Source organism: Enhydra lutris, unplaced genomic scaffold (assembly GCF_002288905.1).
Source record: "Enhydra lutris kenyoni isolate GAN:26980312 unplaced genomic scaffold, ASM228890v2 scaffoldscaffold15, whole genome shotgun sequence".
Lineage (NCBI taxonomy): Eukaryota > Metazoa > Chordata > Mammalia > Carnivora > Mustelidae > Enhydra > Enhydra lutris.
The window spans coordinates 47,703,145-47,847,323 of NW_019154099.1; the positions used below are offsets into that span (position 1 = coordinate 47,703,145).

The following is a 144,179-nucleotide window of genomic DNA, read 5'->3' on the forward strand; positions in this document are numbered from 1 at the left end:
CCCCAGTTGGATTCCTATGCTCTGCTGCAAACAGGTACAATCACCAGCTCCCTCCTATTGTTTAAACTGTCTTGCTCCTTTGGTTGGGGAGAAATGACCCCAAATTATTCTACTTTTCAAAAGAAAAGTAGAGAACTTTCTGAGAACTTTTTAAAAAAGATTTCATTTATTTGAGAGAGAAACTGAGTGAGAGAAAGAAAGAACACAAGCCGGGGGGAGAGGCAGAGGGAAAGGGAGAAGCGGACTCTTGGCTGAGCAGGGAGCCTGACATGGGGCTCGACCCTAGGACCCTGAGAAGATGACTTGAGCCAAAGGCAGAAGCTTAACCAACTGAACCACCCAGGTGCCCTGAGAACTTTCTTCTTTGTCTTTTATTTTCCCCAAGCCTAAATCAAAGCAATTTGTTAACAATAATCATTTATGTACACAACTCTAGTGTGTTTGGGTGTGTATACAAAATCTGGAAGCCACTTTGGCAGAGGGGAGAAACAGAAAGAAAATAGGGTTTGAAATCCATCTGGGGATTTAAATTCAGCCACATGAGCTTATGACTGCCCTCCTTCCCCGACTTGAAACCAGCACAAGCTGATCTCCTTCCAGGCTGTTGGACCCAGGAAAGACTCTGAGCCACAAAACTCAAGCCCGGCTGTGCTGGGGGCTAGAAGTCTTGTAACAAGAACTGTGGGTTGCTCTCTTCTCTTGAAAGTCGTGGTCAACCCAGCAGAGCTCCTCACAGGCCCAGGGGAGTTCAGCGGGCTGCAGCGCCTTCAGAACGGCTGGATAAGTAAATGCCAGGCACGAACTTGGCAGGCTTGCCAGGAAGTCGCTGGGCATGTGGCCTCCTGTCCACCCAGCATGAGAAGGATGTGTGGCTACAGAGAACCCCAGGCCAGCAAGCCTGCGACCTTTGCCACCACCTGACAACACTCCACATCCTCCGTCCTTGTTCAGCCCTGACCCTCGCCTGTGTCATTTACAAATGGCCTTGGGGCCCTTGAAATACATGGATTTGGAACTCTGGGGCCCTGAGGTGGGAGAGTGGAAGGTGACCCGGCATCTCTGTGGGGGGGTGTCACCCTGTCCGCGGTGACCCTGGCCTTGAATGACAAGAGATTTGGTTCCATTTAAGCACCTGTTGTTCAGTTGCTTTCTTCCCCCCAAGAAATAATGGAATCTTCCCTTGGTTTGCCCTCCGCGGTTGTTTCTGGAGATCCCCAGCAGAGTTTCATTATGGATTGACTTGTGCAAACCCCCTAAATTCTGATTCTGAAATCCTAACCTCTGGTATCTCAGAATGTCACTGTGTTTGGAACTAGAGTTGTCACAGAGATAACCCAATACAACCGGCGTCCTCAGAAAAGGGAAAAATTTGGACAGAGATACACACAGAAGGAGAACACCACATATAGAAGAAGGCCGAGAGCAGGGCACTATTTCTGTACACCAAGGGATTGCCAGCAAACCACCGGGAGCCGGGTGAGAGGCGTGGAACATTCTCCCTCTGAGCCTCAGGAGGAGCCAACCCTGCCAGCACCTCGATCTTGGAATTCTTAGCTTCCACAGCTGTGAGATGATAGCCCCCAAGTCTGTGGTACACTGTCATGGCGGCCCCAGCAAATGAATACAGGGCCCTTTCCTTGGTTTTTGGAATTACTTCTCACCTCATCTTATCTTTTTCCCTCACGTCACAGGGAAACCTGCCTCTTTCATTCCAGTCTCCTGTGTGTGTGTGCATGCATGTGTGTGTGTGTGTGTGTGTGTGTGTGTGTGTGTATTGGGGGTGGGGGGGGTTGTTTCTGCTTTGGCAGGACTCTTTGAGAAGATGGAGTGTTATGTTAAGCCCAACTCTAGAGGCCTCTGCACAGCCGAGGACACTAAAACAATGTTTCCTTTTAATAAATTCATTCCATTTATCTCTTTATACTAAATTTTCCAAGAGACAAGATCCTTTCACGTGACCAGAAATTGGCACAGTAATATATAACAACTACCTTTTTAGAGCTTAGTGTGTGCTCGCCTCTGTTTTGGTTACATATATTAGCAATTTAGGGGTTACAGTTCTCCTGTGAGGGGGATACCATCATTACCATCATCATCATCATCCCTACTTAGCAGGCAAAGGAACTAAGGCAAGGGGAGATTGAATGACATCCTCTGTAAGGTCAGGGGCCAAGCCAGGAGTCCAAGCCCGGCTGCAGTCTGGTACCAGAATCTGGGCTCTGAACCACCATGCACCTTGCAAGCAGAATTAATGGCATGAATGTGGGGTTCCGAATGCAGCCCCTCCTTCCAGGTGTCAGTGATCTCTGCCCAGCCCCGTGTCCCATACTGGATGATGACACACTCCCAGCCCACTGCTGGTGGGTTGTTTTATATGTAAGACCAGCAGATCTGGAAGCCACCAGTCACTCTCCTGTTCAGAGCACAGCAACACACCGCACCCTGAGGGCGCCCATGTACCCATGTCCGTGTCCAGCAGAACCGCGGGAGGGTTGACGCGGCCAAGCAGGAAATGAGAGAAACCTGATGGACTGAGTTCCAATGGGTGTGCCCAGCAAACTGAGATTTTTTGTGAAAGTCCATCAAACACCCCCAGGCAGGTAAGCGAGATTCTCTCCGATGACTGCGGTCTTCAATAAATAGTTGGGGCAAATGCCAGAAAATTCCGAGTTCTTACCACTCTAGTGACCCCATCTATACAGAGTCATCGCAAAGAAGTGCTAATAGTATATCAGTACTTCGAAATGGCAGAGACTGGCCTCAGTTGCCTTTCTTTTTTTTTTTCTTTTTTTTTTTTTTTTAAGATTTATTTATCTCTGATAGAGATATTTATTTATTTATCTGACAGAGAGAGAGAATGAGTTCATGAGCAGGAGGAGGGGCAAAGGAAGAGGGGGAGAGGGAGAATTTCAAACAGACTGCCTGTTGAGCACAGAGCCCATGTGGGAGCTTGATCCCATGACCTTGAAATCATGACCTGAACTGAAACCAACAGTCCGACGCTCGGGCAAATGAGCCACCCCGGCACCCCAGGTCCCCTCTTCCAGGGAAGACACCCGCCTGTACCCCAGCAGACACTCTATGAAGTCCATTCAGCACCGTGGCAGGCATCCCAAAGAGGAGTTCTCTGGAAATGGCACAGCCCTCAACGTCAGGGAAAAGCTGGGCTGTGCTTCCAGCTCAGAAGCTGGCAGGGACACATGTATGTAGAAAATCCTTCTACATACAGGGAAAGTAAGCCCTTTATCTAAGGCCCCCAGTGAACCAAAGGAACTGCGCGGAAATGTAGCACCTCCTCCAAGGTCCAGTATCCATAATCCTCGAGAATCTTTTCATCAGAAGGCCTGGACCTGATGATATGACATTAACAGTGGACAGAATAATGTCTGGGAGCTGCCAGGGCCCGTGATGTCCAGCAGCTGCTTTTCAAAGGGGACCTCCCAAGCTCACCTTCTGACAACCAACACCTGCACGGGCTCGTAACCCCACACGAATGAACGAAGTGATAATTGGTGGATTAAGGAAGCCGTTTCCAGGATCAAGACACGTTTCTATTTGTGTTGGACTGTTTACTGTCTTTCTAGCTCCCGGAGCACAAAACCTTTATTTAGCTCTCAATCTCTCAGCTACACCTGGGAGGTTTTCTAACACGTGTTTATCTAGAAAGTTATTCAAATCTTACTTTTAAAAATAGCAGTCAGAACACCTTAAGTTGAAAGATGGAGAGAAGTTACTGTTGTTGTTAAGACATCTGTTAATGTCATTACATGGAAAAACACCAGGAAATGTGTGATGGTGATCCTGGCTCCTGGCTCCTGGTGACCTGAATTAACCTGGGTTAGCGCTCGGGCAGATCCTGGTCTCCAAAATGCCTCAACTTGTCTCTGCTATGCCAAGGCTAAGCACGCTCATTACAGAGCACTAACGAAGGGGCCCCACTCCCTGATCTTCTGTTCTGCTATGTTGAAAGTTTAGAGCATTTTTGCACCCTGTTTCTTAAATTATGCAAGCGAGAAATTTTATAAAATGCAGATGAACAAAAAACTGAAAATCATCCATAATCTTGATTAGCCACACCACCTTTTCAGTCTCTCTGAAAAAGTTGCTTTTTGTCAAATCAATAGATGTCAAGAGACATTCCTTGAGAATCTGTAATGTTTCTGGCACGGGGCTAGATGACAAAAGGCACAGAAAAGGAACAGAAACCTCAGTCTGGACCCTCAGAAGGGTTCATTCTCTTGGTAGGGAACAAAAAAACAAATACACCCAGGGCTGAGAGATGGTGGTCTGCCACCTTCGGCGGGGAGAGGGGAGGACAGGTGAGGGGAGGAGATGTGTTATTTGTCGAATAACTAGGCATTGAGTTACCTGCTGTGTGTTCTCACTAGGAACATGGATGCAGGTCTTCAAGAAATAACAGGAGCCGGTAAGGAACGAAGACCCATGAGATTCAACAAAATGTTACCTAGACGGTTACACGGACAAGATGATGCGATGGAACACTTAAGCTTCCCTGGGGAGCCAGAAGGAGAGGACGCGGGCATCGCTTCCCCAGGCGAGGAGCAGTGCTTACGGAGCTCGCCATGTGCCTGGCGCTCAGAGCTTGTCTTACAGGTCGAGCTTACTTCTCACCATGGGGCTAGAAAATAAGTCACTTTTTAAAAATTAAAAAAAGAAAAGAAGTTATTTACTTTTTTCTCTATTTTGCAGCCGGAGAGACTGAAACTGAGCAGGATTATAGACTTAGAAACATTACTCGGCCAACAGGTGGAGTCGGAGCTGCAGTTCCGGCACTGGCCTCCAGGTGGCCGGGCCCCGACCACCCCCCCCACCCCCCTCACCCTCCTTACCCCCCACTCTTACCACCCCCACCACTCCCCACCCCCGCCCTGCAGATACATAGCCAAAGTAGGGGGAACTTGGTTGCCTTCTCCTCTCTTTCTCCTGCTGGGATGCATTTCATCTGATCGGGGCAGTCAGAAGACTCTCGGCGTTGGTGTCCCTTCGGCCTGTTTTCACAGCGTGAGAGTGTAAGGTTCTGAGCCACGCACTGCTGGAATGAGCCACGGCTCAGATCCCGCGGCCGGGCTGGCTGGCGGGAACAGGCCGGCCAATGCTCACCATGCATGCAGCTGAGAACCCAGATTTAAAAGAAATAAAGTTGGGGCCCCTGGGTGGCTCAGTCAGTTAAGCGACCGCCTTTGGCCAAGATCACGATCCTGGACCCGCCTGGGGCTCCCTGCTCGGAGGGGCGTCTGCTTTTCCTCTCCCTCTGCTGCTCCCCCTGCTTGTTCTCTTTCTCTCTCAAATGAATGTATAAAATCTTTAAACAAAAGGAATAAAGTTACATTCAAGCTGTCTTGAAGTTTATCTCTGTACCTGAGATCAAAGCTTCTCTCCTAAGGATTCCGGGCTATTACCTGCCAAATCAATTGTCAGGGCTGCCCTTCTGCTTCCCACCCTGACCCTCACCACCGCAGGAGGGAGAATTTGACTACGCTGCTCCCCTCGCCTGCCGGGTCCCTTCTCTCTGTTGCTTTTGCCCTCTTCTTCTCATTCTGTGAGCCCAGCCCCCCTCCACCATCCTTGAGGGTGACCAGTGCCTGCCCTTCCAGCTGTTCAAGGTCACGTGCCCTCTCCCAGCCCCCTCTACTACTCAATAATACTAGCATTTTCTGGCCAGAATATAGAAACTCAGAGGTATCTCTTCCTGAAGTCAAAGCCACTGTTTGGAGCAGGTGACACATTGCCATAAGGAAATGAGCACACGTTCAAAACAGAAAGTGAAAGCTGGACCTCGGGAGTCACCTGCCCCGTGAGCAGCCGATAGTGCGCTCTCTGGGAGGTGGGAATGAGAGAGATCCAGATCAGCTTCCACTGTGGGAAAGGTCTCATGCAGAAGCAAAACTTGATAGACAGTTTGAAAGATGGCCGTGAGTTTGAAAAGACGCTAGAGGAACAAGATGTACAATAAACAAACATCCGATTATATTTTTTTCTGAATAATTTACCAGTTTGACATAAGAAAATGCTTAATGAAGATGTTCCTCGCCAACTTCCCCATCTCCTACCAGGAAGGACAGAAGTTAATCACCATAGACAATAGGACACCCTGATCAGCCTTCAAATGGCACCAGAAGAATCCATGTCACCAACTTTACTGACTAGCCTTATTTGCCATGGTTTCCCATACATTTACCTTCCCACAATTTGCCACCCTAGAAACGTGGTCTTTTTCCATTGTCTTGTCATTTCTCTACAAATGTATTGTTCTGTGGTTAAGACACTATAGAAGTCAAAGTTTTAACCAGCCCTTGAAGTTACTCATCACTGGGTGCTTCCACAAGTGTATGCAGTGTCCAGGCTCAGGAATTTCTGTCTATGTAGATTCTTTTCTTGTTAATCTGTCTTTTGTCAGTATAAATTCTAGGGCCCCTGCTAAGAAGCTAAGAAGGTAGTGGGAAAAAGGTTTTTTTTTCCTCCCTTATATTCCAAAGGTCCTTGTAAGCACAGATAAATCTGTTCAACTGCCCTTCTCTAATCTTGATCAGACAATTTTCTATCAAAATAAGCCAAATATCTGATCACAACTCCTCTTTGACCTCTCCTGGCTTTATCTAAACCTGTTCTTTTCGTAGCATCTCCTTGGAAATCATACACTCCTGCAAAATGATAATTTGAAGACTGTAATCAAGTTACTCTTAGTTTTCTTCTATCTTGGCAAGTCTATTTCATATGTTTTTGTTGTTGTTTTGGTTTTTTTAAAGATTTATTTATTTTAGAGAGAGAGCGTATGAGGCGCACCTGGGTGGCTCAGTGGTTAAGTGTCTGTATTTGGCTCAAATCATGAGCCAAAGGGGTCCTAGGATTGAGACCACTGTCGGGCTCCCTGCTTGGTGGGAATTCTGCTTCTCCCTCTGCCACTCCCCCTGCTTGTGTTCCGTCTCTTGCTGTGTCTCCTTCTGTCAAATAAATAAACAAAATATTTCAAAAAAAGAGAGAGTGGGACAAAGCAGGAGAGCAGGAGCAGAGGGAGAGAGAATCCCAAGCAGGCCCCCCAGCACCAAGCCGAAGGTGGGGCTTGATCTCACAACATTGAGATCAGGACCTGAGCCCAAAACCAAGAATCGGGTGTTTCAATGACTGTGCCACCCAGGCACCCCATTTTTGTTGTTTTTAACATAAATCTCCTCTTCCTTAATCACAGTTTTTTTTTTTTCTTTGCTAACCCTTTCCTTTTAAACCGAGTTAATCAAAACTGAACAAAATGCTCCAACATGAATCGCACTAACGCACTGTATAAAAGAATTACTCCTTTATTTTTATGGCTCATATTTCATTTTGATACATCTCAGAATTATGCTGGCTTTTCAGAATGACACACCTATGTAGCTTTTTTTTTTTTAATTTGAATTCAACTTTGTCTCCTACCTGATAGAGTTATTGACAAGTTTAGTAGGATTATGCATGAAACACACTCATCGGAATTCCCCTGCACATAGAGAGCACTCAAGCAATGCTAACTCTGGATATTCTTGATAAAGAGTCAATGAGTATGTAGAGAGAGGGGTTGCTCAAAATGCACCATAGAATATATTTCAGCAATGAGTAGTCAAATATTCGTGCACTCTGCTGTAGAACAACTCATATACGGAAATTGGAATTTATGGAAGTAATAAGTGACTTGGGTGTCTGTTATGAAGAAGACCATTGCCTTTGCTCAAATTGTCCTGCTTCATTTCCTGCACCCACACCTAAGCCTGCAAATAATACTCCAAGATTTCAGTTAGATCAGTGAGCTACACTTACACAAGGTAATCAATTCTGACACCATATATTAAGGACTATCGTGTAGGAACCCTACGTTCCTGGAATCTGAGGCAAATGCAAACAGGAGTTGTATTTCTGACCAAGGCTCAACCTATAAATCTGAGATAGGACAACAAATACAACAGAAGACTAAACAGCTATAAGCCACTATACAGTTAAAAGAGTAGACCCATAATCCAACTAATAAAATGGGTATTAATATATGTACATATCGATTACTCAGAAGGCCCCCAATGAATTATTAAATGCTCATCTAGTTTCATTGCACATAAAACAAGTATATCAGCTTCACTCTCTTAATTATGCCCTAAAATGAATATTGTATCCAGGATAATTAGGGAATAAATAGTCACTTAGCAATGTGCTTGTGGCTCCCTTAGAAATTTGTCACATAAGCCAGATGTCCCAGGTTTCTTTCCAAAACCTTTCAAGGAAATGTGGAAAGATGCCTTTCCCTTCCCACACTGGATAAATGGTCTGAAGCAAGAATGGACTTTCAAAACCTGTTTGTTGCCCGTAGAGAACTGGGCTGAGCATTACCTGATAAATGTGCGACGTGATCACATTTCTTCCATTGAAAGCATTTCTTTTCTAAAGTAAGGGCTGACTCCGTACCTTCAGCCCTCACCCTTCACCCCCTCCTCAGTCCTGAAGAGCTATCCCAGTGCAGGTGTCAGGGGCTCCCTAGGCAACAAATCATGTTCAGTCCTGCTCAGACGTCACTCTGGGAAGTAACAGTGCTTGAAATCGATCAGAGCACTTCATGCATCAATGAAAAGCAATTAAAGTGATCAGATTACATCTTTAGACTTTACTTCTTAAGGTTAAAATATATTTTATATATATATTTTTTAATTATTTTTAAAAATATACACACATAAAATATTTTAAGTGCTCCCTATCTTCTTTGTGTTCATCCTTTACTCCCACAAGGCCGGCAAAACCCTTTTGGACCACGCCCCAATGGGGGTCTGCCCAAATGATTCCCCCTTTTTACCCTTCCCCTTTCGGACTTCTGACCTGATATGTGCCTCTGTCCTCCCCCAATACCAAATGTCCACTAGCAAATACCTGATCTTATTGTCTGCCCTGCAAGGTAGCTAATCCTCAGGTTGTCCGAAATGAACAACCCCTCTCATTTCAGTGTGCATATCATGCCCCTTGCATTTAAACCTGCAGAGAGCAGGTTGCACCCGTTTAGTCTTCCCCTCGTCCAAGAAATCTTCCTCTGAGGGCCCAACCAAGACCTACTTCCCCATAATGCCTTTTCGGATTAACCAGTAAAGGCTTTTAGTTTCTTCCTATAGCTCCCCTCATTTTTATGCACACATCTTAACCAAACATCGCAACAACTCCTCAGGTGCAGTAACCTTTAAGAGGTAGCAGATGTTAGATGCCTGAGGTACATTAGGTTTAATCTTTGCAATCCTACAAGGATGATTATATGTAAAATAAGGATAATGATGCATACCTTATTAGGAAATTATGAAGATCTAGTACTTTCTGGCACATAGTGGGAGGTCAATAATGAATGCTCAATTAATGAATGAATTAATCACCTGAAAGCACACAGTACTTCACCAACCCGAAGTACCCTTCCAAAACAATAGAGCCAGATGTGCAAGACCTACCCCCTAAATCCCAAGAGGGATTGTCTTCCACGTGCTGGCCAGCAATGCACCACCACATACTCCTTTTCTAGTGGCTTAACAGGTCGAAATTTCCTCCTCCCTTAAGACAAATCTACATCCTTGCAACAGCTCACCCTGGGTCCCGGCTCAGCTCCCAGGATCCCACCCAAAACAGGAGGGTTTAGGATTAGCTACTGAGAGCTGATCTCACCCCCAACACATACACACTCACTATGAAAGCCCAAACGCTCGGAAAAAGATGTATGTCGAGCACGTGTCGGAGTTTTATTTCAGACTTGCAGGCTAAAAGACAGGAAAAGGCAAAAAAGCATGGTTCACACAAACAGTCTAGGAAAGGGCTCTCTTAGAAATACAAAGGAAAGGTTGCTGGGGGGAGGGAGCTTGGGAGAGGGGGGTGGGGTTATGGACATTGGGGAGGGTATGTGCTATGGTGAGTGCTGTGAAGTGTGTAAACCTGGCGATTCACATACCTGTACCCCTGGGGATAAAAATACATTATACGTTTATTTAAAAAATAAAATAAAAGAGAAAAAAAAAAACAAGAAATACAAAGGAAAGTCTAGAATGAGGGGATCCTCAAACTTCAGCGGCTTCTGAATCTCACTCGCAGGGCTTGTTAAAACACCTAACGCTGGAAACCAGTTTCTGAGACAGTAAACCAGAGGTGGAGCCCAGAATTTGCATTTAGAACTAGTTCCCAGGGGAAGACGAGGCTGCTGGTCCGGGGGCCGCACTTGGAGAACCCCCTAATAATGTTGTTTAGGTGCAAGACACTAATTTAACAGAGCTGTGAGGCCGCCGCGGCTTTTCCCCTTTGGCAAGTGACCCTGCTTATGCCCCCCGGAGCGGCCCAGCGGGTCCCTCTAACCGGAAACACGGAGCCGCCAGGTTCCCTTAGGGGCGAGGCCCGCTGGGGGCCGCTCGATTCAACAGAGGGTCTTGCTTTTCAAGCCGGGCTGCTCTCGGGAGTGAAATTTGCGGTGAAATTGTCTTTCTCACTCGGCGAGACACTAGGAGAGCTTCCTCACATCAGCACCTGCGCGCAGCACCCCGTCGTCGCCGCAGGCCTCCACGGTGAGCTGCAGGACTCCAGGGGGAGCGGCCCCCCGGCTCCGCCGGCTCCGCACCGCGCATGCGCAGCAGCGCCTCCGACGCCAGCCAGGGCGGCGCCCCGGAAGTGGGGGTGCGGGGCGGCCGCTGTCCCGGGGGCGCCGAGAGTGGCTGCTTCCACTCCTCGCTCGCCTCTCCTTAACGTCCTTGGTTTCAAGTGTGCCCGGCGACCGGAGATGAGGGACTCACTCGAAATTTGACTCCATTCGGACTAAAAAGGAGCGCTGCCGAAACCCGGGATCGAACCAGGGACCTTTAGATCTTCAGTCTAACGCTCTCCCAACTGAGCTATTTCGGCGCCTTCTCAACTGTCTTTAGAGTAGACTATTACTGAACTATGTGCGTCCGCCCCTTCCGTCTCTCCTCAATCACCGCTTGGAGCGTTCCTTCCTGGTCCTGTTAATCGGTCACCTCAGAGCTCCGCCTTGCTCTTTACCAGCCGCGATTAGATGCGACCTACACGTTACTTACTTTCTTCAACGTAATCCGAATTTCTGACTTAATCACCAACAGGGATCCCGGGCGCGCCCCGGCGCCCGCTGCTGGGCTCCTCTGCGCCCCCGCGGGCGGGCGAGTCTCCCCAGGCCCCTTCCCGCGGCCCTCCAGCGGCGTGGTGCCCCGGGCCAGTCCTCTGCCCCCGGAGGCAGGTCCTTCCCGCCGACCCGCGCCTGGCCGTGATCGTGCACCTGTGTCATCACGGACATGAAGGAGCGGGCAAGGGCATGGAGGCAGGATCGTAGCCTCCCTGGGATGCTGGGTCCTCGGGATGCCCCTTGAACCTATAACCACTTTACACGCAGTCGGCCTGGCACTCCGCGGGCGCTCCATATAGTGCTGGGCGAGCTCATTAGGACGATTTCCCAGTGCCAAAGCTACTTCCTACACCAGTAAACAAGATGTTTCCGAAGCATCCGCTACATGCCAGTCACAGACGTTCTGCAAAGCCCAAACATCCTATTGTTTTATAGGTTTTTTTTTTCTCTCCAATTAATTTGTGATTTCTCTAAAAGCAGCAGTGATTACCGTAACGCCCTTTTAGTCCGCTCCTTAGAGCTTTGCGTTTAAGTGGAACCTTCACAGGCAATTTGGAGAGATGCATGGATGAGTGCCTTCGAATGTGGAAGATTGAATATTGGAAGCGTTTGCAATCTCTAAAGTGTAGAATCGCTTTCTGAGTTCCTTTTTTGTGTCAAACACAGATAAGAGAAGAGCTTGAGATTTGAAAGAAATCATGGCTAAGGAGGGGAAAGAGACCCCAAAAAAACTTGCGGACGACATTGATCTGTGAAGGCTTTGTGGGGATTACTATGGAAGAAGGGGCAGTTTGGAGCAGCAGATCCTACATAAAGAGACAAGAAGAGAGGACTTGAGCGTCATAAATGCAGTTACCTTTCACATTGTCCTCAAAACTTCCCGGTCTAGGGAAGTGGCTGGTAAGTTTTGATGGGATTTGAGGTGGGAGTCTGGGAGAAGTAAAGGCCCAACATCTGAGGGGAGATGGAGGAAGAAGGATAGGACAGAGAAAAGAAGGAAGAGCACCGCCAATCAACTTTACATGTTCACAACGTGATGTGGTCAAATCCTTTGGCAAATTACAAGATCATAGCAACTACATTGTGAGAGTGATCATTCGTTGAGTAAAGGTGGATTTCAGGATGTAGGTGTTGTGATGTATGTCACGATGAATGGGGTGGCCACGTAGCTCCGTTTGCCCAGGACACTCCCAGGACCCTGTCCCAGAAATACCTCCTTCACTCCTACAAGTCTCTTGTGACTGGAGAAATAAACGATGTCATCATCCAATTTATAAGCAGTGAAAAAAACCCACAGCTTCACGCTGTGTTATGAACTCTACCAGTTTCACCATTCGTGAAAAGATTTTTAACATCGGCTCCATATTTGTTGTTGCTCTTTTACAAAGGAGATTGAAGGTTTCCAGGTTTTAGGGTCATTGTTCCCTATGGTGCTAACTGGCCACCTGTGGGACCCTGCTCGAACTACTGGGTAGCTCATAATTTTGGCAATAGATTGCTGTACGTTGTTTTCAGTGACGTCACCACTCTGCAAAGCTAGCTTTTTAGCAGTTCTGATAAAAAGTAATTGCTCACGAAAATAAATGTGTTCTAGGAAATAGACATGGTGATTTCCCATCTGCTTCAAGGCATGAGAAATTGTGCACTACCGATTGTTGTTTCAAACACACCATTGTTAAGTAATGATGGTTATTTAAGGATGAAATAAAAATGTAACTTTCTTTCAATTTATGTATAGAATTCTGCCAAACGGTTACAAAGCTTTTGGTCATAAATATTTAATAAGTTATTTGGGCCTGAATATTTAATAAAAGGAACTGTTTGGGATTTCTTTTGGTCTGGGGGCATCGGAAAAAATTACAGAGACTCTAAGAGTATCATGAAAGTTTGAAGACCTCTTGCATAGTGCCTTAATGTTGATAGCAGAAATGAAATTATTACTGAATTTGGGAGAAAACGTGACTTTGTTCAGCAAGATTGCAGAGGCAGGAAGAACCATCAGAAATTCCACAGAGACCAAGTGCCAAGGGCTAAAGTAAAGTGAAAATCTGTGCACATACATCACAATAAGGGACAGATGATAAAGACATTGGCACTCAAATGAAGATAAATCATTGGAGACTCCATGTTGAAAAGAAGTTTTGCGTAGGCTGCAGTCCTATCTTCCAAATTAGCCCTAGGATTTTGGCAGTCCAGTCTAATTACCTATGATAACTATGAAAACTAATTACAACAACTAACTGGAAGACCTAAGAATAATACAACTAAAGAAAATATGTTGTATATAGTTACAGTACCTAATAAGTTTTTGAGCTGCTGTCAATTGATAATTTGTCCTTAGTTGTGCGCGCGCGCGCGCGCGCACACACACACACACACACACACAGCACTTACTTTAAGTTGCCTCTGATTTTATGTCTTTATTTTTTTAATTTAATTTTATTTTTTCAGTGTACCAAGATTCATTGTTTATGCACCACACCCAGTGCTCCATACAATACATGCCCTCCTTAATACCCACTACCAGGCTCACCCATCCCCCTACCCCCCTCGCCTCCAAAACCCTCAGTTTGTTTCTCTGAGTCCACAGTCTCTCGTGCTTTTTCTCCTCCTCCGATTTCCCCCAACTCACTTTTCCTTTCCTTCTCCTAATGTCCTCCATGTTATTCCTTATGCTCCACAAGTAAGTGAAACCATATAATTGACTCTCTCTGCTTGACTTATTTCACTCAGCATAATCTCCTCCAGTCCCGTCCATGTTGATACAAAAGTTGGGTATTCATCCTTTCTGATGGACTGAGATTTTAGTCAACACTTCTCAAAAGCATTAAAAAGCTGGGAATGTATTAAAAGGACATAAGTACTAGTTTGAAGGGGCTACCGCTGACCATATCTGAGCTAATCAGAGCATCAAAATGAATAAGGAAATTAATAGATTATGTACACTTTGGATAAATAAAGATCCACGGGGACAGTAATAGAGGGGAGAGGACTACAGGTTCTGGTTTATAGGTGAATGACTTGCACGGACTGATAGATGTGGAGAGCGTGGTAGCAGTGGACATCTCCATGGTCCAAGCATCATCGTAAAGACCGGTTCAGCCAAGAATCATCAATGGATGCTAAGTCTGGGGGGAGGTCATATGATGAGCAGGATCACTGCACGGTGTCAAAATTATCTTTACATAGATCGCATAATAATTGCAAGGGGAAAAATAGAAACTATATATACCGTGGAGAAACTGGACAATGTCTTGATCTAGTCATTAAGATTAACATCACCCATGAAGGACATTCAGGTATCATGTGCCTCCTAATGTGATTCTCTAGAAAGGATACAACGTCACTTACATGGTGGTCCAGCCAAGAATGTACATCCTGACTTTAATCATGAGGCAACATTAAATAAATCCAAAGTAAAGGTCATTCTAGTAAATGACTGGCCTGCATTCTTCAAAACTCACACTCAGGAAAAGGAAGACAAGCCAAAGAACAGTTCCAGATGGAGGAGGGAGAAGGAGACATGACCCAGCGTGATAAAGAGCAGTATGTGATCCTAGACTGATTCCCATCGGGGGAGGGGGATGCTTTAAAGGATATTAATGGAAAAATTGGAGAAATTGGAACATGGGCTGTGGATTATATAGAAGTGTTATATTGATGTGAAATTTCCTCGAGTTGGCAACCACAGTTATGTAAGAAAATACCCATGGTTTTCAGGAACCATACTGAACAATTAAGGAATAAAAAGACATCATATCTGCAATCTCAAGTGGGCCCTCAAGTGGGCCCACAAAATCAATAAATAATATGCGTACAAATACAGAGAGAATACGGAGAAAAATATTGAAAGTTGGTGAATCTGCGTAAAAGATACACGGGGCTTCTCTGCATCATTCTGTAACTGTTCTGAACGTTGGAAACTCAGAATTAAAAAAATAAAATAAAAGTGTGGTGCTTTTATGGAGCCAGACAATTTTAGTGAGAATCACAGATTAGAATGCTAGAAATGGAAGAGAATTTCAGGTTGAGTCAGCCTGACCCACACATTTATCAGAACACTGAGGCGCAGAGGCATTATAAATAATGGTTACCTTAAGGTTATCTTCTTGTTCAGCGAGGGCTACTGCAAGGAAGTACCATCAGTCGGGTACAGGAAGTTATTCTCTAACAGTTTGGAGGCTGCAAAGTCCAAGATCAAGGTGTCAGCTGATTAGGGTCCTGGTAAGAGCTCCTTCTGGCTTGTGGAAGGCAGCCTTCTCTCTCTGCATGCCCTCACGGCCTTTCTTTGCTGCCTGTGCAGAGACCTCTCTCTCCCTCTTCTTAGAAAGCCACCAATCCTATTGAACTAGGCCCCTACCCTATGAGCTCTTTTACTTTAATTACCTCCTAAAAGCCCTATTTCTTTTTTTGTTGTTGTTTTTAAACTGTTTTTTTTTTTTTAATTTTTCCCCCTCACCATAGCAGATACCCTCCCCAGTGTCCATCACCCAGCCCTTTTTCTAAATACAGTCACAATGGGGAAAACGTATTCAACATATGCATTGGGACTGAAGACACTCTATTCAGCCCAGACACAATTAGTTAGGGGCAGCACTGACTGCTGACGTATAGAGCATAGTCTTTAGCTCACTCCAAATGCTTGTAATATTTTTTTTTGAAGAAAGTTCCTATTTCAGTTAAAAATTGTTATGAGACAGGGGTGTCTGGGTGGCTCAGTGGGTTAAGCCTCTGCCTTCGGCTCGGGTCACGACCTCAGGGTCCTGGGATCGAGCCCCACATTGGGCTCTCTGCTCTGCAGGGAGCCTGTTTCGTCCTCTCTCTCTCTCTATCTCTCTCTGCCTACTTGTGATCTCTCTCTGTCAAATAAATAAAATCTTTAAAAAAAATTGTTATGAGACAAACTATGGAAAGAGCTCAGATGTCCATCGAGAGATGAACGGATATAAAGAAGATGTGAGATTATATATATATATATATATATATATGTATGCACACACACAGGAATATTATTCAGTCGTCAAAAGTGAAATCTTGCCATTTTCAACAACAATGTGGATGGAACTAGAGGTTATTATGCTAAGTGAAATAAGTCAATCAGAGAAAGACAATTATTATATTATCTCATATGTGGAATTTAAGAAACAAAACGGATGAACATAGGGGAACATAGGTGAGGTTAAAATAAAATAAGATGAAAATGAGGCAAATCATAAGAGATTCTTAATCACTGGAAACAAATGAGCATTGCTGGAGGGGATTGGGGAGAGAAGCCGGGTAAGTGGGTGATAACTGAGTGTTATACAAGACTGGTGATTCACTGAACTCTAATAATATACCATATGTTCATTAACTGAATTTAAATTTTAAATACTTATTAAAAAATTTTTTTAAAGAAAAAAAATAAAATTTATGTTAAAAAAAAAATTGGCATGAGCGTCCACATCTGAAACAGGAATCTGGTGTTAGGGCTCAGCTTTTCCTGGTAGATGGTTTTTTATGGGCATGTCTCTGCATTTTGAGGTTCCCAGTGTGTAGAAAATAATACTTTTGCTTGAGGGACATAAAGCGGTTTCTCCAAAGTTATATATTAAAGTGGTAACTTAGGGGAGAAGTATAAAATAGTTAATAGATTGTAAATATCATCAGTGCACTGAATTGATCCAAAAGAAGTTAATTTATTTAAAGCTATTAAACCACAAGTCTATAAAGACCTTATTGTTTTTTGTTTTTGTTGAATCACATACATCAGTATAAAGCCTCTGGGCGTACTTACCAGGCCAAAAACAATCAAGTAAATTATACTCAGGAACAACCTACCGAGCTTTTTGTACATTCTAATCCAATCCTCCCACATCCATCAGACAAATGCCTAACTAACCATGTGGATTTTGCACAATGCCCTACAGGCCAGAAAACTTGGATTCCAGAGCTTGAGTTTCAGAGGCTTGGGTGCTTTTTAAATACTGTCAGCTTAATTGCTTGCCTCCTTTTTGATGAAATGGGCCAGCCTCCCAACTGCATCTCTGTCCCATCTCCCAACTCCACCCCAGCAACTAAGGGATAAAGCCTGATTATTTACCCAAAGAAGTAAGACGAAATGAACTTAGCACAGGAGTTTTCTAAATCCCTTGATGATGATGGGTGATGGTGATGATGATGATAGTGATAATAATGATAATAACAAATAACAAACAAATAATAACAAAACAGACACAGGAAATAAATCAGTGTGTTCCTTTGTGCTCCATGAGCTTGCAGAAGTGGTGGTGTACAATGACCAGAGACTCAGGAAGGGAGGTCAGGACATAGATGCCCCTGTGCTCTTTGGTCCCGATGCCCCCCAACTTTCCCAGCAGCTCTGCTTCTTGACTCTGTACTGCTTTCACCCACTTCTCTAGTCCTGTTGTTTTGTACCCTTAAACCCCAACTCCATGTCCCATGATTGGCCAATCCCTGACCCACCGGCTTTTACTAAGGAGCCTTGGCAACAGGTCAGGGGAAGTCTCTACCCTTCCGCCCTGTCGTCCTTGCACACCCAAGCCAGAGATTTCCTAGCGTGTGTTTGTGGGTAGGTGGGGTGGGCTGAGAGCAAGGGACAGTGGGTTGGCTGCGGTCCAGACTTGGGCAGGACTGCCCCGTGTGAGGCAGGAGACTCACTGAATTTGCTCTCCTCCATCTTAAATCTGGGCACATTTCCAGGGCTCGCCTCAATTCAAGGGCAGAAAGCAGGTTCCTGAAACCAGATTTACCTCTCAGGTATCCAGCCCTTTCCCATCATTGACAACTGGAAATGCTGACCACACCAGGTCTTTCCCAACACACAAGGCTGCCTGTGACTGAGAAGTTGCCGCTCCTGTACACTGTCATTTTGTGGTTCTCCCACAGTACAGATCCTCCTGGATGGGCAGGAAGGAAGCAATCCCACCAGACAGAAGTACCTCTCCAGATGGCACATATTGCCTCTGAGCAATGATTGTCTCAATGACTGGATAAGGGGGTGTGACTGACACTTCTCTTCTTGTCCCCTACGGAATGCAAGAAATAAAATCAAAGTGTTGTTACTTGTCTCCACAAGAAGGAACCCCTGACATCAATCACATTGGTGCCTACATAATATTTACAAAGTGACCTCAAATCAGCTGGGACAGTGGCCTCTCCCTCATGTGAGTCAATGAAAGTGGTTAATGATTCCCAGGATCACACAGTTATTTGGTGACTGACATGGGACAGCCCAGCCTCAACTCCCAGGCCAGAGCTGCCACCTCGCATCATGCTTGTCCCATCTTAGACCAGCTTTAGCAAAACACAGCAGTTCCTTTCAATCTACGACCCACATGCACTCTGGGGACATTAAGGTTTTGAGGCAAATGGTCTTCTTGACCTTACTCGGCACTGAATTTTGCCACTTACACTAACCTGGCTCATTCCCCCCAGCACATGAAGAAACTTTATGCCAATGTTGCTCTGAGGACCTGCTAGAAACCATTTATATTTTAGTCTAAGTAGAAATCCTTCTCCCCATTTTCATGGGCCTCCTGTAGTACTGTAATGTAATAGGCATAGCATCGCCTATGAAGTCTCCTTGCCAAAAATAATGTTTGATCTGAAACGGCTCAAGCCTCGAAGCAGAACTAACTTCCAGTGTATATGAAATTCAGAGAGAGCAGAAAGAAGTTAAATGACACCATGAAGAAATAACTAGATGAATCCAGAGTATGAGATACTCTTTAAGATATCTGGCCTGCTGTCTTCAAAATGTCACCATCATGAAAACAAATAAAAACATCTCTCTATTTAAGAGGGTAAGATAATGTAACCAAAAGTAATGTGTGGACATTTATTGGATCTTGTCATAGGGGAAAAAAAAAAAAAAAACTCTAAATAAGAGACTTTGGAGGATGTAGGGGAGGAAAAAAAATTTTCTGAAACCTTCCTATCTTCTCAGCAGAAGCCCTAGAAATTAGACTACCAAAGACAGATTAAGGAAAGAAATGCAAACAGGAATTTACTAACCTGGGATGTGCACATGCAGGTGGGAGGACCCAGGGATGAGTAATTCAAGCATCTTAACAAAAGAACAATAAATCTGTAAAGAAGTGACAAGACCAAGAGATAAGACCAAATTTCAAGGGCAGCAAATTGTGGAAAGATAAATGCATGGGAAGCCAATGGCAGAAAAGTTTTGTTAGTGAAGTTGGCTACACAGATTCCTCTGGTGCCCTTTGTGGGCTGATTAGGGTGTCCTGTTGCACTGGTGATTAATTTCTTTCCTTCCTGGTAAGAAGGGAGGGGGCATCTTCACAAATTTATGTCCGGCTTTTAAGCACATAATGGGAAGGCAGAGAGCTTCTTGTCTATGCTTCTTCTCAATAGTCTTCAGCTCCAAATAATCTTTATTTATGGCAAAGTGGCTTGTTTTGGGGGGCATATTCTGCCAATTCTCAGGGAAATATGGAGAAATGTAAATACGTGTATTAGGAAATAACTATTAGTTTTCTTAAGGATGAAATGGTATATTGCCATTATTTTGGAAAATGCTTTGGGTTTTTTTGAGATTTATGCTGAAGTATTTTGGGTAAAACGTCATGAAGTCTCAACCTTATTTTCAAATGCATCAAACAGACACATACAAATCGAATCAAATAGCAAAATGAAGCCAGGTGGAGAAAATATTTTTTTCACTTCTGCATGTTTTAAGTTTTTCATAAATAAACATTTGAAAAGGTAAATATTAGCCTAATCTCACAGATCCTAGAAATTTCTGAATATCATGCTGCTTTTCACAAAAGATTAAAGAACTTTGTTCCTTAATAATGGGATTTCGGTATGAGAACGTGACTTAGGGATACATTCTATGAAACAAGAGAAGCCCTTCCTAAAATCCATAATCAATCTAAGCAGTCCCTTTGTCCATCTATTGCTAAGATTTGTACTATACACACAAGAACCACATTTTTGGAATCACCAAATCAGGAAATGTGGTCTGACAAAGGATGTCTCCCTCTTCTGCTTTTACTCTCATGAAAGCTTTACAAAGCATAAGAACCAAAACATACATAGATGTTATTTTTTTTATTTAATATATAATGAATTGCCTTTCTCAAAGGAAAAATAACACAATTAAATAAAATTATACTGTCTCAAGAAGATGTGGAATGCAGTTTCCATATCTTACAGTCAACTCCAGTGTGAGTTACAGCAAAGTCTCTCTTTTGCTTTACAAGGTCAACTTAATAATCTATCATGACATATGTTGGGAATAAAAATGTCTTCCTTGTCTTTTATTCTTAACTTTTAATTTTCTTTTTGAATCAGGCTTTCAGTTTTGACCTTGACAATTACTAAGGAAAATCAGATTGTAGTAATTAGCATGTTGCAGAAACATCATCTAAAACTATGGTTTGATTAATCCATTAGCTTAAGCAACCGTAATTTCAACTCCTGAGAATTTTAAACTGATTTAATTTTAGCTATGTGATTCACTCATTTTTTTTTTATGATAACTGAAATAGCTGAGGAAGTCAGAGGTAGCACACTTACTTAGAATGTTACCAAGGCAAAAGGAAAACCTGCAGAGTAGCAGATTAATATAAGGGAAATGTGTATTTTCTAAACGTTAACACATGGAATTTTCACTTGATATGTAACATCCAAAGAGCTGAAATGAACATTCTACTTTGGAGGCTTTTTTTCTGGGCAAAGAAAATTGCTTTATATTTTCACCTAAGTTTATTCTATTAAAAAAAAGGCGGGGGGAGGGGAGAAGGTCAGAACTTCAGAGCCATTAATCAAAGTTTTAAAATTTGTTGGAAATAGAAAGACATTTCTCAAGGGCTTATTTGGTCTCTTTTATTTACTATTTCTCAACTTTGTAAATTTTCTTCAGCATTTTACCTGAAAATGTGTTTTCCCCTTCTCCTATCCCTGTAGTTAATCCTCACAGCTATCTTCATTAAGTGAGCAAAATTTTCACTCCAAGTCCATAGATGGGGGACTAGGCAAAGTGTAGAACTGTTATTAGACATTCAATTCAAAGGTTTTCCACCAGTTTAGCACCAAGGGAGGAAGTCCACAAGTTAGAATTACTTTTACTCCTCAAAATTGACCTAATTAAGTCAGAATGATGAAAAGGGGGCTTCCCACTTTATACATTTAGGATAGAAAGATTATACTGGTAAAACAGAAGGTTTTCCATCACTGGATAAAGCTCATCTTTTTGAGTGTGTCCTTTGGAACATAATAAGTTTAGCTATAAACATAAGAGTATTAGAAATACCATTAAAGCCAAGAAAAGATCAAAGAGCCATTTTTCAAAGTGTTAACCTTAAACATAAAACTGCCAGTTATTTTACCAACAAATGTGGGTTCATTGGGAATAAGAGGGAATGGTAATCCTGGACACACAGCATAAGCCAAACCGTAGGCAACTCTGAAGAACAAAAGAGAGGACAGCTCTTTTATAGAGGAAAAAAGGGGGTGGGGAGGGGAAGGGCTCTTATAAACTAAAAGTCCTTTGGGGTAAACTGGGAGTTTGAAATATAGTAGCTTCTCATTGTCTGAGCAGTGACTGTCCCTCATGGGCTGAGCTGTTGGGAGGTGGGGGATGAGAGGATAGAGAAAACTTCCTCCTTCCTCCTGCTGGGATAGGAAAGTAGAATGGATTAGCAAGGACCCCCTCTTCTTCTTGGGTCTGCAACTGAAAACTAGTGCTGGCATGAGAGCTCACCTGCCACTACATCTCCCCCCAGTTCCAACCTAAATGAGGTTTCCTTTTATTAATTTTCACAAAAGATATGTTTCTCCAAGGAAGAACCAAAGTGGGAATTAAAGATCAGTCCTTCTAAACAACAACAGAACATAAGTGAAATCTGTGGCAAGCATGAGACTTGTAAAACTGGTTTGTCTCTTAATGTCTTGCAAAACTGGTTGGTCTCTTGACTCGTGCAGTTCAAGGAAAAAGTGAGTTTCAAGTGGTCCATGGAGTATGAAAAGAACAAGGGGCTCTGCCTGGAGTGAGGATGGGAAGAAGATGAAGGAGATTGGTTGGATGGAAAGAGAGGCAGAGAGAAACCGAGAGAGACAAAGAGACATGACAGACCCTGCTCCTTTATAACCCCACAGACGGATAGAGATGCTGCATGTCCAGGTTGTGGGATACAGGGATGATAACACTGCTGGGCGCATCAAGCCTGGTAGAACACACATACCCATAAATTCATGACCATTTGAATAAAGAGCGATGGTACTATACAGGACAGGACCTCAGCATCTGCAGACAGATGGAACTTGGGGGAATAGATGACATTTCCGTGGCCACATGTGATGGTGGCTCGGATGGAGCTGCCAGGAAGGTGGGAGAGCCTGTGTGTCCAGCACCCTTTGGAGTCTGAAGCACTGAGCATCGAGGACCCAGAGTATATTTTCTATACCAGGAAGTGGTTTGATTTCTAAAAATCCAAGTCCAGGAAAGTGTGAAGGAAAGGTCTGAGTGGATAGGGTCTGGAGGGGAAACCAGCAGGGAAGGAATAGCACTAAATGTAAGGCGGTGGTGGGGGAGCTTTAGAAGAGATGCCAATTTTCAGAGATGGTCAAGGAGGAATCAGCAGTATTTAGTAACTACAGACATGGACAGTGAGACAAAGTCAATGATGGCATCGGAGTTAGTAGCTTTGAATAGGGTGAATGGGGACAATATTTTTTCAAGACCATGAACACAAGAGACCGACTACTCTGGGACTGTGGAGGAGGGGACTTCTCCAGTATTTCTGTGAGAGTTGAGAAGTTGATTCCATCTTCTGGAATCCAGATGGGGGGACCAGGATGCAATAGACACTCTGAGCCTAGAACCCAGGAAAAAAGGTAAGTGCTGGGAGAATGAAATGTGGGTATCATAATCACCACGAAGATGGGAGTTGAGGCAACAGAAATGAATGAGACCCCACCAGGGGAGCATGTGAGTGAGGAGCCCAAGGAAGGAATTCTGGGAACATCATCACTTGGGGCAGTGGTTCTCAACTAGAGATGCTTTTGCTCACCAGGGGACAGTTGACAACACCTGAAGGCATTTTTGGTTGTCACAACTTCGGGAGGAATAGAGGCCAGGGATGTTATTAAACCTTCTACAAAGCACATGACAGCCTCTCACAACCAAGACTGATCCAGCCCAAAATGTCAATTTAGGGAATGGGAAGAAGAAGAAGGAGAAGAAGAAGAAGCCAGCAAGGAGGAGAGAGTGGAGAAATGGGGAGTGAGATGGGAGAGTGTTGTCTCCAAAGATCAAGGAAGAACAAGTTTTAACAAATGGGGCATAAGGAGGGCCACATGCTGTGGGGGAAAGAGGAAGAAGATTGGCCTTTGGCTTCCCATTTAGGAGGTTGACTGAAGATGGTGAAAACAGACTCAGAAAGTAATGGGGCAAAAGTCAGGGGATCGTGAGGTGAACACATGGGACACTGAGTAGGGAGGACACTCTCGAGTCTGTTGGTAAATAGAGGAGGGAGACCAAGACAGGAGGCAAGACAGGAAACAAGAAGCAGAGATTCCTGTTTTCTCTATTTTTTTTTTCCTGTGAAGTAAAAATAAATACATTTTATTTATGTACTGGGCACTGTCCTAATGTTTTACATGCATTACCCCATTTAAAATTCACAGTAAAAGGGGGATATTGAGCCCCAGCTGAAGAAATGTGCTGAAGATCACAGAAGCAGAAAGTGGTGAACTGGACTTTGAACTTGGAAGTGCTGGGGGCTTTCCTGAGCTTGGTGGTGTTTCAGGGTTGCAGCTGCTGACTTTCAGCTGCCTGTTTGGACAGCTCAAAGGCAGTGTTCAAATTCGAGAAACAGGTCAGGACAGCCTTACAACCAATGCTGGTGCTCACTTTGTTCACGCCCAGCAGGATCCCAACAAAATGATCCTAGGACACTGAAGTTCTCCATCCCAGGTTTGGACAGCTGGGTGTAGGCTTCCTCAAGACCTCGCCAGCTGTACAATGCCGTGTGACTGATCCCTTGCTCCGTCCCTCCAAGCAGGTGACAGCCCAGAAGGAAGTCTGTCTGGGCATGGTTGTCCTGGCACTCACCCTGGCTGATCCTCTTTCAAATCTCCTGAATCATAGACTGGTGGAAGGAAATTTGTAGCGCCGATGGATCTGGGTGGCTAGGATTTTGTGAGCTTGAACACAGCTGCTTCAGGGTTACTCAAGAATGTTCAAAGGTGAGCACCAGTTTTCACATTTGCTCTGGTCTGGGAGACACAACTCCAGCACTCATGACCGTTACATCATTTTGCCTTTTTCTACAATAGTAACCAGAGAATGGGCTGAGAATGAGTGAGATCCCAACTGGGTCAGGAATGCAACATTGGATAAAAATCAAGAGCTCCTTCCCTGGGGCATATAGAAGGGAAGTAAGCAGGAACAGATGAAAGCATTGCTTACGGTTTTGAGGACCTGCTTATTTGGTTTGGGTACCCCCAACCTTTGGGGGTTGAGTACCCCCATACCTAAAACTAAGACATTTTCTTCAGCAATATCCTCTAGTATAGGGGTAGAATTAGGCAAGGAGAAAGGTTAGGTTCATTCAATGTTGGGCTAAGGAAAGATACTTGATACACAGTAGGCATTCAATAGTAGGGACTGAATGAATAAATAAATGAATGGACGGATGAATGAATGAAACATTGGAGCGCAGGCAGCGGAATGAAGAGAGCTGGGAATGCATTTACACCACTGGAGACGACAGGGAAGAGCTTCCAGACTGACTAGGAAGAGCTGTGAAGCCACGTGAAACATGAAGAGACAGACAGCTGAGGCTGATGTGACTGGGGTCTGAGGTGGGAACAGGATTGGATAGTCCCCAAAGCTCATGTCCGGGGAGATGCCCTCCAAGGAAATGCTCCGATTAATGTTTATCATCATGTCACTAAAAACGATCTGCTTCCAACACGCCAGCTGGAAAACCAACAACAACATAAACAGGCAGTTCAGAGAAAAAGGAACGTAAGTGGCCCATGAACAGACTAGCTAAAGGTTACAGAAGGGCAATGAAACAACAGAATGTATCTTCCGAATTGGCACAGATTAAAGGGTTTGTTAACATCTACAACGGGCGGTTTCAGCCGTGCCTTTCCACGCCTCTGGACCCCAAACAGCAGTTCTCAGCATCCGTCCTTCCGAAATGTGGGCCCCTGTGTGGGGAGGCGTGTACAGGGGTGTTTAGCACAGCCCCATTTTCCATAGCTGTAACAGGTGTCACTCTAGACTCATGGCCTTGACTTGGCTACGCCTTCCCGTTGGCAGTGGCAGAGTTTCTGCCCTCACGTGCCCCTGAGCCTTTTCAAAACTCCCACTTCTCTCCTCAGTTCTTCCCCCATTACTCTCAAGAAGATATTGAGGCCTTGGTGACGCCCCTCACGCTCCCTCCCTAACATCTCTGTATCCAAACTCTTCTCAACTCCTGCTTTCGCTGGTCCAGGAGGTTGAGATGGACACCACCGAACCCATTCCCCACTCAAAGCTAATCCTTCCTTGTGGTACCCACTGACCCCAGTAATTACCTGCACCCCCAAGTCATCAATCTCTCTTCTGCTGCTGCCCAGCCTACAGTTTAGAGTAGTACAGAAGCCCCTTTAGTGCTAAAACCAAAATGGAGCAGCTTTCGAAAACCCTTCTGGAAGAAAAACTAGATTCCCCCCTCTACTCTATTATTATGACACTCACGCCTCCGGTCCCGACATGAGTGGGTTTTCTCCTCACCAAGCTGTTCTTCAGGTCTCTGTGGACACACACTGGGCGTCCAACAATGCAGCTCCATTGACGCTATCCAACTGGTGTTACCATCACTCCCGACTTCACTTCCCAAATTCACTCCCGACTAGGGGTCGGGCTCACCAGATTGCCTGACTTCAGACACCCCTGGCAAGTCCCTCTGCTTCTGACCAGTTGGCTCGAAATCGCACATTCCCATGACACCTTGGCGGGGCTTGATAATTTGCTGGCATAGATCACAGAACTCGGGGCAACACGTGACTGACATTGTCCAGTTTATCATAAAGTGTACAACTCAGGCACTGCCGGATGGAAGAGATGGACAGGGCAAGATGTGGGATAAGGAATGCAGAGCTCCTCCAGCCCCTTGGTGCCTCCACGTGCTCGCCGGCCTGGAAGCTCAGCAAATCTCCCGTTTCAAGAGTTTTCTATAGGGCTTCATCTCCAGGCCCTGGGCAGCTTGCCTGGGTTGGTGAGCAGGGCTGAAGGATCCCATTCCCTAATTACTTGATTTTTCTGGTGACCAGCCTGCCCTGAGGCTATCTTGGGGTCCCAACCCTAAGTCACTTCAATTAGTATGAACTCCCTTGTGATCTGAGCTGCTCATCATGAATAACAAAGACACTCCTATCACTCAGGAAATTCCTAGGGGTTTATGAGCTGGGCCCAGAGCCTGGGACAAAGACCAAATATATTTTTAAAGCGCACCTTCCATGACCCCTGCATTGTCCGCAGGGCTGGCCATTTCTTGACTTTTCTCAATTCCTTGAAAAACTGGTTGAAATGTCATGTCTCCAATCTTGATCCCTAATCACTACTCTATCTTTATTATCCAAATACTCTCCTTCCCCCCAGCACCCCATAAAATGACTAGAAAATTTGCCGGCACACGTTGCCAAAACAGACACTGTTAAAAGTCTTTGTTTTACTGAACTTCAGCCGGCCTGCTGCTTGTCCTTGAATGACCTTTTTAAAAAAGTCATTCCTTCCAAATATTCTCCTTGGTTCCTCTGCCTACACCTTAGATCTTGGTGTTTCTCCCCTCGGTCTGTGAATTAGCGTTGCTCACCTGGCCATTCCGTGCACCCTCCTTGGGAAGATTTCATCCACTCTCAGGGTTTGAAGAGACATTTAACTCCTAAATATGTATCTGTAGATCTTGAACCCTGCCCACCAGCATGAGCTCTAGATTCGTAGTTGGACAGTTAGGTATCTCTGCTTGGGCGTCCTGATGAAGTTTTAGCATGTAAGTGAGGTTTGGTAAGGTGAGGTCTGGAGCCAACGACCAAGAAGGAATTCTTGAGACATCTTTGGTGCAGAATGGTGGTTTATTAAAGCACAGGGACAGGTCCCATGGGCAGAAAGAGCTGCTGCCCTGGGGTTTGAGGGGCGGCTGATCATATACTATGGGGTTGGGGGAGGTCAAGTAAAGGGAGGGTTTGAAAGAACTTTCATGCATTGAAGAAGACATGCTGGATACTGGAGGCTTTGCTATTCATCTAGTTAAGGTTGTTTTTCCTTTTTTGTTTGTCTGTTTTGTTTATTTGTTTTTTGTTTTTCCTTTTAATAAGGCATTAACAGTAAGATAGTTGGGAGCTTCCTGGGGGAATGTCACACTCCTGCTATTGCATGTTCTTATCGATGAGCTTTAGGTTTAGAAGAAATTTAACTTTATGTACATTTCCCTGTGCCTCAGCCTCCCTCAATTTTATGGAGGGCAAGATGATGTTAGGGCTTCAGAGACTGATTTATGGGTCTTTGGAAGTTAGGCTATTGATAAGAAAGCCTCTTCCTTGTAAATCACTAGGACATTTGTAAATGGAGAATCCCGCAAGACTCAGGTCTTGCGGGATTGTGGTCTCTATAAGTTAACTCTTTGTTTTTCCTTTAGGGCAGCCAGGAATGCCTGAGGGATGTCACACATGTCACAAGGGGGTGTGGTGCATAGGGTGCCAGCTTCTGCTTTGTCCTCAGCTAGCTTACTGTTTCCCTCATCAAGCCCATGGATCTCTACAGGTCAACATCTCCCCCAAACATAATTTACCATTCTCTTAACAATTCAACATCCAAAACCTTCAAATACCACCCACGTCAAGAAAGTGCCCCTCCCTACATAATCAATCACATTTTTTTGATCTAAAGAGTTCTCCCGTCTGTCCCAACGCCACCTGTTCCCCGCGCTGTGCTTTCGGCCTTATCATCACCAGCCTGATTGATGGCAACAGCTTCATAACTCAGATCCCCGCAGGAGCTCAATCTTGCCAGATTCTCAAATTCATCTTCCAGACTGTTGCCAGAATAAGCTATCAAAAACATAATTCCGCAGTCAATAAAAATGGCAAAAGATCTCATAACATGTAAAAACATTCATGATATATTGCTTAGTGGGGAAAAAAAAAAAGCAGACTCCAAAACAGTATGTCTCTATTATGATCCCATGTTGGTTTTGGTTTTTTGTCTTTCCAAATGTGTATATATGCTCCAAGAAACAAAGACTATACACCAAAATGTTACTAGGGGTTATCTCCCGGTGGTAGATCAAGGGTGATTTTTTTTTTTTTTATTGATTTAGCTTTCCAAGCTTTCTGCAATGAGCACGGATGATTTTTGAAATTGGGAAAAAGTTTAGTCCCACATATATAACAATGTCAATTTCTGCCTTAAAATCTCGAGTTATCCCTCTGTCAGCAGGATGAGGTCCAAGCACTGTTTCACGACACACAAGGGTTTCAAGGACCTGGCCCTGCCCCTTCCTTCCCCCTCTCACATTGGAGAGCAGCGGGGCTCAGACATGGGGGGGCCCCAGCCAGAGTTTCAGATTCTGTAAGTCTGAGGTGGGGTCCAGGAGCTGGCATTTTTAACAAATGATAGAGATGTTGTTGTTCTGGGGGACACATTAAAAAATTATAACTGTGGCGAAATAGACACAACATAAAATTTACCATCGTAACTACTTTTAAGCATACAGTTCAATGGCATGGGGTGCGTTCACAATGTGGGGTAGCCATGACTATTAGGCATTTTCAGAACATTTTCACCTTCCAAACAGAAACTTGGAGGCATTAAACAATTTTACCCCCATCTCCCCTTCCCCTCCCTCCTTGTAAACTCTATTTTACTCCCTGTGTCTATGAATCTGTCTATTTGTAGGTACCTTGTATAAGTGGAATTCTACCACGCCATCATTTGTGAATACCTCAACTTACTTATCCACTCATCTAGAGATGTACCTTTCGGTTGTTTCCACCTTCCGGCTCCTGTGAATAACCCTGTGAATGTTGGTGTGCAAGGACCTGTTTGAGCCCCTACTTCCCGCTCTATCAGGCACATACCTAGAAGCAGAATTGCTGGGTCACATGGTAATTCCATGTCTGACTTTTGGAGGACTTGCTGTCCTGTTTTCCACAGCGGCTGACCCATTTTACATTCCCACCAGCAAGGATTCTCCACATCCTTGCCAACATTTATTTATTTATTTATTTATTTATTTATAATGTTTACTATTTACTTATTATTTTCTGCTTTTTTCAAATACCATCCTAAAAGATATTCAGTGGTATCGCATCACAGTTTTGATGTCCCTGCTGGACTAGCGACATGTTGTGAGGATGTCCGTTCTAGAGGACGACGGAGGATCTCTGTTCCAGGAACACACAGTATCATTCGTAGCTTGATGTTTCCACAGGGCCGGCCCTTCTGCCTGGGATCCTCCCCAGTTCCCTCTACGGATTGTGGTTCATCCTCTACAACACAGCACAACTCAAATGTCATCTGCCGAAGGTTTTCTCAGAACCTCTAGGTTGGCATGGCAGACCTCACAAAAGGCTCCCAGAGCACGGGAGCCATGGAAGGTGAGCACAGGGGAGGGGGCAGTGGGTAAGGCACTGGCTTAAAAGCAAGTGGTTTGGTTGAAAGTCTGCAGGGAGCTGATAAGACCCAAGACCCCTTCCCCATGGCAAAGGGCCCAACAGCAGCTATGGAGGCCTCACCACTTGGATTTCCCTTCAAAATGGAGCTCGCCATTCAGCGGCCAAGAGAGCAGTTAGCAGACATCCTCTGTCTGCAGAGTCATCAGGATCCACTTCAGTTCTTTCAGAGCAGCCACAAGCCCATGACTGAGCACAATGGGGCATGTGGCATTTCTGCCCAGTTGGAGACTTCTTTGCCAAACCATCTTTGCTCTGGAGCTCCCCAGTTGGCTGTCATTTGTTTGGGCAGATCTGCCTCATGGGCTGAGGCTCTCCCTGCCCACCCTTCCTCTCCCCTTCCTTTTCGCAGTTGTCTGACCTGCACTGCAGCCTGGGGATCCCTCCTGTCCAGATAAGATCCTCCCTTGCACATCTTTCACAAGAATTTTCCCTCCTCCCTATAAACTGCTTGTACCCCTACCTCTGTCTCAGTGCCCAGTCCCCAGAGGATCCAACTGACACAGATGGTCCCAAGAGTTGGTGCCACAAAGCAAGTGGTAAGTAAGGTTTGGGAACAGATCACTGTCTGCCTGACTGGTCATGAGAATGCCATCCTGAGTGGGGCATGAGGCACAAATCATCCCTCGCGCAAGGTGGCGACCCAAGTGCCAAAATTTGCAGTAATTAATTCGGACATTTGAAATGCTCAGGGAGCATGTCATATGAGGACAATGGAATTTGCTGCTTGTTATGGAGTCACATGGCTGCCCCATGGTGGGTGAAGAAAAGCTGAGGGCAGTTAACGATTACATGACATTTAAGGGTAGGGACTCTATTTCTTAAAATAGGAGAACAGAAAAAAACCTAAGACCAAACTCAGAATGTAATAGTTAAAAACCTTCAAAGAGTCAAAAATCTTTATGGGTATCCACCCAGATATTCCTATCCCAAGTGTCAGGGGCCCAGGTTTTCCCAAACATCCTGAACTCCTCCTCTGGTAGAGATAGTACATCAAAAACAAAATCGCAGGGCACCTGGATGGCTCAGGTGGTTGAGTGTCCAACTCTTGATTTTGGCTCAGGGTCATGGGACAGAGCCCCACCTCAGGCTCTGCGCTCAGTTTGGAATCTGTTTGTCCCTCTCCCTCCACCCACTTGCACTCTCTCTGTCTCTCTCAAATAAATAACTAAATAAATAAACAAATAAATAAATACAATCTTTAAAAAAAAAAATCACAACTTGGATCTGCCCATGAAGATGAGTACCATCCTGAAGGGTGGCAAGGACACAGGGTGGGTCCCCGTCAAGTCTCCATTTAATTCACCAGCCTGGCTGGATTCTGGAGAAAGGCCACAGGCAGCTGCCCCCCTCAATCAAGTAGTGGCTCCCATGGCAGTGGCCATGCCCCTGTGGCATCTCTTTTGCCAGAGCAGATTACAAGGTCCCTGGAACATGGTATCCAGCCATGGGTCTGGTGAATGTGTTCTGAACTCGATCAAAAACAAACATCAGAAACCAGGTGCATTTATGGTTTCGCCCCAGGGCTACGTTTCTGGTTCTGCTCTCTGAAGAGACTCAGGTCTTCTGACCATCCCGCAGAAGGTCACGTTGATCTATTAAACTGATGGTCTCATGCCCCTCAGGGGTCAGCACACAGTTGGCTTTGGTAATTCACATGCAGCCTAGAAAGTGGAAGATAAACCCCCATGAAGACCCAGGACTTGCCATTTCAGTAAGTTCTTGGGAGTCCCGTGGGGAAAATCAAATTGCCACATGTTGCATCCCCTTCCACAAAGAAGGAAGCACCGTGGCTGGCAGGCCTCTGTGGATGCTGGAGGCAACGCATTCCACACTTAGGGATAAGGCTCCAGCCCATAAACTGAGTGACACAGAGGCTGTCTGGGGCAGGGAAAGGACCCTGAAGCAGGGCCAAGCTGGGGGGCGGGGCAAGTTTCCCTGCCACTCAGGCCATATGCTCTGGCGGGCCCTATGGTAGTGGAGATGTCAGTCACAGACAGAGATGCAGCATAGATCTTATGGTGAGCCCCAGTGGGAGAGTCACGATGCATGCGCTTAGTGTTCTGCGGGGGAAACTTTCCAATGACAGTGGAGAACTTTATGATTTTAGAAAACAGCTCCTGGCAGATTACTGGGCTTTGATAGAAACAAAATACTTGACTAGAGGACTTCAAGTGACCATGTTTCCAGAACTGTCCATCACATGCTGAGTTCTTTTGGACTCACTGTTATGGACTGACTTGAGTCCCCACCCTGCCTCTTCAAATTCATGTGTTGGAATCTTAAGCTCTAATACTTCAGAATGTGACTGCATTTGGAAATAAGGTTTTTAAAGAGAAAATTAAATTAAAATGAGGTCAAGGGGAGGTTGGGACTAATCCAATCCAATCCTAAACACACTGGGGTGAGCAGTGTCCTTCCAAGAATGAATTTAGACAGAGACATCAGCATGCACGGAGAGAAGACTGCATGAAGACAGGGAGAAGGAAGCTTTCCATAAGCCAAACAGAGAGGCTCCAGAAGAAACCGACCCTGCCAACGACTTGATCACAGACATCCAGCCTCCAGAAGTACAAGAAAATAAATTTCTGTTGTTTAAGCTACCTGGTCTGTGCTATTTTGTTACAGCAGCCCTGAGAAACTCAAGCACCCAACTAGCCATAAAATCAGGTGGGCCCAGTAGCAGTGCATGGTGAGACAAAAATGGCCTATTGGGATTGAGCCTGCCAACCAGTTCCTTGGTGGCAAGTTAACTTCATTGAGTCCTTTCCAGCCTGAAAGGGCCAGTGGTCTATTCTCATGATCCTTTTTCCATACGGATTTGCCCTTTCTGCCTGCAGAGCACCAGGAAGCTGCAGGAGTACGTAGGCTAGACTCACATGTCATCAGCTTGGTCCTACCTCTCTCAGCTTCTACCTGTGGCCATGGAGGGCCTGTACAACCTCCTGAATGGAGAGAAAAAAACCCAATGTTATAGACCAGTTGGCTTGTAATGTGTGTACAAGCCACAAACAGATGGTGGCTGCATTAAAGCCACATAGGGCTGGCTTTAAAAAATGTGCAAAGGAGCAATCTGTCAAAGGGCAGAGCTTTGAGCAGTGTCCCTGTTCCTGCGCTTTATTCAGAGGTGACTGGAAGTGAGAAATACATGAACGCATGGGCAGCGGTGAATGGCGTGGTTAGCCTGTCTGGTGACCTGGAAGGAAAAGACTAGAGAGGCAGAGATAAGGCAGGCTTGGAAGCATGTGAACGGGCACATAGGGGTGGCTGGGGAGTGTGAAGATCCATGTGTCACATATTAATAGCCCCTAGAAAGCAAACACCGTGGAAGGGACACTTAACAATCAGGTAGACAAAATGAGGTTACTTAACTGTGGCTAGACTTCACCATCAACTACCCCAGAACGGCCGCAATGGGCACCTGAATGGACTCACCATAGATGTGGAGATGGAACCTGCCCTTGGGCCCCCAGCATGGACTCTCACTTACCAAGGCCAGTCTAGCTGCAGCCGCTGTGACACACCTAACCCGCTGGCAGCAGATAAAGGCTGAGCCCCCAGTAGGACACCATTCCTTGAAGAACCAACCAGTTCCTTGGTGGCAAGTTAACTTCATTGAGTCCTTTCCAGCCTGAAAGGGCCAGTGGTCTATTCTCATGATCCTTTTTCCATAGGGATTTGCCCTTTCTGCCTGCAGAGCCTTAGCCAGCACCATCACCCTACCCAATCTTGCTCCTTCTTTTATCGTTACAGGTGTTAACTTTGACCATCTGTTTCTGCATATTCCCTTCAGATTGGCTTCTTTCACTTAGTAATAGGCAGGTAAGCTTCCTCTGGGTCCTTTCGCAGCTTGACAGTTCATATAGTTTGGATACATCAGTTTATTTATCCATTCACCTGCTGAAGGACATCTGGGTGGCTTCCCAGTTTGGACAATGACAAATAAAGTGAATAGAAACATCTGCAGGTTTTTGTGTGGACCTAAGTTTCAAGTCCTTTGTGTACATGCCAAGGGGTGTGATTGCTGGATCACACCCTAAGGGTGTTTAGTTTTGTCTTCCAAAGTGGTTGTGCCATTTTGCATTCCCACCAGCAATGTATGAGAGTTCCTGTGGCTCCATATCCTCACCAGCGTTTGGTGTTGTCAGTGTTCTAGATTTTGGCCATTCTAAAAGGTATCTAATTTTTGTTTTAATCTGTACTTCTCTGATGATATATGATGTAGAACATTCATTTTTTACACTTTTTGCATAAAGTTTTTTTAACTGGCTTATTATCATGTGTTCCTAATGTTTGTCAAGGTCATCTCCTGAGACCAGATAAATGATAAAAGTGAAGCTATACTGAGTATATTGAAGTTGGAAATAAAAGTGTACACAAAAATATGTGCAAAAACAAATGACACAGAAAAAACGTTTTTTATTTTGTCATCTACCCTCAATGACCAAAGTTCACCAAAGACCACTTGCTTTCAGTTGGTCCCATTTTCTGCCTATAACTTCCTTGTCTCTCCACGCTCTCACCTCCACACCCTTGTGCCCGTTCCCCTGCTCCATTTCCTCTAGCTACTGGCCACCCCCAGGAGGCACATTCTTTCCTACACAACTAGGAGCAGTGAGCATCACTTTGGTCACTCTCTCAGCCTTCTGCTCCGTCCGCCCCTCCTGACTCCAACTCTGCCCACCTCTGGATCAATCTATTTTGATACTTCTCAGAATTCTGGAATTACAAGGTTCAATTTCAGTTTGTGCTTCATTCTTGTTTGGCAAATCCTCTTACTAACTTTGGATCTCCTTATTCTTTTCTCAATCTCGACCTCCTCAAGGCCCTTCTCCACTCTTATCCCCCTCCTTTAGCCACCTCCAAGTTAATGACCTTGTTACCCACTCCACAGAGGAAACAAGCCACCACTCATGCATGGAAGCCAGAAAGGCTGGGCACAATCTTGGACTCCTTTCCCTTTCTCAGTGCAATATCCAGTCAGTTGCTTTTTCAAGTCGTCTTAAAGTCTTTAGGAGACAGAGGAATTAAAAATATTTAATCAAGTAATATAACATTTTTTCTACAGCAAAACAAAAACATACCTCACTAAAAATAAAGCCACATACTACATTAAATACATTAAAATATTGATATTTTATAAATAAAATCATTTTAAATGGTAAATACATAACATTTCTCTCATATGCAGTTACTTATATATAGTTCAAAAACTGACTTTGAAAATATAAAAACTACTTCCTTCTTTTAAAAAACATTTAACTTAATTTTACAAAATTACTAAAGGTTAAAAAGTGCTAAATACGCTTCCATTGTTCCCATTTTAAAACAATTATAGCACATCAGATAGTTAAAAAAAGATGAATGAGGGCATATGCCTCATCCTATATTGCCTAAGAATGAAAACTTGAGACTTACTGTGCAGTGGGAAAGGCTGGGAAGCTGAGTTCAGTCCAGGCAAGGTTGTCATCCGCACAGAGCTGTTCCCCGTCCTGGTTCTCAGAACCGTGATATCCCACCTTCCTGGCCTCCCTCCTACAGAGAAGCCTTTCTAGCCCTCCTGGTTCCAAACTTCCAGGAGAAAAGGTTTCTGAGAGAATCTTGATATTTAAATCCTATGGCAATACTAAAACTATCCTGAAGATTGAGGCATTTTACGTTTGAATTTTATACAAACAGTCAAGAATCGGATTCCGTATGAAGAAGACACTTCATCTGTCACTTGATTTCTTATCACTTGTCGAGGTAGGATAATGTTCTTCTTTCTCTGAAAACTGTCCTTTCTATATAAACGGCGTTTGTACTGGAAAGGGTTCTAATGCCTTTTCTGCATTCTTCCAGTTGTGAAAATTCTCTCTGTACCAGTCAACTGATAGGAAAAACCAAAAGACAAAAATAAAAAATAAAACACCAAACACCAGTTAGCCAACATTTATTGGGCTCCTGCTATGTAAAAAAAAATCCTGCCCAATAGCTGTTCAGCTCATTTTACCTAGATTTTTAATTTAAGTAACAATCAGTCTTGCCAAAGGGGTGCTTCATGAAGAAAATAACTTGATTCTGAACTAATCAATGTCATTAATCACAAGATGTCTCAATACCTGAAAACTTAGATTTAACAATCAGTTATTGTTTTCTTTTTAACTTCAAAAGTCCTTCGATACTGCATCTGCTGGTGTTAAGTATTTAAGACATTCTGATTTTAAGAAAAACAGGGAGATAAGTCATTTGCCCTGGTTTTAAAGTTGCAGAAAGAAATGTACTGTTTGTTCATGTAAATGCAGTAATACTGCATGACAAGTATGAGGAGATGTTGTTGTCTTCCTTCTGGTAATATGTAAAATTAGCTTATGTGGCTATACTATCGGTAAAGTTTTTTTGGGTTAAAAAGTGATCAATTATCTCTGAATTAGCTTTTAAAAATTCAACACAAGTACTCTGTGTCAAGCTCTAAACGAAGACTTTTCTCCTACATGTGAGTTTATCTTTTTTCATGAATACATTTTCAAACCGAACTTTAACATATATATACAGATTTTATATACACTCATCTTAATGGCTATTTCTGCACATACTAAATTTTGTTGGTTTCAACATAAAAAGACTTAAGACACTCAAAGACTGCAACTCGATCGCTCCTCAAATTGAAGATGCCACGGACCTTAAAATGGACTGTTATTTTACATATTCCGAAGAAAGAAAGGAAAATGCAATAAGAAGAAAACACCGGCAACATTAAAATTCACACCTTTAAAGGATATGGAAAAAAGTGAAAAGTCTGCACCTGAGAACCAATGAACTAGGTATCTGACAAATGCTGATAAGACACAGGAAGCCTGAGTAGAAGTCAGTATGTGAAATACAACACGCGTAGGAGATGTTACTGTTGCTGCTGGAAATACATGAAATGTAACAGTTTGAAAAGTGAAAATGATTCATCACCACACTCTACTGAATTTATAGTGTTCTAAAAGTAAATTACATTTCCTTTAAATTTTTCTGAATCTCACCCCCTCCCCAGAAAGTATCAATGCAGAACATACTTGTTTTCTTTATTCCTTCTTTCCAAGGCACTTTGGGTCTCCAACCTAAGCCATGTATTTTTTCTGACTTCATTGGATATCTCATGTCATTGGTAGGTCTCAAAAAAGGAAAAAAAAAAAAATAAAGATTTAAAATGACATTGTGGATACATATTTACAAATTTAAATACTAAGAGAACTAATGTGTGCTCATGAACCTTTGCCATAATTCAAATTTTTTCTTAAAAAAATTCTCCTTGATGACATACTGAGAGAAAATTTGTAAAATAAAGTACACGTTGAAAAAAATCATCTGGAATCCCAGATGCCTAACCCTCTCTATGGCTCATCCTTTTCTGCTTTCAGCCATGATCTGGGTATGAACGCAATGCCTCATACCTAAATGTTTGATGAATGAATAAGTCCACATAAATATATTAGGGCTCTTATGTCCCATACCCTAGGTCAGGTACTTTATATACGTTATAATAAACCTTTAAATACTTCTGTTAACAAGACATTATTATTCATATTTCACACTCCAGAAGACCTCAGACTTGGAAAAGGTCAGTAACTTTCTTTAAGTCACACAGCTAGTAAGCAATAATGTTATACTTTATTCTTTTGATACGCAATTAGGAAAAAAATATTTCAGTGGAAAAATCAAGAGCGATAACACTAGTTTCTGGTTAAGTCCATATATTTTAGAATTATGTAAGTATCTAAGATTTCACAACCTTTCCCCAAGGCTTTAACTTGTTACTCACCTATCATTCACATAATCCACCCAGTTTTCCATTTCAGACTCTGAACTGGTCTCTTTGATCTGTCAAAATGGAAAAGGCTTTTGAGTCAAAATTATAAAGTGAGACCAGAGAATAACAAAGGTATTCAATAGCTGATTAAAGAGACCAGAAAAACACCCCCTTCGGAGTGCCTCAGTGATGCACTGGGTTAAGCGTCTAACTCCTGTTTCGGCTCAGGTCATGATCTCAGACAGGGTCATGAGATTGAGCCCCACAGAGTCTGCGTGAAGACTCTCTCTTCCTTTCCCTCTACCCCTCCCCCCATCTCTAGCTCTCTGTCTAAAATAAATAAATACATCTTTTAAAAAAAAATAACCCCTTCAAAGTGGGGGAGGGAGCTAAAATGAAGAACATTTTAGGAACACTTTCCATGCTTGATAACCCACATTCCATCTGAAGCTCACAAAGAATACGGTCTTTATCCAAGTTCCTAAAACCCTTGGAATTTCCTAAGTGACATGAGATAAAAGTGCCTTCTGCTATTCACAACAAGCTCCTTTCAAACACACCAAGGTTATGTTAATGAGTGAATTTTGGAAGGCCCCTAAAGGATGGGGACTGGTGGCCAAGGGAACCAAGCCTGTGCTTAGAGGGCTGGAGCCTGAATTAATAGCCAGTGGTCAATGATTTAACCAATCATGCCTACTTAAGGAAGTCTCTATGAAAAACCAAAACAATGGGGTTTGGAGAACTTCTGGGCTGCAGAAAACATGGTGGTGCTGGGTCAGTGGTGGGCCAGGTCAGTGCATGGTCAGTCCATGCTCCGGCATCTCCTCCGTCTGGCTGTTCCTGAGTTCTATCCCTTGCAATGAGCCAATAATCTAGAAAATAAACTGTGAGTCACTCCGGCTAAGCACCTCTGCTGATCGTCAGTCAGTGGTCAGAAGCCCAAATGACAACCAGGTTTTGTGGTTGGCCCGTGAAGCAGGGGAGAGTCCTGGAGGTCTGAGCCTTTAGTCTATGGGATCTGGAGCCATCTCCAGGCAGATAACGTCAGAATTGAGTTAAATAATAGGCCACCCAGCTTGTCTCTGCGAATTTCTTGGTGTGGAAAACCCACATGTTTGGAGTACAGAGTATTCCGAGAGCCGAGCAAAGGAAAGTATTTCCACACACCAAGTCTCCCTTACTACTGAATCCTGAGACTGAGAATTGATGTTCACTAATACGTACATACACTCCTAACTATAATTACTTCCATATCATCAATCCTTAAGATTAGCACACACCGTTTTGTATTTCTGACATTGAGGTATTTATTACAATAAGTTTCTACATCCAATCTGTTAGGATTTTTACTTTCCCGAAAAGCTGTTAAAAATGAGTGATATAACTTCCAATAATGATATATCTTCATGTTACTTTTCATTTTTTTACTCATTCAGTTTCTAATTGAGTAAATTATAAACTGCTGATTTTGACTAAATGAGTGATGACTGCCACTGATTTAGTGACCATTTTGAAAACACTACCCTCTTAAAATATATGCATACCAGTTGTATTAGTTCTTTGGCAAGCTGGAGCACTGACATTTCAAAATTGGTTCCGATGTTATAAATTTCACCTGGTTTCCCTTTCTTGAGGACAATGAGAAATGCTTCTACTACATCAGTTGCATAAAGGAAATTTCTTGTTTGAAGCCCTGATCCATGAATGCAGCTAAAAAGATTAAATGAAAGGGAATCATAAAGTGTAAAAAGCTCTCCCAAACCAGGGTAACACAACGCCTGGATACAATTCCAGAGAAGCCAATTTCATTGGGGAGCCTAGAAAGCTTTTACCGAAAACACTTATTCTCATGACTTTTCTAAATTTTATCCAGAATTTTTAAATGACCACCGAACCTCATGCAGCACTCAGTAAGGAAGTAACACACATATAAATGATCCCTCAGAAATAACTTATTCATCAATTTTTACCTTAAGTTCATTTTGAAGGAATATGTATAGCTCAGTGAATTAAATAAATCCTTTGGAAAAGCAAAATTATATAAAGATGTTGCATCTTAATGAGATAATTCCAAGTTCTAGGCTACATTATTTAAGAACTGAAATTATTAAAGAAATTTCAAGTTATCTAAGTAAATCATAAAGATGAGTAACAGATTATAATTATTTAAAGAACCATCACATTGAGTGTAGAAAGAATACATACATCTGTTGAAACATTCAATTCTATGGTCTTCAATTCTTAAGACTTTATGATTTTCAAGATAGGCTGTCACCAAATATTTTCCACATACCAGAAAAACATATGGGTACAAAGGTAAATAATAACATACCATTTCCTGTTGTGTTGTAGTAAAGATATAAATTTTGGAATAACCTAAAAGAATATTTAAATATCATTTCAGATATTGGAAATTCACTCATTAATATGAATCTAACTCATCATAAGATTAAAAGATTATGATTATTAAGAAATATGCATATAGATAAATTCTAACTTTTTATCAGTTTCAAGAAAAAAGCCATTGTAATTTTGATAAGTGAAAGAATTCTACGATAGCCTCCTATTTCACAAAAACAAGACATCTGCTGGACAAATATAAAGACAAAATGATACAAATAGTGTAAAAATTCAGAAAAGGTCTTCATGAACAGTTTGGCCTCACCACAAAAGTCCACCTTTGATTTCCTGAGGACAGGAGTCATAGCCTACTTACTGCCTTGTGCACAGCACCTACCCAATCAGTGCTTGTGAAATGAATAAAAAGTAAATTCTAGTTCCACTGAATTTAAAGAAAGGTTATGTTAAACAGGGTGAGATATATTATTCACCTTATAAAGCACCTCTGAAAGGTACTCCCCAAATTAAGCAAAGGAGACATTAAGACCAACAGATCATGACATGGCCCCTTTCCTTGGCCAAAGAGATCAATGCAACCAGCTGGAAAGTGAAAAATCCCATCTCCCAATTTTTAGGCACAGAAGGCAATGGTTCGTTCAAATTAGGTTTAATGATACAGAACCAACTGCACAGTTGGTTCGGCCTTTTAAGTACATTTCTTTATTCACGACTCGTACTATTTTCTGGAAGACATTCAGGCCAGCAACTATAAAGAGGAGCTGGGGAAAACAGTGCACCGGCTGACGGGAAGACAAATTTCTGTACCAGCTTCCCGCAGGACTCTCTAACTAGCTCTCAAATTCCTGGACGCAAGCCAGGAAGGAGTCTTCAGCAGCATGGCAGGGGCGAAGGGAATGCTCTGTAGAGCTTCAGAATCGTGAAGAGCACCAGGCATTTTCACATTGTGATCTCACTGAATCCTTCAAAATCCCTTCTGAGTGTTTTCACTATCCCCCAGTTTAAAGACGATGCTCCAAGGGCCCAAGGTCACACCAGCCCGTGTCAGGTTAAGACCTCAACTCGGGTCTTCAGACTCTACACCTGATGAGATTTGCATGTGGCCCATACAGTGCTTCTAATTATGTATAATTACAGCAGAAATTATTTCAGACAAATAACTGAAGAGGGATTATCTTCAATAACGAGAAGCTACAATCACTGAAACACAGTGTGGACTCACAAGTAAAATGTACCTTTTCGGGATACTGATGTGGTCCGTAAACATTACTGCTTCGCGTGATGACAGCTGGAAACTTAAAGAGTAGTCAACGTTAACGCAGTAAGAGGCCCAATTGTAATGATTCTCTAAAGAAGTCCTGAAAAATGGGCACTTGCAGCTAAGTGACTCCACACACATCAAGGACAGAAGTGAAGGGCTTTTTTTTTTTTTTTTCTGATGTAAGGTTCCTGAAAATATGGGAGAGGATAGGACTCAGAGAAAGGCAGAGGCTCCTAAAAGAAAGAGGAATATTTTCTTTCCTGGGACAAGAGCAGGATGAATATAGATGGGGGCAGGTTGGTTAGGTTTGCGAGCAGAAAATCAAGGGAATTTCTACCAGATGATTTCAGAGACTGCGTCTCAGACCTTGGGTTTGGTTAGATGTGAAACTTCACATTGTCTTTCTCTGATGCACCAACGCTTACAAAGAAAAAGAGCTACCATGAAAGGGCAAAGGGTCAACGCTATGGAACACAAAAGGCAAGAAAATGTCAACTCCCATTCATGAGGAGCCAAGAGAGGTGAATCAGGCAGAGGGGAGCACGTGCAGGTCACGGAATCTGCCCTACTCTGTCTTCTTCCCCCCGGAGGATTCTGGGAATCAGGATATTCCAATAGGGCTTTTCCCTACAGCTGTAATACTTCATGTACCACTGAAGTGGGAAAACATATATAAAAATGATTCCTTTAAGTGGTGAACTAAACAAGAAGTAGGTCCTACTTTGTCCACATGATATAGAAAATAAATATTTTAAACTCCTTAATATATAAACTCCTGAATCTATGTCTTCAATTTTAAAAATGGAATGTGGCTAATGCTAACTTGGAGTTTTATCACCTAAGTCAAAAGAAAAATGATTCAAGAGTTTCTGAAATCAGCTCTTACTTTATATCGTTCCCAGTACGACTGTACAAAACACTCAGCAGCTGCTTTAGATGATGCATAAGGATTTGTAGGTTGTTTGGGTGAAGATTCATCGAATTCCTAATTTCAAAAAAATGCATTAAAAATACATATTATGCATAGTTTCTAAGTAGAAAAAATAAGAAAACATATAATAAACTTGAAATGTTAATTACTACATGTTAAAAGACATTATTGAACCCCAACTACATCCCTGGCATTTTTCTAAGCATTTTTTATATAGTAGCATTCACAGCAACCCTCTAAGAAAGGCAGAGAGAACAGCAAGTGCAAAGGTCCTGGGACAGAATTGTGTTCAAAGGAACTGCAAGGAGGCTGATGTGAGAGAAGAGAAATGGGAGATGAAGCCAGATAGCTGGAGGGTGGCCAGACCATGTAGAACCTTGAAGGCCAGTGTAACAATATGAACAGGTTTTGAGCAGAGTAATGTCATGATCTGACTTTTATTTTAAAAATCATTCTGGCTACTGTGTCAGATCTGATGTAGGGTGACAAAGGTACAAGAAGAAAAAAGTTCACCTCACAAAAATTGCAATGAGAACTGAGAATAATAGCTTCTCACAGGTGGGACTGGATACTGAGGAGAAGTGCTCAGGGTCTGCTTTTTCTCATTAGAAGTTGTTTCAAAATCCTTGATTTTTTTTTTCACCATGTATGTGTTTTGGTAAAAATATAAAACAGAATGAGGTCACTTGTTGAAAACAGTGATGATGAAAAATACGGATGAGAATGGAGACATCTTTTGCAGAAAAAGTACAATATGTACAAACGATTGAAAAAGAACAGACGCCAGTTCCTACACTAATTTCACATTTACTCCTTGATGTTCCACCGCTTCCTGAGGGGAGGAGGAAGGTGAGCAGGTAGTATGCTGCAGTCGAGTTACCTACGCCTGGCCCATGGGAAGGACATTTGTCATATATGTCCTGGGACAGAAAGGTGGGATGTTCTGCTCTTGCAAAATATTGTCAGTCAAAATACATATAAATTTGTACCAAGACTAGGTGGTTGTTGTCATTCGGGGTGACATTCTTTGGTCTGAACAGAAGACACAAAGGAATAACATGTTGGAGAGTCCCACAGTGTGTGTCATGAGGGGATGAAAGAAACCCAGAAGAGATTCTAAGAAAACAGATTTGCATCGTGGTCAATGGTAAGCAGGAGAAACCTACCATTTCTGAGCTTACCTTATCGAGACTGCCTCCGTAAACTTCATCTGTGCTCACGTAAATGAACTTCTCCACTCTGGCTTCGTGAGCAGCACTCACCAAAACATGAGTGCCATAGACATTAACATACGTAAACTCAAATGCACGTACAAATGAAAGATCTAAAAAAAAGAGAGAGAGAGAGAGAGAAATCTAGAATAATTCCACCCAAGGGACAAAACAAATACCCAACAGTAGACTCAGGTTTAAGGAAAGTTCTATTCACTTCTCTTCATTCACCACAACTGCAAAAGTTTAAAAAAAAATAACAAAAACACATTGCTATTTATAATTGCTTTAAGCCTAAACTGTGAAGCATATGTAAATTCTTAGAACCTAGAAAACTATCAGTGCTAAATTTGCGGGAAACACTTTTTTTTTTTTTATTCTAAAAAGAAAAAAAAGGATACATCTAAATTTAAAATGTTCTTAAATTTAAAACTTGAAACTTCCAGTTTCATAGATGGCAAGGCTTTTCAGATCAATCTGTTATTGTTGAAGACACAACAAATGTTTGATAAATTATTTTTAAAATAAATTTACTTGAAGAAACGGTTCTCTATAATCTGGGAATGAGGGGAACTTTACTAAAAATGGCTCACAATCCAGAAGCAAAAGGGGAAAAAAAAAAAACAACAAAACCTGATCAGTTCAACTATGTTAAAGTTCTTGCACAGAAAAAACAACCAACCAGAAAAATCTATAAACAAAGTAAAAAGACAAATGACAGATGAACCATGAGAGACTATGGACTCTGAAAAACAATCTGAGGGTTTTGGAGGGGCCGGGGGGTGGAGATGGGTGAGCCTGGTGGTGGGTATTAAGGAGGGCACGTATTGCATAGAACACTGGGTGTGGTGCATGAATAATGAATTCTGGAACACTGAAAAGAAATTAAAAAAAAATTTTTTTTAAAAGACAAATGACAAACTGGGACAAATATTTGAACTTATCAGAAACAAAGGGCTAATATATTCAATCTAAAAAGAAGTTCTATAAAATAAAAGGAAACAACCCTTTTGGATAGGAGACATAAACAAGTAGTTTAGACAAGAAATACAAAGGTCCTTAAGCTGAAGATGCTCAGCCTCAATTACAATAAGAAAAATTCAAAATGAAATCTCAGAGATGCCACTTCTTACCTATCAGATTGGCAAAAATTAAAAAATTTGACACCACCTTCTGTTGGTGAGGCTCTGGGGGAAAAGATACTTTATATATTACAAGTAAGAATGCAAAGTGTTTTCAACCCCTAAGGAAGGAAATTTCTCAATAGCCAGGTGAATTACGTATGCCTTTACCCCTTTACCCTGGTTATCAGGCTGAATTGTGCTCCCCCCAAATTCATGATGGAACCCTAACCCCAAGTACTTCAGGATGTGCCTATATTTGGAGACAGGGCCTTTAAGAGGTACTTAAATAAAAATAAGGCCATCCAGGTCCCTCGTCCACCATGACTGGTATGTTTCAGAGAAGACATTTTGACACAAAGAGAAACACTAGGGATGCTCAGGGGGAAAACTGTGTGAGTACACGGAGAGGGAGTGGTCACTTGCAAGCCAAGGAAAGAAGCTTGAGGAGAAACTGGCCTGCTGGCGCTTGGACTTCCAGCATCCAGAAAGGTGAGAACTAAATTTCCGTTGTTTAAGCCCCTAGTCTCTGGTATTTTGTTATGGCAGCCCTAACAAACTAATTCATCCTGAATTTGTCCTTCTAGGAATCCCTACCCAACATCAGTTGGCAAGTATACACAAGGACACAGGCATGAAGCCATCCACTGTGGTACTATTTAACTAGCAAAATGCAGGAAACGAACACAAATGGGGTACAGCTACATAACGGAGCATATGAAAATAAAAAGGAATGAGGAATATGTTATATTCTGCAACAGAATAATCTCCTAAATATACTACGGAGGAGACCAAGGGAAATTATAATTTTAAAATCAAGTAACAAGGCAGTAATATACCACTAATGAGGATTCAACAATATTCTATCTTCTGTTTAGGTGATGGCTTTATGGGTATTCACATTATCATTAATCATTTAGCTTTACTTCTAAATTCTTCTGAATGTATGGTATATTGCACAATATAAAATGGTAGACAGTTAGAAGATATCGCAGATGCACAGACGACTACGGATAATATAATGTTCAACAGTGTATCCCCCACCCAGCTTAAAAAACACACACACACACACGCACGCACATTAAAAATATAGGTGAAGGCCCATCTCCCCAGAAGTTATTACTATATTGCATTTAGTTAAACTCAATGTTTTAAGATAGCATTCAAGGTTATATTTCAACCTACATTAATAAAAGTGACTGGAAAAGCATGCAGTTTTCCTGGAAGAGCATGGTATGTGCTCCTTCAAAGACATATTAAGTCCCTACTTGCTTGACTTCAATAATGGACTTTGATTTAGGGTAATTAGTCACCGGGAAAAAATTTGCCCATCGTAACTGTAATATAAAACAATGCTTACCTACGTGTGTTTGTGCAGCAAAATGTAGTACTATATCTATTTTTTCTGTTTCAAAAAGCAGTTTCACAAAGTGAGAATTACATATGTCACCCTATACAAAAAAGAAAACAGGAAAAAGCGAAGTTTTACTCAGCACTGCCATTGGTAATAACCATTTTACTACATGAACCAAAACAATGATAAGAAAAAAATTAATCTCCCCCCACCACCCTGCTTTAATAGAGATTATCTTGAAAATCCAACCAAGGGGTCAAATAAGTATAGTAATGAGGTATTTCTCCAGCATCTAAGGATATAAGATAATCAATTCAAAATACTTATTTGCAAATATGTGTCCAAAACCGTATTTTATTGAGCACCAATGACAACTAAAAACCAAGCTAGCTTTTTCCCATAACATTTTTGCCAACCTCATGTTAACAGGAGATTTTTGTAAACATATTTTTAAAGTTTGAGGTAACCATTATTGCAATACATTTAAAGTAAGTGTAACCATTTACAACCACATTTTTAAAAATGTGTTTCACCACAACTGAGTGAACTAAGTGAACTCGTAAAAGGATTTACGATGTTATATGTACATTTAACTCTTCTAAAAATAGGTATTCTCAACAATTCTTTGGTGACTGAAAGAAACGCTTTCATATAGAAGAGTGTGCTCAGTATATTCTTTATAATTTGTGGTGAAAAGGAGAGTTTATAGATTATCTTTAAAAAAAAAAAAACAAACCATAAATCATTAAATAGTTTCATTTGACATTAAAATTTCCCTTTGCAAATTAATGACCTGGCTCTCTGGTTTATACTTTGGACTCTTCTAAGAGTGCCTAGTAAATGAGCCCTCTAGAGCCAATCAATCCACTCTGATTGAAGAACATTAGCCCACGGGCTGTTATGATAGGCTCTTTGGCTGTTGCCTGGCCTAAGTAACAGTCCCCCTTACACTAATCTCTTTAAAACCCAGCAAGACCTCATTAAGAAGGCTATTGAGAACCTAAAAATCATAAACCATGTAAGGTCAGTCACCTATCCATAGAGCTGCCAAGGCACCAACTATCACACACAGCTTTATAGTGGTATTAATCTAAAAGTAGTAGTCTCTGTAGCACATGGTACTTCTGGAAATTAGAAGGTTTTCAATAAGCATGCTTTCCAAGCCCACACTACACAAGCTTGCCAAGTAGAAACAATGTCTGAATGGCTACAGAGGCACAGCATAAAACTTAAATAATTATAAGAAAAGTTTCATACCTGTATAAATTTGTAGTTTTGTTTGTTAGAAATGGTTTCAAGATTCTTCAGGCTTGCACAGTAATCCAGCTTAAAATAAGTAAGTGAGGGAGAGGGAGAGAAACAACACCAAAAGTGATAATAGTTTTTCCTATAAAATATCGATTTATTTTAAAAAACTGTAGCTATTCTGATCGTAATATGAAAACATGTTTTCCTAAAGGGTTTGCTCTTTGCTTTTAGAAGAAGTCTCTGGTATATTAGAAAGTAAAAAACAAAAACCATGTAATCTTGTTACTTTTTGAAAATACAAAAAATTACTTTTTAGAAACCCTTCCTTTAAAAAATTTTCCGGCCCAGATTTGCCCCAGGCCACCAGAAAAGCTTACCATTTCTTACTGCAAAAGAACTAGTACTTGAAAACAATTACACCTTTGTTATGCATATTATAACTCATTACACTGTTTTCAGAGTTAATTGTTGGTAAATCCCTGTACAAAGGGGGAAAAAATTACTGTCTCTGATAGTAAGGCAGGCAAAAATTGGTAAGACCTACAGATAATTCTGTCTATAGATTTTTACTATTACGTCTTATGAAATTAAGGTAACTGCGTCTTGTGTTTCAAGTCAAAAATCCAGTGATTACCAATCATGGCTTTCAGACTCTTCAGGGAGACTTCAATTATTACAGAAAAATCCTCAAAACTCAATTAGTTTTAATTTAAGAAATAAGTATGTAATTTTCCAGAGGGTGGCAGTTATAATATCAAATAATAAAATAATAAAATCAAATAATCAAAGTATCCCAATTCCAGAAAAAGATTAATAATCACAAGATTACACTAAATATTGAACTTAGGGTTGAAGATATTCTTCTGATAAAAATACTGCACTTAAAAGCTTTACTTTATGGGCTATCATAATGAAAAACTTCTAAAAGACTAAGATTAAATATAGCATGATCACATGACTATGTAGATCCCTAAGTTGCTAAAATGACCAAATAAAAACTAAAATATCAGCAGGATAAGATTCTAATACTTTTAAAAAAATGTATATAAGTATCAGTGCATGAAGCTCATTTTTATAAAACTCACCTTGTCTAGATTTATGATCATATAGTTTGGATAATCTTCTACTAAAGAAACAATCATATGTGATGCGCTTTAAAAAAAAAAAAAGTGTATTTTGTTAGTAGAAGATGTAACCTTTTCCCTAAATTCTTCACATTTCCTAAATGTTACCTTAACCTGTCGAGTATTAGAAACTATTCAGAGATATCTTTAAGTTTCTGCAAAATAACGGAAATAAGTACACTGAATACACTTCCTCCCCCACCCCCACCATTTTTCACTAACTTTCTCAAGAGGATCAATAATTGGTATTGATATATCAATATCCTTTGGCACTGTGGAGAAAAGAGAATTTACTGGCCCTGGGTATAAGGAAAAAAAATTGTTTAACCAAACAATTTGTGTCCACGTGCTTTTAGTGTGGGAGTGAAGCAGGATGATAAGTACAATGGGTGGTGGTCAGTACAGGTAGACTGAAACTATAATGTACCTTTTAAGAGACCGTGGGTATAACTGTGCAAAACTTCACTTAGCATGAGCACAGTTGTTTATGTTCACAGTAACCCTACTGCAATTACTATCTCCTGGTACAAGAATATGGTGGTAAACTAGAAAATTCAGGGAGGTTCTAGATTAAACCTAGGTTTCCAAGCTAATAATGGCTGAGGCCATCCTGAGTTGGGTAACCATATTGGCTCCTGGTTTTCCCAGGACCAGGAGTGGAACCAGAGGCATCTCTCAGTGAGATGGTCCACCAGATTTCCTCATAGACACCAAAACATTCGGCTCCCAGGAATAAGGGCAGCCCTTGACCAAATTATGAACTCAGAGTTTGTACTTGACAGCCCTTTCACAGCATTTTCTAGAACCTGCCCTTCTGGGACCAGCACTCTCACACAAGTACCACCCTTTTATGGCCATGCCCCTCTTCTTATTAGATAAACCCTGCCTGCCTGGTACCCTCCTCCAAGTTATTGTCAGATTTAAAGAGGTGACTTAATATGCCAATGGGGGACGTGATTCCCATGTTCCCATGTTCTCTTCCACTAGACATTGGGAGTTTCCTGTTGGTACCTGCGCATTCATCCATTCAATAACTACCGAAGACCTTTGTAGAATAAGCCAGGCATTCTTACAGATGCTGAGGGGAACAGTAGTCTCTGCCCTCATCCAGTTTACATTCTAGAGCAGGGATGCAGGCAAGAAGCCAGTAAACACTAATACACAAAATAACTTCAGACTTCAGATAGTGATTAGTGTGTTACTTGGGAAAGGGCACTTTTAGATAGGATGGCTAGGTAATGCCTGTCCCAGGAAACGATGTCTACGCAACCATCGGAAATGAGTGATGCAAGCGCTCTAACCAAAGGGGAAGCAAGTGCAAAGGCCTCGACAGGAGGAATGGGCCTCATGCGTTCCAGAAATTCCAAAAAGGTTAAGTGCGGCAGGTACAGAAAAACAAAGAGGCAGAATGGAAGATCAGGTTGGAAGATCAGGCCCTGGAGCACTTGAGTCTTCTAGATATGCAAAAGAGTTTTATTTTAATTTTATTCTAAGTTTGACAGGCTGGGGTAAAACTTTGTGGGTAAAACTTTGTGCGCTTATCTACTTAATAAAAACTGACTTCTGTGGGCAGAACAGACTTTCAGCCAACAAGGGGGGAAGCAGTAGGACCAATCAGAAAGCTACAGTAGCAATCTAGGCAGAAGCCAGTAACGTGGACTAGGATGGGAGGGGGAAGGGGCGAGAAGTGGTCGCTTGGGAAGCAGTGAACGAGGACTCACTGATTGCATATGGGTGTGGGAGGGCAAGAGGCATCGCTCAACTCGTCCAGCTCAAAGCACCAAGAGAGGGTGTGGTGTTGTTGTCGTTGTTGTTTTATAGCCCGCTGAATAAATGAATGTCCTGCTATAATCCAAAAATCGTTTCTTGGCCTGTCTGCGTACGGAGAGGGCGGGCTGGAGGCTGGGGCAGTTGGTGAGGAGTTTACTGCCATGTGGGGGCATTCGGAAGAGTGTCAGGTGCATCCCGGGCCAGGAAAGAAGGCAGAGAGCACCACACCGCTTCAGCTTTGGTGGGCAGGCGCCTTAAAGAAGTCGCGGTTTCAAAGGAACCAAGACTTCGCAAGCGGGGAGAGGGGGAAGAAGGTAGGCTGATATTGTTCGTGCGTTAAGACCCTCCCATATCAGACCCCCCCAAGCTGGTTCCAAGTTGCCAAGAGCAAGCAGAGGCGCAGGAAAAGGTTGGGGTTTCTGGGGAGCCACTCCTCGTCCAGCGGCGCCGTTACCTACATGAAACCAGCACCCCCGGTCACCAGGAGCCGCTTCGCAAAGCCGCTGGGAGGACCCAAGGGCTCCGTCCGGCCCGCAGCCGACATCTCCCACCTCAGCAGTGCCCGGCAGCGTCAAGCGCCAGATCTGTACACCGCAGCGAAGTTCCACCGCGACTTTGCGCGACGCGTCTCGCGGCCCCGACACGTCAGTGGGGAAGGTGGCAGCAGCTTCCGGAGACGGGCCCGCTTATCCCCGCCCCCTTGCACGCTGGGCGGGGCCCTCGGGTGCGCGGGCAGCGCCACGCTACTGCGCAGGCGCAGCTCTTCTCTTTCCCAAACAGGGCCCGTTAGGCGTAATTGAGGTGGCTGGGAAGTGGGGTCAGGAATGTTTTGTGTCAAGGGACGCCAGAATGGATCAGGCTTTACCTGGGTACGCAGATGGTCGGAGTTATGAACGATTACCTTCTTTTCATTCTTGTACTGCTGGACAATTTCCACAGATGACTCTCTGGTTGAGCCGAGAACTTCAGAAGTTCTCTGCTTGCAAAGTGTGGAAATGGGAGTTCGCAACGGCAAAATGCGTTTTGCTTTGTTGTTAATATCATTACCGACAAATCAGGCTGCTGGCAGTCCTGGTAAAGAGGTTCCCTAGATCCTACCCCTACTGTTCTTGCTCACCCTGCCTGCCCTCCTTGTTTCGCCTTGAATTTGTCAAGCATGTGACTTCCCTTAGGCCTGGATGCCCTCTCCCCAGATGCCTGCCTAGTTTTTACCCTTACTTCTTCAGTTCTCAGGTTGAAGGTCACCCTTGTAGAGAGTCCTTCCTTGACCACCCCAATTAAAATAGCAAGCTCTACCTCAGCCCTGCTTAACCATTTTATGCTCCTTTCTTTTTTCTCCATAGCAGTCATCAACATTTATGTTGAACTGATCGTTGGTACTGGCCAGAGAGGGCAGGGTCTTTGTTTTGTTTCCTGCTATAATCCCAAGGCCGGGGGACCAGGCCTGGCACAGAATAAATGATAAATTAATGTTGAATGGATAAATAAATATCCTGTTTTTTTTTCTTTTTTCATATAATGTGTTGGCAAAGTATAAAAAGAATGAGAATACCCAGTATATATGGAAACATCATTTGTTACAACCTTTTGGGGGGGACAAAGTGGTAACATATAGGAAAAGATCAAATGCGCATAACATATGATTCCCAAATTCCATGATGTATAATATAGATAATTGCAGAAAAACACAAATATGTTCACCGATATATTGTTTATATGTAGTAGCGAAAACGTGCACACAATCTAATAATACTATCTCACTTCTTAAATACAGTGGATCTCGAGTGCTACAGGCTCAGACAGGAGAACTTGGGGTGTTCAGCGAGCTGACAGTGGCTCGGTAAGGATGGAGACAAAAAGTCGAGTTGGAAATTGGAGAGACTCGAAAGCTATAGTCTGGAGTCTGGCTTGTGTACTACAGGTGATCAAAAACCTTTGAAGGAAGTGATGCAGTCAAATTTTGTTTCTCAAAGCTTTCTGTGGCTCTAGGGTAGAGATGGGCTGTGTGTGGCCAACTGGAGAAAATTAAGACTGTGCCACAGGACAAGTAAGATGAGACCAGGATGGCCTGGATATCAAGAGTGGCAGCTGCTTCCTACCATCGCCTCCCAGAAGAGGGGGTAATAGACATGTTTCATTGAGATAATTGGATTATGGGTGTACACTGTACTTCGCAGCTGTCTGACTATATAATTCAAGAAGACAGGTAACCAAAGAAGTTAAATTCGGTTAGATGTGCCAAGAGAATTCTTGCATTAAACTTGGACATGTACAGTTACAGCTACGTGTCTTTCGGACACTAAAACGGAAACGTCCAGTAGTTTGCATAGGCACCTCGGCCTTTGCGGGAGCTTTCTTTTCCTCACCAGAACCGCTGCCATCGTGCGCTTCTTCTCAGTTCTTCTAGAACCCTACAAACTCCCTGGAAAGTCCTCCGAAGACTGGCGCATGCGCAGTAGTACCACGCACGGAGACAGCGGAGGGCTAGGCTTTTTGCGTAACCGGAGGCAACATCCTTCCGAGTCTCCATAAAAAAGGCGGGAACTAGCCGGCAGGCTGGGGAGTGATGGGACGCGCGCCTCCACACGTCCCGCCCATCTCGGCCTCTGATTGGTGGGTGTACTTGGCTCGTGGCGGAGGCGCCTGCCACATAGGTTGTCAGTCTCCCGGGGGCGGGTCCGGGACGCCGGTCTTGCTCCCTCCTCCCTCGGCCCCGGCTGCCGACGTGGGGAAGGCGGCCGCAGGCGGTTGGAGCCCAGGTGTAGGTGCCGCGAGGGAGAGGGGGGGATGGGAGCCCTGCGGCTGCTGGCGGTATCTCTCGCCTGCTGCTGGTGGCCGCCGGGCAGCCAGGGTAAGACCCTGCGGGGCAGCTTCAGCAGCGCCGCGGCCCGAGACGCTCAGGGCCAGAGCATCGGCCACTTCGAGTTCCACGGTAGGTGCGGGGGCGGGGAGCGGGATGCAGGCGCGTGGGCCCATCCCGCGGGCAGCGCCTCCCCGCTTCGCTGGGGGAGGCCTGGAGCCGGTGGCCGCGACGCGGGGGACTGCCCCGGCTGCACCTGGACTTCCCGCATAGCCGCCAGCCCGCCCGCGACCGCAGCTGCCGGGATCCGGGGATGCGTTAACGCCCGCCGTGCTGTCGCTGCTCCCCACTCCCTGGTCTGCACCCTCCCCCGACTAGTGACTGTGGTCTGCACTTGAAACACCGTTTCCCCCTCCCTCCCCACACGGACCAAAGTACCGAGGACTTCCTCTGCTGCATCTTTCGAGATCCTTCCCTCAAGGAAGCATCCTTTGCTCAGTCCTGTCTCAGCCTGGTTATATACACTAAGACACTGTACTTATGGGTGCATTTAAGCTCCAGAACTTAGATTTACTGGGTTTAGTTTTTGTTTTTAAGATAATTTGCTAAAACCTACTCGAAGCAGAGACGTTTGGAAACCAAATAAAATACTTGCTAATCTAGTGGTCCCAAGGGGGGACGGTTTGGTTACCCCACTACTAAAGGAGTGGATTTACCATGGATCAGGAGGCCTAGAATTCACTTGACAGAAATGCATGTAAGTGTGTTCTGGAAGCTTCTTCATAATTGTATCCTTTCTGGCCTTTCTGAAACGAGAACTGCATTTGATTCTGACTTCCTGGTCTCCCTCAAAAATCAATGTCTTAAATGAATGAATTTGCAATTCATTCTAATTTTTGCTTTACCTGCACTCTCGAAATTTAAGTGATTTTCTTGGTTCGTACTTTTGGTACTCTAATTGACTGGTATTGTATTCCAAATAATTATTTGCCCTGATGAGGATGGTATCCTTGATTAGTACAGTTTTTAGCGTTAAAAGATGCAATGTCAGACTGTTGTCCCAGAGAAGGTAATAGAGACAAGAAGCTATTTTGGTGTAGGAAAGGAATTTAAAGTATTGCAGAATTACAGAATTGGTGTAAATGGAGGGGAACCTGAAAAAAAAATTTTTTTTAAATCAAAGTGTTTAAAATAGCTGAGAAAATGAATACAAACCAGTTTTCCAATATCCTATGTGGCACAGACGTTGGGTAAAGAAGAAACTCTAGAAACACTTTATTATTATTTTTTAGGTCACATTTTTAGTTTTTTTTTTTAATCAGTTGGCTGTAACTGTTCTTTGAATATTGACAGTGATAGCAAAGACACTACAATAAATAACACAACCTGGACAGTGCTAGAAAATCTGGGATATATGGAAGCCATGATGTGGGTTATCAGTAGCAGAGGGACTTAGAAAACCCGGATATTTCATGATTACTTGGTAAACATGGAGGGGGAACTTAGGTAGATAATCCAGATATCTCAAGGAAGATTAAGGACCTGAGTGTTCCAAGTACGTTAACACACATACACACTCTTTCTGTGTGTGTGTGTGTGTGTGTGTGTGTGTGTGTGTATGTAGATAAATTTTTTTATTATTTCCAGTCTTCAGTGAATTTGAATTCAGTAAAATAATAATACTAAGTTATACTGAAATAATTAATTCAGAATGTGATTTAAGATGTTAAGATTCAAGTCACTTCTAAAATTTTGGGTAGTTTATAATGTAATCAATTTATGTAGGAGACTTGGACATTCCTTGATACATACTAACATGAATTTATTTAAAATGTTTAGTCAAAGTGGTAATTATAACAAACATGACAACAGGAGAGGAGAAGAGATCTTAAAATGAAAACTGAAAACTGAAAATGAAAACTGAAAACTGTCTCCTGCTTTACTTCTCACCCAGAGTCCCTTTCCCTAGAGGCAACTACTTTCTGCCATTTCTGTTCAGGGCCTTCAGTGTACTCCGTGTGTACAACCAGGCTTATTTTATAATGTCTCACAACATCCATTGTTCTGCAAGTTCCTTTGTAAAAGTCAAAGATGTCAAATCTTTTATCAAGTGTAAAATGTCTACCTCCAAACTCATTTGTTTAAACTTTCTAGCTATTAGCTATGTGTATTTTTTACATTAAAAGTATATTAACTCACATGTTATATTAGAAAACAAGAGGAACTTTGGTGGGAAATTTCTGTAGATAGTTTATGAACAAATAGTAAAGATGTGGAGTGGTTGTAGAATTCTCTTATGGTGAATGTTCAAATAAGCAGATGTTGCTGTTTATTCAGTGAAATGGCATCATCTTTCATTGGAAGTGTAAGGAGATACCACACATTAATTTGGATAATTAATATGAATAGTCTTTTGATTTGCACCTGAATGAGATGTTCATTCCAATGTGATCTACCTAGTTAAGTGAGATTTAAGAAAAACTGTGTTCTTGGATATTCTATAAGACTGATGAATCACTGAACTCTTCCTCTGAAACTAATAATATACCATATGTTAATTAATTGAATTTAAATTTAAAAAATTTTAAAAAGCAAAAGGAAATATTCTGCTTTTTAAATTCCTATTTTGATGAATAAAGAAAGGTGTTGAATTGTCTTGTCATGTGAGTTCCATACAAGACCAAACAATTTAATAATTTTTGTCTTAATGTCAAGGTGACCATGCTCTTCTGTGTGTCAGAATCAACAACATAGCAGTAGCTGTTGGAAAAGAAGCTAAACTCTACCTGTTCCAAGCCCAGGAATGGCTAAAGCTACAGGAGAGCAGTCATGGTTATAGTTGTGGTGAAAAATTATCCAAAGCTCAGTTGACAAGTGAGTATATCCTCTTTTCTTTGATCATTAGATCAGGGTTTTTTTTTTCCCTCTTGAATGTTAAAATCTTTGTTTTCATACCAGCATGTTTCACGACACATCACACTGTGATGACATTTTGTCTAGAACATTTTAAGCTGAAGTTCTCCTTGATCGAAGGATAGAATGACTTTCCCCTCCCCTTGTTAAAATTTTGTGAAAAATATCCAGGTAATGTAAAAGGCATACCCTCCTTCATTCAGACTTCTTACAAGTCAGTCACATAATTCATACCAATATGGCAAATGTATTTTGGCCCAGTGGCAGCATAGAATGAATAATAGCATTTGTTGAATGTTTATTCTCTGCTAGCACTGAGCTAAGCACTAAATATGTATTATCTCAGTTAATTGTATGATTTAGCCCAAGTGATGCTGTTTGTTTGTTTGTTTGTTTTAAGATTTTATTTATTTATTTGAGAGAGAGAGAGAGAGATCATGAGAGGGGAGAGGTCACAAGGAGAAGCAGACTCCCCACCAAGCAGGGAGCCCAATGCAGGACTTGATCCCAGGACTCCAGGATCATGACCTGAGCCAAAAGCAGTTGCTTTTAACCAACTGATCCATCCAGGCACGTTCAAGTGATGCTGTTTTACAACATGTTACTGGAACGTGGGATCTAGTCATAGGGTGACACAGTGTCATTTTAGGTTGTACCAGCACCGCATCATTTGTAAACTTCTAGATTTGCTTCTGGAAAAGCTCTCTTATTATCCTAGTTGCCTATATCTTTGAACCCCTCCATTCTCATCAACACTATCCTAAGTATTAGTGTGTATTATCCAGAATTAGTGAAACTCTTTCTAATTTTTATGGAAATGAAGGGCATATACCATGCTACCCATTTTACCTCTTGGAGGGTAATTGGCTGTAGGAATGTGAAGCACCCATGAAAAAAAAATAGGAATTATTCCTCTCCTTTCTTTCCCCCCTTTTCCCCCTACCATGTTCTGCATATCAGTGAGTCTGAATCTTCTTTTAATCTAGTCAAGTGAAACATTGCCATTTTCTGAACTTTCAGTCTTAGTCTCAGCAGCTCTCTGGGTCCCTCATAAGGCATCTAGCAGGAATAGGGATCAAAGGAGAAGCCCCCAGGGGCCCTGGGTGTTCAGTTGGTTGAACATCCGACTCTTGTTTTTGGCTGAGGTCATGATCTCAGGGTTGCAAGGGCGAGCCCCACACTGGGCTCTGTGCTCAGCATGGAGTCTGCTTGAGATTTTCTCTCTCCCTCTCCCTACTTCCCCCACCTCATGTACACACTCTCTCTCTCAAGTAAATAAATATTTTTTACAAAAAGGGTAGAAGCCACCTCTTGTGGGGCTCTCTTACCTGGATTAATGAGGTGACAATGACAGGATGCCGAATAAGTCTTAAATGACTAGATTTAGGCATCAAAGAGATGGTTTCATAAACTTACTTTCCCTCCCCTGATTTTCAGAACTTACCTGGGAAATTTGTCAAATGCTCGTTATCAGTTGTCTTTTCCTTTCTATACCAATTTGGTCATCTAAATGTTCCACAGATGGGTAAAAAGTTATAACCTTCCATTTCCACTTATGTCCGAAACCAGTTCATCATCTTGCCCTTCCAAACCTGGTCATCTCCCTCTTCTGGTGTTCCCTCTTTCAAGATGGCACCACCGTCTGGCCGGTAAACAAGCTAGAACCCAGGGAGTCTTCCAACACTCCCTCTTTGACCTCTCTGTCCCCTTCCCACGTGTCAGTAAGTGACCTCTGAATATCTCGGGAATTCATCTGTTTTTCTGTGTCTCTGCCCCTACCCTGTTGTTCCAGGCTGTCCTAATCTTTTGCCTGTTGCAGTAGTCTCTTTCCTGGTCACAGCTGCCATGCTGGTGCCCCCCTTAACCAGAGCGATCTTTCTGAACAGCAGATTTGATCATGTCACATTCACTTCCTCACCACACCCAGAAATACTCCAGTCATTTTCTTTTGCGCTTAGGACAAAGACAGGTCTCCTTGACCTGATCAGCAAAGCTGTCATGGTGTAGCCGTTATTTACCCCCCAGTTCCATCCCATAGCAGTGTCCCCTCCTGGCTCATTTTACCTGTAGGCTTGTTTTATTTCAGTGCTATCCTGGGCCTTTGCACAGACTTTTCCTCTGTTTGTTCTTCCTTCCCTCTTTGGCCCTTCTCTACACTAAGTTGACACTTGAGTTTTTATAGCTAGTTTTCTTCCATAGCACATATTATAGTTATCACTTTATATCTTATGTATTTGTTATAAAATCAGTCAGAGCAGCAGGGCTCTTTCGGTCTACTCATTCATTTCCATTGCTTCATGTACTAGACAAGGCCCTTGTGATGAATCAGGGACCAAAATATACTCTTTTGGCCCTTAAGGTTAGTGGGGGTGACAGAAATGAATCTGATCGATGTGAATAAATGCGAAATTACAATTGTGATTAAGTACTATGCATGTTAGTTACATGGTAGTATGAGAATGAAAATTTACAATACCCTAGTGCTTAGTTAAACTTTTACTAAAGGTTTGTAGGATGAATTGTCATAGAGCTTAGGGCTCGAAGGGTGTTTTTGTTTTTGTTTTTGTTTTAATTTCAGTATAGTTAATATGGTGTTATATTAGTTTCAGGTGTATAATATAGTTATTAAACAACTCTGTACATTGCTCAGTGCTCATCATGATAAATGTTCTCTTAATCCCCTTCAGCTTTTCCACCCATCCCTCCACCCATCTACCCTCTGGTAACCATCAGTTTGTTCTCTCTAGTTAAGAGTATGGTGTTTGTCTTTCCCTGACTGACTTTTTTCACTTACTATAATCCCTAGATCCATCCATGTTTTTGCAAATGGAAGATTTCGTATGTATCACCTCTTTTTTATCCACTCATCTGTCAATGGACACTTGGGCCACTTCCATCTTTTGGCTATTGTAAATAATGCTGCAGTAAACATAGGGGTGTGTATATCTTTTCAGATTAATGTTTTTGTATTCTTTGGGTAAATACACAGTAGTGAAATCACTGGCTCATACGGTATTTCTATTTTTAATTTTTTGAGCAGCCTCCATATTGTTTTCCACAGTGGCTGGACCAGTGTCCATTCCCAGCAGCTGCACTGAGGGCTCCTTTTTCTCCACATCCTCACCAACCGTTGTTACTTCTTGTGTTTTTTATTTTAACCATTCTGACAGATGTGAGGTGATATCTCAGTGTGGTTTTGATTTGCATTTCCCTGATGATGAGTGATGTTAAACATCTTTTGATATGTCTGTTGGCCTTCTGTATGTCTTCTTTGGAGAAATGTCAGTTTATGTCTTCTACCCATTTTTTAATGTATTATTTGTGGGTTTTTTGGTGTTGAGTTGTATAAGTTCTTTATATGTTTTGGATATTGACCTTTTATCAGATATGTCATTTGCAACTGTCTTCTCCCCTGTTGTCTTCCTGTTTTATTGATTATTTCCTTCACTGTGCAGAAGCTTTTTATTTTGATGTAGTCTCAATAATCTATTTTTGCTTTTATTTTCCTTGCCTCAGGAGACATATCTAGAAAAATGTTGTGTACAGCTGAGGTCAGAAAAATTACTGTCTGTGCTCTCTTCAAGGATTTTTATGGTTTCAGTTCTCACATTTAGGTCTTTAATCCATTTTGAGGTGTTTTTTTTGGTGTGTGGTATAAGAGAGTGGTCCAGTTTCATTTTTTTTGGATGTAGCTGTCCAGTTTTTCTAACACCATTCATGGAAGAGATTGAGGGGGTTTTTTTGGTTGCTAGGTTGATTGCTTTATATTTGGTCTTTTTCTTCCAGTAAAAATTTAGCAGGCAATTTAAAGCTTTGAGCTGTAGGAATTGATTTAGTTTTTTTGTTACCTGGTTAATGTTATACACTATACACTTGCAAAAACATAATTTTTGCATCAGTCATATACCTTCAGTCACAGACTTTAGGTGTACGGGGAGAGCACGGTGCAGTGGAAAGATGTCTAAACTGAGAATCACTGCTTGTTTTCTTCGAGCCTCACTTTACCTATTCATACAGCAAGAAAGTTGGATAAGTTTTCATTAAGGTTCCTAAAAGTCATAAACTGCTGCGATTCTAATTACAACTTTTTAGGATGTTGCATATTTATAAAGCTACAACTTCCAAAACTTCTTGCAGTTGTTTCTTAAACTATTTTTCCCTCTTCTCTATTCTTCTTCTGTTGAGTGCAAGGATATTCTTTGGAATTACTGGAATGGAAGATCTCAGGAAATAGGCGTTTGTGCAGAATAAAGATTGTTTTGTTAAATTTGGAGACCTGAACAAAATTAAGTACTGGTGATATATATATATAAATATATATATATATATATATATATATTGCTTTCTGCAAATATCATCAACTCTTTTCCCAGCAATAGAAGCCAAGTCTTAAGAAATATCCTCCCAACTTTTACATATTAGTTGTCATATTTATAGTATGTTATTATTCAGGTGCATTGAAACAGAAAGCATATCCCTAAATTCATGACAGTGTAGTGGTATCACATATTTTTAAATAATTTCTTATAGAAATAATTCTCATTTCCTGGCCATTAATGTGGCAGAATTAAGAGCCTTTCACCTACTTGGTAATGAGTTCATTAATTATGCCAAATTCCTACGTAAAATCTTACTGCTGCTATGAAACTATGAGAAGACTAAGACAGATATGAAAAGACAAGACAGATTTGAAAAATTCTGTGGTGTCAAATGTTGCTTGTGAGTATACATTCCCTCAAATTAGTGTTTGAGAAATTATTTTTCAGTCTTCCTTTTCCTCTTTCAGTAAAGCTATACTACACCAGATTATTTTTTAAATGATAACTGTTTTATAGGTTTTTAAAGCAAGCAAATGAGACATTTAAAAACACTGAAAATTATGACATTACATAAAAAAATTTAATAAGGAAATTCAGGTTACAAAAGCTAAATATTTTGCTTATAAAACATTTTTAGTATTGTCTTTGTATACCATATGCACAATAATTCCTTTTGTACATTTAATGTATTTTATAAATCATTTAAAGGTGTTAGCATTTTATTATTCTGTGTATTTTCTTTTATAACATGATTGGGCAGCTAGCCATGTAACACCATTCTTTGTAATTCAAGTTTTGTTAATATGTAAGATACTAATTACATCAGCATGGAATACGCATGCTTTGTGCTAATCTTTTGTCTCAAAAACAATGAACGTACAGTTTTGTCAAGATGCTTGTTTCCTAGGCTTCCTAAAAAAGGCCACAAGGCCAAAAAAACCTAAGGCCAATATCATTTTTTGAAGCACACTTTTATTTTTATTTTATATAAATCTGCATAATTGAAAATGAGACATTTAAAAGTATATTGGTGAAAAATACAATGGTTAATTTTTATGTTGTTTTATCTAAGAAAAAAGTGCAAGTGATAATGATAAAATGGAACTTTTCAGACCCTTTATGTTATAAGGTCCAGATTATGTCATTGGGAGCTGCACATTTCAAAAGCCTAATTTCTGAGCCACTATTGGTCATATGTTGAATTCTTATTAAACATCTTCAAATATTTAACAGAAACTAGAGTCTTGGCTACATTTTTCAAGAAGCTATACAATAAATAAATAAACCAAAAACAAAAGTATAATTACTTTTATATGCCCCAAAATTAATATAGCCCAAAAAACAATGCTGAGGCATTGTTAATAAAAATCATCTTGTCCGCTTTAACTACTGTTAATGAAATTCCTAGTTGTAAAGTCTAAGTCCTCAAAATGTGAATCCTGACTAGATAAATGTGTACTCATTTATAAAGACACTTACAAATAGCATTTTTTAAAATTTTACTCGCAAAGTCTCCAATCATACAGATGAGTTGAAAGTGTTGTACAACTAACATGAGTGTATCCTTTGTTTAGGTTCAGTAATTGTTAATATTTTGTTACATTTGTTTTATATTTGTATGTGTGTGATTTTTGTTTTTAATCAAGGCATAGTAAAATAGGCCGTGGGTATCATGAGCACTTCTTCATAACAATTCCATCATGACACCTAAGAAAATGAGTAAGTTCATAATGTCCCCATGCAAATCCCCATGTTTATCTCAGAAAGTGTCTTTTGTTTATTAAAAAGCATTTTTTTCTTCATTGAGAAAAAGATCAAGACTAGCTGACATGCTGCGGGGAGTTGGGAATTGGGCCCATCGTAATCTTATATTTTAAGAATATTCTACTTTGGGGGAAAAAAAAGAATACTTTGTAGAGAATCAGGCTCTTTATTTGGATTTTCATATACTGTCTCATTTGCTTCTCACAAGATCTCTGAGTTAAGTCAGGTATCTGAATTTTACTGCTGAAGAAGCACATCTCGAGAGGGTAAGCAATTTCTTTGCTGAGTCACAAGGTTATTAAGTAACATCACCAAGACATCTTCTAACTCTTCTCTTCTTTTATTATACATAGCGCTTGAGACACTGCTGTCCTACAGCTTCATGGTGGTGTTCGTGAATGCCTCTTAAGTCAGAATCATAGTTTCAGATTTGGGCGGCATCTTAGACATCATTAAGTGTTTCTCAAAGGGGGTGCTGTTGGCATTTTGGGCAGAACAAGTTTTTATTGTATGAAACTTTACCTTGGATTGCATGAGGCTTAGCACAGCCTCCCTCCAAGGACCTTCTCAACTATTTTGACTACAGAACTGTCCCTGTACATTTTCAAATGTATTGGAGGGCAGCACGACTACCCTGGTTTAAGAGCCATTTATTAGTATAACTACCTTGTTTTAAAGAAAGAAAAAGGAGAATCAATCTTTATTCAGCAATTACTGTAGGACAGGTATCGTGGTGACTCATATAGCTTAGTCCTTCCATCAGCTCTTTGCTCTAAGGATTCATTCTACAGATGAAAAAGTATCATAACGTATAACTTAAGTTTACACCAAAGGTAAGTATTGGAGCCAGGATTCAAACACAGATCTGTGTGATGCCAACATTCACAAGCATCCCCCTCCCCCCACTGCATAGACCTGACCCAGTAGAACAACTCTGATATTCTGGTCATTTCTACTCTTCTCCTTTCAGTACCTTTTTAAAGAATAATCAATGAGAAAAAGATTTTGGAAAATCTTTTGAAGGTATTTGTGGGTCATTGTTTTTAGATCTAATGATTCTCTGAATTGAATGTTCCATTTTAATTTTAACTCAAATATAATTTTCAAAAATGTCACTGCAGTTGTTACACAGCATTGTGAAGGTACTTAATGCCTCAGAACTGTACACTTCAACATGGTTAAAATGTTAACTTTTGTGTTTATGTATATTTCCTCACAATAAAAAATTCTTAATGTTACTAATCTACTTGGAAACTTTAAAATTTAAAATTCATATTCAAAATTTCATTGAAACCATTCTGCTCATTTGTGGTGTTTTACAGTACTACTGTAGTGATCCCTTTGGTTAAGATACATTATTCTTACCTGCCTTAAGGTTTACAGGCCTTATTCCAGTACTACACCGGGGCTTTGGTTTTCAAGGTAGTAGGAATAAAACAAAAGAATTCTAATTTTATGACTGAAACAATGAGTACATTTGAGAATTTTGCTTTCAAAGTGCTATTTTCTTTCTTTTTAAAGTGACCATGAATCAGACTGAACATAATCTGACCATGTCCCAGATTCCATATCCACAAACATGGCACGTGTTTTATGCAGACAAGTATACGTGCGAAGATGACAATGAGAATTCTCAGGCGGAAGATATCCCATTTGAAATGATGTTACTAAACCCGGATGCCGAAGGGAATCCATTTGATCATTTTAGTGCTGGAGAATCTGGTAAGAATATATACTTAAGTGTATATTCTAAATATAGAAAAAAGCCTGTGCACTAATATCTCCATTTTATGTTTTTTGAGTATTAAAAATTAAAAACAACTTAAGTGTCCCAACAGTAGGCAGATGGTAAGTGAATCCTCTTATAGCATTTTATTTTATTTATTTATTTTTTAAATTCTATTTATTTATTTGACAGACAGAGATCACATGTAGGCAGAGAGGCAGGTAGAGAGGGTGGGGGAGCAGGCTCCCTGCTGAGCAGAGAACCCAATGTGGGGCTCGAACCCAGGACCCTGAGATCATGACCTGAGCTGAAGGCAGAGGCTTAACCCACTGAGCCAACCAGCTGTCCCCTCTTATAGCATTTTAATAGCCATACTATTAAGTTAGAAAAGCAGAACACTAAGTATTATATTTTATGATTTCAAGTATGTTAAAAAATGCAGAGAATTGAGAAAGAAGTATAAAAATACTAATAGATTGTTTCTGTATTTTGGGTAGTAGAATTACGGATTTTTAGGCTTTTTCCCCCATGCATTCTAAACCTTTTTGTTATTTTTATGATAACCTAGTTATCATAAAACAGAAAAATGCCAGTAAATTGAGCAACCTAAATTGGTAAATCAATTTTTAAGTGAGGTGGAAACTGCACTATTTTGTATGGCTGTCCTTTCGCCAAGTTGTTTAAAGAGATTAGGGATTGCCTGCATGGGAGCTTGCAACCATTTTAGGAATGATCGGAGTTTTATAATGTTTTCCAAAATCTGATTTACTCCTATAAAATATTTCATCAAATTTTTGGTTGACTGCCTGTTGCCCTACAGAAGTAAGTTTCCTAGCCTGAACAGAAATAAATGACTTCTTGTGATTAATGATAAACATGCTATACAGTATTATAGCAGATGTGTAAATTTACATATCAGAATAAAGACTAAGATTGTAGGACAGCTATCAAAAGGATAAGGAGTTTATTTCTTAATGATTACCCATTTGGAAGAATCAATATGCTTAGAGAAAAATTCAATCCCATTAAATCTCATTGGCCATCAAGGTGAGTGGGTGCAGGTAGAAGAAATTGAGGCTATATTAGATGAAACCGATTATTTAGTTCAAAGTGTAAATTGCCACAGCTAGAAATGTAACTCAGGGAACATGTCTTATGGACAGTAGGTTACCAGTAACTTAACGTATGAAGAGATAAATTTATTTTTATGTCTTATAGTCTGAAAAAATATTTACATAGTGACAGACTGGAGAGACCAACATTTTTAAATAGTTAAGTTTAAAAGTTCTTTCTGTGAAGGAAATGACAGAAGGGTAAGCTACTCAAATTATTTTTGAATGCAAACAAACTTAAGGGTTAAATTTTACGGGGCGCCTGGGTGGCTCAGTGGGTTAAGCCTCTGCCTTCGGCTCAGGTCATGATTTCAGGGTCCTGGGATTCAGCCCCACATCGGGCTCTCTGCTCAGCAGAGAGCCCGCTTCCCCCCCCCCCCTCTCTCTACCTGCCTCTCTGCCTATTTGTGATCTCTGTCAAATAAATAAATAAAATCTTTTAAAAAAAAAAAAAAAGGGTTGAATTTTACTTAATAGTATTTTGGATCAGTATGGTTCATTATTGGATGTCAGTTCAGTCATACCATTTCTTTTATCATCATCATCATTATTATTATTTTAGAGCGGGGAGGGCGGGAGGAAGAGGCAGAGGGAGAATCCCAAGCAGGCTCCAAGCCACCAGCACAGAGCCCAACTCAGGGCTTGATCTTGTGACCCTGAGATCATGACCTGACCTAAATCAAGAGTCCGATGCTTAAACAACTGAGCCACCGAGGGGCCCCAATTTTTTAAATTTTTATAAAAGATGTTGACATTAATTTTCTGTAGTTTAGAAAGGCATCAGTGAAACTCAGGTCTACTGACAGCACTGGATGACAGGTGAACTAAATTGCTTGTAAGGTCCTTTTTAACCCTAACTCTCTGTTATTTCATGTGACAGTTATTTCTAGGACTGGTAAAGGCTCAGCAGAAAGTACTACTCTGCTCTGCATTCACTGTGTGCAAACACCACGGCCTGTAGTGTAGTCAGTCCAAAAGCCCTTTCCCCTCTTGCCATCCTGGCAATTTGCATAGAGCTCAAGAGGTTGTTCTATTTACTGTGTGGATCCACAAGACTCTACTAGCTCCTGATATACTTCTTTTTGCTTCCTTATCCAGGCTCCCATTTTTGGTCTCTTTCCTCATTCCCAATTAGACATCTGAACGTTGACCGTAGGCCATAGAGTGATCACGTTTGTGGCCTGTGCCACCCCTGGGCCACTGAATGTCAGCCATACTTGCCCAGGCTCACCCTGAACCTTGCCCACATCTTCCGGTATTTTTCCAGCATCCTGAATTACGGGTAGCTTTTTGTTTAGGGTTCCCGTGATCCATTCTAATTCAGCTCTTAGTCCAGACTCTTTTTGACCTTCCTTCTCCAAAACTGATTTTGATTTGATGCTCATGTTCATGTTTAAAATCTGTCTTTTTTTTTTTTAAGATTTTATTTATTTATTTGAGAGAGAGAGAGAGAGAGCATGAGAGGAGAGAAGGTCAGAGGGAGAAGCAGACTCCCTGTGGAGCTGGGAGCCTGATGTGGGACTGGAGCCTGATGCGGGACTCGATCCTGGGATTCCAGGATCATGACCTGAGCCAAAGGCAGTTGCTTAAGCAACTGAGCCACCCAGGTGCCCTAAAATCTGTTTTATACTAGAATGGAGAAATTTACATTGGTCATGTCACCAACAATATTTCAATGAGGGGCAAAACCTCACTGCAGTATGTATGTTCATTAGGCATGATTCTGTGCAAGGCTCATCTGTGGGAATGGATTATCAACAAGTACCAGCCATACTCACAAGTCTTCATAGTTGTTAGGTGGCTGGCTTAATTCCTAGGCATCACATCATTTTCTCGATTAAGGTGCTCAAAACCCTTAAAATATGATTAATTCTACATTGTCATGACATATGATTAATTCTACATCAAAGTCTAAATCAGTGGTCCTCAGCCATCACTCTGCATCTGGAGACCTTTAAAAACAAGACAGATGTGCACCTTCTGAGACTCAGATAGATTTGGTTTTGGAGTGAAAGCCAGGCAACTGTGGTTTGTCGAAGCTCCAAGTTGATTGTAATGTGCAGAACCAGTGATCTAAAAGTCCATATGCCAAGCGCCTGGGTGGCTCAGTTGGTTTAGCATTTGCCCTTGGGTCAGGTCATAATCCCAGGGTTCTGGGATCTGAGTCCCGCATCGGGCTCCCTGCTCAGTGGGGAGTCTGCTGTCTCAGTCTCTCTCAGATAAATGAATAAAATCATTAAAAAAAAAAAAAAAGTCCATATCCCACATTGTTTTGGTATCGTACGAGTTTTACAGTACAGCCTTGAGAGGGATTCCTCCTATTCTGTAGCCTCAGGTGTGGAATTTCTTTCCAGGGAATAATCCCCAGTTAGTTCATTTTAGAAACTTCTGCTCATTTGTTTAATTTTCTGCCCTGAGTAAGGAAAATTGATTTGCTATGGTTTTTGCTGAGAATTGATGATTAAGCTGTGTGTCTAAGGAACTTGAATTAGAATAACCTGGTGCAGATAGCTGCAATTAATGTTACATGTTATTCTGGTTAGATTTTATAATTTGTTTTCTTTCAAACAAATTATGTATTTTGTATCTATCAAACTTTGGTTCATCTCATATTTTATAGATTGGTTTAGGTTTTAGAAAAACACCAAGGCAAGGATGATGCCACTTGACAAGATACTACATAGGAATATTGTGCTTTAAGGTAGAATATGTTAAACTGCTTCTTAATAAAATTAGAATCTTCATTGACTACATTTGTGCTCTTGTTAGAGACCAAAAGAAGTACTCAGAATCCTGAGAGTTAAAGCATTATCATCTAAAGTAGGCTGGTTTTCATCAGAATAATATTATGTTATTCTCTGTAACATCTGCTATCTCACTTGTTTTTAAGATTCCAGATACTAGCTCTGGTAACATGTTAGAATGCTTTTGGCTTAAAGTAATGGAAAATTCTCATGCAAGCAGTATACTGTTTGCAATAAGGAAATTACCTTACATAACAAGAATTCCCGGTTTATTCAGCATCTCTCTACCCTCCTATCTTCTGACCGTCAGCTTTGTCCTTAGGCTAGCTCCCTCATGTTCAAGGGTAACCGCAGTTCACTCTTTGGGTGTCACACCTAGATAATGACGAGATTCAGGATCTCTTCTTTTGAGAGCAAGGAAACCTTTCTCAGAAACTCCCTCATTAGATTTCACTGGCCAGAGCTGGGTCACATGCCCTTACTCTACGCCATCATAAGAGAAATGTAAGTGGAAGGGGTCCGAAGGAGGATAGGGATAGACTAATGCGTCAGAGTGAAGGGTTAGGCTTACTTCTTATTGGCAGGACTGTTGGAATTTCTGTGATCAGTCGAGGCTAATCAGGATGTATCTTGAAACACTTGCAGGTGTTATGGACTTTGGGGTAGGCAGGAGTGTTCCAGTGCCGCTCTCCTGACCCAGCGACTCTCTTTTCTTACCCTTTTTTCTCCTGTCATGTAGCTGGAGCTGAGTTTTTTGAAGCTGCCCCGTAAGTTTTCTTCCTGCTGAGTTTTGCCAGTGCTGCTTCCTTTAAGCTCACCTTAAAATCTGCATACATGTTCCCTCATAACATACATGTGGGCCACCTCCTGCATGCCCATTCGACAGTATTTTTCTTCCTTGTGTACAGGTGAGAGTTAATACTTACCACCCACCTGTCTTAAAAGTAGAATCTAATTTCACAGTGAACAAATAGAGTTGGCTTTCTTGTGAAGGGTGGTGACAAAATAAAAAAGTTGATCACTCTTCAGAAAAGAACAGACTTCTTTTTTCTAGAGGGGATTTATTTTAAGAGAACAGTGCGTGCTGAATCAGCATTTTACCTTTAGACTGTCTCGTGGACAGAAACAAGGTAAGAGTAATGATGAATGAAGTACAGGACCCAGATGTCCTGAGCTAGTTCAGGTTACCTAACGTGTTATCTGAATGAAATGATTTTGTTGCTTATAATGTTAGCTTTTCTGGAGGGTACGTTTAATATTGAATAATCCTGTTTTGTGCTGCTGACATATGTCTTCCTTTCACAAGTACTTTCTACATTATTCTGAATCCTCAGTAAATAGTCTGCGGATTTTCTTTTTGTCGTGGATTTATAACCTGATGGAGTCTGAAATTTGATCTTGTAATAGATACTCTGTAAAGTATTTTAAGTAAATAAAACAAAAGAATGCCATATTTAATTCTTTATACTAAGAAGGGAAAATAAAAACTAAGATTCAAAAGGCAGGACCTCATAAAGAATTTTACTGTAGTGATAACACATTTAGCGTGTTTTCTGTCTTGTTCCATTACTATCGTAATCCCAGGCTTATTGTCCCATTATTTCTAAAGCTGGAATACCCTTGATGTAAGGAGTTTAAAAAGAAATTAGGCCTTTTCAGTTATTTGATCTTCTCTTCCTGAAGTCCAAACATGCTTTTTCACCTGCATCAGAGAAGAACTAGCGACATTTATATACGCAGAGCAGGAGAGACACCCAGTGGCTGAAACACTACTTCTCTCTTTCTCTCTTACTCCTACTCATTCTAAAAACGTGACTGAGATTGAAGCGTCTCTTGACTGTTTTTCCTACCTTTTGCATCTTCTGGATTGCTTTTTTCAAAATGGATACTCCCTTCTCTGCCTGTTGATTGGAGTTTACCTCGGGTAGGAAACTGGAGCAGATTCTGAGCCCATGATCGGATGGGAGTGATCGCAGTTCGGACTGTTTGTCCCCAGAATCAGCAGACGCAGCTCCCCTCACAGCCACCCGCACTGCACTCCTGTGTGTTTACATACAATATCCGGTGTATTTAGATACAATATAAAATCTTCATATTAGGAACTAGCAGTAGATGTAACCAAGTCAATGTACAGAAGCTATTGAACTCAAAGCTAGCCCTCTAGTTCATGATAAAAATTTTCTGAAATTTCTGAAAAATGAAGACACAGTCAAAAGATTCCAGGTAATGCAGAAAAAGGGGGCGTTTATCTTGTGGTTGCATGAACACTGTATCGGAAAACTGTTAGTAGGAACTAGAGGCTGCTTAACGACTGGCACCGTTTCTAACATAAAGTCTGCTCATTTGCTTTGCTTTGTTCTTGTCTTTACCAACCAGCTCTCTTTGCTTATTTGAAATTCCTGTTTACTCAAAATATTTATTTCACTGTGGCCTGATCTGACATCTTTGGTCTGTCCCAGTGTCCGCTCCTTTCAACTTCAGTTCTATTGCCTGATTCTTTCCGTGTTTTGTGGTTTCATTTCCTGAGAGAGTGTGATTAGTCTGACTTACCTTTGAGAACCAAATTAGTCTCGTGGCCTTTGGCTGGTCTTCGGATCGGGTGCCGTTTGATTAGGTATTACAGTTTCAGTCCGCTGGGAATGGAGTCTCATGGTCTCTGTAGGATTTCCTCTTTGACAGGAGCTGACAGTTTTCTTCAGGAGGGGACTCTGGTTGTAACAGGTATTTTGAAACTTTGTCCAACCGGAAATGTAAGGTCATGGTACATTCCAGAGCTGTTTTTGCATCAGAATCACCTGATGGGCTTATTAAAACACAGCTTGCTACTCCCCTCTCCCAGAATTTCTGATAAAGTAGATCAGGGATAAGGCCCAAGAATGTGCATTTCTATTTCCAACAATTGCTGCTGGCGCAGGAATTGCACTTTGAGAACCATTGTCAGGATGTATTAAACTATTGTTGACCAAATCTGTTCCTAAATTTCACACTAAAGCAATCCACTTTGGGGGTAAAAAGTATGTCTAACTGCTAAAATCCTGGTTTTAATTTACTGTTTTCTAACAAAACTGTGCTCTTCTGGTTAGTCTTCAGGCTTATCCCCCAACCACGATGATTTTTCTAGATTGACTTTACCTTCTTTAGTTTAATCCGTCTTCTTAGATTTAAATCTTTATCCCAAAGTAAAAAATTGTTTACATTTTAACAGTTTCCCTTTTTTTTCCATACACAAGTGAATGTAATGACTCCAATTAAAATGCCAACTTCTAGAAATATATTGAGGGAAGATTTGAAAACAGCCCCACACGGTCACTGGCTCTGTTGTACTGAAGCAAACTCCTTTCTTCTCTTCACAGGGTTACATGAGTTCTTTTTCCTCCTAGTCCTGGTGTACTTTGTGCTTGCTTGCATTTATGCTCAGACGTTGTGGCAGGCTATCAGGAAAGGAGGGCCCATGCACGTGATCCTCAAGGTTCTGACAACCGCGCTGCTACTGCAGGCCGCCTCGGCTTTAGCTAATTATATTCATTTCTCCAGGTAACTCGAAACCACTAAAGCTGTGTTCACCATTACATCTAATTAATCCTAATTAGTTCGCCAAAATTATGCTTGCTTTGATTATGAACCATCTTTGCGCATTTGTAATTTACACTAATACTCTTCTCTTCAATTCCTCAGTTACTCCAAAGATGGAATAGGGATACCTTTTATGGGAACTTTGGCAGAATGTGAGTATCTTTCTGAGATGTGTTTTTTGAAACCTAAACTTGCTATCTGCTTCTGGCTTGTTTTGCTTTTTTTGTAAATTATGTATGTTTTTCTATCCAGGGTTGGGTACAATTCAGCCCAGATGAAAAGATTCTGTTCCCATCTGTCCCGTTTAGTTTCTTCTTGATAATACATAACGAGTGTCTTTCTTCATTGTTTCGGGAGCATATTTATATGCTTCTCTCAGTTTACCTCAATAAAAACTCAGTGAAGTAGAGACGTTTATCCCTAGTTTGCATGTAAAGAATCTGGGGTCATTGACAGGAAGCACATTTCCCAATGTCAGCAGCTGTTGCGTGGGAGAGACCAAACTCAGAGCCAAGTGTTCTGAGCCCAAAGCTGAAGGTGGTTTTCCTACTTTCATCCCTTTTTTGACTCTTCCTATTTCTGACACAGAAATAAAAGCCAGAGAGTATATGATACCTATCATTGAATTGACCTCACAGCTTCGTTCTTTTATTTATATGAAGAACTTTGATGACGTAATTTTCCAACTAAGCATGATGGGGAAAATATTTAAAAGTTCCCATAATCTATATAATGCCATTCTTTTTTTTTTTTTTTAAGATTTTATTTATTTATTTGACAGAGATCACAAGTAGACAGAGAGGCAGGCAGAGAGAGAGGGAGGGAAGCAGGCTTCCTGCTGAGCAGAGAGCCCGATGCGGGACTCGATCCCAGGACCCTGAGATCATGACCCGAGCTGAAGGCAGCAGCCTAACCCACTGAGCCACTCAGGCGCCCATATATAATGCCATTCTTAGTCCCCGAAAAATAGTCAAGATTTACTCTTAAAAAGGAGATTCTGAATATGAAACCACTCTATGATTTACTTTTTGAAATATTTCCATAATTCTCTTCTAGTCTCATCTCTCTTTATTTAATAGGGTAGCTCATGGTCATCTCTGTAATGATCTCGGGTCCATTTATCATCTTGCTGCCTACTTTAAGATTTTAAACCTCTTAGAACCTTTGTTTTCCTACTGCAAAGGATGTGTACTGGTCACCTCTTCGACACAAATAAGAGTTGCTTCTCCTTTTTGAACAGTATTGAGAGCTCTAGTGTCTCCTGCTCTTGTCTCTTTGGTCACTCAGGATGTTTAAGAGAACCACAGAATTTTTTTTTTTAAAGATTTTATTTATTTATTTGAGAGAGAGAGAGAGCTTGAGAGGGGAGAAGGTCAGAGGTAGAAGCAGACGCGCCATGGAGCTGGGAGCCCGATGTGGGACTCGATCCCGGGACTCCAGGATCATGACCTGAGCCAAAGGCAGCCGCTTAACCAACTGAGCCACCCAGGCGCCTGAGAACCATAGAATTTTAAAAGCTGAACAGAACCCGAGAAATAATTTAGCTTATGCATTTTGAAAGGCAAAGGACACAAAAGCCCATCAGTGGAAGCCAGTACTAAAATCAAGGTCTTTTGCATTTTTGTCAGTGCTGCTGCGTACAGAGTAGTGTTTGAGGCTGTCTGGCATCTTCACTGCAGGTTAAAAGTTAAAAGGTTTCTTTTCATTAAACTAACAATAAATGTTGATTAATTTTGGTGTTCCAACAACAGGTTTGATTATTAAATGATTAAAATGTCGAGATTGTTAATAACAGAGAATGGGATTTTTGTGTGATGTGTATATTTTATCTACAACTGGGTATTTTTCAGTGACAGATAAGCAGGGTTCTACCTATACTTACAGTTATGGTATTCTGTCAGTGTGTGTCTTAGTATACAAAGGAAAGAGCCAGAACATCAGGGTTTTTCCCTCCAGGTATTTGTTTTTGCTAATTAGCAACTTATGCAGGACTATTGCTTTGAGTGAGTTCTTTAAGTAACTGAATATGTATTTGTGAGATGTTTAATAAAATAATTGGCATCACAGTCATTTACAGCCTGTGATGAAAGAAAATTTTGCTTGATCTGAAAGGCTATGACATTTTGTACCATTCAAATGTAGTAACAATTCGTTATCAGAATTCACTGTTACAAATATATGAGCATAAATGTCGAGTATCCAGTTTTAATTTGGATGGCAGAGAAGAGGGAAAATGGTAAAAATATATGTGAAAAGGTGTATCATTAAAAGGTTTTAAGCTTGTAGCTTTTTAGTATATTATAGTACAGCTACTTTTACCTGTTTCTGCAAAAATAGCTTTATATAAAAGAAGTGAAAGTCGTAGATGTCCAAGGTACTGCTGACAATTTGAAGAAAGTTTCACTTTTTTAAATTTTAATCGCGTTTATTCCAAAATCCACATCAGAATACCCTATGAGAAAGTTATCATCTTTTTTAAATCAATAAATACTAGTTTCCAAAATAAAAATGCGTGGAACTTAGAGTATTTATAGAGTGTTGTCTTTTCCAAATGGAGAACTGGATGGGTGGTCTTGTTGCCTCATTTTTTAAAGTAGCAGCCTTCCCTGCAGTGTCAGTGATGGCCACGTGGTGGCGCGTCACACTAACGCACGGAGTGTTTCATTCGTCTCCGGGACTCTTAACACTAAAGCCAACAAATTTGAATGTTACAGCAGCCATGTGTTTTATTGTCATGCTATTTCTTATTAATAATTTTAGAAAATAAGGTCACATTATAGAGTTCAACCATCAAAAAATAATTAACGACCTGGAAATGAAGGCACTAGTATTCTCCACATTGCAGAAATTACTTTTAAAATGTGTTTATTTTAATGAGCAGTCAGTTATAGAGAACAGTATTATATAGTAAGAAAAGCTAAGAAAAATGGGAAACACAAGGAGATTTAAAGTTGGTCTTAATAAAGATATATATATAGAGAGAGAGAGAGAGAATATTGCCATTGTTCTATTTTCAGAAATGTTTACAAACTTAGTGGCAAAATTTTAATTTTTAGAGTTCTACTCGACTATTTCTTATTATTGAATTTTATCAACTTTTCTTTGAAAATGCCTAACTTTTTGTGTTTAAAAAGATAATTACATTCTCAGTGCTAAAAGGACCTAATCCTTTGTATTATGAAAACTTGGTTGACTTTGGTTTTCATTTCCCATTAGTTTTTGACATTGCGTCCCAAATTCAAATGTTATACCTGCTTCTGAGTCTGTGCATGGGTTGGACGATAGTCAGAATGAAGAAGTCTCAAAGCAGGCCTCTCCAGTGGGATTCAACTCCCGCATCCACAGGCATTGCGGTATTCATTGTCGTGACACAGGTGAGTGTCGATGCTCAGTGTTTGTACTTTGAATATACAGAAATGTAACCTTGAACATAACCTCATTTGAAAAGTGAAACCGGACCCATGAGGAATTTGTCATTTTAAAGCATGAATTTAAAGAGTGATAGATGAAATAACGTACAGTATTGAGTGCTAGTATATGTCGATTGCAGAATTTAGTTATAATTTACTTGACTTTGAGCTTTCAATCAGCTTATTTTAAATGTGCAGAATGCTTAATATTAAGATAGATTCTCATTTCCTACTTAATAGCTTTCTTTCATAATTTCTAACACATAGTAAGAACTTAACATTTTAAATGAGTGCATCAGTGAATTTGAGATTCATCCATGGGCAAGGATTTTTAGGTCCAGTTCTGTTACTTTATACATGAAAGAATTCAAAGGAAATCTGAGGTTAATGAAAAAGCAAAAAACAGAATAAGAATGAATGGGATCTAGTTTTTTAAAACAAGTCCAAGATCGAATTTAGTCTTTTAGAAAATTTAGTTCTCTTAGCCCTTTTTTTGTTTGTTTTCTTCTATTCTAGGATCTCCATATGCCTATGTGCAGTGGATTTTATAAAAATTATTAAGGAAAATGTAATCAAAAATTTATACTGAGTTTGTGACCATCATTAGCTGTAGATGAAAATGAAATCTGTACCTGGGCTCTACAAAGGACATTATAATCTAAATCTTAACACATTAAATAAAGTGAAAAATTCATTAACTAAGGATAAGTCCTGTGCTTTGCTCATCTTTATAATCATAGTATGTATTTAGTATAGTAGGTGCCAAGTGAAATAGGTGTATTGAATTTCATGATTGAGTTAGAAAGAGACCGTGTCACAAGTGATGATATTTAGATAGGAAATAATGCCTTTCTAAGGCACTGTGTTAGAAGTGATTAAAATAAGGGCAAGATTAGAAACTTACTGTTTAGTAAGTAAGGGCAAGATTAGAAACTTACTGTTTCCAATCTAGGGCTTATGGAGAGTAGTGTTAATAACATCAAATTCTCATTTCTCAATAAAGAGCTTTCTTAAGAAATGAATTTTTATTATTTCATTATAATTTTAATCCATTATCATAGACAAATATGAATTCAGAACTGAGATTATGACACTGCTCTAGAGCTTACGTAAGCTCTGGTTCTCAGCAACCACCCAGATGAGGTACACATGACTACGTAAATACATGCATATTTTCCACAGGTCACATGTTAGTATACACATCAGAAAATGTAGAGTTTGAATATATAAAAATGTGAATCATGGCAAGTGATGGGGTTTTGTTGGCTTTATTGAGGTATAATTAACAAAAAGAAATTTTACATGTTAAGATATACAACTTGATGTTTTGATATATGTATACATTGTGAAATGATCCCCCAAATCAGACTAGTTAACATATCCATCACCTCACATAGATACCAGGAGATAGTAGTTGTACAATAGCACTTCTTCATTGCAAAAGTTAAGTTTAGAAATAGAGGTTAAGGAATTGTATGGATATAGTAACTCGGGGAAGTGAAGAACTAACACTTGAGTAATGGAGAGCAAATATTCAGCCTAAGAAGGAAATGCGTGTGTGCAGCATGGCCGAGGAGCCCAGCAGTCCAGCATGGCAGTAGGTCTAAGACCAGGATAGATGATCTGAGAGTAAGAAGAGGAAGGGGTTGCTGACAAAACTTGTAAAGTCTAAGAATTGGATTTAATGACTGAGTTTCGATCTGAATTCTTCGGAAGCCACTGAAAACCATTCTGAGGGCTGAGTTGGCAAATGAAGGAAACACAGGGCTACTGATATTTGTGATGGCAAAAACATCATAGTAATTTGTGATTGACGTTTGGAAAAGATGGAAGAAAAGTGTTTCTACTGAATAGCAATAAATAGAAGAGCTAATGAGGAATCGCTGAGCTTTCTACTGTAATGGTAACGATATGGCGGGGGGCGGGGGGGGGTCAGCAAACAAAAGGATGAGTAACTGCCGGTTATGCATGAATAGCCTGGGTACTTACAGTGAATATTAAAGCTATACTCTCCTTTAGGGCACCTGGCTGGTTCAGTCAGTTGAAGATCCGACTCGAGTTTGGCTCAGGTCATGATGTCAGGGTCCTCGGTTTGAGCCCCCTGTTGGGCTCCACACTGGATGTGGAACCTGCTTGGTGTTTCTCTCTCCCCCTGCCTCTGCCCCTTTCCACTGCTCGTGTGTGTGCATGTACTCATTCTCTCTCTCAACTCAAAAAAAAAAAAAAAAAAACCACACAGTCTCCCTCTCTCTCTCCCCTTTATACTGGGGAGTGACATCTAAAGTCAACAATTCTGACTTACTCACTTCTGGATTACAGAGGGTACCAAGATAATTTCAAAGTTATCCTGAGATGATGGGCTTGAATACATTTTTGTATTCTAATTTCAAACTTTTGTATTCAAAATTCAAAATTAATTTTGATTCCTAATATGGTGCTGAAGGAAGAGCAATTCTTTAGAAGAAAGTTTAGGTTTATTCTCTTAATGTTTTAACTTCTTTTCTTTTTTTTTTTTTTTTTAAGATTTTATTTATTTATTTGACACAGAAAGAGATCACAAGTAGGCGGAGAAGCAGGCAGAGAGAGAGAGAGAGGAGGAAGCAGGTTCCCCAGTGAGCAGAGAGCCCGATGTGAGGCTTGATCCCAAGACCTTGGGATCATGACCTGAGCCGAAGGCAGATGCTTAACCCACTGACCCACCCAGGCGCCCCAGCTTATTTTCATCTTTGGAGATGTTTTACTTGAATTGTGGTCACAATTGCATTTTTTATCTTTTGTATGTGATCTTTGATAAAAATCCCTGTTCTCTAGCTTAGGGGATCAGGGAGGAAAAGTCTCTGCCTAATACCTGTGCTTTGTTAGTCAGCAACATTTATAGTCTGGTAAATCTTAGAATCTCTTAGGAATGTTTATATACTCTTTAAGGGAATGTTTGAAAAGAGTTGACAAAGTACATATGAGTAGACAAGATTTTTTTTTTCTCTAAATGTAATATTGTATTTTGCAGAGTATTTTGCTGCTATGGGAACAGTTCGAAGATACCAGTCCTCACAGCTACCATTCACATCACAACTTAGCAGGGATCTTGCTAATCATTTTAAGGATTTGCCTAGCATTGTCATTAGGCTGTGGACTCTACCAGATCATCACAGTGGAGAGAAGCACACTCAAAAGGGAGTTTTACATCACGTTTGCCAAAGTACGGGTTTGGGTAGAAAATGGCTTCTTCTGATTATCAACTTTGTTCTGCTGTTTTGGGAAGGTTAAGCAACCCCATGCTAATGTTGGTTAAGCTCTTCTGACACGTTAGAGCACTAAGATATGCCCTTCATGTTCTTTAACTCATTTAATCTTTACAGCCTATGAGATGTAGATATTATTATCCCATTTTACAGAACCTATGAAATAGTAGTTTCCATGTAATCTTAGATAGGTCAGTTTTGCCTGGGTCATACATAATTTCTTTATCAATAGGAATTTCACATTTTTTTCCTGTAGTATCAGAGTTTTTAAAAACATAAGTTAGAAAACAGTTTACGTTTCTCAAAAAGCACTTATTAATTGTGAACTGTTACCATCAGAGTTAGGCAGTGTTTTCTAACCACGAGGAGCTCTCTGCAGCATAAGCAGGTGAAGCGGGAGACTGAGGACATACTATGTTTCAGCCGTTTCACCACCTCCATGTGAGGTCACATTGACTTTATTCCTCCTTTCTATGTCCTTCTTTTACAGGCGGGATCTCAAAGCAAATTGAATTTTTTTTTTCTCTACCCATTTAACAAAGGAAAAGATGAGAGAAGTCGGGGCAGTAACGTTGCAGGAGCCTCCCTCCCTAGAAGGTTCTGGTTCTCTGTCAGGTTGAGGGAATCCGTGTACCTTCATCCTGGTGCCTCAGAACAGCATTCAGATAAGCTGTTCCGTCAGCGGCCCCTTCCCTCCCCCACCAGAGTGCCCAGGGCTCTGCCTTCCAAGGTGGCTGTGGCAGGAGCCCCGGGGTCCTGTCCCAGCCATCAGCATTTTAAAGCTGCTCGGGCAGCCCCAGGAACCCACGTCAGCTTTCTGTGTACCAGACAGGCAAGAAAATGCCGTTTTGCTTTTCAATTTTGCACAGGGACGGGAGTGCTTTTTGTTCGGAAAGATAACGTATATTTACGGTGTTTTAAAACTAAATTTCCTTTTTTGTTCTGAACTTTTTCTTGAACTTAAAAAAATTATTTTTATATGTGTTAATCTAACTTTTTAAATGGGTTCAAACATCTGAAAATATTTAAAAAGAAACATGTTTTTTACATCTCTCCCATCTACTCAGATATTATCTCCTTATATAATCACTGCTATTAATTCCTAACTTACCTTCCTAGAGAATTTTAAATATTCCTGTGTATTTCCTCCCTTATCTACACAAACAGTAGCATGCTAAACACTTTTTTTTTAAAGATTTATTTATTTATTTGACAGAAGTCACAAGTAGGCAGAGAGGCAGGCAGAGAGAGAGGAGGAGGAAGCAGGGTCCCCGTGGAGCAGAGAGCCCGATTTGGGCTCGATCCCAGGACCCTGGGATCATGACCCAAGCCGAAGGCAGAGGCTTAACCCACTGAGCCACCCAGGTGCCCCTAAACACATTTTTTTTTAACATCTTATTTTTTCCCGTATCTTCAACATACTGAGCATCTCAACAGCTACTATTTTATTAACTTATTCTTTTACTTCAAATTTAATTTTGAAAAAGAAAATACATGGCTGCTCTTGGAAAAATAGAAAAGGGATGCTTGAAGAGTATAATGTTAAAAAGTATCCCATCCTTACTTGCCCAGTTCTACTCTCCTATGTTAACCCACAAACGGGCCACTGCAATTAGTCAGTGTTTTGGGTATTCTTACAGAATTTCTTTGTGTATCTCTACATGCAAATACGAATGTATATTCGTATTTTTTTTCTTTTTATGGGAATATTATACATTTGTACCTTGCTTTTCTCAATTTTTAATGTTACATTAATGCATTTTCATGTTTAAATATTTAATATAATATATACAATGTAATATATTAAAATGTGTATATAAGATTTATAAAATTTAAAGTCTGCGTTTGGTTAGAAACGAAACATTATCATAGCAATAGCAAATTTATTTTTACATTTTATTAGATAGAACTTTTAAAGACCAGTTGAGGTCAATCAGGACCTCCTAAAGAGGTTAGTAATTTTGTTTATCTGGCACATTCTGGAAATAAACACACAGCTGTACTCATTTTACTTATTTGTCATTTGTTTCAGGGCTGTATCTTATGGTTTTTATGCCATCCAGGTCTTGCATGTATTTCTGTCATTTTTAGTGACTACCAAAGAGATAAGGTAAGTAATACTCCTGATCCCAATAGTTTTTTATTGTCTTTATTAACAAATTATTAAAGTGAAAAAGCCCTATTTATCCGCTTATCAGGTTTTCTGAGTTCTTTGAAACAAGATAATTGAACTGGTGAGTATATAAATAAAAACTTTGAAAGAAAAACATTCAATTTTAGTTAATTAAAAAATAATGAGAATCATTTTTATTATCTCAGCCTATTTTGTAACATTGTTTTATAAATTTGTTCATGATCCATCTTTGTTAAGAACAATTGATCAAAATTTTTTACAACACAGTGGTTAAAAACCAAGATAGATTTGTGAGAAGTCAGCCTAGTGGCTGCACCAGACGCAGACCAGAGTGCCGTGCGCAAGGGTGCCACACCTGATTGTGTAGCTGCCGCCTTCTTAGGTCAATAGCTCCGTCATCTCATCGTGCTCTGCCAGCCACCACTCACAAGCAGTGCAATGTGGCCTTGAACGCACAGATGGCTCTCGGGCCTGAGGTGTTCACAAAGGGTAAACAGGTAGGGAGGTAGTCTACAGAAATGAAGAAGCCACTTGAGAATTTTTGTGAGAGCTTTTAGAATACTCTTCAGGATTCAGGTGAGGCATGCTCTACTCCTCCTACCAAATTAGCCCCGAACCTGGTTTTTCTTACCACCTTGTGTAGTGTGTGCACCCTGAGGGGAGAATGCTTTAGCAAACTGAATGTGTCTTATTTTGGAGTCTGTAAACTAACTGTTCAGTAAATTTTGCCTTTGAACGATGACAGTTCTGAATGTTAGTCGTAGTTTCTTACTGAAAGTTGCTTTGATAAAACATGCCCGTGTTAAAGACAGAGGACAGAGCAGGGTATGTGTATATATGTTCCGTATGTAAGTGGGACCGATATAGGTTCATGATAAATTGAATGTAATTTGTCTGTTTCCGCACGCAGTCAAAGCATTCCCTTTCTTTTCTTTCCAGGTTGTTACAATAGGTGTTATCCTTTGCCAGTCTGTTTCCATGGTTATTCTCTACAGACTCTTTCTGTCCCACAGTCTATACTGGGAAGTTTCTTCACTTTCTTCAGTAACACTACCACTGACCATATCATCTGGACACAAAAGTCGGCCTCACTTCTGATACTTGATTTTCTTTAAAGGAAAAGTGAATTGATTTCAGAGTGCAATAAGGATCCAAATACAGTGACTTTTTTTTTTCATACTTTTGGTATGAAAAACTGAACCCAGAAGGCAGAGCATGATATTTATACAGCTGCATTTAAGCAGTAGCAAACTTCTTCAAAGGTAAAAAGGTAATAAATGAAATGTTTTGAAATACACTTAATAAACTTTCAAGAAAGTGTGTTGTTCTAAGGTGACTTATGCAATTTCTCTGTGGAAATTAAGATGAAAAAGAATTACATGATATTTGGTAAAAGATTCACCACTTGTAATGCTTCATCTTGTATCAGTAGGTAACTCAGGTTTGATAGTCTTATGCAAAGTAATCAGTTAAATGATTACTTGCTTGTACATATCTAAACTAACTCCAATGACAAAATCAGTGTAATGCACTGGTTAAAAACTGCTTCTTTTTATGCTTTAAGGAAAATGCATTTCATATTGGAGTTTAAAGGAATTAAAAATGAAATTACTTCAGAATGTGAATATAAAATGTATTTATAGCTAAACGAGTAAGTTTTTCTTTATTTGTGTGTAGGGTTCTTCTCTATCTTCTATCACTTTTTGGCTTGATTAGCAAAAGGTTTTTGACATACAATTTATGAAAAATAAAGCTTAGATACATTACTATTGGCTGTTCCTTATAAAGAGTTTTAATATCTGAGCACTTAGGTGAAGGGACAAGCAGGGTTACGTGTTTAAAAAGAAAGAAGAAAAACATACTATGTGATATGGTACTAAAATTCTAATCCTGATATAATTCATTTCTCTTACATTGAATCCCCAATCATAATTAAGCCGTATACACAGATTAAATTAACAAAAGCATTTCACATAAATGTTGGTTTCAGTCATCAACTACCCATGAATTCCTGCCCAAGGATACTTAATCAGGATTAAATTTTCTATGAATAATTGAAAAACAAAATACTCACTGGATTTGTTCTAATCCGTGTTGGCATTGGATTCTAAGTAGTAGCCATCTTGAATCCTTTGTAATAAAGCCATATTTTTTTGTGTATGTGATGCCCCAGTATTGAGTATGCTAGCGACAAAATACTCTATCAAGTGCCTGTTTAAAGAATTGCTAAACGGTTGTCAGTACCCGCTGTATAGAATGAGTATTCCCGTTGGTAGTCACTGACTGGAAACTACTCTGCGTGTCATGCTGTTCAGGCCTTTTCATTTTTACATCTAGCTTATTTTTTTTTTAATATTTTTTTATCTACTTCCAAAGGTATTACATTTTTAAGCAAGGAATGGTGCACTGACCTGGTAATTAAAGTCTTTAATGAAATAGTTAAAATAACACAGTATAACTTTTAAGTACTTATGGCTTCGTCTTTGTTCTTACCTTACACCTAGTCTCAGTGGAAATGAACAGTATTCTGTCTCATTTAAAGGCAAAATATATATGTTCATGAGTAGCAAACTGACAGAGTGACAGAGGTCAGCCTGCTCATGAAATCATCCTTCTAACGGGTCTTTGTAAATTATTTAATAAAGGAGGGCTACAGGTTATCTCTAGGAAGTCTGAGGTATATTTTAGGTTTACATGATCTGCTGTGTGATCATGACCTTTCCTTTTCCCACATCTCACTCATAACCCCAGGTACTGCCTGTGTGTTCAGCGAGGTGCAGTGAGTTAAGCAGAACAAAGATGGGGAAACCTTTTCATAAATTTTGTGAACTTGGCACCAGTAGAAATAGGGAACAATTTTTCTGTTACCTTACACAAAGAACATAGAAACTGTAATCCAAATACAGGAGATGTGTTGTTGGTCTTGCATATATGAAACTCTGTGAGGTCTTTTTTTTTTTTTACTTTATTATTTTTTAATTTATGGTTGAATTTGTTGATAATTTATTTTGTTATTCAAGAGCCATTGTTAAATGAAGGAAAATGATTGTTAATAATGAACATAAAACATAGAAAACATTGTTAATAAATTTAGTAATCAGAGCTGAAAATTTATAGTCCGTAAGTTGTGGCACAGCGTGCGCTCTTCTCTTGCTGAACGTTTACGTGGAGCTCTGTCGGCACGGAGCGTGAGGGATAAGCACATACTGCAAACTCTCATTAAAGTTCGAAACTTTCCTACTTTTTGTTCTGTCAGTTCATGCTTTTTTAAAATATATTTTTATATTTTTTCTTAAAAAAGATGAATGGTTGTGTCCAGAGCTCTTTTTCTTTTCTTTTTTTCAGAAACACTTTGTTTCTTCTCTTAGGAAGGTGTAGAGAATATTTACCTTTATTGACACATGTAATAATATTAGCTCCAACTTAACTGAATATCTACTGTGCGTCGAGCACTTCCTCTTGTCACTGAGCCCTGCTGTGCTAGCAGAGCTCCCCTTTACCTGAATATAAGAAAAAATGATTTCTCTAAAGCACCAGACTTCTCTTTCACTTTTCTTCTTTTTACCCTCATGACTTAATGAGCACCTATTAGCTGTGCATGTTTTTTAGTGAAAATGCATGGCCATCTGTAGTTAATTTTAGCTGTTGACTTTAAGGAATTGTACTAAAGTAAAAAATGAGCTTGCATATCTATCTGTAAGTGTGGACCTCAGCACATTTCAATATTTGAATCTTGGCTTTCAGCCAGAGGGAGAGAATCTAGACAGAAGAGTTTGTTTTAGGAAGGTTTTCTGTGGTCTGAACTTGTAAGCCAAGTCTGTTGAAACAAGAAGATCTGTAAGCGTAAGGCCAACTGTAATGTAGAGACTGGAACGTATACAGTAACATGAACGGTGGCCCTTCTGCCTGTTTCCCTTAGGAGACTCTGCCTAGTCTCTGGAATTATTTGAATAACATTCTCTTTGAATAGCTTCACTGGTATCAAATCTTTGAGGTTTTCTGTTTGGTTTTGAGAAGTAATGCAGTAACCAATCAATCTGACACTAGATCTAAGAGGTAATACTGGTTTTTGGACCAACATGAATTCGAGAATTGAGACAAGTAACAAGATCAGTTTTCCTGTGAAATCTGAAAACTACTGTGGAAGCACAGTAGCCTGAACTCCTTGCAGAAGTTCTCGAAGGAATATTCCTGCTTCCGCCCTTGGGCAGCCTTTTCCACACAACCCCATGGCATCATGCCTGTTGTCCTCTGGGAGTGTTGTTCGCATAGGACACCAGGAGATGGAGGAGTCCTAGGGAGGAGTGGCCCTGCCCACCAAAGTCCATTCTCTGCAAAGGGAAGGGAAATTAGTTGGATAATGGAATTCTCAATGCTAGTCTTATGCCTCTTTAGAAGTTTGAAATTATTTTAAAATAAAGTTTTTTAAAAATATAAGTCAGATCAAACTGGCTTGTTAAAAACTCTCCATTTGCTTTCCATTGCACTTAGAAAAAAGTCATCCATGCTCGTTTCCGTGTTCTCCAAGGCCCCAGGTGATCTGTTCCCTACCCCTATCTCTGATCTCATTTCATACCACTCTCCCTCTCACCATACTCCAGCCTCATCATTAAAAAATACCTTATTTATATCACTGCCTCAGGGCTTTGCAGTAGCTGTTTCTTCTGCCTGAAATGCTCTCTTCCACATCTTGGCGCGGTTGTGCGACTGAATCCTCCTCACCCCAGGTTCTCAGCTCAAATACCTTTCAGAGACCTCTGACCATCTGTAGTGGCTTTACCTAGTGCCTCTGTGGCTAAGCTGGAGATACGTTCCTCTTAATTCTCCCTGCATAATTCTAGGATAGTGTGGGTCACGAGAGATGTGCGGTATGACCTTTAGAAAGCAGAAGTTAAGTAGCCAGATCCAGATTCTTTTTATAATCGAAAGGTCCAAGCAGACCATACATTGTTGCCGCTCACCCACATCATTGCTTATCAGCTGGCTTATCTTTTCGGTCTGTGGGCCAACAACCGGGCACACAGGAACGGCAGCTCCTACTGGATCACCTCCTTTATTTTCTCCTCAGCCAGGTGTGTTTCACTCTCTGACTGAAGGTGCCAGGTTGTGCCGCACAGCCCCCTCATTGAGTTGGAGGCTTGGAGGCAGTGAGAGACTGGCATGAATCCCCACAGGTTCTCTCATCTTGGCAGGTCCCAGTATGGGTTTTGTTTTTTTTTTTTAAGATTTTATTTATTTATTTGCAGACAGAGATCACAAGTAGGCAGAGAGGCAGGCAGAGGGGGAGGGGGAAGCAGGCTGCCCGCTGAGCAGAGAGCCCGATGCGGGGCTCGATCCCAGGATCCTGGGATCATGACCTGAGCCGAAGGCAGAGGCTTTAACCCACTGAGCCACCCAGGCGCCCCAGGTCCCAGTATATTTTCGCTTCCCCCATCTCACACCCATCTTCCTTTCCCACCTGCTGACACAAAAGAACAGCCTCCTATAGTCCCTTATTTTATGTATTATTTTATATATTAAAATGGCATGTGTGCACATTGTGTGTGTGTGTGTGTGTGTGTGTGTGTGTGTGTGTGTGTGTCTGAGTGATACCCTAGTGTTCTCTGATCAGGTGCTGACTGATAGGTATCCTGTCTATGCTGCTGCCCTGTCCTAAGTGCTCCGTCACATTTCCCCTTTTCTTGTTACACTACTTACCACTTGATCTCTGCCTGCTGCCTGTCTGTCCAGTTAGAGTGTAAATTCTGAGGGACTTTGGCCATTGTCTCTGTTGTTCATTGCTGTTCCCTAGTACCTCAAACGTTCCCTGGTGCACACTAGATGCTCAAAAATATTTTTTGAATTAATGAATGAGAGCAATTTTGAAAAAATTTCAGATACGTACTTAATAATATAGCGTTAATTAAATCATAGGACCTCCCATAATGACTTAAAATAATGCCTTGTCTGTTTTTATTCAGTTACATGGAACCAAGAATGTGTAAAAATCTTGAGTAGTCAAGTAGTTATTATGAAGTTTAATCTCTAAAACTCACCAATTATGAGAGGCTTCCTCAAGCTGTCAAAGAGGAGGTTTTCCTCTATACAGTATTAGCATCGTGTGCCTTGTTTCTTAGCCCACAACAACTAAAACAACCATTTAAAAGAAGTTTGAGTTAACCAGAGGAAGAAGGTTGATGGTAGTGAGAAGTAGCTGGGAGAAGTCAAAAAAATTAAAAACGACACTAACTCATATCACAGGAGCCTGGGATCATTTAGTGTGGATGAAAACAACCCTGTGTGCCAAGTAGACTCTTAGAGCTTTATTGTTCAATATAACTTATGACAATGGCTCTTAGTAGTCAAAGATTAAATTATACATTATGTTCAGTATCCTCAGAGAAATGTGCAAATACATTGTAATGTTTTATTCTTAAACAGGTAATGTATGCATGTTGTACAAAAATCAGAAGGTCGAAAAGGGTAAAAAAATTTTCTTTCAACCATTCATTTTTCTTCCTTGCATCCAACCTCTGCTATCAGTTTCTTATTTATTCTTCTGGATGGCCTGCTATATATGAAACACAGATTATAGTATATCGTATACAATGTTATGCACATTCAGCAGTTTATTCTGTTTCCCTGTCTACAGAATTGCCCCCATTTTTTTCTTTGGTTGCATAGAACCCCATTAAATGGGTATATTTTAATTTTTTTTAAATCAGTTCTCTGTCACTGGACAATGTTGGTTTCCCCTCTTTGGTTATTACAGGTAGCTTCTAAATACCTGGAATAAAATAAAATGAATAAAAATTTGCCTGGCCCTCTTCCCGTCTTCCCAGCACTACAACCCACTCCCCTTCCCAGGATGTATGTTCTCGAAGTTTCCTGAGTTTAAGAAGAGTTTTGTTATTCATGGTGGAACATGGAAGTTTATGCTAATGAGATGACTCTGGATGAAGACTGACCACACCAGAAACACCAACCATGTGATTAGGAGTTGGGGCTTTGAGTCACACTGATAGCGGCCTGACCTCTGCGGAGAGAAGAGGGACTCAAAGAGAATAAGTTCAATCTTGTGGCCAATGATTCAGTTGGTCTTTTGTATATTTAAAGTTTTGATGTACCTGGAATTCCTTTTACTATAAAAATATGAACTAGGGATCCAACTTTTTTTTTTTTTTCAGATAGTTGCCCACCTTTATAGTGTCACAGATTGTGTATTCTACCTTTTCCTTATTGATTTGTTGCTAGTTTATTTCTGGACTTAAGGCTGTTCCAGTGAACTGTCTGATTCATGATCTAGAACCACACCGTTTCAGTTAATGTAGCTTTAAAATATGCCGTACTGTCTGGTGGAGAGAGTTAACTCTTAGTACTCTTGCTCTTCTTCTTTTATAATTTTTATGATTATACCTACCAGGTTTTTTATATGAACTTTAGAATCAACTTTTCTGATTTTCAAAAGAAAAGTCTCGTTTACTATTTTTAGTTTGATGAATTAAATTTCTATATCAGTTTAGGGAGATTTGACTTCCTTAACATGTTAGATATTAAGTCCATAGATGGTTGCTCATCTTTTTGGCTCCTTAGCAGGGCATTTTATTAACTGTGAACCTGTGGTTGCTATCAGTGATCTAAGAAACTGGTATGAAATACCTTTCTATTTCTTTAATGTGAACATGTGTTTGTCAGTCACTTTTTAAGGACTTCTTTATATAGACTTTGTACATTTGTACATAATAAAATATCCCCTGGATATTTTATTTTTTAAAAGATTTTATTTATTTATTTGACAGAGATCACAAGTAGGCAGAGAGGCAGGCAGAGAGAGAGAAAGAGAAGCAGGCTCCCCACAGAGCAGAGAACCCAATGTGGGGCTCGATTCCAGGACTCTGGGATCATGACCTGAGCGGAAGGCAGAGGCTTTAACCCACTGAGCCACCCAGGTGCCCCTCCTCTGGATATTTTAGTGTTTTCTTTCATTCTATCTTGCAAATGGCTGTTATTTTACATGTGATGCCTGTTGATTTCTGTATTTTAATATTGCTCCCAATCTTAACTGAATTCTCCTAACAGTTGTAATAATTTTCTAGCTGGTTCTCATATATATAGAGATCATATTTATCCTCTCCTTTCTCTTTTTTACCTCTCATTTTTACCCTCTTATTCCTAGTATCTTCAAAACCATGTTAATTAGCTTTGGTAACACGGCAGTAAGAATTCTACATTCCTCATTGATGTGATTCCAAGTAGACTTGGAAAAAAAAAAAAAATATATATATATATAGTGATCCCTAGAGCAACAGCTACACACACACACACACACACACACCAATCTTTTGTCAAAATTCCAATATGAAAATTAAAATGGAATGCTAAAAAAATGTTCAAATGACCCAGAAGAAGAGAGGACATGGGAAACAGAGGAATTAAAACAAATATAAGCAGAAAACAATAATAAAATGATAGACACAAATCTAAACATTAATAATCACACTAAATGTAAGTGTTCTAAATTTATCAATTAAAAGAGATTATCAGCATAGATATTTTAATATCCCAATTGCATGCTATCTACAAGAAACTCACTTAAATGTAAATATTGTGTTAAAATGACAGGAAAGATACACCCATGCAAATAATAATCAAATGAAAGCTAGAATAATTATATGAATACCAAAGTACACTTCAGAGTAATGAAAATTACCAGGGATAAACAAAAGATGGAAAGATTAAAAAGTTAATTCGCTAAGAAGACCTCACAATCTTAAATGTATACATCAAACAGCAGATCTTCAAAATACATACAGCAAAAACTGACAAAACTGAAAGGAAAAATAGACAAACCGTATTTGTAGTTGGAGACTTAAATACTCATCTCTCAATCATCAATAGAACTAGTAGAAAATCAGCTAGAGTATAGAACTGAAAAAGACTATCAATGTGATTTACTTGACATTTATAGAGCACTCAACCCAACAGCAGCAGAATATAGTCTTTTCAGGTACGCATGGACGACTCATCAAGATAGACCATAACCTGGGTCATAAATCATAACAAATCTAAAAAAAACTGAAATTATGCCAATATGCTCTCTGATCATAATCCATAACAAAAAGATAGCTGGAAAATCTACAAATAGTTAAAAAAATACTTTTAAATTAACTGTGGCTTACTAAATATATTTTGGACTGAGGGAATGTAAAAATGTCATATCAAAATGTATGGAAGGAAGAGTATTTCTTAGCATTAAATGCTCATAAAGAGGGGCGTCTGGCTGGCTCAGTCAGTAGAACATACAGCTCTTGATCTCAGGGTTGTAAGTGCATGCCCCACATTGGATGTAGAGATTACTTAAAAATAAAATCTTTGGGGTACCTGGGTGGTTCAGTCAGTTAAGCATCTGATTTTGGCTCAGGTCATGATCTCAGGGTCCTGGTATTGAGCCCTGCATCAGGATCCCCATTTAGCAGGTAGTCTGTTTGTCCCTCTCCCTCTGCCCTTCCTCTCACTTGTGCTCTCTCTCTCTCTCTCAAATAAATAAAATCTTTAAAAGATAAAAAATTTAAAAAAATTTTAAAAGCAACCAAAAATGCTTATGGAGAAAAAAAAAGTCTTGAATCAATAATCTAAGCTTTTTTTTTAAATTTCTTTTCAGTGTACCAGAATTCATTGTTTATGTACCACGCCCAGTGTTCCATGCAAAACGTGCTCTCCGTAATACCCACCACCAGGCTCACCCAACCTCCCATCCCCCGCCCCTGCAAAACCCTCAGATTGTTTTTCAGAGTCCATAGTCTCACGGTTCATTTCCCCCTCCAATTTCCTCCAACTCCCTTCTCCTCTCCATCCCCCCATGTCCTCCGTGTCAATAATCTAAGCTTTTAACTTAAAAAGGAAATGAAAAATAAACCTAAAGCAGCAGGAGGAAGAAAATAATAATTAGAGTAGTTATCAATGAACTTGATCACAGAAATCCATGGAGAAAATCAACGACTGGTTCTTGGAAAAGATCAATAAAATTAACAAACCTCTAGCAAAACTGACAAAGGAAAAAAGGGGTAACATGAATTACTAATATAAGTTGTGAAAGAGGAGCTCTCAGACTCAGCAGACATTAACAGGACAATAAGGAAATACTGCAAAAAAAAAAATCCTCTAAATATGACAATTTAGATTGAATACCAATTCTCTGGAATGTGTATGTCAAGAACTATGTACAGTCCAATATTTTACTTTACTTACAAGCTAACTGGTTAACCTGTTACTGCTTCATAAAGGCTGCAGAGCACAGGAGACTCCTAGGTCAGAGATGAAGGACTTCATTACTCCTCGTATAGCAAATATCATGAGCTTCCTATTGGTTGGCATGAGGTACACATAACTCCTAAATCCATCAGGCCAATGGGTATATTCTGCGGTGGGATTAGATAGATGTTACATGTGCAGTGAGATTCAGATAGCCCCCAAGGAACACCACAGTTGGGAAATTTATCTCTTTTATAACTGGCACTGTGGGGATGCCTGGGTGGTTCAGTGGGCTGAATGTCTGACTCTTGATTTCAGCTCAGGTCATGATCTCAGGGTCATTAGATCAAGCCTCACATTAGGCTCAGATTCTCTCTCTCCCTGTCCCTCCCCCCGCCCCACTCTCTCTAAAAAACAAACCAAACAAAAACACCCCGGCACTGTGTTGAGAGGAAAATGTCCCCTAATCCTGCTCTTTGCAGACATAACCCTGAGAAAGGGCCCAGAGAAGTAGTGTTAGAGCTTTGCATTATTAGAGCAGAGGTTAGAGCTTTGCATTATTAGCATACCCAGCAAGGCCATGCAGGGATGCCTGAGACCCAAGCATACTACTACAAACACCAAAGTAGCAAAACTCACTCAAGATGAACTAAATGTCCAAAATAGTCCTGTAACAACTAAGGAATTAAAGCCTTTGGAAACAGAAATCTCCAGGCCCAGATGGTTTCACTGGTGAATTCTCTGAAACATTTAAAAAAGAAATAGCACCAATTCTACACAATCTCTTCCAAAAAGTATAAGCTGAGGGAGAGAAAAAGTAAAGGTGATTCAGTGGAAAAGGGAATGCCTTTTCAACAAACAGTGTTGGAACTATTGGACATCCATATGCAAAATAAATGAACCTCAACTGCAACCTCCCATCTTATACAAAAATTCACTCAGAATTAATCAAAGTTTAAATGTAAAGCATAACACTATAAAACTTTTAGAATATATAGGATGAAGTCGTTATGAGTTAAGGTTAGGCAAAGAGTTCTTGGACAGCAAGAGCCCAAACTCCAAGAGAAAATATTGATAAATTCAACTTCATTAGAATTAAAAACTTAGGCTCACAAAAGATACTGTTAAGAGGATGAACAGGCAAACTACAGTCTGGGAGAAAATATTTGGAAAAAATACTTGGAAATCACATATCCAATAAAGGACTCTACATAAAGAATGTATAGAGAACTCTTAAAATCCTACAATGAGAAGATAACCCAGTTTAAAAAAAAAAAAAAAAAAAATGGACCAAAGTCTTCACCAGGCACTCATCAAAGAGAATACACAGATGACAAATTAGCACTGAAGAGGTGTTCAATGTAATTAGCCATTAGGAAACTAAATTAGAATCCCAGTGAGACGGCCACTGTCTACCTGTTAGAATGACCAAAATAAAAATACCAAAAATACCAAGTCCCGCCAAGGATGTGGAGGAACTAGAACTCTCCTACATTGCTTGTAGGAATGCAAAATGGCATGGCCACTTTGGAAAATAGTTTTGCAGTTGCTTCTAAAGTTAAATAAATTAATATACGACCCAGCAGTCCCACTTCTGAGTATTAATCCTAGAAAAGTGAAAAATTATATTCCCACAAAAATCTGTATGCAAATGTTTATGGCAGCTCTATTCACAATCATTAAAAACTGGAAACCCAAATGTCCTGAATTAAAGTATAATATATCCATACAAAGGAATACTATCAGTAGTAAAGAAAACAAAAACAAAACAAAAAAAAAACAAGCTATTGGTTTACACAACTTGAATGAATAAACAAAGACATTATGCTGAGTAAAAACACCAGTCTTGGGGCCCCTGGGTGGCTCGGTTGGTTAAGTATCTGACTCTTGGTTTCAGCTCAGGTCATGACCTCATGGATTGTGAGATCAATCCCCACATCAGGCTCTGTGCTCAGTGGGGAGTCTGCTTGAGATTCTCTCTCTCTCTCTCCCTCTCCGTCTGCCCCTCCCCCCAATAAATAAATATATAAATCTTTTTTTAAGCCTTAAAAGGTCATATATTGTATGATTCCATTTAGATGGCATTTTCAAATAAAGAAAACTAGTGATGGAAAAGATCAGTAGTTACCAAGAGTTACAGGTGGGAGGAAGGTAAGACAACAAAGTGGTAACAGCAAGGAGTTCTGGAGGGGTAATGGGAATTTTCCCTATATTGACTGTGGTTTGGTTTCATTGAATCTACCCATGTATTAACATTCAAAGAACTACACATCAAAAAAGTCCATTTTGCTGTGTCATAATTTAAAGAATAAAATAAAACTTTAAAAATGGATGTTGGAGGGGCGCCTGGCTGGCTCAGTGGGTTAAGCCTCTGCCTTCAGCTCAGGTCATGATCCCAGGGTCCTGGGATCAAGCCCTGCACCGGGCTCTCTGCTCAGCGGGGAGCCTGCTTCCCCCTCTCTCTCTGCCTGCCTCTCTGCCTATTTGTGATCTCTGTCTGTCAAATAAATAAATAAAATCTTAAAAAAAATGGATGTTGGATGTGTTATCTATTCCTTTCCACATCCAAAAATATGATAGTACAATTTTTCTTTTGTTCTACTAATATGGTGAGTAGTGTTAGCAAATTTCCTGATCTAGAATCACCATTTAATATGTTTTGGGAAGTTTTACCACCCCAGTATGATAAGATTTTTAAAAACCTGGAATCTCAGGGTACCTAGGTGACTCAGGCGGTGAGGCCTCTCCAGCTCAGGTCATGATCCCGGAGTCCTAGACTCAAGCCCCACATCGGGCTCCCCGCTTGGCAAGGAATCTGTTTCTCCTTCTCCCTCTGCCTCTCCCCCTGCTTATGCTCTCTCTCTGTCAAATAAATAAATAAAATCTTTTAAAAAATAAAAATTAAAAAATGAAAATCTGGGATCTCTAAAAGGGTAGAAACTTTGGGCAGTTTGGAGAATGAAAATATTCAGATCTTTCATTGCTTTAGGCTGTCCTGGAAAAAAAGACTCGTGTTTGTTCTGAAAAGTACATTTAAAGTCAGTTGTATTATTTAGAATATTTGCTTTATGTGTCACTTATATTTCAGGTTTATTGCCAGTAGGTGTTTGAGAGTATAGCTCGTGCTGAATTCTTTGATATTTAGGAGGTATTATGACCTACTGGAAAGACTGGGAACTTTCTGGCACAATAGACTGATTTCAAATCCTGACTCTGCCATGTTTCGATGATTTTCTCATACGTAATCTGGTTTTGGAGCAAATAGTGCTTCTTTTAGCACAGAGAAGGGGTCCTCCAGAATAGAGTGCGGAATGGCCAGATGTGAGGGATGGGTTTTAATATTACTAACTCATGGGATTGTTGTAAAGATCATGTATGGTGCTCATGCCTACTCAGTACAATGTCTTTATTTACAGACCCGAAGGTTGTGTGCAAAACTTTCAGTGAACTTGAGGTTCTTCCTAATCTATTCATTCATGGAGATAATATTTAAATGTCCATGAGATGAAAGTGTTTGCTTTAAATAATCATACATATGTGGTTAGAACAGAAAGTAGGCGTGACTGGAAAACGTTCAAGATTCTATCTAATTTACACACGACTACATTCCAACTTACACCCACACAAAATAAACTTTTAAATCTCTTGCCTAGCCTGTGAGCTTTATAGATCTTTTAGAAGATAAGTTTTTAAGACTTACCCAGAAGTTAGAGTGTCTGTAAAAAGGTTTATGGGGCGGGCGGGAGGTGAATTTTTTAAGTGAAAAGTGGTTTTTCCTCAGATCACCAATTGCTAGGATTGAAGTTCCTCATGAAATTAGTAAATATTCTTTATTTCCTTTTGTAAAGACATCAGGTTTTGTAGAAGCAAGTGATACTCAATAGTTGTTAATGTTTAATAATTCCAAACTAACAATACTTTTAAAACCCTGGACAGTCTACCTTGGATTGTTCCTCAAAGTATATAAAATGGTTCATAAACTTAACCTAAGAGCTCGAAGAGAAAGCTCCCTGACATAGGTGGGATTTTAAACATAAGAGAAAAATTGCAAATTAAGGCTCCTATGTGGATTTCAAGATTCTAGATCTCTCGCCTCCTTAAATACCCAAATTCCCTTACAGATAACACCCCCCACTGCCCGGTTTTCAGCTTCTGGGTCTCCATGGTTCACCTGTGGTCAGCCCTCACTCTCTCCAGTAAGACCCCCTCACCGCCCTGAAAGGATCCCTGTTTGCTCTGAGCCAGATGTTTCCCCCCAAGGCTCTGCTTTAAGTCGGTAAGGCAATATTTCCTGCCCTTTGTCTTCTTCTTATCTTTCATACTTCTGCTCTTTATCATAATGTTGTTTGGTGTTTCTGGGGCTTGATGATACACCGCTGTCAGCGTGAGCTTGTGCTCTGAGTTTCAACAGCTGTGACATGTCTAAACCGCATTATCTTGAAAGCGTTGGCACTGCGAGAAACAGAAGGAGCCAAATTCATAAAACAAAACATCTCGAAGGGTTCCTATGGCGACATCCTGCAACCAGGAAGTACCCATTGGGTTGAGTTGGCCTGTTCAGCCGGTAAGAGTCCCCGCCGCGCTCCCGCATCATTTGCGTGCACACTGGGTAATCCGGGCTTGGGAGACGGGCGCATCTGATGATTGCAATCACAGCACGAAAGGTGTGCCTTTTTGCCTATAAAACCCATTCTTAAACGGGTTATTGTGTTTGAAGTGATTTATTACAATCTTTAGAGATAAAATATGAATACTGTACAAGGGGTGTGGAAACCAACGTACAAAATGGAATGTTTGATGGAGGGGAGTAATCGAAAAATAATGAGTATGCATTCTAATAAGGGGCAAGTCACTCCGGCAGATTGAAAAGACTTCCTTTTATTGCAAGTTGAACCTGGGCAGAGTTGGACTCAGGCAGTAATGAAGTGGTGCTATGTTCCTTTGCATCTGATTTTATGAGACCTTTATGTGTCAGCGTGACTTTCCTCTTTATGTATTCATATTTTAGCTTTAATATATTTGCTTAGAGTTTGATTTTTTTTTAATGAGGTAAAGCTTCAGGGTATGAATGTAAGTGCTACTGTATAACCCGAGTTATGAGCGGCAGGGAAAGAGTCTGGAAGAGAGAAATACATTCTGAAGTGAAGATCAGCTTGTTTGTCATTTAAGAAGGAAATGCTTTTTTATCCCCAGATATGTAGTGACTTTTTTTTCTGGGTGATTTACCTATACCTAACCTTTTCTGTTCTTCATTTTTTCCTTTGTATTTCCTAAGAGCCTCACCTGTACTTTACATTGGAAATATTTTTCCTACTTTGCAATTTGCTTTTTGGTTTTGTTTGTGATATTTTTTGGCATTCAGAAATTTAAAGGTTTTTATGTAGTTGAATATATTAATTTTTTTTCATGTTTCTGCCTTTGGTGTTCTTTACTACCCTAAAATTACATGTACACTTATATTTTTATTAACTAATGCCACGGGTTTTTTTTTTAACAATCATTTCTTAATCTATTTGAAATTTATCTTAATGTAAAGCAATAGTTCTCATCCATTTTATGCTTGAGGCATCCAATCTATGCCTTAGAATTACACGAGAAAAAGAAACAAAACAAAACAAAACAAAATGAAAACACAACTCATGCCTAGATCTCAGTCCAGAAGAACTCATTTAGAATCTGGCCATTGCATTGTTTTAGAATTTCTGCAAGTGATTTGTGATGTTCAACCAGAGTCAAGAATCAATATGCAGAGTCAGGTATGGATCCAGTGTTTTGTTTTTCCAAATTGTCCCGATCCACCTCTCAGAGATGCTTTTGAAAAATATTGACTGATATGAAAGTGGTCATGATAAAGTAAGCATAAGTGAAAAAATATTGATACAAACTTCATATGTATGCACATATGACAGTACTCTCTAATTCTGATTTTACCCTAATGTATATAGTACTACGTAAAAGACTAAAAAATACATTGAAATTTTAATGGAGATTATTTCAATGTGGCGAGATTTAAATTTTCTTATTTATCTTTTTCTGCATTTTCCAAATTCAGCATGTATAAGCAGCATGTATTACCCTTTATAATAAAAAAAATGGTTGCAAAAGAACTTTGACTTTTTTGAAAGATTAATTTGTAGTCATTATTTCTTAAATAGTGTGTAGACGAGTATGAAAAATGTTTTAACTGTGACACAATCATAAAGCTATAGTTTGCAAAGGTATGTTGTTAGATGAGGACATATGCATGGTACATAAGATTTGCTAAGTTTGTTGCCTATATTTTTATAAATAAATATTTATCCATTTTATATACCTATATTGATTTGAATTATAACTGATTTGAGTTTATTAAATTTTTTATTTCACTTTTCTCTGAGAATGAAATATAATTTGGGAGAAGATTGGTAAAAAGAATCTAAATATTTCAGTTTTTGGTTTCTTTGGTCATTGAGAGAATCATAACAGTCAGTATGGTTTTATCTTAGCTTGTGTTAGCACATTTGCTCACTTGGCATAGGGAGATCAATTTAATAATAAAATCTTACATTCATATCAGATTCCTAAAGACATTAGGAACTAAGAACTTTAGACAATGGTCGGTCCATTCTCCTGTTTACAACTGAAAAGACTTTGAAGATAATTTCATCAGAGACTTACAAAAATCCCTGTATTAAGTTGGAAGGGTTTTACTGTATTTAACTCAATCTAAGATTCCATTGCTTTTAAAACTCGCCATTAATTTTGCTCAGAAAGAGAAAGTGTTGCTAATCAAATTAAGATCCAATGTTTTCCAAACACGTGGACTATAGATGCATCCAATTTCAAGATCTTAAAATTTGAAAAACAGATATATCTTAGAATCAACGAAACACAGCCATTATTCTTTCAAGTGAGAATACAGGAAGATGAGGAAACTTTCTTGTCCAATCCATCCAGAATTTGAACTTCAATATCCAGATTGTTCTACACACTACAGTTAAGTTGCAGATGTTATAACTGAGATTAGTGAAGAAAGGTTTCATATGATAATTTGGTAGGAGACTTCTTTAGTCCACATGATGATAAATATATTATCATGGGAGGGCGAACCTGAGACTTTTCAGAGACCATGTCTTCCTACTAGTCTGAGTAACATTCAAATGACCTGTTTGCAGACATGTGTTTCTGCCGTATTAAACATAATGCCTTACAGCCAGCAAGAGCTCTTCTGCCAAAGCATTGAGATTGTTTAAATGACTCTGGTGCCTACTTTGCCATAGCTTCGGCACCTTTCCCACGTCTAAATTGGAGTGAGGGTATGTGAGATATTTTATCCTAACTATTTGACTTGTCAGAGATGAGCACAGTAACAATCATATTGCTTAGCTAAATCTTAAAATAGTAGATTTGAAAAGGAGTCTTAGAGATTCTCTTAAAACAACCCCCTCGTTTTATGGTGAAGGAACCTAGAGAGCCTCCAGGGGTAAATAATTTGCTGAAGATCTCATGGTCACATAGAGGCAGAGCCCAGATAGAAGCCAGGCCCAGGGGTCCCATTCTAGTATGCCCTCCCTGCTGTTTCATACTCCTGGCATTCAGGGAAGTGATGAAGATTATGGTTATCGAGTAATTTTGAGAGCCTGAATTTATAAACTAGGTGGTTATTTTGGCGTATGTGTTTTTAAGTGTTTGCTTCACCTACTTTGGGAAAAATCTGGAAAAAGAAGCTAGCATTGACGACTTATTCATCCCTTGGAGTCCAAGTGTATTACTACCAAGTGCATGTTATTTAATGAAATCCTCTCCACAACCTTGAGAGGAAATGAGTTCAAATAGATTCAGGAATTTTCCCGATGTTACACAGGTAAGTGACAGAACAGAGACTGTGTCAGACTCGAAAGCTTGTTAGCTGCTATACTCTACTCCTCTCTTGTGATTAAAACAAACTTTGAGTGAGGTACTTTGTACGAGCATCCTGGGCCTCTCGTGTTTGCACGAGATACTTTGACGGACTTGCCGGAACGTCCACAGCCCCTCTGGGAGAGAAGTAGGAGGGGAAACACTTGAGGGGAGGAATCTGTCCCTGCTACTCTTGTGCTGGGCTTGTGGCGAGGGGAGGGGAAAAGCCATTCCATTTTCCCTGGTCACTGTATGTCTGATTTTTATTGGTAGCATTGCCTCTTTCTTATCAACCAGATCATTCTTTATTAAATTTTTATTATTTTTATTAAATATGATCCCTTCCTTGAGGTATATTAAAGAAAATTAGATTCTTTTCTTGCATTTTTTATTACTTTTTAAGTTGTCCATTAATTCATTCCATTATTAACAAGTGTAGTTTTTCAGCATTCTTTACAGCGCTTTGCAAATATTTAACCTTGTATTCCCTAAAGAGGTTGATCGTAGCCTCAAAAAGACGTATGTTTGTCAGAACAATGAAATGCTCCCTTCAGCAACACACGTCGGCATCGCCGTGGGACTCTCTCATCACAGCTGCTTTTTGACATATTTTTAAGTGAAATTCTAAAATTTGACTCAGTGTTTGTTCTATTCACACTATTCCCTGGATGGTTTTAGGTACAAATATCAATGTGGAATATAAGGCTGCTAATCTATTTAAACAGATTTGGCAAGACCCTCAGGATAAAGAGGGATAATATTGGTTATTGTTTTATTGGCTAAAAGCATCTTGGAACTGTTCATTTATTAAAATTGACTTTTTTTTCCCAAAGACGTATTTGTTATATTAAAGGGTATATAATTTCATTTTTTTAAAAGATTTTATTTATTTATTTGACAGAGAGAGAGAGACAGCAAGAGAGGGAACACAAGCAGGGGGAGTGGGAGAGAGAGAAGCAGGCTCCCTGCTGATCGGGGAGCCCGAGGTGGGGCTCCATTCCAGGACTGAGGGACCGGGCATGACCCGATCAGAAGGCAGATGCCTAACAGCTGAGCCACCCAGGCACCCTTAAACAGTATATAATTTTAAACATGTAGAAAAAATAATCTTGAAAATGTAGAACAAAATGGAACTCAGATGACTTGATTTTAGGACATAATATAAAGCATCTGAGTGACCCAGTCAGTTAAGCTTCTGTCTTCAGCTCAGGTCATGATCCCAGGGTCCTGGGATCAAGTCCCACATCAGGCTCCCTGCTCAACAGGGAGTCTGCTTCACCCTTTGCCTGCTGCTCCCCCTGCTTGTGCTCTTAACCTCTCTCTATCAAATAAATAAATAAAAGCTTAAAAAAAAAAGACTTACTACAAAGCTACAGTAATCAAGATGATATGGCTTGCTGCGAACATAGATCAGTGGGACAAAGGATAGGGTCCAGAAATTGACCCACACTTATACAGCCAATTCCTTTACAACAAAATGCCAAGGCAGTTAAACAAGCAAAGAAAAATCCTTGCAATGAATTCTACTAAAACAACTGCACAGATGTGCAAAAAAACCCCAATGAAATAATGAACCCAGACTCCTCTCTTATACCACACCCAAACAATTAATTTAAGGGGAATAGTATGCCTGAAATACGAAAGCTAAAACTACCAAACTTCTAGAAGAAAACTTTTTGACCTTTGGGTAGGCAAAAAATTTCTTAAGACACAAAAAACACTAAGCGTCAGAGAAAGTTGGTGAAGCAGGCTTCATCAAAATCAAAACTTTTTCTTCTCAAAAGACAATATGAAGAAAATGAATGGCCAGTCGTAGACTGAAACTATTCACCATACATATATCCATCAAAGGAGTTTATCCACAATAAATAAAGGAGCCCTACAAATAAATAAGAAATAACACAACCTAATTTATAAAAGTGGGCAAAAATCTTCAACTGACCCTTTACAATGAAAGCTCTATGCATGATGTATAACCACATAGAAAGATGCTCGACAACATTAGCCATCAGGGAAATACAAATCACAGCTAAACACTACTTCACATCCACTAGAATGGCTGAAATCATTAAGACTACGAGTTTCTAAGTGGTGAGAATGTGAAGCCCAGACTCACATACGTTGCTTTTGGGAATGTAAACTGACACAACCACTTTGAAAATTTATTGTCAGTTCCTTGTATAGTTAAACAAACACTGATTTAGGATAGCAATTCCACTCATAGATCTTTATCTTAAGAGAAAAATCCTGTATAGCCATAAGACATTTTTACTTGAATAAGAATGTTCATAGCAGCTTTATTCCTAATAGCCAAAAGCTGGGAAAATCCGTAAATAGGGGAATGAATATATAAATTACAGTATATTCATGTTGTGGAATATTACTCAGCAATGAAAAGGAACAAAGTATTGATATACACGACAACATAGCTGAATCACAAAAGATTATGTTAAGCAGAAGAAGTCATACACTAAGTATCCTCACATTCATATAAAGTTTTAGAATGGGCAAAACTGATCTATGGCTATAGAAACATGAACAGTGAGAATTGATTAGAAGGGGACACAAAAGAACTTTCTGGGCTAGAAATACTCCCTTGATTGGGATGTTGTTACATAGATGTACACATTTATAAAAGTTCACCAAGTTGTACACTTATGATCTTCACATTTTACTCTATGTAAATTTCACCTAAAGAATATTTTTAAAAGATAGCATTGTATTCATAGCTATGAAGGTAGCTAACAAAGTTGCTTCACATAAGATGGGGGCATAAGTCTGCAGACATAAGGTATAGAAGCAAAATCATATTGGACGGCCATTGAATATGACCAAGCAATGGCATGCATTTTCCTCTACAAGACCTGGATATGTCTAATAGAGGCACTAAATGAAAGAGCTTAGAAATGCAATATTTTGTTCTGCAGAGTCTAGGTGTTAGATTCCATTGGATTTTAGTATTTTTAGAGGATGCAGATATATTGAAGAGGGTGGAAGATACATAGTTAAAACAAGGTGAAGTTAGTCCTATGAAGAAGGGTGAAAGGAGTGACTGTTACAAGGGTTCCAGAAAAGGCCAAGGGGGTCTTAAACACAAATAAACAAGCAAGCAAACCTTGTAAGTAAAAGAGAGATTGTATGGAGAAAATAGCTCTTTTGTATTTCACAGATGACACAATGGTATGCAGTAATTCAAAACTATAGTAAGAGCAAATTACTTAGTAAGAATTTAGTGATTGAACATTTGCCCCTCCCCCCCCCACACCAAAAACATGGCAGGGGAGCCTCAAAGTTCTCTGTTGGTGGGGCCATCTGCAAACACAGAAGGAACTACCAGCACCTGGAGAATCACCACCAGCCCCAACCTTGAACTGGTGAACTCAGGGCATCTAAGAGTTTAGGTTAATGGCCTCAGTTAAGTCAGGACACATCCTCATTCATTCTGGTTTTCATGAACTATGTGAGGAAAGAAGGTGTTATTCTTTGTATTAAGAAATATCCTGACTTTTGGTCTTTGGGGCTCAGTTGAAGTGTTGGTTCCTCTGAGAAACCTCCCCAACTCTCCTCCTCCCAGGCCTCATGCTCCTATATACAGGGTCTTGCCTTCTTACAACATATTTCGTCTTTCAAGTGTCTTCCTCCGCTCTACACTGTGAACTTCTAGAGGGCGGGAACCGTATCGCCAGTATATTGCCAAAATGTAGTAATAGGCCTAACACATAATAAGTACTCAGTAAATGTTTGTTGAATGATGACCACTTAGGTAAAGTTTCTCTGCAATAACACTGGTCTCCTACTGGCCATGTGCATGTTTGGAGAAAAGCATGCATGTTATTTTATTTATTTCTGAGAGAAAGAGAGCGCATGAGCAGGGAGGGGTAGAGGAGAAGGAGAGAGAATCTCAAGCAGGCTCCATGCCCAGTGCGGAACCCGACATGGGGCTCAATCTCATAACCCTGAGATCATGACCTGAGCTGAAATCAAGAGTGGACACTTAGTCATATGGACCGAACTACCTGGGTGCCCATCGCATTCATGTTGTGTGTTTTTTTTTAGTCAGAAATTCCTTTTTTAAAATATATTCTGTTTCAAAATTAAATATGTAGGGGGGCGCCTGGGTGGCTCAGTGGGTTAAGCCGCTGCCTTCGGCTCAGGTCATGATCCCAGGTCCTGGGTTCAAGCCCCATATCGGGCTTTCTGCTCAACAGGGAGCCTGCTTCCTCCTCTCTCTCTGCCTGCCTCTCTGCCTACTTGTGATTTCTCTCTGTCAAATAAATAAATAAAATCTTTAAAAAAAAAAAAATTAAATATGTAGGAAAATCAGAGGAGTTTAAGGGAAGAAAAGTTTTAAATATAATTAAAAAATGAATATTCATACAAAAACAAAGCTCTATGTCCAGCAACCAGATACCACTGTTAATACAGTTGTATATATTTTTCTTTGAGAAAGAGTGAGAGCGGGAAGGGGCAGAGGGAGAAGGAAGGAGAATCTTAAGCAGACTCCACACTCAGCACAGAGCCTCGCCCAGGGCTTGATCTCACAACCCTGAGATCATGACCTGAGCTGAAATCAAGAGTCCCACACTTAATCAAATGAGTCATCCAGGCACCCATTGTATATATTCTCAACGATTTTCCCCTCCGGTCAAATATAACCTAAAAATCACACCACACACAGATGAAATGGGATACTACTATATTCTTATTTCATCATGTTCAAGATATACTAATTTTTAGCATCAGTTAAAGATTTACTTATTTGAGAGAGAGAGAGAGAGAGCACGAGAGAGTACAAGCAGAGGGGAGGTGCAGGAGGCGAAGGAGAAGCAGACTTCCTGCTTAGCAGGGAACCTGACACAGAGCTCGATCCCAGGACCCTGGGATCATGACCTGAATCAAAGGCAGACTTTTAACTAACCGAGCCCCCCCCCCCCCAGACAATGATTTGACATCAGGTAAAAGACCTGAACATTATTCCATTGTGTGAACCTACCACCTCTTATTTAACCAATTCCTAGACATAGGTTTAAACAACTGGATTTTCTTCAATTCTTCATTGTTATAAAAATGCTGAGTTAGTCCTTAAAGATTTGTAAAGGCAAGCAGTCCTTTTCAGAAAAGGTAGAATAACAAAAACGCATCTTCACTAAGAATTCTGCTAGACTGGGTTGGACCTGTTCCGTTGGTGCCCTGTCTCCCTGTCTGGGACATGGTAGGCACTCAGGGACTTTTCCATCACAGCATAGAAGAGGAAACAATGAGTTTCTGTGATAATGGTCTTTCCCATTTGTGGGTGAAGTTCTATATTTCTTATCCAGATCTGCATATTTTAAAGCCCAAATTAATTTTCTTCCTTTCTGGTGCATAGCACAAATTTAATAATATGCCTGCTTTTTAGTCTTTAGTTTGTTTTAGTCTTTTTCCTGCTGTGTTTCTGTGATTTGTCTTACCTCAGCAATATTAGCTAATGACCTTAACTCATTGTGCTTTTAAGTGTTTCATGGCGTGTTGCACGATGCCAAATCTAGGTGGAAGTTTCATGAATAGTATTCATGTGACAGTGGGTTCTATTACATCTTTTTTGCATTTGTGAATTTTTACTTACTGCCTGCTGAGTGCCAAGCAGTGTGTTAGGGGTGGAGAGATGAAGGAATGTGAAAGGAGATAGAGGCTCTGTCTTCAGGAAGGTTTTGCGGGTAAAAGATAGACATGGAGGGGAGCCTGGCTGGCTCTGTTGGACAAGCATGCAATTCTTGATCTCAAGGTAAGTTCTAACCCCACACTGGGTGTAGAGATTACTTAAAAAAATAGAAGACAACAGAAGAAGGATAGGCATGGAATCCAGTAATGACATGATGTTGAGGTAATAGTAAAGGAGTTATGCCCAAAGTGTGACAGATCCAATAATATGATGTCATGTTGAGATAATAGTAAAGGTGTTATGCCCAAAGTGTGATGGAAAGACTGTAAAAGAAAGCAAACTACACATCTATGGATGGTGGCCAGGGAGGGCTTCGGTGAAGAAATGAAGGATAAGGTGAAGATATTAGAATCTTGAAGACCGGGGGAGGAAGTTTTCCAGATGGTCATTGAAAGGAAGGACGTTTCAAGCAAAGTGAATGGTCTATGCAAAGCACAGAGGTTTGGATGAATATGCGGGGAGAAACACAGTCATTTGGTAAGGCCAGAGAGCACGAAGTCCAAGTTGGAGAGTGCCAGAAGATGAGGAGAGCTAGCAAGGTGGGTAGTAGTTGGATCAGAAGGAATTTTGCATGTCAGACTAAGAATACAAGGGTTATCCTAACGTATTTTTGGAGGAGAGTAACTTGATCAGTTTTGTGGTAAAAGAATGCTGGCCTCAGATTCTGAAGCATTGGTTATTGAGGTTTGGCTCTACAGTTGGAGAACTTAGTACAGCAACATAGGTGAGAAATACTACAGACCTGACAGAAAATAACGGAAAGAGGAATAAAAATATATTTTGGAAGTAAGACTGTGAATAATTACGATCAAAGAACGGGTAAGGATGACACCTAAGATTTCTGCCTTGCCTTGGGAAACTGGGGAGATAATATATTAGTTTTCTATTGCTGTTTAACAAATTACCACAAACTTAGTACCTTTCAACCACACACATTTATTATGTCCGTTTCCATGGGGAGTCCAGGAATGGCTTGGCTGGTCCTCTGCCCAGGTCTCACAAGGTTGTAGTCAAGTTGGCAGCTGGCTGTGTTCCCTTCTGGAGCCCAAAATCTTCTTCCAAACTCTTGGGTTGTTGGTAGATTTCAGTCCCTTGCCCTTGTTAAGATTGAGGTCCTGTTCTCTTGCTACCTGTCAGCCAGTGACTGCTCTTAGCTCCTAGCATCCTTCCATAGTTCCTTGCTATGTGGCCCTCTGACAGGTCCTTTCCCAACATGGTAGCTTACTTCTTCAGAGCCAACAGAAGACGCTCTTTGACTATTAGACCCTCTTTTAAAGGGCTCCCCTGATTATATCAGGCCTGCCCCCGGTTCATTTCCTTTTTGATTAACTCAAAGCCAACCAATTAGGAACTTTACATCCGCAAAATCCCTTTGCCTTTGCCACATAGTGTACCATAGTCATGGGAGTGATACCATGAATATGATCCATCATAGTCACAGGCCCTACCCAAACACTGATGGGTGTTGCCATTGGGGGACATCTTAGAATTTTGCCTACGACAGAGAGTTTGTCATGAATTGAAACAGAAATTCATGAAGAGGGACAATTTTATTGAGATTAAATATTGATTTATCTTTTAATATATCGAATTTGAAATGCCTGTGTGTCTTCTAGGTGTAGAATACTATATTTAGTGACTTTCTACATGTACCTATGGGCTTTGGCACACATTTCACCTTAGCACAAGCACTACAAAATCATCTTCTGAATGACTATACTAATCCAATTGAACAAAAGTAGTAATATCATGTATGATAACATCTTAAGATTTCTTTGACTGAATCATTACAGTCATAGTATAAAATTTTCACTTTACACACTTTTACTTACAGTTCTGTGTATACATACACACACACACACACACACACACACACTCACATCTTAAAATCATATAAACTTATTTCCCATATTTGCTTCTAAACATGTTGAGATATCCCATGAGATAGATATGCACAAATGACTTATTTTACATATTTCATCAACAGGATACATTTATTTCCCAATATATTCTGTGTTCTCTGGCTTCAGGATAGAAACCAAATCACATTCTTTCTTGTGCTCTGAATTCTCAGAAGAAGCACCCTCATAATGATATGTTATGATGAGTGTGATCTCATGTAGTAAAATGTAGTTTATGTGATACCTACTATTATATAGTTGATGTCCATGAATATTGTATTTTCCATTTAAAGCTTGTGGGTTGGCATTTTACAGGAGTCTGTGTTATAGCTGCACAATTGTCCCACAGCAGTTGAAACAGTTGCCAACTGAGAGTAGGGACTGCCTGAAGCCTTTCAGGGCACTCTTTAACTAGAGAACATCAAACAAGATGGTGGACGGCTTCATTAGCGCCTGCTTGAATAGCATTTTCTCACTTTGAGATAAAAATGTTCTGAAGAGTTTGTTTAGGTCTGCTAATGAATATTTCATTCCAGATGGAGAAAGCACACAGGGGAATGCCGCACAAGCAACCCTTCCATAAACTCACCCACCCTTTGTGTTCCAGTGGTATGTATACTGGGGAGAATGGGGCTGCGTGTTTGAGAACCCTGACTCTTTTCGACATGGTTTTCTTGTTGTTGTTTGGTTTTGTTGACGGCATGAGAAATGGAATTCTCACTTGCAGCCTAAGGATATGGTACATGTGTAAGAAATTAAATTAGACCAGTATTTATTTATAGACATCTAATTTTAGGAATTTTAAAATCTTCTCCCCCAAAGACTTTAATTAGGTTGAAACTTTACATGGACTATGAAATGTAAAGGTTTGCGAATAAGTATGTTTTGCTGTGTTGTAGGAGGATTTTAATTTATGAGTTTTTAAACAAATCTTTGAAGTGTATCAGCCCTTACATGTTCACAAGATCTGGAGGATCAGGCCCCTCATTTGCATTTTGTATTTTCTTTAGCTCAAAATAGATTTGATTAAAAAACAAAATTTGGCACAAGATTAATCCATAATAGGATTTTATTGCTTCTCTTGGAAAAAAATAAAAAAAAAAAAAACAAGCAATGTTTTGCTTTGAGGTGTGATTAGCACATAAGTACAGTAGTTACTTTTCAGATATGTCTTATTTCATTTTATTTTTAATTCAAACATTGGATTCCACATTGGTGGAATGGTGTTTTGAAAGTATAAGTTTAGTTCACCCTCCTTACATCTACCAACAAATACAAAATTTAGTACCATTTGCTTTAGGTGGATTGCAACAGTGAGTCCTCATGCTTACTAGATGCTAGGTCTAATTTATTTTAAATACTAATAGGTTTGCCTAAAAGTGTATCCAGTAGATATTTGGATTATAAGAAATTTAAAATTACAGTTGAAATGCAAATATTAAGTTGCCCAACCCTCTCTCAGGAACATATACTGTAAGGACCAGATTTTGCTCTATTACAAGTCTGTATAAAGAAGGATTACAGTAATCAGTATACTTCCTGTAGTGTGTAATCTACTAGTTCTTTTTCTTCTAGTCTTATCTTGGTTAGAAGAGATGAGATATAGAATGATTATTGGCTCTGTTTTCCATAATGACCAGCTTAATTTTTCCCTCATTCTGATTTTGAATTGTTTTCTTTGTTTCCTATAATGTTATGGTCACAGGGTAGCATGTCTTGAGTACAAGCTGAGAAATAAACAAGGTTCAAGACTGGAAGGGAAACTTGGTCCTTGGATTTATGAACTCTATTAGGCATATACTTCAAAGACAAGTTGTTAAAACATGTTCTAAATATATAAGACTCATTACCCAAAGAAGCTGTGTCAGCCATATGTATGTATTAGACATATCTGTGAATTATATACACGCCCCTCTACCCATTCTCTTTTATCTTATTTATATTTGAATAGATATGTGTATATGTGTATACATATGCATATGTGTGTATATATGAATTTATGTCCATACAAACGTGTGTACATGTGTATGTGTATATATGTATATGTATATATATATGGTATAGGATGAGTATGTAGAGAGCTAGGTATGTGTATAGTTCACATATTTTGAAATTACAACAGTTTTAATCTTACTGGAAAGAACATGGGTGGACATTGGCCTCTTAGGTTCAAGGATCACTCCAGCTCTATCACTTAATGATGTAACTTTGGACAAGTTATATAATATTCAAATTCTTATACATTTCCGAAGGGAGAAGAGTCATTTAGGAAGGTGTCCTTTGGACATTTAATCTTGCTACCTTCCCACTAGCCTGCTTGGTAGACTCTCACCATTTCCCCGTCCAAGTAAGTAACGGGTACTCTGTGCCATGTTGCTGTGGAGGTCACTGCGCATGTGTGAAAGCCACTCTCGGGCACAGACGCGAGCAGAGGAACTGCCAGCTCACACACGATGCATGCGTTCAACTTCACGAGGTAACCCCAAACTATCTTTTACAGTGGTTCTACCAAATTGTTCTCCACCTAGCGGTTTATAAAGATTTCCCCTGCTTTGTAATCACTCTTCACATTCTTCTATAAAGAAATGGAAGTGGCTTCCTCAATTTTCTGCGAGGAAACCACCTCCTACTGTTCTCCTGACCCACGTGGTTTCAATGAGCGATAGCCTCCTCTCCACCCGCCTGCTCCCCAGAGTGTATGCAGCCTGGCTCTGGTCCATTAACCCAGGCACGAGGCAGGAGGGACAAGTCGTGCCTCAAGTTGGCCTCATGAGACTGGATTTTGCAATTTGGGTGGAAAGTTTGGGGAAAAGGAACTTTTTTTTTTTTTTCCTCTGACTCTGGGGCTTCTGAGCTAATCGGATGCTTTAGAGGTGCTAAAAGTCATATGAGTGCTTGGATTAGACCTGCCTGAGAGGGAATCCAACCCAGAACCAACAGAGGAAGAGATTGATTTCTAGATCCAGCCCATGCCAGAATTAAATTCCCCTGGCTTCTTTAGTGATATAAGTCAGTGGATAATAATATCCACCCTCTATCCCCAGGCCTGACTTACATATGATTAATTCAAGAAGTATTTATGGGGGCACCTGGGTGGCTCAGTGGGTTAAAGCCTCTGCCTTTGGCTCAGGTTATGGTCCCGGTGTCCTGGGATCGAGCCCCACATCAGGCTCTCTGCTCTGCGGGGAGCCTGCTTCCACCTCTCCCTCTGTCTGCCTCTCTGCCTACTTGTGATCTCTGTCTGTCAAATAAATAAATAAAATCTTAAAAAAAAAAAAAGAAGTATTTATGACCTACCCATGCTGAGTTTAAAGACACAACTATGAACGTGCTCCATGAATGGGTGCTTATTTTGATTTTTATTTAAATGATCTTGGTATGGAGAATATATTAGAGTTTTAGGCTCTAATAATCTTTAATAGAGATACTTATAAACAAACTAACATTTTCAAACTTCCTCAGAAGCAATTGGTCCAAGTGTTTTGTTTAGTATGTTTAGAATATGGACCCAGGGCTCTGGGGCGCCTGCGTGGCTCAGTCGGTTGAACATCCAACTCTTGATTTCAGCTCAGGTCATGACCTCAGGGTCAGGATGGAGCCCTCAGTCTGGCTCCGGCTCAGTGAGGAATCTGCTTGAGATCGTCTCCCTCTTCCTCTGCTGCTCACTGCTCACATGCAGGTGCGCACTCTCTCTCTCTCTCTCTCTCTCTCAAATAAATCTTTACTAGGACTCATATTCTGGTACAGCATATAAAGAAGAGACAGTCCCTGTGGAATCATTATATCACCTAAAGGAAAAAGATAACACAACTGCAGGGGGAAAAAAATCCTCAAACTCCTTAACACTGACAATACACATGGCACCATATATATTCAGAGAGAAGGAGAGAATGAGCAGGTATATGTGCAAGAAGGTTCTGGACCAAGTACGTGTCCACACTGGGTGAAACCATAAAGGGGCTGGAGCAGGTACTAATTTGTAGGGCTGGAAGCTTCTACACACTGGGGGACCCTCCTTAAGAAAACGAGTGCTAAGTTTGTCTTGAGGCCTTAGACATGGCAGAAGCGAGGATGTGCCCGGAGGCCTGAGCCTCACTAGGTCTTGGTGAACTTGTTTCTGCAGGAGAGGTATGTGTAGGTGTAAAAACCTAAACTGTGCTTCAAGGACGAGCAAACAGGTTGAATTACCTGTGGGCTAGAGTATAGAGGGAAGGGACAATTATGTTATTAGGTGGTCAATTGAAAAGCCAGTCCTTCGGGGGGCCTCACAGGGAAGAAGAGGAAGTTCCATGATGACATAGATGGGAACCAGAGCACATTCCCAAGCAGAATGGTTGCACAGTTAAATATTCCTTGCTACCAAGGCTGAAAGGAATTAACAAATAAATGAAAGGAGGCACGGGGACTCCACGGGATACTTCTAGCAAGAAATGCTGATTTTGCGCACCTGGATGGAGTCTAGAAACTGAAAGGAAGGAAATGAAGCCAAGTCCTGGCATTACTGAGGGAAATAGTCTAGTTATTTGAGAGAAATATCCTACTTCAAGCTGAAGTGCATGGAAGTTGGCAACGGATTCATTTTTATCTGTTAATTTTTCCTGATATTTTAAGTTTCTTGTGGGCCAGGGCTTAGGGTTTTAAGATTGTTTTGCACTATTTTATGTAAATGCATATTTAGTAAATATCTAATATTTTTCTTCGCCCATATTCCAGTGCTATGCTCTGAATGTTGTGTCTCCCCAAAATAAAATCCGAATTCAATCTGGTTCGGTTGAAATCCGAACCCCCAGTGGAATGGTATTAGGAGGTGGGGCCTTTGGGAGGTGATTGGGTTGTGGGGGCAGAGCCCTCATGAAGGAGATTAACATTCTTATAAAGAGACACCACAGAGACCCCTTCCCCTCCCACCACGTGAGGACCCAGCAAGAAGTCAGCAGTCGGAAGAGGACCTTCACCAAAACCTGACCATGATCTTGGACTTAGAACCTTAGAACTATGAGCAGTGGGTTTCTGCTGTCGCTGAGGTGCCCAAGTCAGTGATATTTTGTTATAGCAGCCTGAACAAAGACACCCAGTAATGTAAGAAATCTTGAGGGGCATCTGGGTAGCTCTGTTTGTTAAGCATTTGCCTTCTACTCAGGTCATGATCCCTGGGTCCTGGGATCGAGCCCTGCCTCAGGTTCTGCTCAGTGGGGAGTCTGCTTCTCCTTCTGCCCCTCACCCTGCTCATTCTCTCTCTCTCTCTCTATCAAATAAATAAATAAAATCTTAAAAAAAAAAAATCTTGACACTGTCCCCATTAGAGCTATCAAGGGGCAACACTACCTAACCTCTTCCGTTATAAATACATGTGCTAGATTCCACGTGTCCATAGTCTGGAAAAGGAGCATGACTGGGAACATGGCCAAGGGGAAGGAGCCAGCATTCAGGTGGATGGGATATCCCTGTCTCAGTGGTCCAAGCTTGAAATACTTAGGTGCCCCCAACTCAGGCTTAGCCAGCTTCCAGCGCCGGCAGGGACCTAGAAGGAAGTTGAGGAGAAGGTCGGCAGTTCGGGGCAGCTGCAAACACTGGAGGAGACAGGATTTCCCACCCTTAATGTGCGGAGTAGAGGAAAGGCTTGAATACGGGATGGGGACGATGACCCGGCATTTTCTTCCTGGACACTTGAAAAACATATGGGGTTTTTAATCACGTCAAGGTGTAGTTCTCCTAAAGGATTAATACCATCCAGTTTGGGCCAAACCTTCCTGCAAGAGGGGCACAGACCATTTCCATGATTCACTCCTTTTGCCTTCCAGAACCCAAACCCAGCGCTGGAAATGCTAGAAATCCTGAGTGCGTTGTACCCCCAAGCCATCCACTGATTTCAGTGACGAGGCCCTGAACCCCAGAAAGCCGAGGTTGTTCGTCAGTTCAGAGAGCCCCCTGGAGAGAGGAGGCTACTTTACGGAAGGATGCGGTCCTATCTCTACGCAGGAAACCAGGCCGCCCGTGGGCATGGTCGGAGAGAGGGAATCAGCGGAAGGTCAGCCCAGCTCTAGTCCCGCTTTGGCTTTGGTTTTGGCGTTTTGCAATTCCTCTGCTAGGAACCTGTCAACAAACCACGCAGGCCATTTTGGAAAGGAGTGTGTTCTTAAATCACAGTAACAGGAAACAGACCACTAGGGGGGATTGTTAAGCCATTTTGTGCAACAAGAATGACTCTTAACTTTTGAAAATGACTGCGGTCTCATTCTTTCGAAGCGTCATTCGTCAATTGGAAGCAGGCGCAGCCCGGCAGAACTGGAATCCAATCTTCCTGAGCAAAGTCTCCACCAAAAGTGATCAAACGCCTGTAAACATCCCTTTCTTGTTTTAATTGCGAAAGGATTAATGCCGGCTTTGAAGAAATTGCTGTCCCCACTACCTGCTTCCAGAAGCGACTGTTCCCACAGCATCTTGGCAGGTGCGGCCCAAAGCTGGGCCCGGCCCCCATCCCCTCACAGGCTGAGGGCAGATTTGCGGGGCCCGGTGTGTGCTGGGCTCCGAATGAGTCAACTTTGTCATCTGAACTCTCTTAAATCCAAAGCCTTACAAGAAAATAGCAAAGAGTAAGTCCCCCAACAATGATCACAGAGGGGCAGGGATTAGAGCGGCCTTGGAGGGGCCAGAGTAAAAGGAAGCATTTTTCAGACAAAGGGGCAAGATCTAGATTTGAGAGAGACAGAGAGAGAAAGGGCAGGTGAATGGGCGCTAAGGCACACGTGTGGGATGGTTTGAAGGGCACGCCAGTATTTTCAGAATTGCTTCTCCAGTGGGTCGGATCTCTTACTTGCCGTGTGTTAATCATCATTTCCAAATCAGTAACTAGAAAGTCGCTCCGGGTAGGTCCAGGGCTTGGTGTCAGTGAGAAGACTCTTGGGTAGGTGTGTTGGTTGGAAGACAAGCGTGTTTGGGAAAGGCCAGGGAGGTGGCTGGGGTGAGTCCAAAAGGCTCACGATTGTTTCAGTCATTAAACAGCGATATTTAATTTGAGTTTAGTAATCCAGGGCACCATTATTTGTGCCCAAGCAAAAAGGGAAAAAAAAAAAAAAAAGAAAATTAAATAAGTATAATAAAAGAGCGAGGAGGGGCCAAGCTGCTTTGGGCAAAAAAGGGCAATAAAGGAGTCTTTATAAATGCCGGATGGTGGAATGCACTCCCCCCCCCAAGCAGAATGTCAAATTCTGTCCCCCATTTTTTCCCTCTTAAAGCATGCTAAAAGGAAAATTCTTCACAGAATCTTAAAGAACTTTTTTGACACAACAGCTGCAAAATCTATTTTCTAAACAAAGATTTATACATATTTATATGAGCTTAATCCAGATTTTTTTTAATAAATCATCCTCAGAACTGCAGAGGTAAACTATATGTAAATACCTGAAGTAATAGGCTTGTAGTGCAAATCACATCATTTTATCTTCAATTTTGCATTCGTTTTTCTGGCTTAAAGGTGCATCAGAGATATGCATTTTAGCATATTCAGAACACGGGGCGTGAAATTAAATGTTTGACAGAGTGAGAAAAATATACAGACTTTGGAGATGCCTTAAAAATAGTAATTTATGCAGATCTAGAGGAGTGAAATCATTTGCAATGGAGTGACCCTCTCTCCAGGAATTTTGTGCTCAGTGTTCTTCCCTAATCTCCCGCTGTATCTTCATTTTTCATTGAACTAGCCAGTTTTCTGCGAAGCCGTCTTGTAGATAAGGGGAGTGCTAAAGAAGAAGAAAGAGGACGCTCGGTGGGTCCGTTTCCATTGCACTTTTACCCAAGGCAATGGGCAGAATTTAACGGATTCCTTCCAACATATGTTTTTGCCAGATAAGTAAACAGTGTGTGTCGGAAATGAAAAAGCATTTGCAATTTAATGACATTACAGCTCTCAGCTAGGCTGGCGTGCTGCGAGGCGAAAAGCAGAAAAAGAGAGGAGAGTAGAAAGAGAAAAAGAACAAAGTTCATCTTCCCTTTTGTGCATTTTTATCAAGGAAAATATTACTTCTTTCCCCCTCTCGTTCTCTTTTTCTTTTTCGTCTTTTGGCTTTTTTGTCTTACTCATTTACATTTTTTTTCTTTTCTGCCTTTCTGTCCTCTGTTCACTTTTACCTTTTTCTTATATTGCCACGGACTCATTTCTTTTTTTCTCTCCATTGTGTGTCCTTATTCATCTATTTTGGCCATTCAGTTTTACCTTATAAGAAGCTGTTTATCCCACAATGTATCTTTTTTCCTGTGTTGTACTCCTAGTGCTATAGCTCATCGTCAACAGGATTGTCGGAGGGATTAGAACGTTTCATTTCAAAGCACTACAAATCTGCTCTCTTGCCTTCGGTCCCTGCTCCTATTTCCCTCTGATACTTGTCATTTTATTTCACATTCATCGCGGTCTTTAGTTTCACCCCCAGACGTGACAGCACCCTGGTGTCTAACCACTGATACTCACTGTCTCTCCCTTGCGTGTTGTGTCTGCAAGGTTCCAGAAACCTAACCTCGAAATGGCGGACCCCTTCCCTCACAGCCTCGGCGGGGTTTGGATGGGCGTGGACGGTGAACATGTGGTCAGAATTGGTCTTTCCAAAGCCAAATGGCCAAAGCAGGGTATCTTGGAATGGATGCTCATAATGGGCCATCTTCCGATAGAAAACGAGCCCCATACACTACAGCCACATTTCCTTCTACTTTTCCTTTGTGTGACGGTGATCACTAAAATATGTGTATACTTGAGTTCTGTGATTGTGTAATTGAGTGTGACTGTGCACGTGTGTGTGGGTGTGCATGTGTGTGTGTGTGTGTGTGTGTGTGTATGAACTGGACCATGTGAGAAGTGTACGGAGGAGGGCGTATGGAGTTGTTTAAGGCAGTGTAGTACAAGTCTTCGATGATAGGCGTGTGTGAAAAGACATGACTCTCTTTCAGCCTTGATTTTACCTTAAATTCCAGAAGAAAAACTTGAGTAGAAAAACAATATTTTCTCCCTACCGGGGTCCATAGCGTTTTTATTTCTAGGATTATTTTGACTGCACCTTTTACAAGTGAGAATAAGATTTTCCACCCGGTCTCCCTTTGGTGACGGTCTGATTGGATAACTAACCAACCCCATATAGGAGTGAGGGGGATCTCCGGGTCATTTTTGCTCCCTTAAGTTGTCAGTCTGTCAATGCAGGCGGTTCCTAAAGAAATAACTTGCAACACGAAGCTCAGGATTCATCTCTGTCTTCTTATTTTTGCTAAACAAGTTCACAGATTTGCAGTACGCTCATCAGAAGCATTTGGATGTCGGTACTCCAGATGTGAAACATAAATCCCATTCCAAGAATTCACTTGAAAGTTACCGGTTAACCTGCAGGTTGCGCATAATTGAAAGGACCCGTAATCAAATTTCAAGTCCCATCACAGAAATACTGTACAGACTTTTTAAAAAGATGCTTAAATAAAACGCTCTTGTCTAAAGACATGTGCATGTTTTTATCATAAAATTACATCTTCCACATCTTCCAGATCCGGCACTTGGTAAGTAAAAAGAAAATCTATTTGGACATAAGGATGTAAAGTAGCTGGAGGTGGTAATTTAATCAACCAAGGATATATTTCAATGTTTTTCTGGTCTTCTAGGCATTAGCACTTTAAATTCATTATGTCGGTTTGACAGATATATGCAGCCTTAAGGATCTAAAAATGAAATCCTAGAAGTATAGCCTGCTAGAGGATACATATTGAACTTAAGAGATTAAAATGGTATAACCATTGCAACAGAATGGAACATATCGCGTTTCTCGTTTTTTTTTTTTTTTCCCACTAAGCATGAGTATTTTGCAGATGTAAAATATAGTCTTGTCTAATTATAAATCCTGGCTCGAGAGCCACAGCTTTCTAACTTTTATACTGATGAAGTGGATATTAGAAAGAAAATGTTGGCTTCACATACAGTCTGAAGATGAAGAAGTCTTCCATTTGGGATTTTCTATATCAATAATTTATTAAGGAAAACGACACAAGGGGTCACATGCTGCCCACGGTTCACAGGCAAGCCTCGTGCATGCCGTTCTTATTTAGGGCAAATAACAAAAGAGCCAAATTATAAAGCAGGTCTTAACATAACTGCAACGTTCAATCTAGTATATCATTATGCCAATTTAGTAACGTTAATGATCTGTAATATTAATTCATCATCCTGGAAAATGGGGAAGAGTTGCCATAATTAACTGTATTAAGCCACAATTAAAAAGTCATCCAAGCTGTTGTAAAGATCCTGGTGAGGATAAGGGCGTTCGTTATATTACAAACCTTTCTGACCATGTAAATTTTGCGTGTGAGCCTTTGTGACAAACAGCCCCTCTCGCCGGATTCAGATGTGTCAAAAGAGCAGCCACCCACAGAGGCAGTGACTGACTAGATGCCTTATCGGCCCTTCCATCGCCAACTGCGGTTCAACACTTTCTTATGGGGAGAATCAGCTTTGAAAGAGGTACAACCTTTTAGCATATCTACTTTAATTCCTCACAGGGAAGCAAAAACAGGCTGTCTGGTGAAATTCACATATGTCGACAGACTATCTCTCCCCTGAGATTAGGGTCATCATTGAAAGTCACATTTCAAACGGCACAAAATGAACATTTTGATGTTTTAAAATGGAGATCCTGTAACGTCCGAGCCTAAATCCAAGTTGCCTATCACCAGATGTCTATAAGCTCTTAATTCTCCTCCCCGCCTATTTGAAGTCTCTATTGTGATGGGAGTCTTCAAGGCACCAACAATATCAGGTGAAGAGATAAATGGGACCATGAAAGAGGTGAGATGCAGCCAGGGGGACAACTGATTTGACCAGCCAGTCCAAAGGACTCCCTTTATCCTGGACGGGACAGATCTGCTAGCGATAAAGGCCAATTCCCTCTTTCACTCCAAATTCTCTTTGCACCAGTCCTGTTATCACCGCCATTCATGATCATGAGCTCTTCCTCCCTAAAGCAACACCAAGTATGCTGCTACCTCTACCCATAAGTCACCCCATAAGTGCATTTAGAACCGGGTACCGTCCTTGCTGTGGTGAGCCGAGCGGTCGAGGAAGCTAGGTGGTAATGTGCACCTAGCACGTGTAGCTGAACGTAATTCATGACAACTAAGAAAGAAAGCACATCACCGATTGTGCAGAATATGGGGCCAGGGACTTATACTTGCAGAGACTCATAAAGGACCCCTCTGTCTATTGGCATGGCTCTGTCTCATACCTGCTAAGCATGAAGCCCTAGTGCAAAACGAAAGTCACATGGGACACAATAGTGCTGGGCATTAGGTCAAGATTTTCAGCGAAGAACCGCGGTGATGTCCCCAGCAGAGTTCCCCCCACCGCATGCACCTATCAACAGTATGGTACGTGTCTTGGTGAAAACACACAGACACTCAACACTGATTTCTGCAGGGTGCCCCGTGCCAGAAAATTCTCGTCGGCAGCATCAGTGTACACCCGTACTGACAAGGGACAAGTCACTGGGCAATCGTAGCCTTCCTGGTTTGAGTAGTGACATCCCACTCCAACAGTCTCACACAACAGGACCCAGCAACCTGTTCCCAAGAGAAAAGTCTCTGCTCCCTTCTCGTCCTCAAGCAGCCAGTTTACACACCTAGCCTGGGAGAATCATTTCCCTTCGCAGGAATGCTCATGACCGCTGGCCAAACAGAAGCCCCTTCAAATGTGGTACTGTAGAGGAAAAGAGCAGTCACTACTTCTGAAGTGAGAGGTCCCAGCAAAGCCTTTCTGCCAACGCACATTGCCAGAAAAAGAAGCAGGTCTCTGGGAGCGGCTGGGTGGCTCAGTCAGTGAGCGTCCAACTCTTGATTTCAGCTCAGGTCATGATCGCAGAGTCATGGGATCAGGCCCCACATCAGGCTCTATGCCTAGTCTGCTTGAGTCTGTTTGAGATTCTCTCTCTCCCTCTCCTCTGCCCCCTGTTCATTCTGTCTCTAAAATAAATAAATAATGGGGTGCCTGGGTGGCTCAGTGGGTTAAAGCCTCTGCCTTCAGCTTGGGTCATGGTCTCAGGGTCCTGGGACCGAGCCCCACATCAGGCTCTCTGCTCAGCGGGGAGCCTGCTTCCCCTTCTCTCTCTGCCTGCCTCTCTGCCTACTTGTGATCTCTCTCTGTCAAAATAAATAAGTAAAATTTTAAATAAATAAAGAATAAAAATCTTTTAAAATATATAAATAAAAGCCAGGTCTCTTATATAACCCCTCTGGGAAGGTGGAAAGATTTACCAAACCGAACCTAACTTCACTCCCACCCTTTGGAGCAATTACCATCAAGAAGCCTGATTTACCTCCCTCAGGAAAGGATGTATGGGGATACCAAGGTGAAAAGACACAGTGTTTTAGATGAGCTTACAAAAACCCTAACACTAGCCCGGCTGAGATGTTGGAAACAAGAGGGTCTTGCCAAGTTTTCATTCACAGCGGTACATGGGTCCGGTTCTATTCTGTGTATTTTGAGGATGTAGTCAAGGATTCAAAAGGAAACCAGATTTGGGGGGCTTTTCTGAGGCTCACAAGAGCCTTTCTATTCTGTATGAACTAGAATTCTTGTGGAAACCTGTTAAAGCAGTAGTTCCGGTAAGAAATCCCATAGTGTGTTCAACAGTCACAAAAAGACTCTCAAAAAGAATAATAAAAAAAAAAAGACTCTCATTTGTTATAAACTATTCTGTATGATCCCTGTTCTAAGAAGACAAAACTCAGTCTCTCAGTCCCGTCATGATGCATTTCTAAACCACCCCAGTGGAGGTGGGCGTGTCCACAACCCAACCAGTCTGGAGCGGCTCTTCCTCCGTACCCATGGGTTCATGCTCCTTCAAGTTCACTTGGGCCGCTGGTTAACCTTCCATAGAGACCAACAAGTCCCTCAGAGGCAAAGGCCTTAGCTTGTGTGTCCTTTGTAGCCATGTTCACGCTGTGGCTCCCTAGTGTTTGTGAGTAGAGAGGCGGTCATTAAAAGAGAGGAAAACACCGAGACATGTTGCCTACTAGGAACTGCTCTCGGCTTTTCATTCCCTGTGAGTGGGCCTTGATAGTTCATGACCCCACGGTCCACTGCCTGTGAGAGCAAAAGTAACACTTATTGGCAGGTCTCCCTTAAGTCAGTGGATCACACAGTGTGCAGACAGCCCGGATCTTACTCTGGGGCAATTCCAAAGAGCTGTCGCTTCCCGGTCTCAGGGATGTGTGAATGTATCTCACCACACCCTGGAGAGTTCCACGGTGACTGATAGTAGGTCTGGGAAGGATTTAGGGATCACTGTCCGACCCCCTCATGAGGATACTGAGACCAAGAAAGTTAAGGATCTGCCCAAAGATCTCAGCTATCAGCAGAGATCATGCCTGGAAGGTAGAACTCTGTCTCTTACCCAGTCCTGGGCCCCTTTTCCTGGCCTAGCTAGACATCCTGTCTTTACAAGGAATCTTGACTTGTCAAAATCAGACTCTCCTAGTAATTTTTGAAATCAGTCTTTTTGAAGCTTGTGGTCATTTATTTTTGGTGCGTGGGTCAGGAAGAATGAGCTGTTGTCCTCTCCCCCATGACCGTTGGCTCTCAAGCGTCTTGTGTTACGTTACCCAGGGTGACGCACCCTCCTGGGGCTGCAGTAGGGTGCTTTTGGACTCAAACATAGACTCTTGGAATAAAATCCTATCCAGGTTAGGAAAATCAGGGTAGCATGGCATCTCTTTTTTTATTTTTTATTTTTTAAAGGATTTTTTAAAAATGTATTTATTCATTTGAGAGAGAGAGAGAGAATGAGAAAGGAAGCATGAGCAGGGAGAGGGAGAAGCAGACTCCCCGCTGAGCTGGGAGCCCGACCCCAGGACCCTGGGATCATGACCTGAGCCGAAGGTAGACGGTTAACTGACTGAGCCACCCAGGCGCCCCAAGTCTTCCCTTTTGTAAACCCAGCAGTATTTAGACCATTTGTCCCATCGCCCCTATTCTGAGTTGAATTTTATTCCCAAAAAGACGCTGAAGTCCCAATTCCCAGTACCTGTGCATGTGACCTGATTTGTAAATAAAGTCTCTGCACATGATCACGCTAAGATGGGGACATCAGGGAGGGCTTTATTCCAATCTGATTGTGTCCTTATAAAGGAGAGAAGTTTGGACAGAGGCAGACACAGTCAGAGGGAAGATGGGAAGACACAGGGAGAGCACTGTGTGTGGACAGAAGATCTGGTGATGCTCCTGCGGGCTGAGGATGCCCGAAGTTGCCAGCACACCACCAGAAGCTGGGAGGCGGTGTGGGGGAGAGGAGGGGCTGGAACAGATCCTTTCTCACTGCCTGAGAAGGAACCAACCCCACCGACAACTACCAGCCTCCAGGCCTGTGAGACAGAACTACTGGTTTGTGCTACTTGGTTGTAGCAGCCTTAGGAAACTAACCCGCCTCCCAAAAGGAATAGGGAGGGGGCGCCTGGATGGCTCAGTGGGTTGAGCTGCTGCCTTCGGCTCAGGTCATGATCTCAGGGTCCTGGGATTGAGCCCTGCATCGGGCTCTCTGCTCAGCAGGGAGCCTGCTTCCTCCTCTCTCTCTGCCTGCCTCTCTGCCTGCTTATGATCTCTCTGTCAAATAAATAAATAAAATCTTTAAAAAAAAAAAAAAGGAATAGGGAAGCAGCCTTCCTTATGTGGATGCCTTCACGTGTGTTTGCTCTTTTCTCTTGCAAAAGGCAGTTTTGAGGTCACAGGCCTTCAATGTGTTTGGAGAAAGTCACCCTAGGCCATCTTAAAACTAAATGACATTTGTAACCCTCGGTCTGTAATGATCCAAACTCTGTTCTTCTTTGAATTTCCAGTATTAGTTCATCTTTATTTCTAAATACGACTTGATAACCACCCCTAGAATTTGTTCCTGTGCTTGGTTTTTAACATGACGGACCCTCCATGAATGAATTCTTTAGAAAATTTAATAAGGGGGTCCCTTTGACCTTTAGTTTGAAAGTTCTAGAAAATGCTTTGTGTTCCACATAGTAAGAACTTTATCGATATTGAGTTTGTGAATCACAGGAGAGGCACACATGCACATATATGAGAAGGCAACTTGTCAGCATATGTGACTCTGTATTAGTTAAAGGTCACCTCGTCCTATTTTAGTTCTTTGCAGATCAGAGATAATTTGATTTTTTTTCTATTATTTCCTAGATTATTTCAGGGATGGGCAAAAGACTTTGCAATATTATTTAATAGTATACTAACAAAAAACTACCACCCAAGTGTTACTGCATTTAGAACATAGGGTAAACAAACTTTTTGACACTTGTACACACTTTTGGGGGGTGGGGAAAACATGGCAGGGGAGGGTGTACTTTAATGGGATGTCTTCTTTTTTTTTTTTTTTAAGACTTTATTTATTTATTTGACAGAAAAAGAAAGCACAAGCAGGGGGAACAGCAGAAGGAAAGGGAGAAGCAGGCTTCCCGCTGAGTAGGGAGCCCAATGCGGGGCTTGATCCCAGGACCCCAGGATCATGACCTGAGCCAAAGGCAGAGACTAAGCCAACTGAGCCACCCAGGTGCCCCCTTAATATGATTTCTAACACCAAATAGAAAATTGTAGACCAGCAGCTCATACCTTTACTTGACTCAAAGATCTGAAGACTAAATTTTAGGTGCTACCCAGAGAGGTGTATGTGAAACGACCTCGGGGGGGCTGAAATGGGCAGCTTTTTTTTTTTTTTTAAGATTTTTTTAATTTATTTATTTATTTGTCAGAGAGAGAGAGAGAGAGAGCGAGAGTGAGCACAAGCAGATAGAGTGGCAGGCAGAGGCAGAGGGAGAAGCAGGCTCCCCGCTGAGCAAGGAGCCCGATGCGGGACTCGATCCCAGGACGCTGGGATCATGACCCGAGCCGAAGGCAGCGGCTTAACCCACTGAGCCACCCAGGCGTCCCTGAAATGGGCAGCTTTTAATGGGCAAGAGTTGAGTCACTTCTCTCAGCAGGGCACCTCAGCCTGACAGGAGAAAGTTGCCCCCAACAGCCAACCAGCAAAGGTCGTCCATGACCCCTGCTTGTCTGACCTCAACTCGGCCACGCCCCCTGCTATACCCCATGCCCGCCACCTCACCTCGTCCAAAGTGGCCAGGTCGCGGCCCACCTCAGAGCCTTCCCACTGGCTTCGGGCTCAGGTACCCACCTGGGATCGCTAGATAAAATACAGGATGCCTAGTTGAACTCGAATTTCAGAAAAATAACAGAATTCATAGATACAGAGAACAGATTGGTGGTTGCCAGAGGCAGGGGTGGTGGATGGATGAAATGGGTGAAGTGGTCAAAAGTACAAACTTCCAGTTATAAAATAAAATAAATAAGTCCTGGGGATATAACATACGGCATCATGACTATAGTTACCAATATCGTATTGCATATTTGAAAGTTGCTAAGAGCATAGATCTTACAAGTTCTCATCACAAGAGAAAAGAACTCGTAACTATGGCCGGTGGTAGATAGTAACTAGAGTGTCTGTGGTGATCAATTCACAATTATGTAAATATCAAATCATTGTGTTGCACACCTGAAACTAATATAATGTTTTATGCCAATTTTATCTCAGCAAAACATTTTAATTTCAGAGAAGCAACAAATACTTTCTTAGTGGAGATACGTCCCAAATACTGCAAACTTACACTCTAAAAATTATTTGTTGTTTATCTGGAAATCCTATAATGAATGAATGAATGAATGAATGAATGAATGAATAGGGAAGGGAAATTTTTACCAAGAATTCCTTATCTTGCTTTCTTTCCAGTTAATTTATTTGGTAGACTAACTAATGATTTAAAATAGGTTTAACTTCTTTTTTTTTTTTTTTAAGATTTTATTTACTTATTTGACAGAGAGAGATCACAAGTAGGCAGAGAGGCCGGCAGAGAGAGAAGAAGGGAAGCAGGCTTCCTGCTGAGCAGAGAGCCTGATGCGGGGCTCGATCCCAGGACCCTGAGACCATGACCCGAGCCGAAGGCAGCGGCCCAACCCACTGAGCCACCCAGGCGCCCCTAGGTTTAGCTTTTTGATGCCTCAAGAAGTTAATGGAATTTTCACAGAATATGCGGAGCATTGTGTTGAAGTACCCCAGATCATGTACTATGTAATCACATGTTAGAAAGTAGATGTTATGTTTACTTTATAAAGTCCATGTTCAAGCAATTATATAGGTATGTTCAAAGATATATATAATCATGTAACATGATTATGTAGTAGCATGTGATTACATGTTACCAAGTACATAGTCAAAGAATTATGTATTAAGCTTCTAAGTGTCTAATAGGCTTTGCCTAACTCAAGTAATGTTGCTAATAGATCTGCTATTTGTCCTAAGAAAGAATTTTGAATCATTGATTAGCTCCAATTCACCTGTTAAGATAGTCATGTTGAAGCAATCAGCGTTACTATCTCTTAATTGAAGAATAAGCTGCAAATAACTCATTCATTTGGACACAGAAACCCGTCTAGTCCATGTAAAAGATGCCCTGTGACTTACAGTAATTCTAGAAAAGAAAACAATGATAAAATTCCGTAGAAGATGTTAGGTTCTCCCTGGCTGTAAAGAACTAAGCAACCAAAAAGGCTCACACTTTTAGAGAAAAGAACTTCAAAATTACATAGAAACAAAAACACCAAAGATTTTCTCATTCTACGTATATCTCTAGCAAGACGAATATTTTCTAATGGAGAATCCAAGATCCAATTCTGACCGATGTGCAGTTTGTTTCTTCCTCCTACTTAATAATCCATTACTAAAAGTTGGATTGTAGTGATCGCTCTAAGAACAACTTCACAATGGACAGGTTAGGGTTGGGTCAACTCAGATGAAATGAAGAGAATGGTCGGGCCAACAATTTAGGTGGGATATTGGCATGAATTTAATTTACCGGAGAATGGTTCAATTTCACTCCTTTTTAGCTTGGTAGCCATGTGACTAGTTATAAATTGGATGTCATTCAACAGTTGCAATTGTACATATTTTTCCCTTTTTTTTTATAATGCCAAAACCAACTGTCGGATAAATAAAAATCTCTCACCTTAGTCCATTTTTACGGGATAATAGCCTCATCACTGATTCTACCCTATTTTGTAGTTCTTTGCTAAAATCGTAAACTTATACAGTAAAAGATAGAAAGGTATGTACCTAAAAATCTTCAGACACTCTCACTTGAACTTTTTTTCCCACTTTCAGCCTCTATTCAATGCAATACCTTAAGCAACTATAAGGAAAAATTATAAATACATGTCATCTAATAATTGCTGAAATTATTTAATATTGTCTATTATTTCCATATAAAATATATAAAATAAAAGATAGTGCTTGGAATTAGGTACACCAGTGAACACAAGACGAAATTATAGGGACACCTGGCTGGCATAGGTGGTAGAACATTTGACTGTGGATCTTGAGGTTTTGAGTTTGAGCCCCACGTTGCATGTAGAGATTACCTAAAAATAAAATATTAAAAAAAAAAAGATTAGAAGGGTGCCTGGGTGGCTCAGTGGGTTAAAGCCTCTGCCTTCAGCTCAGGTCATGATCCCAGGGTCCTGGGATCGAGCCCCGAGTTGGGCTCTCTGCTCAGCGGGTAGCCTGCTTCTGCCTCTGTCTCTCTCTGCCTGCCTCTCTGCCTACTTGTGATCTCTGTCTGTCAAATAAATAAATAAATCTTTAAAAAAAAAAAAGATTAGATTGTATTTAGGCCATAATCTGTGGTTCATGTATCTAAAATATGCAAAATCGCAAAGCTATACTTTTATTTTTGATTATTATGCTTTAAGTATGGCGGGAATGTATTTCCCCTCAGTATTTCCCCTCATCCAAAATGCAAAGTAGTAAAATAGAGTGGGGGTGTGGTTTTTATTCACTGAGGGGCTGGTTCAAGTTGAAAAAATCGCATCCACTTGCTTAACAAAAGCTGTCTGTTTTGCTTGTATGTTGCTTTGTTTCAATTTTGTGGAAACAGTTATGTTTCCAGAGTCTTTCACCTAACCATAAAGTGGTCTGTGGCAGAAAAAATTCAATGGCAACAGAGGCCCAAAAAAAAAATCTCCAAGATTACATGATAGTTTTCACGTTTTTTACCCAGACACTTTGGCCTGGTTATAAAATAAGCTCAAAGCAGATAATCATAGTTTTTGAAGTGTGATGGAAGGTCTGTTCTCCCCTCCCCCCGCCCCGCCACCGCCACACCCCGGAACACACAGACCATGGACAGGTGGCCCCGTGTTCTGGGTCTGTGCCTCTGTCATGCCAATCAGCAGCATTTGGTGCAGGACTCCATGTGTCTCTCCTCTCCAAGCCTCGGAAGATAATTTCTGCCCTTAGGCTACCTGAAGGACATGTCTTATGAGCTTTGCTTTGTAACTTTTAACACCCATTTAGTTTTTTTAGTTGGTATGTCCAAGAATCAAATTAGCTAAAGTTCTTGGTAAAGCTTGTTCAAAGAAGTTGAGTACTATTGACTTAAGTGTTTGCTTTCTTCTTTAAATCAATAGTTGGGGGGCACCTGGGTGGCTCAGTCGGTTAAGCATCTGCCTTCGGCTCAGGTCGTCCTCCCAGGGTCTTGGGATGGAGCCCGCGTCAGGCTCGCTGCTCAGTAGAGTCTGCTTCTCCCTCTTCCTCTGCCCCTCGCCCTGGTTCCCAGCTTGTTCTCTCTCTCTCTCTCTCTCTCTCTCTCTCCCAGTCTCAAATAAATACATAAAATCTTTTTTAAAAAATCAGGAGTTGAGATGTTTGCCTATCTAACATGTAGGAATCTCAGAGGAGATGTGTGAGCATACCGTATGTGTGTGTTTGAGATGAAGTTCCTGTATGTACCAGTCTGCATTTAGCAGATGGGTACTTTTACCTGGAGAAAATCCTTTCATTTTGTGGAGACAAGGCATTATTTTTCTTTGGGAATTCACAATTTTTTTAAATTAATAAATTTAATGTAACTTGGTGATACTGTTTTTGCTGACGTGAAATTTTTCTTTGCAACGTGAATATGTGCCAAACACTCCTTTTAATATAATTTTTTGATTAGCAATACATTCATATGATTTGAAAATGAATGGTATAATACCCTATAGAGTGAAAGGTCTTGTTTCTGTCCCCCTAGACACTACTCCCAGCCCTTCGTCCATATCCTTTTTGTCTTCCTCCAGAGTTCTGAAGATGTTCTTTGTATTTGAAAAATAACGTATCAGCACTTTGCAAATATACACAGTTGAAGAGAAATCTTAAATGGTGATAAAAGTATTGGTTGAATCTTTGACTTTTCTCTCAGTTCCCTTGACTAGTCTCTTGAGTCCTAAGTTAAAATTCTTTGTTAAGATAGTTAAAATGTGGGGCCCCTGGGTGGCTCAGTGGGTTAAAGCCTCTGCCTTCAGCTCAGGTCATGATCTCAGGGTCCTGGGATGGAGACTTGCATAGGGCTCTCTGCTCAGCAGGGAGCCTGCTTCCCTTCCTCTCTCTCTGCCTGCCTCTCTGCCTACTTGTGATCGCTGTCTGTCAAATAAATAAATAAAATCTTTAAAAAAAAAAGATAATTAAAATGTTATACATATATATGTGAACTTAAAGTAACCTTTCCTCAAGAAGTCCGATATGTGCTATGGTGAGTGCTGTGAAGTGTGTAAACCTGGTAATTCACAGACCTGTACCCTTGGGGTTAATAATACATTATATGTTTATAAAAAAATTTTTTTAATTATAAAAAAAAAACCACATTGAGGTACCACCTTAAACCAGTTAGAATGACAAAAATCAACAATGCAAGAAACAACAAATGTTGGAGAAGTTGTCAAGAAAGGGGAACCCTCTTACATTGTTGGTGGGAATGCAAACTGGTGCAGCCACTTTGAAAAAGTGTGGAGGTTTCTCAAAAAATTTAAAATAGAGCTACCTTATGACCCACCAGCTGCACTCTTTTGCCAAATTCTTGGATCTTATTCTCTGCCCTTTCATTTCCCATTGCATTAAATGGAGTCTTTTGTCATTGCTTATTACTTAACATTAAAAATATCTTCTTCAACAAAAAAAAAAAAAAGAAGAAGAAGAAGAAGAAGAAGAAGTCTGATGAATATTTGGGGTTGTTTGGGTCACGAAGTTTCCAAGTGGAATTTTCTCACTAGGTGGCGCTCGTGTGCCTGGCGGTCCGGGAGGGAGTTGCCCCGCCCCGCTGTCCGCGGATGCACAGTTCACCAATTAGCACACAGTTACTATGGGGACCTCCCAGTTCACACAGAGGCAAAGGCCTCCATATTTTCTCCTCTCTCAAGAATGATGGTTCTACTCTTATTTCTGCTCTGCTCTATATATAACCTTCCAAGTGGAGTGAAATTGTCGTGGTTTCCTCTAGACCGAGAGGTGTGTTATGGAGGTATCCAGGCAGGAAAAGGTCACTGCGGGTGTTACTTTGACCTGGGGATAAAACGCTGGGAAAATTCAACTGACCAGTTGAATTAGAACTTTCGAGACGTTCCCTGTAGCACATGAACGATCTGGAAGTTGCCCTTACCCTTTCCCTGAAGACCTTAATGTCCATCCAACAATAAAAAGCTTTTTAAAACATGCTTTGGGGGCATTATCTTCCGTAGCCACGGACATGGCCTCTCTGCTAAGAAGGGATCAAAGTGCTTTTTCCTGTCTTATTCTCACACCCACCATGAGGCAAGGAAAACACTACAGATGTGCGTAAAATAATAATCTAGGGATTTCCATTTACTGCTCAACTCTGTCAGAAAGTCAAGTAGTCCAGCAAGTAATAGAGGAAGAAAAGAAATTTAAACCAGGATAGAAAAAAGTTAGAAATATGCTAGCTAACTTTTTATTTGCTCTATTGGATCCTGGTAACATTATTTTTTTTATGCATTAACTCAGCCATTTACTACCCACCTCTTTCTGCCTGGCACTCTCCTGGTTGACATGGATGCAAAGACAGATGAGACTAATTCTGTTTCAAGCCTGTTGGGAAAATGAACTTTCGTCCTGAGCTCTCTTTCTTGATCAAGCTCCCATCATCCCCATAAGAATTACTCTGACTCACCTCCATGTCATTTTGTACACCACTCTCTTCCACTTCTTGACGTAATGTGCATCAAAATCTTGCCCAAATTTATCTCTTTTAAGACACCATCTACCTCAGAGAGCTTCCTGAAGCCACATACTCAATTGTGTTTGTATTTGTAACTATCTATATGTCACCCTAACCTAGGGACAACCTCAAGTCATGTGAGTGTCACCTGCTCCAAACAATTTCAAGCTTTTTTTTAAAGACTCTATTTATTTACTGGGGGGTGGGGCACAGAGGAGAGGGAAAGGGAGAAGCAGGCTCCCTGCTGAGCAGAGAGCCCTATGAGGGGCTCAGTCCCAGGACAGTGGGATCATGACCTGAGTTGAAGGCAGATGCTTAACGACTGAGCCACGCAGGTGCCCCTGATCTCAAGCTTTTGAAGACAAGGACTTGTACACATACTGTGACCTCAGGTCTCATTACTGAAATACCTTTTTTAATGTTTTATTAGGAGAAACAAAAGCCTTTGCAGAAGACCCTTTGGGAAACATGGGACCATCTGGTCAGAGGGCATCAGCTAATCTTTGGGGGCTCCTTGAATGACAGCTCAGCAGTGAGGGACATGGATAACACGGAAAAGCCTCTAGCTGGTCCCCAGGGTCATGCCAACAATTGTGATGACCGTTTGTGCCTCTGGCGTCTCATAACAATGCTGATGCCCAAGGAGCCCAGGTTCCTGTTTCCCAGGGGAAAGAAAAATTTTAAGAAGAACAAAAGGGGGAAAAAAGAAAACTCAACATCAACTATCCGGTGTTGCTTTACTGATGAAGCCTTCTTTTCCCCCCTGGTTCATCCCCCAAAGTGTCAGGAAAGAAGGGAAAGACGTGAAGGAGGCATTCTCGGCTCAAATGACTAAGGAATAATTTCACTCTTGTGACGACGGCGTGTGAGGTTATAAATGCCCCGTCTCAGAACTCCGTGGGACGAGGAGGATATACAACCCCTGCAGGAACACAGTGAGTTGAGATGAAGTATAAGAGGAAAAGTTCCGGGGCGCCTGGGTGGCTCAGTTGCTTAAGCGTCTGCCTTCTGCTTGGGTCATGATCCCAGAGTCCTTGGATCGAGCCCCATGTCGGGCTCCTTGCTTGATAGGGAGCCTGCTTCTCCCTCTCTTCCCTGGTTGTGCTTTCTGTCTCTGTCTGTCTCTCTCAAATAAATAATAAAATCTTCAAAAAAAAAAAAAAAAAAAAAACAAAGGGGGAAAAGGCCCCGGGGGCCCCGGGGTGGCTCAGTGGGTTAAAGCCTCTGCCTTCGGCTCAGGTCATGATCTCAGGGTCCTGGAATTGAGCCCCGCATCGGGCTCTCTGCTTGATGGGGAGCCTGCTTCCCCCTCTCTCTCTCTGCCTGCCTCTCTGCCTATTTGTGATCTCTGTCAAATAAATAAATAGAATCTTTAAAAAAAAAAAGAAAAGAGGGAAAGGTCCTTGAGGTGAAATGCACTGCAGGCTAACGGTCTGGTTGTCTTTTTTAAACTATGAAAGCCTTTTCGGGACAAGGTAGCTGCCTTCTAATCAGAACTAAAATGCAAAAAAGAATCAGTAGAGTTACCTGATAACTTCTCCCCAGGTGCTTCCTCCTGGATGAGTCTAGCATAAATGCAAACAAGGGCAGAGCTACACATTTCTGAACACTTAGATGCAAATTATAAGTTGGGCACTAACACCATTGTGCCTGCCTTCCCTGTAGCCCCCCACCCCGCCCCAGTTCTGTAGCTGTGCACAAGGGATTTTCCTTCATTGTATTCCTTAGTCCTTAGGGGTGGTGAGTAGCACAGGCTTTCACTACAAATCATTTCCCCAACAATTCTCCTTCTTTTAGTAGATTTCTTCGGGATTGGATGAATTTAACTGAGTACCTGTTCACACCAAATAAATTCCCTTTATAATCTGGCCTGCCAGTCGCCCAGCTGGGTTGTCCCGAACAAAAAGGACCAAGGTGGACATACCACACCATGTATTTCCTTAGGCCACCAAACTCCAAACATCTTATAACCAAATCAGATCCTAAGTAGTATTTATTGGGGATGGCGGGTAATGAATGGCGGTGGTGATGATAATAATAAGAGGGAGATATAAACACGTATCCGGAGCAGTTCCTGATCTTAAGACACAGGTAGTCCAAGTAGGCAGAAAACACAAACACTTCAAAAACTGAATAACGACTCTGGGTAGGCTTGCCACTGTCCCAGGAGCTCTGAGGAGGACACAGTTGCCTGGAGAGGAAGCCTCACAAGAGGCAAAAGAATTTGGCATGGGCCTCAAAGAATGACCACAGATCCCAGTGAGAGGCTGGAAAAACCATTCCAAGTGGGTGAAAGGTGTGACTAGACAGGTTTTAGTGGAGTCCACGAAAACTGTGGGGAAAGCGTAGGCAATAAATTGGAAATGTGGATTGAGGCCAGATAGTGGAAGGAAACTAAGGCGCTTGGACTTTATCCTGGTGGTAATGAAGAGATAATGAAGATTTTTAATTAAGGGTTTGGCATGATTAAATGGTGTTTTAGGGAGATTACTGTGGCAGCAGTGGATTGGAGGGGGGAGAAACAAGTAAACGATTAGTTAGGAGGCTATTATAATCTCCAGGCTTGAAGCGGCAGGGGCGTGGGGCCAAAGGGAATTGAAAGGAGAGGTGGAGTGTGGGAGATAGTGCAAGGGAATGCCCAGCAAGCCTTGGGGACTCACAGATATTCGGGACAAAGGAAAGGAAGGGGGCGGTGAGCTCTGGTACCAGACACAGTGAGGGGAATTGGGAGCACGAGTCCTTTGGGAGCATCGAGGGAGACTGGAGTCTTGAGTTAGCTGGGCTCTGGGGTACCCACAAGGCAGCCAGGTTCAGAGGTCTAGCAGGTAGGTGGAAATGCGAGACTGACACTCCGGAGGCCAGCCAGACGAGGGGCCTCAACCTCTCTCTTTTATAAGTCAATCGAACTCCTTTCCGGAAAAAGCACTGAAATACAATGACTAAGCAATTATGATAGAAAGTACATATTTAAGGATGCGTCCTAAACCATATCAACAGGAAGGAAGAATCCAGGTCATTCTCTGCATATTTTAAACTTCTGGAAAAGTGCTTTTGAATAAGTCAGCCCAATATTTCAAATGAATATTTTTTCAAGTTAAATTTCCCAGATAACATTCCCAATCGTTCCCAAGATTTCTTCCTTCAGGGAGACTCAGCTTTAGTGTCTAATAAAGTGCAATTACAGAATAATTTCCATGTTGAATGTGGTGGTGATTGCGCTGTCTACATGGAGCTTTGTGACCGCGATGTGACTCCCGATGAGCGATGAGCGATAGGAGAACCTTCGGAATCCTCGTAGGCCCTTTGCCTAATTCTCTCATGCAAATTAGAAGGAAGAGAGGTTTCCAGATTTCATTTACCTTGAAAGTGCATCCTTCTAGCAAAAGGAATCAGTAAGAAGAGGTCCACGTGTCCTTTAACGTGTGCTGCTTAACCAGTGGCACGTGGCCCCCATGGGCTTCCACGAGACGAAATACCAGTGGAGCCTCTCTTTCAAAACGTAGAATGTTATGGATCAAAGTGTGAACATGGTAGAAATAAAACAGCTTTGGATTTCACCCGTGGGTGTGTGCCTTTGGCTGCCAAAATCCTCCCCGCATGACTCAGATGCTAGTGATTATTGTTTGAGTTTTACTGTGAGGCTCAAGAGACCAGTCCGTCAAGTCAGCCATTATCTGAAAATCAAGGGAAAGTCCTTTTTTAAGATTTTACTTATTATTGGGGCGCCTGGGTGGCTCAGTGGGTTAAGCCGCTGCCTTCGGCTCAGGTCATGATCTTGGGTTCCTGGGATCGAGTCCCGCATCGGGCTCTCTGCTCGGTGGGGAGCCTGCTTCCCCTTCTCTCTCTCTCTGCCTGCCTCTCTGCCTACTTGTAAACTCTGTCAAATAAATAAATAAAATCTTTAAAAAAAAAAAAAAAGATTTTACTTATTATTTATTTGACAGAGAGAGAGATCACAAGTAGGCAGAGAGGCAGGTGGGGTGGGGGGGAAGCGGGCTCCCTGCTGAGCAGAGAACCTGATGCGGGGCTCAATTCCAGGACCCTGAGATCAGGACCTGAGCCAAAGGCAGAGGCTTAACCCACTGAGACACCCAGGTGCCCTGTCATTTTTTTTTTTTTAACCTGAAAATCAAGTACTGGTAAACAATTGGCTTCCAAATCTAGAAGACCGATCTCTTGTAATTCACATATGCATATCAGTAGTGCTTGCCCACCTGTGAAACTTACAAGGACAGAATATGAAGGCTCTGATGTCAGCAGTGAGTGTAGGTGCTCCATGGGGTGTGTGTGTGTGTGTGTGTGTGTGTGTACAAGGTGTCTCAAGAGCAGGATCCTTGTCTGTCAGTGGAATTATAACTACGGTGTCTGGTTATCACCTGGCCAGAGAGCTTAAAATCCTGTCTACTGTTGTGATTTCCGTTAGCAGAGCTTACACTTGCCCTTATCCAGAGGTAAGTTCCACAGACTGCTCCAGGAGAATCATTTCTAGATGGACTAAGGAAGTAATGTCTCTCTCCTACAAGACATGAGATTTTTTTTTTTTAAGATTTTATTCATTTATTCGACAGACAGAGATCACAAGTAGGCAGAGGCAGGCAGAGACAGAGAAAGAGAAGCAGGCTCCCCGCAGAGCAGAGCCCGATGCGGGGCTTGATCCCAGGACTCTGGGATCATGACCCGAGCCGAAGGCAGAGGCTTTAACCCACTGAGCCACCCAGGCGCCCCCAAGACTTGAGATTTTTAACTGAAGCCCACACTCAACCACCCAAGACCCCAGGAATCCTGGAAGGGAATGTTGGGGTGTCTTGGGCATTACCATCTCCCACCTCCAACCCCTCCTTACTCAAGAAGCATCTAAATTTAGCAGACACTCAAATTTCTCAATCTTATGTGTGAAATCCAAGCAATTAATGAAGAATCCCATTTAGAGATTCTGCTTTATTAATGATCAACCCTTTTTGTTGGTAGGTAACAAATATTAAGTAATCAAAAAGTTTACCACACAACCCAGCCAGACTGGATTAGGTTAGGGAGGATCTCCCTCCTCCTCCACCTCTCCTATGATAAGAATCTTTTTTTAATGCAAGGGGGTGGGATTAAATAACTTTTAAGGGTCCTCCTAACTCTGAAATCCAGTGAGTGTTGATTAAGATGAATATACCTGCTAATCTAAGATGAATATACATTTCCATAGGTCTGAACTCAATAGGAATGCTGCTTCTGACCTCACCCCACCCCACCACCACCCCACACCCACCACCCCCAAGCCCCCCACCCCCGCAATGGCCTCAGCTCTTGACTTTGGGAAGCCCTTCTCAGTAAATGTCCTCTAGATTCTCCAACCCTCAAGAAATAGGGAATAACAACACACACACAAACACACACACACACATTTAATTTAAATTGTAATAGAGTTGATCCCAAATTTTCTGATTTACCTAAGATTTAACTTTCTCCATATTCAAATAACAACTTTCAAAAATTTTAGTATTAAGTACACACATCTATATGTGTTTTAGCTTACTAATATTCATTTCTAAGTGATATATAAGAAGACAATATGTAAAGAATTTTAATCTTGGCTAATTCAAGGTAACAAAGGTTGATCGTTTGGTTTTAGCTCTCCTTCAGCAAAGAAAGACAAAGGTCAAAAAGTAATCTTTTTTCAGTCATTCTTGGTTGAAAATAAATTCTGAATGTCTCTTTTATTAATATGTTGCCCTTTTTTATGTGTCAGAAGTAGAAATGGGAGAGGGCTGGAATGTGATCTTGATATATGACTTTACTGCTCTTTGTACTAACTGCTGAATTATTATCATTTCACAGAAATTACATTTGAAAGGGAGGAATGTGTTTTTAAATCACATGATTCCAGATGAATAACCTTTGCGAAAGTGATTAGTAATTTCTCCAAGCGATGAGCTTGCAAAGACTCCATTTCAGGGATCTATGTAATCTTTTCCTTCTTCCTCTGCTGTGGTCATACATGGAACAAGAAACGCACAGGGAGTGTCTACAATGTGTGGAAGGTTTCTACTTTACTCGGTATCAGGAAAAAGAAAAAAAACAAATAACAAACAAGTTACTCTGAGGGAAAAACAGTGGAGGGTGGGGTGGGTTGAAGATACTGTTAAACATTTGAATGAACAGAAGTTAATTCCCGGGCTGTGTGTCCATACGTTGATTGTGTGAGGGTGTCAGTCCCGGGGCAAATTTCACTTCCGGAAGTGACTTAGGCCCTGGGAAGAATAGGCCACAATATTTCATCAAATACAGCAAAAACAAATTCCCTCAGGCTCAGGACCCCTGAGACCACTTTCTAGTGGGCTGCTTGCAGGAGAAGGAAATTCCTTTCGCTGGGAACGGGAGACAGAGGGTGTAGCAGGGAGAGGGAAGGGTGGCTCACCTCGTGAGGGGACCGCAGTGGGAAATACCAAAATGGCAGCCCCTGGGTCCACCCCACTTACTCCTAAAAGCGGCTGTGAAGTGGACTCTCTTTTGCTTTGTTTTGGGTTTGAGTGAAGAGAGGGTGACTTTCAGGTCTGTTCAGGGTCCCTGGGAAACCTTTAGGAGCAAGTTCGTTAAAGTCACACCTGCAGGCTTGACTTGAAGACCCAGTGACGGGTTCTAGAAAGACATGAGTGGATTGCAAATGGCTCTGGAAATCCACTCTTATTTCACTTTCTAGTATTTAAGAAGAGACTACTAGGTTGTTTTATCTCCTTGCATCACAAAGGTAAACAAGTAAAGTAGGATGTAACAGGTACTACTAAGTGCAATGAAGAGAGAATAGATTTATGAAAAAAAAATAAGAAATAAAATAGCTCTATGTGGTAGAGTGACAAGATGGCTGCTTAGCACGACCTCTCTGAAGAGGTGACCAGAATGACAGAGTCACCCATGAGTAGATCACGGGGAAGAGCTTTCCAGGCAGACGGAAGAGCAAATACAAACCCTCAGGCAGAATGAGCTTGATGTGTTCAGGTCAGAGAAAGGCCAGTGTGGCTGGAGCTTTGCAGATAAGCGGGAGATGGAATGAAATCAGCCTGGGCCATTGTATTCTGAATATAAAAAAGCTACAGACAGGGGACTGACATGATGTGACTTCCACTGGCCATGCTGTGTGCAGTGTGGACTATAGTAGGACGAGAATGGAAGCGATGGGACTAGGGGAGAGGTGCAGCCATGAGCCACGTAAGAGGAGAGTGATGCTGCGGAGACACGGATAGAGGCTGGGCGTGTTGGGTAAGAAGAGGCGACAGAAGCTGTTAGTGCATTTGGATCTAGGGATTAAAAGAAAGGACAACTGCTTGGATTTTTGGCTCGAGCAACTAGGTCCTGTAGATGGTGTCTCATTTACTGCAGTGGGAAGGACTGTAGGTCAAAGTGGGGGAGGACCAAAGGTTCTGTTTGGGACGTGATGCTTAAAGATGCCTATTAGGTATGCCGGCAAAGAGAAAGGTCAGGCAAAGCCTTGGATAAATGAGTCTGAGTTCTGGGGAAGCATCAGGGCTGTGACTGGAGGATGGCAGCACATATCTTGCATGTAAAAGCCAAGGCACTGGGTGACATCAGCTGGACAGCAGTTGCAGAGAGGGAGGGAGAAAACCAGAAGGGCGTGGCATCCTGACAGCCAAGGGAGAAGTTGCAAGGCAGAGGGAGCAATCAACAGCGTAGATGCCGGAGAGGGCTGGGTCACACCATGCCTGAGGACTGTCCCAGGTTGGGTTTGCCAACTGAGGTTGTGGGTAATCCCTAGAGTAGCATCTGTGGAGGGTTGAGGACTGAGCTTGCTTGGGATGGGCTCACGCAGGGGCAGACCGAGGTTAAGGATACAGGGGTCTATGCCGGGTGTGGGGAGAAAGGCAGAACATTGCCGTGGTTAAGATCACCGCCTCTGAAGGCTGACTGTGGGACCTGAAGTCTCTACAACCTGAAGACTCTATCAATGAAAGACAATATAGAATTAACGCAAAATTAGTTTTAAATGTAAACATCTGTTTGGAATGAAAAATTACAAAAATAAACTTTACGTTTTAAACACCTGACAAGGCGGGACGCCTGGGTGGCTCAGTGGGTTAAGCCTCTGCCTTTGGCTCAGGTCATGATCTCAGGGTCCTGGGATCAAGCCCCGTATCAGGCTCTCTGCCTAGCAGGGAGCCTGCTTCCCTCTCTCTCTGCCTGCCTCTCTGCCTACTTGTGATCTCTCTCCCTGTCAAATAAATAAATAAAGTCTTAATTAAAAAAAAAAAAAGTCTGACAAGGGGTGCCTGGCTGGCTCAGTTGGTAAAGCATGTGACTCTTGATTTTGGGGTTGTGAGTTTGGGCATGGAGATTAGTTAAACACACACACACACACACACACACACACAAATAAATAATTAAAAGTCTGACAAATCCCATACAGGAAAATAACAATATTCTTCTTAATTTACTGCCGGATGCACCTCTATAATATTTCCCTTTTTTTCCCTTTGGTCTAGATACCCTTCTTTACGTGACAATGTTTTTTTCATAATGACAATATATACATGTACATATATGTATGTGTGGATTACCTCTATCTGTATTTGTACACCATCTCTCCACTTACCTTCTGGATTCTATAAATAGACTTTTTATATGACTGGAGTTCACTGCAGTCGCTGGGGGAATTTTGAGCACTGCTTGTTAATAGGAGTATAGAAATCTGAACTATTCTCCACTGTCATCTGGGGGCTCAACTAGAGAGATTGAACCAAATAGTTTCAGCCAAAGCCTGTGAAATATGCTGAAGATCAAGGATGGGAAAAGTCCCTCCTGGTATCCTATAATACCAGGGTTTCTCAATTTTACGCTGTTGACATTTGGGGCCAGAGAGTTCTTTGCTGTTGGAAGCTGTCTTGTGCACTCTAAGGTGTTTAGCAGTGTCCCTGTCCTCTACCCACTAGATGCCAGTAGACAACCAAAAATGTCCTCAGACACGGCCAGATGCTTCCTGGGGGGCACAGTCGTCTGACTGAAAGCCATTGTGTTACATTAAGTGTGCGTGGCCCTTGGTTGATGTTTTCCCGCTGTGACTTTGTGGTTCGGGATTGTTTGTATGTATCCCAGAGTTCTTTTCCAGTCTTGCTGTTTGATAGGGACTTGGCTTCTATCTCTACAAGAAGCAACGTGGGGATGAAATGTCCCAGCCCCTCTTTGCCGTCCTTCCATCTCAGTTCAGACCCAGAACCTGTCCCTGTCACCGGAGCCAGGGCCAGAGGATGCTGAAATATGCGGAACTCTCAGGGGACAACCCCTGGCTTGAAGTATGTCCACAAAAGCTTGAAGAGTGAGGAGGGGTTGAGTATGAAAGCCCTCGACTAACAGATGATTACCACTAAAGCAGTTGTGAAAGTTGAACTAATCTTTTTTTAATGACAAAAGCAAGCAATATATTAGGCAGAGAGTACATGAAACAAACTTATTACTCTAAGAAGTAATGCAAGTTGAAAACGTAACTTAATTTTAATAACTGTTTAATAAACACATGACTAATATTAAGGCGAAGAGGATAACAATACACAATGGGAGGGAGCGTCCTTGAGCGTTTTGACTTGGACGAGACAAGCAAATCAAATGCCACAGTGAGATACGGCTCCCTATTCTCTAGGACAGCCGGAATCAAAGAAAAATAAAACTAACAAGTGTTGGCGAGGTTGGGGAGAAACTGGGACCTTCACACATTGCTGATGGGAATGTGAAATGGTGAGGCCACTGGGGAAAACAGTTTGGCTGTTCCCCACACAGTTAGACGCACAGTTACCCTATCACTCATTAACTCCATTCCTATGTGTACACCCTAAGATCAATGAAAACATATTTCCACACAAACTTGTGCACACATGTTTGTAGAAGCATGATTCATAATAGCCAAAAAATGGAAACAGCCCAAACATCCATCAACAGATGAACAGATGGGATGCCTGGGTCGCTCAGTGGGTTAAGCCTCTGCTCCGGCTCAGGTCATGATCCCAAGGTCCTGGGATCGAGCCCCACATCGGACTCTCTGCTCAGCAGGTAGCCTGCTACCCCCTCTCTCTCTGCCTGCCTCTCTGCCTACTTGTGATCTCTGTCTGTCAGATAAATAAAATCTTAAAAAAAAAAAAACAGATGAACAGATAGACAAAATATGGTACATCCATATCCAGACAACGGAATATTGTTCAGCTGTGAAAAAGGACTGCGTGCTACAACAAGGATGAACCTTGAAATCACTATACTAAGTGAAAGCAACCGGACACAAAAGGCCACGTACTGGATGTTGGCAGTAGCGTAAGCAGATCCGTGGAAACGGAGTAGGTTAGCGGTTACCAGGGGCCGGGAGGAGGCGGGAATTAAGACTGACTGCTCAAAGGGACAGAGTTTCCCTTGGAGGTGATGGGAATGTTCTGGAATTAGGTGGTGGTGATGGTGGCATGACTCCATGAATACACCAAATACACTAAATTGTACACTTTAAATGGTGAATTTTATGTGATGTGAACTCTATCTCATTAAAAAAAAAAAAGGCAACAAACCAAAACCTAGAATTGGAAGGGTGCCTGGGCATCACGGAGTACAAACTTCAGATTTTCTAGTGGAGAGACCTTGAGGATATTGTCCAAGCAATTATCTTTAAAAACTAGTTTGAAGCAGATTTCTCCTTTACTTAGAACCATCGAGAGGTGGGAAGGAGGGCTGGCATTAAAAGCAGTCTGAGCCCCACAGAGAACTATGTAGAACACCTCCGCGGACTCATCGTTGAAACAGACGCATATTTATTGAGGGTCTACTGTGTGCCTGGCCCTTTTCCAGGTGCTGGGGGGACAAAGGGAGCGAAGCACAAAAAAATCCACCTCCGAGGAAGTTGGGTTCTCCCAGAAGCCCTTCCCAGACAGCGCATTTTAGAAGCTTGTGTTGTCAAACCAGTGCCCACTTAGAAATCAAAACCAGCTTCATAAGGGATGGTCAAATGAACTGAGCATTTTCACCTTTAGAAAGAGAAGATTGAGGGAGAACATGATAACCGCCTTCCAAGCCGTTTGGGAGGGAGACGGCCTTTCATTCTTGGCTGCTCCCAAGAGCCGCGCTCTGTGAAAGGGTGGGAGGCAGATTTGGGCTCTCATCAAGGAAGAGAGGCAACTCGTAGGATTCCGTGCCTACCCGGCGGCCCGCGTCCCACTGGGCACTTTCACCTGCGTTCTCTCATGAATCCTCACAATATCCCTACCGGGTTCAATGACTGGCCCAATTTTTAAAGAAGAGGAAAGGGAGGCTTAGCAAGATTTTATAACCGGTCTAGGGTCACACAGCTGGTCAACGGCGAGATGCTAGTCACATCTTACCTGCCAACACCACACTCCGGCCGCTGTACCATGCTGTCTTCCCACCAATTAATGCTTTCAAACGCATGCACCTGTGTGGAGAGGAACACTGCATGGGATGGCAGGGTGGCCCAGGTGGCCCAAAGCTCCTTTCCAGAAATACTGTGACACCTGGCAGTGTACTGTCCCATGGGAATGTCTCATTTGACTCATTCAGGGAAGAAAGTTAAAGTGGCAAAATGAAATTAATAACTCCCAGGTTGTAGGGGACCAGAGGAGATCACGTATGTGCAGAATCCAGTTGGGACATCCACATTATTCAGCAAATATTTACCAAGAACGGCTGTGCGCCCTGTCCTCTCATGTGACACCAGCCTGGGCTTCAGGGAGCTTACAGTTTTGTCTGACAAGTAGACGGCAGTCCACGAGATGGAAGGTCCAACTCCTCTCCCCTGGTCCCAAGACCACGTTTCCTCCACGCAGGGCAGGCTGCTGTCCCCGTCTCATACCCATGCATTTGGTCGTCTGACAAACATTGACTGGATGCCTTCTGTGTGTCAGGCACTGTTCTAAGCCCTGGAGATAAAGCCATGGACAGAATAGACAATAATCTCTACTTTATGGGGCTTACATTAAGCAAATACAGATAAGATATTTATTACATTCAGGAGTGAAAAGAGCTACGGAGAAAACTAAAGGCTGGAAAGGGTCTAAGGAAGTCCTGGGGAGGATGGAGGTTGCAGTTTTAAAGAGGTGATCAAGACAGGCTTTGCTGAGAAGGTGGAATCTTGGCTTCAACTTGGAGGAGAAGAGCGAGTGAGCCACGCAGATACTGGCGTGGGGGTGGTGGAGAGTGTGGGGCGGAGCAGGAATAAGGGCAAATGCCCAGAAGAGGGAGCATGCTTGGTATGTGAGCGACACCAAGGGAGCTGAGGTCAGAAAGGTAACGGGGGTCCAAACTGTGTAGGGTACCCAGGGTATTGTGAGGGTGTGGATTTGCTCTGAGTGGGATGGGAAGTCACTGCAGGTCTGTCTGCCGTGTTGAGAATAGGTTGGAGGGGAACAAGTGTGTGAGTGGGATGACCCCATTGGGGAGGGTTGGGCGGGTGGAATGATCCCCCCAACCTGTTCATGCTCGAATCCCTGGAATGTGTGACTGTGTTATATTCCATGGCCAAAGGAGCTTTGCAGGTGCGATTAAGCTTCTGGACTTAAGATGGATCATTCTGGATTGTCCAGATGGGCCCAATCTAAACACAAGAGCCCTTAAAAGCAGAGAGTTTTCTTCAGCTGGAGTTAAGAGGAACATGCAGAACAAGAAGACAGCAGGCCATGTACCACAGAGATCTGGTCTTCTGTTGTTAAAGGAAAACCATGAGAAGCTTCTGAATCCTGACTACAATCTTAAGGAAGCCAGAAGGGGACTTTTCCTCAGCGCCCGGTCCAGGTAAGAGCCCCAGCCAGCTGACACCTTGATTTCAGTCTTGAGCGACCCTGAGCAGAGAATCTGCCCAAAGCCCCTGGATCTCTGACCCACACAATTGTGAGATAAGTTGTGGGTGTTATTTTTAAGTTGTTAAATTTGTAGTGATTTGTTTGGCAGCAATAGAAAACTAAAACGGGTGGTTGCAGTAATCCGTGTGAGAGGATGATGGTATGGGCTTTTGAATTCTAGAGGGTTCCTGATGGGTAGAGTGTAGAGAAAGGGAGGAATCAGGAATGAGTCAAGGGGTTTTGCCTGAGCTATACAGGAAGGATGGCGTTGTCATTCCCGGAGGTGAAAAGATTGTGGGAAAAGCAGGTCTGGGGGGCAGAAAAATAGAGAGTTTAGTTGCATCTATGTGAAGTTTGGGATGCTTGGAAAACATCCAAGTGGAAGTCTCTAGAAGGTAGATGGATAAGTCTAGGTTTGGGGACAAGTCTACCCTGGAGAAATAAATGTGAGAATCACGAGTATGTAGGTGATTTTTAAAGCCATGAGACTAAATGGGATTATTGAGGTAAACAACATTCTAACATTGATAAACATTATATCTGATATGATGTAGCCCTTTTGGAACCTCCTCCCCTTGACTATGGGTGGAACCTGTGAATATAATGAGATTTTTTCTCCTAAGATTACGTTACAGTATACGGCAAACAGGATTTTGCAGGTGCTAAGGTTACTGTATGTATCATCAGTCTGTTCGGGTTGCCCTAACAAAATGCCACAGACTGGGAAGATAGAAGTCTGAGATCAGGGTGCCAGCATGGTCAGTTTCCAGAGAGAAGTCTCTTCCTGGCTTATAGATGACCACTGTCTCTCTATGTCTCTGTATTAGTGAGACAGAAAGAAAGTGGTGGGGAAGGCGAGTTGGGGGAGGAAGTGGAAGCTTTCTGGCATCTGTTACAAGGACACGAAGCCCATCATGAAGGCCCCCCACTGTCATGACCTCTTCTAAGCTTACTTACCTCCCCATTGCCCCATCTCCAAATACCATTCCATTGGGGGTTAGCGGGTTCAACATTTGAATGGGGGGGACACAAATATTCAGTCCATAACAGTTACTAGTCAGCTGACTTTGAGTTAAATGGAGGGAGATTATCATATGGGCCTGATCTAATTCCATGAGTCCTTTGAATCTAGCTCTAGAGGGCAGAGACCAGAGAAGAGAGAAATTTGAAGCAAAAGGGATTACATGCATAAGAAATTCTCCATCTCTAGCCTGAAAGCTGGAGGATGGGAGCTATGTGGCAAGGGATACAGGCAGGCCTTAGGAGCCCAGGACAGCACCCTGCTGAAAGCCAGCAGGAAAACGGGGACATCAGTCCTTCGATCTCGTGGAACTGAATTCTGCCCACAACCTGACTGAACTTGGAAACAGAGTCTTCTCCAGGGCCCGCAAATGAGAATTCAACCCAGTTGACCTACTGACTTCTGTTTCTGAGACCCTGAACAGAGGACCCAGCCATACCATGCCTGGACTTCTGACCGACAAGAACCGTGAGCTGACAATGGCTGCTGCTGCTGTAAGCCACTTGGTTTGTGGTTAATGTATTAAGCCATAATAGGAAACTAATGCAATCGCCAAGGGAATGAGTGTGGACAGAGACAATACGGGGGACAAAGGCTGAGCCCTGGGGCACCCTCATGTTGAAAGTTAGTGGAAAGAAGAGAAACCAGAAAAAGGAGGTAGGAAGGAGTAGACAGGAGGAAAGCCAAGAAAGGGTCCTGGAGGCTGATTGAATGAAGTGTTTCTAGGAGGAGAGTATGTTCAGTGCAATGGTTCAAAAGCTCACATTGACTCTGATACTCGACCAGGGTTGAGAAACACTCCCTAAGAACATTTCTTGTAGCCTGCATTCTAGGAGAGAAAAACAATGGCTGATAGTAGAGACTCCCTACCTATATTTTGATTTTTTTTTTTTTTAGAGTAAGTAAATTCTGGGATTTATAGAAAAAGGAGAGGAGTAGAAATTGATTGTTGTCACAGGGAAATTCCCTCTCCCCCCTTTATGTGGATTTCTATCTCCCTGTTCAGGGAAGTGTTGGAGCTGTGTCCGTATCTCACAGGGAAGAAATTACTTCTTAGGTCCTTTGGAAGAAGCAGGTTAGATGTTCACCAGTCCTCCATCTTTCATAGTGGTATGCCAGTAAAATATATTTCCTAGAAGTCCTTGTAACCAGGTTGACATGTTAGCTGGAGAAACGTGGAATAAAGTGATGGCCCTCGATCCCAGGCACGGCCGAAAGACCCCTGCAAGGGCATGAGCTGTCTGTGTTTGTCAAACAGCTGAATGCAGAGAATCCAACGACCTGAGGCAATGGCCTCACTACAAAATGGAGGAAGTTTGGGTCCCAACTCACTAGTTAGAAAGGAGCCACAGGTACTGCCTTAGACTGTCGTATGCCTGAAAAATTGTGTTGAACCACTGAGATTTTGGGTTTCTTCTTTTTGTTATAGCAACTCACATGAATAACCCCAACTAATACAGGTTTTTCTCATAATGTGTATTCAATGAGCTCCTTCCTTCAGCCCTTTGCATGCCCCACAAGATACAGACAAGAAAAGCAAGATTTGAGCCCAGAAGATTTATGACTTAAGCTCATATTTAAATACTAAGATTTAGGCTTCTTTGATGTAAATCTGGCATTTAGATTTGAACTAACTGAAGAGCTCATAGTGAGACCACACATAGTAACATCAGAGACAAAAGAAAGCTGAGTGATTAAAGCTAGAAGTGTTTTCAGTGGTTGATAGGTCCAGAAGGACAGAAGACATTCCAACAGAGAGAGGACATTATTACAAATATCTACTGAGGACCAGCGTCTGAGCTAGGCACTGGGGGAAGGCAAGGGGGCAGAGCTGATATGCAAAGCTGGGTAAGACATCTCTGCTTTCCACACAATTGTGTTGATACAGACACATGGTGATACAGAGAATCACTAAATTCAACTCAGCCAGTAAGTGCCTAATAGAAGAACAAAAACAGGGCGCCTGGGTGGCTCAGTGGGTTAAGCATCTGCCTCCAGCTCAGGTCATAATCCCAGGGTTCTGGGATGGAGCCCTGCATTGGGCTCCCCTGCAGGGCAGCTGCTTCTCCTTGTCTCTTGCCCTCCCCCCAACTTGTGTGCTCTTTCACTCTGCTCTCTCAAATAAAATTAAACAAAATCTTCAAAAAAAAAAAATGACAACAACAAAAATACAATGAAAAACAGAAGGGAAAAAAATTCTGAATGGCATCAAAAGTTGGCAGGGTATGAGGTCTAGAAAAAGATGAGATCTGAGTAGACCTCTGAATGATGCGTAGGTCTTTGAAGGGAGGCTAAATGTAGGAGAATTACAACACCAGGTCCTGAAAGAGAGTCATTCGACGGGGAGTGTGTATCAGGATGAATGTATGTGTGCGTGTGTTTGTGTGGAGAGGGTTGAATTAAGCTTGGTAAGATGGAAGGAAAAGCGGAAGCTACAGTTTGACTTTTTCGGGGTGGGGGGGGCACAAATGCATGAAATAAGAAACTCATTAACGCCCTGCAGAAGTACAGTGTCAAATCCTGCAGTAGGGTTATGGGCTTTCCAGAAATCTTCAGCAGCGACAGACTGCCTGGCAAGCTATGAATTCAGAGAGGAGATGGACCTTTTTTTTTTTTTTTTTTTTTTTAATCAAAGCCAGAGATGACAGGCAGAGCTGCAATCATCACAAGGCTTTCCCAAATTTGGCTGCACCTGCAAAGCAATAGGAAGTCTTTTCAATTATGGGAGGTAAAAAGACCACTGGTTAAGTCAGGGATGGTTTAGCCACATTTTCTTCCAGATAACATTGTCTCCATACAAAGGA

The 144,179-nt window shown here is 41.3% G+C and overlaps 2 protein-coding genes and 1 non-coding gene across 5 annotated transcripts; 1 reads left to right on the forward strand and 2 right to left on the reverse strand.

The window, feature by feature from the left end:
* Window positions 1–10,817: 10,817 nt before the first annotated feature.
* On the reverse strand, window positions 10,818–10,890 carry TRNAF-GAA. Its single transcript has one exon. It is a non-coding gene; the product is annotated as a tRNA-Phe (tRNA).
* Window positions 10,891–34,217: 23,327 nt separating this feature from the next.
* Window positions 34,218–50,615, reverse strand: LOC111147114 (TDP-glucose 4,6-dehydratase). 3 transcript variants are annotated; one of them, XR_002640593.1, is made up of 13 exons: window positions 50,432–50,615; window positions 48,165–48,231; window positions 47,089–47,157; window positions 45,838–45,928; window positions 43,327–43,469; window positions 42,101–42,199; window positions 41,189–41,248; window positions 39,928–39,971; window positions 39,140–39,305; window positions 37,608–37,666; window positions 36,862–36,959; window positions 35,237–35,687; window positions 34,218–34,827 (listed from the first exon to the last, which is right to left on the reverse strand). XR_002640593.1 is itself a non-coding variant. In XM_022503014.1 (12 exons), exons 1-12 carry the CDS (start codon window positions 50,515–50,517, stop codon window positions 35,602–35,604), a joined length of 1,068 nt encoding a protein of 355 aa, XP_022358722.1. In that variant the 5' UTR covers window positions 50,518–50,615; the 3' UTR covers window positions 34,218–35,601. The 3 variants fall into 3 exon arrangements, 2 of the variants coding, with proteins under 2 accessions (XP_022358722.1, XP_022358723.1); XM_022503014.1 differs by having other exon boundaries at window positions 34,218–35,687; XM_022503015.1 differs by lacking the exons at window positions 34,218–34,827; window positions 35,237–35,687; window positions 36,862–36,959; window positions 37,608–37,666 and adding an exon at window positions 38,183–38,467.
* Window positions 50,616–52,760: 2,145 nt separating this feature from the next.
* LOC111147004 (G protein-coupled receptor 180) lies at window positions 52,761–81,476 on the forward strand. The gene is made up of 9 exons (XM_022502843.1): window positions 52,761–52,905; window positions 55,489–55,647; window positions 63,291–63,491; window positions 70,705–70,885; window positions 71,027–71,076; window positions 74,141–74,298; window positions 77,342–77,533; window positions 79,609–79,686; window positions 80,650–81,476. Exons 1-9 carry the CDS (start codon window positions 52,761–52,763, stop codon window positions 80,806–80,808), a joined length of 1,323 nt encoding a protein of 440 aa, XP_022358551.1. The 3' UTR covers window positions 80,809–81,476.
* Window positions 81,477–144,179: the final 62,703 nt, after the last annotated feature.

Coding starts and splice junctions, on each gene's coding strand:
- LOC111147004 (XM_022502843.1), top strand. CDS start 52,761: ATGGGAGCCCTGCGGCTGCTGGCGGTATCTCTCGCCTGCTGCTGGTGG. Junction 63,492..70,704: donor TTTTAGTGCTGGAGAATCTG/GTAAGAATATAT, acceptor TTCTCTTCACAG/GGTTACATGAGTTCTTTTTC. Junction 74,299..77,341: donor TATTCATTGTCGTGACACAG/GTGAGTGTCGAT, acceptor TGTATTTTGCAG/AGTATTTTGCTGCTATGGGA.
- LOC111147114 (XM_022503014.1), bottom strand. CDS start 50,517: ATGTCGGCTGCGGGCCGGACGGAGCCCTTGGGTCCTCCCAGCGGCTTT. Junction 42,200..43,326: donor ACGGAGGCAGTCTCGATAAG/GTAAGCTCAGAA, acceptor TTTTGAAATTAG/GAATTCGATGAATCTTCACC. Junction 41,249..42,100: donor CGTACTGGGAACGATATAAA/GTAAGAGCTGAT, acceptor CTACTCTTTAAG/TTTCCAGCTGTCATCACGCG.